Source organism: Phaseolus vulgaris, chromosome 4 (assembly GCF_051622355.1).
Source record: "Phaseolus vulgaris cultivar YP4 chromosome 4, ASM5162235v1, whole genome shotgun sequence".
Taxonomy (NCBI): domain Eukaryota; kingdom Viridiplantae; phylum Streptophyta; class Magnoliopsida; order Fabales; family Fabaceae; genus Phaseolus; species Phaseolus vulgaris.
The window spans coordinates 3589832-3734010 of record NC_143501.1 but is presented as its reverse complement, the minus strand read 5'-3'; the positions used below and the strand labels follow the sequence as shown (position 1 = coordinate 3734010).

General features: G+C 31.7%; 10 protein-coding genes, 1 long non-coding RNA gene and 1 pseudogene across 19 annotated transcripts; 4 read left to right on the top strand and 8 right to left on the bottom strand.

Moving 5' to 3' along the window:
* The first annotated feature begins 20594 nt into the window (after positions 1-20594).
* Positions 20595-32195, top strand: LOC150027803 (replication factor C subunit 4-like). The gene is made up of 9 exons (XM_090301851.1): positions 20595-20652; positions 20726-20804; positions 20887-20966; positions 21657-21779; positions 21879-21948; positions 22029-22102; positions 24740-24860; positions 25342-25404; positions 31748-32195. The coding sequence occupies exons 1-9, from the start codon at positions 20621-20623 to the stop codon at positions 31865-31867; spliced, it is 762 nt and encodes a 253-aa protein (XP_090157977.1). The 5' UTR covers positions 20595-20620; the 3' UTR covers positions 31868-32195.
* Positions 32196-32454: 259 nt separating this feature from the next.
* On the top strand, positions 32455-43675 carry LOC137821511 (replication factor C subunit 2). 3 transcript variants are annotated; one of them, XM_090301850.1, is made up of 15 exons: positions 32455-32730; positions 32838-32942; positions 33019-33081; positions 36512-36569; positions 36643-36721; positions 36804-36883; positions 37578-37700; positions 37800-37869; positions 37950-38023; positions 40684-40804; positions 41283-41345; positions 42227-42286; positions 42815-42940; positions 43037-43120; positions 43306-43675. In XM_090301850.1, exons 2-15 carry the CDS (start codon positions 32876-32878, stop codon positions 43408-43410), a joined length of 1173 nt encoding a protein of 390 aa, XP_090157976.1. In that variant the 5' UTR covers positions 32455-32730; positions 32838-32875; the 3' UTR covers positions 43411-43675. The 3 variants fall into 3 exon arrangements, with proteins under 3 accessions (XP_090157976.1, XP_090157975.1, XP_068482239.2); XM_090301849.1 differs by having other exon boundaries at positions 32489-32751; XM_068626138.2 differs by lacking the exons at positions 32455-32730; positions 32838-32942; positions 33019-33081 and adding an exon at positions 35137-35284.
* LOC150027802 (uncharacterized) lies at positions 33983-35119 on the bottom strand (annotated as a pseudogene). The gene is made up of 3 exons (XR_016520478.1): positions 34921-35119; positions 34420-34820; positions 33983-34347 (listed from the first exon to the last, which is right to left on the bottom strand). The product of XR_016520478.1 is annotated as an uncharacterized LOC150027802 (transcript).
* A 9540-nt stretch (positions 43676-53215) lies between the features above and the next one.
* On the top strand, positions 53216-55643 carry LOC137817755 (U-box domain-containing protein 40). The gene has a single exon (XM_068620993.2). It carries the CDS (start codon positions 53730-53732, stop codon positions 55416-55418), a length of 1689 nt encoding a protein of 562 aa, XP_068477094.2. The 5' UTR covers positions 53216-53729; the 3' UTR covers positions 55419-55643.
* Positions 55644-66943: 11300 nt separating this feature from the next.
* Positions 66944-68318, bottom strand: LOC137836813 (peroxidase 31). Its single transcript, XM_068645562.2, has one exon. It carries the CDS (start codon positions 68175-68177, stop codon positions 67218-67220), a length of 960 nt encoding a protein of 319 aa, XP_068501663.2. The 5' UTR covers positions 68178-68318; the 3' UTR covers positions 66944-67217.
* A 5340-nt stretch (positions 68319-73658) lies between these two features.
* Positions 73659-76821, bottom strand: SAG101 (senescence-associated gene 101). 2 transcript variants are annotated; one of them, XM_068645560.2, is made up of 4 exons: positions 76596-76821; positions 76119-76461; positions 74940-75473; positions 73659-74699 (listed from the first exon to the last, which is right to left on the bottom strand). In XM_068645560.2, exons 1-4 carry the CDS (start codon positions 76610-76612, stop codon positions 73884-73886), a joined length of 1710 nt encoding a protein of 569 aa, XP_068501661.2. In that variant the 5' UTR covers positions 76613-76821; the 3' UTR covers positions 73659-73883. The 2 variants fall into 2 exon arrangements, with proteins under 2 accessions (XP_068501661.2, XP_068501662.2); XM_068645561.2 differs by having other exon boundaries at positions 73659-74696; positions 76596-76766.
* Positions 76822-80071: 3250 nt separating this feature from the next.
* On the bottom strand, positions 80072-82405 carry LOC137836811 (Gibberellin-regulated family protein). The gene is made up of 4 exons (XM_068645559.2): positions 82253-82405; positions 82102-82134; positions 80993-81260; positions 80072-80500 (listed from the first exon to the last, which is right to left on the bottom strand). Exons 1-4 carry the CDS (start codon positions 82304-82306, stop codon positions 80316-80318), a joined length of 540 nt encoding a protein of 179 aa, XP_068501660.1. The 5' UTR covers positions 82307-82405; the 3' UTR covers positions 80072-80315.
* Positions 82406-98892: 16487 nt separating this feature from the next.
* LOC137836814 (Heavy metal transport/detoxification superfamily protein) lies at positions 98893-102044 on the bottom strand. The gene is made up of 4 exons (XM_068645563.2): positions 101662-102044; positions 100407-100460; positions 99481-99540; positions 98893-99238 (listed from the first exon to the last, which is right to left on the bottom strand). Exons 1-4 carry the CDS (start codon positions 101950-101952, stop codon positions 99110-99112), a joined length of 534 nt encoding a protein of 177 aa, XP_068501664.2. The 5' UTR covers positions 101953-102044; the 3' UTR covers positions 98893-99109.
* A 1875-nt stretch (positions 102045-103919) lies between these two features.
* On the bottom strand, positions 103920-108070 carry LOC137836810 (uncharacterized). Of its 5 annotated transcripts, none has more exons than XM_068645556.2 (10): positions 107907-108070; positions 107694-107802; positions 106942-107100; positions 106587-106664; positions 106183-106266; positions 105742-105828; positions 105518-105661; positions 105116-105223; positions 104419-104470; positions 103920-104231 (listed from the first exon to the last, which is right to left on the bottom strand). In XM_068645556.2, the coding sequence occupies exons 2-10, from the start codon at positions 107790-107792 to the stop codon at positions 104197-104199; spliced, it is 846 nt and encodes a 281-aa protein (XP_068501657.2). In that variant the 5' UTR covers positions 107793-107802; positions 107907-108070; the 3' UTR covers positions 103920-104196. The 5 variants fall into 5 exon arrangements, 3 of the variants coding, with proteins under 3 accessions (XP_068501657.2, XP_068501658.2, XP_068501659.2); XM_068645557.2 differs by having other exon boundaries at positions 107892-108031; XM_068645558.2 differs by lacking the exon at positions 106183-106266 and having other exon boundaries at positions 107907-108048.
* A 4030-nt stretch (positions 108071-112100) lies between these two features.
* Positions 112101-115868, bottom strand: CSLC04 (Cellulose-synthase-like C4). Its single transcript, XM_068645555.2, has 4 exons — positions 114609-115868; positions 114064-114372; positions 113552-113956; positions 112101-113079 (listed from the first exon to the last, which is right to left on the bottom strand). Exons 1-4 carry the CDS (start codon positions 115251-115253, stop codon positions 112444-112446), a joined length of 1995 nt encoding a protein of 664 aa, XP_068501656.2. The 5' UTR covers positions 115254-115868; the 3' UTR covers positions 112101-112443.
* A 13892-nt stretch (positions 115869-129760) lies between these two features.
* On the top strand, positions 129761-135038 carry LOC137836807 (uncharacterized). Its single transcript, XM_068645553.2, has 6 exons — positions 129761-130079; positions 133725-133811; positions 133895-133983; positions 134095-134240; positions 134398-134479; positions 134646-135038. The coding sequence occupies exons 2-6, from the start codon at positions 133775-133777 to the stop codon at positions 134757-134759; spliced, it is 468 nt and encodes a 155-aa protein (XP_068501654.2). The 5' UTR covers positions 129761-130079; positions 133725-133774; the 3' UTR covers positions 134760-135038.
* A 1867-nt stretch (positions 135039-136905) lies between these two features.
* LOC137836808 (uncharacterized) lies at positions 136906-139425 on the bottom strand. Its single transcript, XR_011085347.2, has 3 exons — positions 139277-139425; positions 139058-139188; positions 136906-137952 (listed from the first exon to the last, which is right to left on the bottom strand). It is a non-coding gene; the product is annotated as an uncharacterized LOC137836808 (long non-coding RNA).
* Positions 139426-144179: the final 4754 nt, after the last annotated feature.

Genomic DNA, 144179 nt, shown 5'->3' with positions numbered 1-144179 from the left:
TGTAATTTTTTGATTTTATTTATTTTGAATTTAAGAAAGTTGAATATAATGTTATAATTTTAGTTCATTTAATTAATTAATCAAATTATTTATGTTAATTGAATGCAACATGGAAAAAATTAAAAGGATATCACTAAAATATATATTTTATTATAATAAATTAAATTTAACAAAATTGGAGAAATTGAATAATTGTTTTGATTATGACCGTGGTTCCAACAATAAGAATAATTTTTATTTATACTTAATTAATCATTATTTTTTCAACTAACACATTGACCAATTTCAAAAACTCAAATTTTAAGTATATATTTATTCATACTGAATAGTTCTAATTATATACTATTAGATTATAATAATAAATAAATTCATTATTTTAATTATTATTCATATAATTGTGTTTATTTTGGTCTTAACTAATTTTTGTATTAATTTTGTGTTTTTTTAGATTAGTCTAAAGGAAGTGTTTATCTTTGCAAATAAGTCAAATATGCAAAAGTCAAAGTTGATTATTTGAATCAAAATAGAAAATAAATATGAGGAAAAGAATGAGAAAATAAAATCTACAATGTCTCAACAACAAAATTGGAAGCAAATATTTTGCAAAATACAAGGAAACAAAATTCAAGAATTATGAGAAGTTGGAAATTGAGAAATTGTTAATAAAGACAAAGTCAGGAGCTTCATATGGTTTTCTCTTAGTTTCTTTTCTTCTTTGTAACTTTTTTGCCTTCGCATGGAAGACTAAATATTTTTTATTGATTATTTTTTAATTTCTCATTGAGTTCTAAAATTTTGATTAATAATTTTTTTTCCAATTTTCTATAGTAGTTGTTTAAATATTCTAATCTCTTAGAAATCTGGTTTTTGTGAGAGGTTGTACTTGAACATGATTAAGAGTTTTCTTTATCTTAAAGTTTTATTTCATAGTTAGTTCGCAATGTTCTAATTAATTTATTGGCCACATGATGCTTTACTGGTGAACTTCAAGTTAAATTAGATTGACACATGTTTAATCTGGTTTAGCTATATGTGAGAATTGAAGGATGATAACCTTTAGATGACCTATGAAGAATTTATTGGTGAAAGAATTTGGGAACCAACGCTTTTTATTTTCTATTTTAATCATTCTTTTATATTTTTTTTTATTAAACAATCTCAACCCCTTTTTTATTTTTATTGTTACTACTAACTTATTTTACTTGTAGATAGATTATGAACATTGATTTACTGATTTTATTATTGGATTCGTTGGGAAATGACTTAGAATCATCTAACTACAATTATATTATCATTTTTTTATCATTAAAAATATCTACGTTGGAATCATCTTAATTTGACAAGAAAACGAACAAATATCAAATTTGACGCCTCCAACCAATATATTAACATATTAAATAATCTTTTAATATTGACGACTTTATGCCATAATATATTGATCAATTTAATTTTCAATTATATGTTTGAATGTATAGGTAAAACACATGTCTAAAAATGTTTTGATAATGTATGGAAATTGATTTTCATAAAAAACAACATGTTTAGAAATCTCAATTTTATGATTTTTCAAATTCAGGAAAAGAAAACCTTTTGTATGTGGTTTAAACAAGAGTAGCATAAACATCCAAACACACGCAAAACATAACGATCACAAATTTTGTCATATTGTTTTTCATGCGGAGTGGTATTACTAAGAATAGGTATATGAATATAAATTATTAAGCAAGTAGCATGCTAGATAGAAAAAGTCCAAAAATTAACATAAGTTTAGAATGAAAAAAAGAGCTCTAGTGACATTTAAAAGATATTGATGCTTTGTCTCAACAATACCATTCTTCTTTGGTGTTTCCACAGAAGTAGTTTAGTGAACAATACCTTTGGATGCAAAAAATATTTCATCATAAATTCAACATCGTTATCAGTACATATAGTCTTAATCTTTGTTTGAAAATGATTTTCAATATAAGAACTGAAATTCATAACATTATCTTTGATTTCAAACTTATCATGCATAGGAAAAAATCCAAGTATAATGAAAATTATCGATAACAGTGAGGAAGTATCTAAAACCATTCATAAAAATAACAGGACATGGCCCCATATATCCATGTATCAAATAAAAAATATGAACAACATGCGAATTTTTAAAGAAAAAATGAAGTTTCTTTTTGTTTTGCTTGATGATAAGCATCATAAGTCTATAAATGCTAGGATAATATGTTTTTAAAAGTTTAAACTTTCACTAGAGGGGTGTCCCATCCTATCATGTCAAAGACTAATGTTTTGAGCAACACAATTGAAGATAGGTTTACCGCCCTGGTAGTCGGGAGTGATGACGTGGCAACAAACTACAGTATAGGCGTGTTGACAAGGCGCCAGGTTGGCAGAAGGGAAGGAAGTCGGGGGGGCTCGTGAAGTCGCCAGTTATTAAGTTGGCGTGTTCTGATCTCCAGCATCCCAGAATAGGCGATCACCGAGTTAAAGATGAAGTCGCCAGATGTAAACTCAGGCGACCAAGCGGTTGGAGACCGCCAGAGAAAGCACATCGCCGAAGATGAAGGAGAAGCAGATTATGAAGGCGGTCGGCGAGACCACAGGGAAGGTGTAGGAAGACCCCCTAACTCGCCAGTTCCAGTAGAGATCGCACTCCCAAGTTAGCTATGCACTGGGCAGCACCATGCATAAGTAACTTAGCCAAAATGAGAGTAGAAGCAGCGCCAAGTCAAGGAGGCTCCAGATGGTGGCACGTGTACGGTTGGATGCGAGCCACGTGTCCAAGTCTGTAACTGCCAGGAGAGAGAAAGCAACGAGGTATATAAGAGTTCTCAACGAACTTTCTGAGGTACGCACGTTCAGAATACACTATTTACGCTTGCGAGTTATAGAGCTGACTGTGAGAGAGGATTTGCACGGTTCTTGTTCTCTTAGTATTTGGTGATTCGGTCACTGACTTGGGCGTTGGAGTGCGATCGGCCGCAGCGGCACCGCTCTGTTTCTTTGCAGGTTCTTGAGGTGGATCTCGAAGAGGAACGGAGGTGTGAAGCGGTGCACACGTTGATCCTTTGACGAGGCAGTTTCCAGCGTTTCGGTCAACAGGCAGGATCATCAGGCGCCCACCGTGGGGCCGTGTAAAACTTGCTCCCATCCACAGCGTGAGTTCTTGGAGGTTTTCGAAGTTTTCTGCGTGGTTGTGTGCTGGTGCAACCATCGTCCGCTGTTTGCTTGAGTTTCGTTCGGTAAATTCGCGTTTTACAACGATCGTCCGGGTTTTCGATCGGTGAAGTGAGGTTTTACTGCTGGTTACGCGTAATTTGTTCGGTGGAGTTTGAGCCTTTTCGCTCGTTTGGTTGTCCGTGGGGAAGCGGTGGTTCCTGGCGAAGTTGTGGTTTTTTTTGAAGGTTTACGGTGTTCTTGAGTTTTCTTGCGCAGTTTCGCATAGTTTTCTCCGATTGATCGATCGTGGTTGAAGTGTCGTTCGCTGCATTCTGTGATTCGCTGAGTTTCATGAGAAAAATGAGAAGCAATCGCTCAAGTCCAGTTGCACCCGTCGCTGCTGAAGGTGCCGCTGCCATGACCATGGCGCAGATGGCAGAGATGATGCGTTCGTTGCAGGCAACTGTGGAAGCCTCACGCATAGAACAGGCGAGAATGCATGAGGACCTGGTCGCCTCTCGTGCCAGGAATGAGGAGCTCAGCAAGGTGACTGAGGAGCTGCGTCAAGCTCTTTAGGAGCAGCAAGGGCGTTCTTCTGCTGAAGAGGTGGCGCCGGCGTCGCCACCTCGTGTTTTCCCTATGCCTTTTGTTCAGGCGATCACTGACACGCCTATTCCCACGAGCGTGGTTCCGGTTAAGGCTGTCTTTACCGGCGTGGAGGATCCGGAGGCTCATCTGACCATGTTCCATACGCAGATGATGCTGTCAGGAGGGTCAGACACCGTCTACTGCAAAATGTTCGTGAGTACGCTCCAGGGAACGGCGATGGAGTGGTTTGTGAGCCTACCTAACGGTCATATAACCAATTTTCAGCAGTTCTCGAAGGTTTTCGTCGAGCAATACATCGTGAACAAGGCACCGCCCAGGGTGTCTTATGATCTGTTTGATATAAGGCAGTACCAGGGAGAGTCCCTCAGAGACTACCTGAATCGCTTTGGAGCGCAGATGGTCAGATCGCCGGCCAAGGATGAAGAAATGCTGGTCTATGCATTCAAGAAGGGCGTGCTGCCAGGACCATTCTGCGAGGCCTTGATCAGGGCTCACCCTGCGACGTTTGCTGAAGTCAGGCGACTTGCGGTGGCTCACATCGCCGACGAGAGTGAAGTCGCCGAGAAGAGAGGAAGCGTGGCTCCCGCTAGGCCACGCGCCCAGACCAGGATCCAGCCGCAAAGGGTGCTGGAGACAGCGGCGGCGGCCAGGAAGGACCAGAGGACTCGCCATCCTTATGATAGGAGGAACAAGGGAAGGAGCCAGGGGCGCCAGCAACCAGCACGCCGGGAATACAATCGCCCGCCTAAGCACAAGTTTGTTATGGGATTAGCGGACCTGATCGCCATTCCCAACATATCTGCCAGGTTGAAAGCGCCTGAGAAGGTGGGCGACAAGGTGCTGGGACCAAAGCCAGACGCCTGGTGTGAGTTTCACAAGGGCTTTGGCCACACTTTGGACTCGTGTTTGTCCTTGGGATATCAGCTCGACGATCTGGTTAAGAGCGGGTTCCTAAATGACTATCTGCTGGACAGGAGGACGGGGGGAGCATCGAGTTCCCAGCCAGCGGGTGGGGAAGCCCAGCAACACGAGATGCCTATCCACGGGGAGATCCACACCATTGCGGGAGGCTTCTCGGGCGGTGGATGCACCGCATCGCAGAGGAAGAAGTACGCGCGATCGGTGATGACAGTGGATATGTTTGAAGATCACTCGCCGGAAGTGGACATTACGTTCACCAAGCAGGATCTTCGGGACGTTGTGCCTCATGACAACGATCCCATAGTCATTTCGTTGGTTACGGCGGGAAGGAAGGTCCACAGAGTTCTGGTGGACCAAGGAAGCTCGGCAGACGTGATGTTCTGGCCGACTTTCACGCAGCTGGAGTTGCCCCTTGACCAGCTAAGGCCCTATGGAGGGTGCTGTATGGGTTCGCTGGTGACCAGGTGGAGGTCAGGGGGTATATTGAGCTGAGAACCACGTTTACAGATGAGGCTGGTTCGAGGACGGAGAAAATCAAGTACCTCATCGTGAACGCTCCTTCAGCCTACAACATCCTGTTGGGAAGGCCCACGCTTAACAGGATAGGCGTCATTCCGTCGACTCGGCACATGAAGGTGAAGTTGCCGTCTATGGAGGGGGTGGTGATCACGATCAAATCTGATCAGAAAGAAGCAAAAAAGTGCTATGAGAATAGCCTGAAAAACAAGAGATCAGTAAGTTATGTAACAACCACCCCACCTCCCGGTGTGAAGCCCAGATCGACGGTAGCGGACGAGACCGCCGGAAGGGACGTGGAGATGGTGGACGCTGAGCTAGTGGAGGGAAATGCTGGTCTGGAGGAGGAAGAGGCGCGGAATCGCCCTGAGGAAGCGAGGGAGCAGGGAATCGCCAGGGCTGTGATCGCCCGAGAATCCTGGCCAAAACCTGTCGAGCAGTGGCTCGAAAAGGAGATCGGAGGAAAGATCTTCAAGCTGGGAAGATCTTTGGAGGTCGAGCTCCAGGACCAAATCGCCAAGGTGATTGAGCGGCATCTGGACGCGTTTGCATGGTCCGCTTCGGACATGCCTGGGATTGATCCCGACTTCTTGTGCCATCATCTGGCGATGGACAATTTGGTGAGACCAGTGCGACAAAGAAGAAGAAAGTTCAACGAGGAGAGGAGGCAGGCGATCAGGGACGAAACACAGAAACTCCTCGCTGCAGGCCACATCAGGGAAGTCCAGTACCCTGAATGGCTGGCAAATGTCGTGCTGGTGAAGAAGAGTAACGGGAAATGGCGCATGTGTGTCGATTTCACCGACCTGAATAAGGCTTGCCCAAAGGATTCGTATCCTTTGCCAAGCATAGACGCCCTGGTCGATAGTGCTGCAGGGTGCAAGTTGCTGAGTTTCCTGGATGCCTTCTCGGGGTATAATCAGATCAAGATGCATCCCATGGATGAAGAGAAGACAGCTTTCATGACGGAGAGATCGTGCTATTGCTATAAGGTGATGTCGTTTGGGCTGAAGAACGCGGGGGCCACATACCAGAGGCTGATGGATCGAGTACTTGCACCAATGCTGGGAAGGAACGTGCAAGCGTACGTCGATGACATGGTCGTGACCTCGCCGGAAAAGAGCAAGCACGTTGCAGACTTGGAAGAATTGTTCGCAACGATCGCCAAGTACAAGTTGAAGCTGAATCCAGAGAAGTGCATTTTCGGCGTGGAGGCTGGAAAGTTTTTGGGTTTCCTCTTAACTGAAAGAGGAATAGAAGCCAACCCAGACAAGTGTGCCGCCATCTTGGCGATGAGGAGCCCAGCTACGGTGAAGGAGGTTCAACAGCTAACAGGTCGGATGGCAGCCCTGTCTCGCTTCGTGTCAGCTAGCGGAGAGAAGGGACATCCCTATTTTCAGTGCTTGAGGCGCAACAACAAGTTTGCTTGGACGAAGGAGTGCGAGGAAGCCTTCGTCAAGCTGAAGGAGTATCTGGCGAGCCCGCCGGTTTTGTGCAAACCGCTGGTGGGGATCCCTCTCAGGTTGTATTTTGCTGTAACTGAGAGGGCGGTAAGTGCGGTGCTCGCCCAAGACCAAGATCAGGTCCAAAAGCCTATCTACTTTGTTAGTAAGGTGCTGCAGGGCCCAGAAACGAGGTATCAGGCCCTAGAGAAAGCTGCGTTGGCAGTGGTGTTTTCGGCGAGGAGATTGCGCCACTACTTCCATAGCTTCACCATACTGGTGATGACTGACCTGCCCATCCAGAAGGTTTTGAAGAAGCCCGACGTTGCGGGAAGAATGGTGAAATGGGCAGTGGAGCTGTCAGAGTTTGATATCAAGTATGAGCCCCGAGGCCCGATCAAGGGGCAAATCTTCGCAGATTTCGTGGTTGAGCTCTCATCAGAGGCGACGCGAGTTGAAGGGGATGATTTCCGTTGGGTACTCTCGGTGGATGGATCGTCGAACCAGCAGGGTACCGGTGCTGGAGTCATTTTGGAAGGACCCAACGGCGTGCTGATCGAACAATCTTTGAGATTTGCTTTCAAAGCCAGTAACAATCAAGCAGAGTATGAGGCGCTGATCGCCGGAATTTTGCTGGCCAAGGAGATGGGAGCTAGGGTGTTGATGGCTAAGAGTGACTCGCTGCTAGTCACGGGGCAAGTAACAGGCGAGTTCCAGGCTAAAGATCCACAAATGGCGGCTTACTTGGCGTATGTGCAGGAATTGAAGAGTTCCTTTGCCTCCTTTGAAGTAGTGCATGTGCCCAGAGAGCAGAATGCCCGAACTGACTTGCTTGCTAAGCTCGCCAGCTCAGGCAAGGGGGGTAGGCAGAGGACGGTGATTCAAGAAACTCTGAAGACGCCAAGGGCATTTGTAGCAGATCACCTGGTTCTTCAGATAAGCAAGTCGACGGAGAGGGCAGCAAGAAGTGATAAGTCCCTGACGCAAGAAACTCTCAGATCGCCGAGAATTAGAGCATGTCGAGGAGAGAAGGTGAATACGGCGCAGGTGTGTGCCATCCATGAGCCAGACACCTGGATAACCCAGTACAAGCGGTGCCTGGCAGATGGCCTCCTCCCACTGGATCCGACAGAAGCTAGGAAGGTAAAGAAAAATTCCAGCAAGTACACATTGATTGATGGCGATCTGTACAGGTTTGGGTTCACTCACCCACTCCTGGAATGCGTACATGGCGAGAAGTGCACGAGGATCATGGCAGAGCTCCACGAGGGTGTATGCGGAAGCCACGTTGGGGGTTGAGCTCTGGCCGCGAGGACTCTCCGTGCAGGCTACTACTGGCCATCGATGAGAGAAGATTGCAAGAAGTATGCCCAGTGTTGCAAACAATGCCAACAGCACGCCGATTGGCATAAGGCGCCTCCCGAGGAGTTGAAGTCGATCTATAGCCCATGGCCGTTTCATACCTGGGGAATCGACATCCTGGGACCTTTCCCACTGGCGATCAGGCAGATGAAGTACTTGGTGGTGGCGATTGAATATTTCACCAAGTGGATCGAAGCAGAACCAGTGGCCCAGATCACCGCACACAAGGTCGAAGGTTTCGTGTGGAAGAACATCGTGTGCCGGTTTGGAGTGCCTAAACGCCTGGTGTCGGATAATGGGACTCAGTTTGCAAGCCACCTGTTGAAGAAGCTTTGCGAAGGAGTGGGAATTCAACAAGTGTTTGCATCCGTCGAGCACCCTCAGACAAATGGCTAGGTGGAGTCAGCCAATCGGGTGTTGTTGAGAGGTTCGAAGAGAAGGCTTGAGAAAGCCAAGGGAAGTTGGGCTGAGGAGGTACCCCGTATAGTCTGGGCGTACCACACCACTGAGCAGTCAGGAACCCATGAGACCCCGTTCAGCTTGGTCTATGGGTGTGATGCCATGATTCCAGTGGAGATCCAGGAGAGCTCAGTTAAAGTTTTAAGTCCTCATCGTCTTTCGGCGATCGGAGGCGCCAGTTAAAATACCTCAACGCCCTCGCGCGTCCTGAGGCAGGTTAAAGACCTCCTCGCCGTCGAGCGAGTGCAGGCAAGAAAGAGTAAAAGTCCTCAGTGTTTCTGGGGGCGAGAAGATGTAACCCCTGGGGCAATGTAGAGGCAAGTGAAAGTCCTCAGTGTTTCTGGGGGCGAGAAGATGTAACTCCTGGGGCAATGTAGAGGCAAGTGAAAGTCCTCAGTGTTTCTGGGGGCGAGAAGATGTAACCCCTGGGGCAAGGTAGAGGCAAGTAAAAGTCCTCCGTGTTTCTGGGGGCGAGAAGATGTAACCCCTGGGGCAATGTAGAGCCACGATTTAAAGACCTTCTCGCCTATGCGCGAGTTCAGGCAAGATAAAATCCTTCTCGTCTCGAACGAGTTCAGGTATGGTGTTAAGGGTGGACGAAGTTTGGAAGGTGGCTAAGGCAGGCTCGAAGAGAGCGCCTAGCCACCCGGCCCGTGGTCCTGAAGTTCAGGAAGGTAGAGGAGGATCCGAAAGGCGCCTCTACCCCCAGATCAGAGAACAATGGCCAAGGCGTGAAGCCAGAAAGAACCCGATCGCCAAGAGTCTCTGGCGACCAGGAAAAGTTCAAACATCGGCGAGAAAGTTAAAGGACCCGTTTTGAGGGAGCAGATCGGGTGAAGCCGTGTTCAAGCCAATAGCTGGTTTAAAGTTTGTTGCTTGAAGAATATTTTTACGATAAGGTTAATTGCCTTAAGATTACGAATTGTTAAGTGTTTGTTGCTTAAGGCTGAAGTGATTCGAAGCAGTTAAGTCAAAGGTCGTGCCTACAGTTTTCCTAAGTCGTTTCTTTGGAGTTAAACAAACAAGGCAAGTTGAAGCGAGTGAAGAAGTTATAAGAGGAAAAACGTAGACTTTGTCATTAACAGCGAATAACAGTTCAGAACATATACACGAAGGGACATAAAGTCTATTGCAAGTTATTTACAAAGGAAAGTGTAAAGGGCGATGGGTGGATTGAATTGATTAGTCTTCGGCGGGCACCACCTTTCCATCGACCACTTCGTTGTTCAGCGACACCATGCTGAGATCCAGGTCGGGGAATAGGCAAGCAAATTGTTCCCGCGCAGCTTCGAATCCAGCAGCCAGAATCTGAGCAGAGTTTAGCTTGAGTTCTTCAATTTGCTTCTGAAGTTCCTCAATCCGCTTCTTGAGGTCTTCAGTTTGCTCTTTCAGCTCTTTATTCTGTTGCTCCAGCTCTTCAACCTGTTTCTTGAGTTGTTCGTTGGTCTCTTGAGCCTGGAGAAGGTCTTCAGTAACCTTCTTGGATTCCGCTTGTGCTTGGGCCAATTCAGCAGCCACCTTTCCCTTCTCTGCGTTGGCCTCGGCGAGATCGGCTATGGCGTCGTCCCTTGCCTTTTCTACTTGCCCAAGGAATTTCTCTCGGTCGACTGACCTCTGCTCCAATTTCTGCACCTTAGCGGCGTCAGCTTTGATGAGAGCCTCCAGGTCAACCACCCTGACGCGAAGAGGCACAATCTTGCTCTCCAGTTCGACCTTCTCTTGAGCAAGTTGATGCACCTTGTGGCGAAGGTCAGTGGCCTCCTTGCGCGCCAGCCTGAGCTCGGTGTTCATTGCATCCTCCACTCGGGAGTGTTCAATCTCCGCGAGTGTCAGATTGGCGGACAACTTCTCCACCTCGACCTTGATGGTGCTGTTTTCGGTTTTGAGGTTGAAGAGGTCGTCTTGGAGCCTCCTGGTGGAGCTCTCCACAGCTCTGGTGATGATGGCAGGGATATCTTATGCTATCGTCTTTAGCTTAGCAGATAGAGGCTCCCACATCCTCGTGACCTCAAGGGGGAGGTTTGCTGCTTGTAGAGGCACTAGAGGCGCTGTGGGGGCCTGTTGTGGGTTTTCGTCGCCACCTTCCTTAGCTGGTTCTTCAGTGGGCGCTTCTCGGCGTGGTGACGACATCAGAGATTCAGTGATTAAAATCGGAGAGGTGTGGGCAACCTCATTCCCGATTGGAGCGGCATCTGCAGCGGAGGCGTTAGAGGGAGGACCCCCTCCAGCTGATACATATGGCGTGGAGGCGCTTGGGGGGTCCTCCAAGAAATTGTCTTCGGCGGCCTCCACTGCAGGTGGCGCAGTGGCCAGCGGGACCGCTTGGACTGGTGAAACAGGAGCTTGTGGGGGTGGCGATGATGGAGGAGGAGCAGGTGTAGATGGTGGCGTCGACGTGGGAAGAGGGGGTGGTGCAGGTGGTGAAGAAGGTGCCACCCTCTTCCTCTTTGTAACGAGGCCATCCTCGGTGACCTCGTCATCCTCTTCTTCCTCCTCGTGGATGACTTGAGGGGCTTTCCTTTTAGGTCTCTTGAGGACCAATTTCTTGCGTTGGGCGGCGGGTTGGACCTCGGAGGGAGCTGTTTCCTTAGGTGGCGATCGTCCGTGAACGATGGCTTTCTCCACCACCGAGTTGGGCACTGTTTGCGAGCCCGTCGCCAACCCGTGGTTTCGGGCGAGCGCCTTCAGTTCAGCGAGCATGCCTCTGCCCAACATGTTATCTGCATGGAACGAAAATGCATGGGTTAACTCAAGGAGAAAATAAGTACATAAGGTAGTATGCAGCGAAGCAGATGGTATGTGCAGGAAAAATAAAACCAAAGTCTTGCGCATAACGCACAAGACGCCCAGAAACAGCTAAACAGAAGCAGTACTAAAACAACAGTTTAAATGTTCTAACCTATTCGAATTTCGAGTTGATCCTCGTAGAATTCGAAGGAGATCAGGGTGGTGGTAAGGAAAGTAATGTTGGCATCCGCGACCCTTTTCCAGAAGAGACAGAGATCTCTGTCCAACGCTCCCATGCTGTCAGGACTTCTGGGTCTCCTGAAGCAGCTCTTGGACTCTTTCTTCCCCTTGTCCACCCAGTACAAGGGGAAGCCGTCGAGAAGGGAGGCGTCCTTGTCATTAGCGCGCACTTGAACGAATCTCCCTTTCCAGTCTTTGTAGGACTGTTGAAAGATGGCAAAGATCGACCTCCCAGCAATCGCATTCAAGCTAACCCACAGGCGATCTCCTGGGTGCTTGGCTTCGAAGAGGAATAAGAAAACGTCCACGGATGCGGGCAACCCCAGGTGGTCGCACATCACTTGGAATGCTCGAACAAACGCCCAGCTGTTGGGGTGAAGCTGGGCGGCGGCAATGTTGAGCTCGGTAAGGAGTTCCCTCTCGAATCGGGTGAAAGGGAACTTGAGCTTCACCTTCTTGAATAAGGTCGTGTAGACGAAGCAGAAGGGCCCGTCGGCACTAACCTTGTCATCGGCACAAACGGGCAGATCGGGGGGGCAAGGTAGCACTATCATTTTCTCATCGTGCTCCTTATGAAACGTCTGGTTAGGCTCATCCCCCTTCGTCAGCCGCAAAACTGCTCCAGCAGTGTTCACCGACGATGTCTCCCTCAGAAGGGTCGAGTTGGCCCAGGGATATAGGGTTTTAAAGTCTGGCAAGGGAACGGGGGCTCCTCCGGCGATAGGTGGAGTCGCCTGGGCCAGGTTAGGACGGGAAGACGCAGGCCTCTCAGCCTGGGAGGATGAAGCGCCACGAACTCGTGGCGGGTCGTGTGCTTGTGAATGGGGGTTTCGTGATGAAGGAGGAGGATTCGGGGTGATCTTTGTGCGAGTCATGGTTGCAGCTGCAAAGGAAGAAGAAAAGGAAAAATGATCAGGGGTTACAGAGGCTGACTCGATCATAGAAGGAAGGTGAAAAACGAACGAATGTAGGTTCGTTGCGACGATTGACAAAGCCCTGAGTTATGCAGAAGGAGAAATGAAAAAAGCAACCCACAGCGTATGCACCAAGCAGTTACAGGATGATGCGAATCGGTTAAAATGCAGGGAAAACCTGCAGAAGAAGGAAAGTAGGTACCTTTCGATGATCAAGAAGACGATGAAGGATGATGGTGATTCAGAATGTTGGAGAGCGCTGAGAGATTTTTGCAGAAGCAGGTTAGAGCGTTCGTGAATGCGAGGGAAAGTGATGGAACAGTGTTGAGTGGAAATGGGTTTAAGAGTTTTTTCGAAAATGGATTTGGGAAGCGCAAACGGCAACTGAAGAGAGCCGTTGATGAAGCCACGTGTTGAGCGATGGGTGAGGGGCTTGGTGGAGCGTCAGAGAAGCAGAAGGTACAACCGTTTGGAATTCTGCGTCAGTGCCACGTAGATCGGTGTTGATGTGACTCTTTTAGTCTTTTCGCTAGACAAGTCTTCGCTTAAGACTGGGGGCTTGTGTACCGCCCTGGTAGTCGGGAGTGATGACGTGGCAACAAACTACAGTATAGGCATGTTGACAAGGCGCCAGGTTGGCAGAAGGGAAGGAAGTCGGGGGGCTCGTGAAGTCGCCAGTTATTAAGTTGGCGTGTTCCGATCTCCAGCATCCCAGAATAGGCGATCACCGGGTTAAAGATGAAGTCGCCAGATGTAAACTCAGGCGACCAAGCGGTTGGAGACCGCCAGAGAAAGCACATCGCCGAAGATGAAGGAGAAGCAGATTATGAAGGCGGCCGGCGAGACCACAGGGAAGGTGTAGGAAGGCCCCCTAACTCGCCAGTTCCAGTAGAGATCGCACTCCCAAGTTAGCTATGCACTGGGCAGCACCATGCATAAGTAACTTAGCCAAAATGAGAGTAGAAGCAGCGCCAAGTCAAGGAGGCTCCAGATGGTGGCACGTGTACGGTTGGATGCGAGCCACGTGTCCAAGTCTGTAACTGCCAGGAGAGAGAAAGCAACCAGGTATATAAGAGTTCTCAACGAACTTTCTGAGGTACGCACGTTCAGAATACACTCTTTACGCTTGCGAGTTATAGAGCTGACTGTGAGAGAGGATTTGCACGGTTCTTGTTCTCTTAGTATTTGGTGATTCGGTCACTGACTTGGGCGTTGGAGTGCGATCGGCCGCAGCGGCGCCGCTCTGTTTCTTTGCAGGTTCTTGAGGTGGATCTCGAAGAAGAACGGAGGTGTGAAGCGGTGCACACGTCGATCCTTTGACGAGGCAGTTTCCAGCGTTTCGGTCAACAGGCAGGATCAATAGGAAAGACATTTTATTCATGAGAATTATTGAAAATGTACAAACCAACAACTAGCTCAAATGAACCAATTTTGTTTATGATTTTGTTGTCCTGTATCATATACACTCATGAGAAGAAAATATGAGTTTACATTTAAGAGAGGAGGTAAGTTTTGAAATTGAAGCAAGGTTAAAAGAAAAATCTATAACATATAGCACAGCACAATAGTAAGATAAATTATGTGATTGAGATGAACAATTCCAAAATGGTTACCAAACACATAATGGTCATTAGGTAACTTTATGAGAATAGAACTAATGCGGTGATAAGTAGTAAAAATAGATAATGTACAAAATACTTGATTTGTGGTTCCATAGTCAAGAATCCTATTTATTGGAAATTAAATTATTTAATATGAACTTCTTACCTACAAATGAAGATTCTAGATCTTGATGATTTATATTTGGTTATGAGATTGTTCCAAATGCTAGAATCGATTTTCGCAGGTTGAGGAGTTGTGTTGTCCATGAACTTGATCTTGTTCTTCGCACTTAATATCGTAAGCATTAACCTACTCCACGAGTGAAAATTGTTGGAGTAAAGTACCAGCGAGACGAGCAGAGTTGTGGGGTTCTCATCTGGGTGAAGGTATAGGTAAGTTTGTACAAAGAGCGCAATAAAGCTTTAATACAATATTAAGAAGTTGACTTTAAGTCTGACTGAACCTTATGAAATTGGTTTATAAAGTGAGGTTTGCACTCACTTATATACTATGAAATGTCCTTATCTCTAGTCAATGTGGGATCTCCAGCACACCTTCCTCAGACCGAGACATGTCAACTCGTGTGTAAGACTATATATTTATAGGTGATTTGATAGCGATCATAGTGTATAAGTGAGAGCAAACATTACCTTATTGAATACCTTAAACTCACCCCGCACTCATGAAATCGAAGTGTAAGTTGCTTGTATGAAAAAAAAATGTTAATATCAAATATGACTTGTTTAATAAAATTTTATAAGATGTTGATTGATATTCTCCAGAGAATATCCTTGATATACGTGAAAACAATATGTACGAGTATAAATTCATGGATCAAATGAACTAAATTGGAAATTCATGGATCAAACATACACTCACATATCGCTACAAACAATGATAGAAAATCACAATTTAGAGAAGTTCAAATGATGAGATAACATAAACTCCAAAATACATTAGTGTTTCAGTCATAATCAACTCCAAATGAAGAAATTGAAAAGGGTAAAAAGAATAAGAACAAAAGTATAATTTCACAACGCATTCCAGAGGAACTCCAAATCATCGTATATAAAACACAAGATATGAAAGGTGCAAGTAGATGTACAAAGAAAATAATGTGAACTACACTTTAGTGTAATTTGCAGTCTTAGAATGAGAGATTAACCATTTTTCTTTAAAGGAAAAACAATTCATTATCACATGATGTCTCACTAATACATTTGTAATGTGTGTGAAGCATTTTGGTTTACCTTAATCAAAAGTTTCCCATTCTGTGATCACCACAACAGAGTTAGAATTTTGCATTGGTTGCTGCTTCTTAGGATTTCCCTGCCTCCTCTGCTATAATCCCACCTGTGGAAGCATCAGTCTCCAAAACTGCAACCTGTCCAATTTCAATTAATTAAAAGCATTAATTAGTAAGAAAAATAAGTACTCATAAATTAATATTGAAATTGTCCATATAAATTATGAAACTGAAACTAAGTACCTTCTTGCATAATTTGTCAACCTCAACTTTATTTAAAGAATTTTGAAGTCTTTTCCTTCTTTATAATTTTTAACTTATCAAGTATTCTTCTTTCTCTATTCTCAATGTCCACAAAAAGCACCAATTTCGACCCATCATTGACTCTCTCAACATCAAAATATGACTTTGAATCTCTCTCCTTGTTCTTGTAAAAGCTAAACAGCCCAAGAAGAAGAAAAAACTAAATGCCAATGGAACAATGAAAAGGAAAGCCTACAATAAGTTATGAAAGAAAAAGATAAAAGAGGAGTTTCATCCTAACAAACAAGAGAAAGTGAAAAATGATCCCCCATGTTAGCTTAAGAGCATCTTTATATTGATGCTGTAAATATGGTGGCATGAAATCCATAGTCCGTGCAATGCATAAGGCAACTAAATAGCACAGTTGGTTACCATACACTAGACATATTTGTCTACTGTTAAAATTTGAAAAATATAGCCTCTAGTAGTAATTGTTATAAGATTTGAAAGTAGTGAGCAATCACAGAAATACAAATGTTTTTAAAATTTAATCAATAACTGTTTTTATCAAATATGCATCTATTCTAATATAGTAACATCAATGTCATACATGTTTGAGTTCTCCTGGTCTTGTTCTTGTTTTTTATCCATTTCACCAAACAGATGAGAAACTGTTCTCTTCTACTTCCTAGAAAAGCTTAAGTAGTTGAATCATGACAATAAATTTTATACGACCCCAAAAGAATGTTTTTCTTTATGGAGTTAAGTAATACCAACCATGAATGTGAAATCTTGCTGAAAAATTACATTTAGTTTCTATTGGTGTGATGCGATCACACCTTAATTCCCTTATTACCACATAGAACACTCACTGTCTAATGTAGTCCAAAATAATAGAAAAGGTGTCAAAATATAATCCAACACACGACCCATAAACAGCAATTAAAATTTCACTAATTGAAATTATAATTTAATAGACAATTATTATCTTTTAAGAAAAAAACCACCAATTTTCTCATGGCTGGAATCTAATTATAGTTGCCTTACACCTTAATACAAGGAATCCCTTTTTATTTTATTTTGGTTCTCTCTCATTGCTTGGGTCTTAATATATGAAAGTCTCATATTTCAAACTTAAATCAACACATTTTCTAACATTTAAGAAAAATACTCTCGGCGAAGAAGAAATTGTATGTGAGTGAGATTAAAAGATGAAGATAGCAAGAGTATGCCTGAAACACTTAAAAGTTATAATGGGACTAAGAGTCTCTCAAGAAGAGGTGGTAATTATTCATACCAATCAAAATAATATATTTAGGATAATATTTAATTTAATATAATTATTTTTAAAAATTTAATTTATTTTTTTAATAATGTTTAATGGTTATTACATCTTCATAAAACATGATAATTATTGATGATGTCACATACATAATAACATTAATTTGTACAGTGTGGAACGAACGTAAATGAATATTTTAAAAAAAAATATTAACATTGTTTTTTTTAAATTATTATATTAAATTGAATATTAATTCTATATATAATATTATTTTTTTAAAAATCTCAATTAACCATAAATATGTGATAACTAAAGTTGATGTGATAAAAAATGATTTAATAAGTATAATATAAACTTTGAAAAATTAATTAATATTAAATAGAAGATAGAATTAATATACCACTGTTAAATAGTATATTCCACATCCAATAGATACTATTGAAAAAATACTTTATATACTAAATTCTCGTCATATCTTATTATAGATATTTTGTCTTTATTACATGACTTCATCATTATTAACGGAGATCAAATAAAAAAAACTCTAAAATTAAATTGCAAAGTCGGCCTTGTATTCATGATTTTTTACAATACACAAAAAAAATCACATCTTTATCTTCATCTTTTGATGCTACACATAAATCATTTACACTTGAAGAATACTAACTTATATACTCACGTGTGTATGAGTAAATTTAGGAAAATTCAAAAAATATCATTCAAAATGGTGTTGTTGTACTCTCTTTTATTTGGTTCGTTTCAATCTAGTAAATATTGACCATTTTGACATTTGAGTTGTCTACCAATTTGAATTGCATATTGTTGCTACAACTATCATGTACACGGATAAAAACTTATTATTATTATTTTCTTAATTTGGTTAGGTGAAAACTTGTCCCCAATTAACTATGAACAACTTTCATTAGCCTTAAATCACTTAAATCATGTTTGAAAGTTTAATTAGTAGTACACTCACCAGGTTATTCAAGTATCTACTTTTACTTATCTAAACAAGATATATAGTTTTACATAATTTTTAAAAGAAGTTTACTATATCAAGTATTAGATTATGGTTTTATTCTTCTTTGATTTTTTTTTTATAATATTTTTTCGGTTCAATTAGATTTCACTTAGTAATTCATTGTATTTAATTCCTAAAATTTAAGATAATGTGATATTCGTTCCTAATATTTAAAGAAATATTTTAATTCTTCTAATATAAAATATATGATTTTTATTTTTAAAATAATTTATTATTGATTAATGTCAAGAATTATTAAAAATATATTTTTTTTACTGTACTCACCATCCCATCAGAAATGTGAATTGACAAAATTAACCCTAAGAGGTTTTAAGAACCTAAACAAACATTTATTTCTTCTCTGTCATTTTCGTTGTCACTGCTCAGAGCAGGCCGCAATGAGTATTCTGGGCGATTTTTGTGATTTTAGTGCGTGGGTTCTCAGTAAATATAAACAAACATGTGTGCTTCTTTTCTGTGCTATGGTTAGTGGATGGTTTTGGAAACGTTGTTCGTCAAAGAAGAAAGGTAAGGTTCATTTATGTGTTGCTTTCGAAATTTATAATCCATAATATTTGTGTAAATGATAAATGTAGAATGAAATGGGAAAGTGCATAAATAAAATAATTTATTATTAATTAATGTCAAGAACTATTAAAAATATTTTTTTACTGTACTCACCATCCCATCAGAAATGTGAATTGACAAAATTAACCCTAAGAGGTTTTAAGAACCTAAACAAACATTTCTTTGTTGTCACTGCTCAGAGCAAGCCGCAATGAGTATTATGGGCGATTTTGGTGATTTTAGTGCGTGAGTTCTCCGTAAATATAAACAAACATGTGTGCTTCTTTTCTGTGCGATGGTTAGTGGATGGTTTTGGAAACGTTGTTCGTCGAAGAAGAAAGGTAAAATTCATTTTTGTGTTGCTTTCGGAATTTATAATCCATAATATTTGTGTAAATGATAAATCTGGAATGAAATGAGAAGGTGCATATATTCCAAAAAAGGTAGTCTAGGTAGTCCTTAACCTGTTTTTGAAAAGGGCTAACCATTTTAAATATTTTTTCCATTTTGGAAATCAATAAATGTATCCTAGAAAGAGTATTTCAGAATGATGTTTTTGTTTTTCAGATTTCCTTTTCTGAAGACTCTTTTCTTTGACCGAACATCCTATTTTATAACCATTTAAAATTATTAAGAATAATTTGGATATTTTAGAAGATGTAGGGTTGGAGAAAAAATATAGGAGTGTAAAAGAAACCCTCTTTCTGAAATCAAGAAATTTTAAATATTTAATTTTTTAAAATAATTTCAAAAGTTTATATTAAATTTGAAGAACTAAAAATAAAATGAAACTTATTAATTTATAATTTAAAAGGGTCTTAATCCATTTTTTTCTATTAGATGAAATTTTACATGCGGGAAAAATACTCTCGCAACATGTTCCCTCCTTACACAAATAATTGGGACCTAAACCCTAAAGAAGAACAGAAAACCCTCACTCTCTAAACTCTTTCCTCCATTTACTATCATAATCCCAAATTATTTCACCCTTCCTCTCCAGACTCGCAATTGTGATACTTACTATCGACCTTCCTCTGAAGTGTTCCATTTCAGTCATATAATCTGTATTTTATTCTTCTCTCATTCTCGTAATCTTCCTATTTGAATGTTTTAATCAGTGTATGTTTTTTCTTTTTCATCCATTGTCGCAGTGCTTGCCTTTACAACTGTTTGGTGCATTGGCACATGTTTAGTAGCACACAACAGTTACGAAAGGGCTCTAATTTGATTTTGTAGGAAATATGCTAATGCTTGCCTTTTATAAGCTTACATAGTTGCAACTTGTTTATATATTTGTTAGTACATGATATATTTATGATAATTGGTAAGTTTTCTCTCTCTCACCGATATGGAATTCGAGTTGAAGCTAGCTAGCTACAAGCCCAAAGGAAAAAGAAACATGAATATCGGCTTAAAAAATAACAAAGATGTTTTCTGTTAGAACTATTTATTTGCGCTCAACTTGGGTATCAGAATTTTCATATTTAGGCTGTATGAAAAAGGAAGGATTTTGAACAACAACATATAAATATCAAGTGTTTGGTGTCTGGGGTTGTTTTCAATCTGAAGGGTTTTGGACTGATTTGTTTTGCTTCCCTCTGCAATTTCATTTGTTCTGTGGCAAGAATACTTGAATCAAGGGTCTTCCCTTTTTGTTTTTTGACCCCATAGTTTTTTTTGTGTGGTTGATGTGTGGTGTTCACTGTCACTGATATGTTTCTGTTTAGTTCTTATGTTCAGTGATGTGTTTGTTTGTTTGGACATCTATTTCAGAATATGCAATGCAAGGTTATGAAATTTTGTTGTGGCTATATTTTCCTTCAGTCCATCTTTCACACTGCTCTTTTAACCATGTTTTTCTTTAAATAGTTTAAACGTCAGACTCCATCTGTTTATACTTGCTGCATGTGTGATTTTCCTCTAAGTACATAAGATACACTCAAAATATTATAAGATATTTTAAGAAGTGATAGAAGTCACATTCTATTATGCACTATCTTATGTATCCATATTCTATTGCTTTCATTTATGTTACAAACAACTTAAGTTTCCTATTGGTAGGCTTCGCATCAGGTTTCTCATAACTGGGTCTGGTTTTAAGTTCTAATACACCAAATGAAGATAGTAACTGTTATCAATCTATCATTAACATACCTCATTTTTCTATATTATGATATGCAACTTCCTAGTATCTATCTGTATGTTTCAATCCCTGATATGATACTGTGTTGGTATGTTATTGCCTTGATATATGCTGTTTTAAAACTTTTTCTTTTTTTCTTTTTAATAGTGTGTGAAAATAAGACGGCCTCAATCATGCAGAGCTCTCAGCAATGGGTCGAGAAATAGTAACATAAGTTCTCTTTCAATTATTTCTATATTTTATTTTGTACAAATCTAATTTTGAATGTTGTAACCCAGCCGACCAAGGAAAGTGCAAGATGTTGCCCACCAAGAAGAAGTTGTTCGAGTGCTAACAAATACCCTTGAAACTGGAAGTGTAATTATCCTTCTCAAATACCTACTTTTCCTTTTCCTCCTCCTCCTCTTCCTCAATGAATCAAGCTAATCTTGTATTGCAGTGCCCCCACATGCTCTTCTATGGTCCTCCCGGCACTGGAAAAACAACTACTGCTCTTGCAATTGCCCACCAGCTTTTTGGGTATCCCTCTTTAGTTTTATTTTCACAATTAGAAGAGCGTTTGTTTATTTCTAACTGTTATGCCAATTTCTTGTGATCAAGACACCTTAAGAAGCTCTAACAACTACCAGCTTTGGTTGCTCTGTAGATCAAAATAAACAGAGCTGCTAAATAATATCTAATCAAGAATCCAAGATTGACTACATGTAATGGAAACCAAGGTGATATGAACTATCTGTTAAAACTTTCTCTTAATATATGCTTTACACTCTTAAGAGTATTTCAATAAACCTTTGTTAGTCAGTTTCACCATGAAATCATTTACTGAGTAAAAAGGAAATCAAATCTAATTTAAGGAATACCTTAAGTTCAAATATTTTCACAAAATTTATATAACTACCTTTGAATTCTTGACATGTTGAGTCATTGAGATCCAAAGACTATGCAAATTGTGCATCACTTTAATAGCAACTTATGGTAATAATTTTACTAGGAATATTTTTGTTCAACTGTTAGAAATGAAAGACCTAATGTTATGCAATAGAGGATCATTTTGAGGGTTGAATTTATCAAAATGTCAATTTTGTTTGTTTTATGAGTTGGGATTCATTGGTAGTAAAAAATGCTTCCGTTTTCTTCCTTAAGCTAATATGTTATGCTGATGGACACAATGGCACATGTAATTTAATTTCTAACAACTATATATTACAGGCCTAAGCTCTATAAGTCCAGGGTGTTGGAGCTGAATGCAAGTGATGATAGAGGGATTAATGTTGTTCGTACAAAGATAAAAGATTTTGCTGTTGTGGCTGTTGGTACTAACAAGCGTAAGAAGTATGGGAAATCTAATTCTCTTAAAATTCTTTCCCCCTCCTTTCTCTGCTTGTAAGATTTGAATAACTTCCTCTCTGTTATGGTGTTTTGATATTGCAGGGGTCATCCTTGTCCACCATTTAAGATTATTGTTCTAGATGAGGCTGATTCAATGACAGAAGATGCTCAGGCATTTTTGTTATGTTTTTCATTTCTAACGTTGCTGTCTCAAAGTGTTCTGGTTTCACACCACCTTCAATTGCTGTACAGAATGCCCTGAGGCGTACGATGGAAACTTACTCTAAAGTTACAAGGTTCTTTTTTATATGCAACTATGTGAGCAGGTATCTTGTCTTCCATGCTAATATGTTCTGTTTAATTTGGTATTCTCATATCTTTAAGGAGCTAATGAGTATTATAGTCACCATGATGAAAGTAATTAATCCAAATAGTGCCATGGAGTGGTTGGCTCCAAAAAAGCTATAACGAGTTATAGGACAATTTCTATTTTGAAGCTTTATACCACACGTATATATGCTGAAAAATAAGATAAGAACTCCTAAATTGAATAAATTCATAATTAATGACAAAAAAAAAGAGTTTGAGAGATGAACACATTAATAACAACCAACATCAAGGAATCAAACAAGTCTAAGCCTAAGGTTTAAAGCACCTAAATAAATAATTTTAACTACAAAATTATAATAGAAATGTCCATAAGATACCATGACCATGATTTCCATCAATTTTGACATGTAATGCTAATGAAGTTTTAATTATTCTTTTGGTCCCTATTGTTGCAACATTTCCCCTTTTAGCCCTTATAACCTAAAACATCTAATTTTGGTCCCTGTATTTGCATCTGTTTACCCTTTCGTTCTCCTTGCCAAGTGTTGGCTAACATTGTTTGAAATGAATGAGACGTGGTTCATTTAATCAACATTAATCTGAAATGTCGTTGTATGACTTTAGAGAACAATGACCCAAAGGGTAAAAACATGGCAATTATAGGAACCAGAAGAGAATGGTTTAAACTATAGCAACTAAAATGGAAAGTTGTTGCAATTGTAGGTACCAAATGGTAATTAAACCTTATGGGGTGCATTGTAAAAGGACTTTTATTTTGTATCCAAAGGGATGGCAATGGGGTGGGACAAGTGCGGGTTTTACTATCTCATCCCATCCTTGAAGTAAACATTCATCCCCATTCCCATCCTTATATCCAACAATTATGAATTTTTTGTCTCATCCCCATGCCCATCAAGGAACATGTGTATACTTGTACCCAACCCATACTTGTCCCTTTGCTATTTCACATCAGTGTTATCAATATTTGATTTGATAATGGAAAATATCAATCCTTTATGAAGTTATAACAAAAACCATAACGGGTTATGGCAGAAGCATTGCGTCAAAAGAAATTCAATATATAAATACACCACAAATTTCAAACTTAAAATAGCAACAAAACATTTCCAACTTAGCCGCTCCACACCTCGTCTCATGTAATTTCTTGATTTTCCACTGTCATCACAGCCTCATCAAACCTCGTGCAACAACCACACAACCTCATTAGATCTTGTGTTGCCGTTGCAAGCCTCCTTCTCTCTGTCTTTTATGCCATCTTTGTTCACTGCTAGTATCTCATGATGCAAAAAGTGGCTGCCATGACAAACTCGCATTGCCATTGCCATGTTGTGGCATTGATTAGAAATTCCTCTGTCAGTTTCCACCATAACTGGTTTTCAATAACATTGTTTCACATTATTAAGAAAACCTCTAATGTCTAGTCGACATGAGATATCCAACACACCCTCCTCACGTTGAAACTATCAACTCGTGTGGGAGACTATATATTTATATTTATGGATGGTCTGATAGCAGCTCGATAGCAGGTGACACGATAGGCATAGGAAACTCTCGCTAGGATAGATTCGAAATGATTTTGATACCATGTTAAGAAATGCTCTAATCTCTAGTTGATGTGAGATCTCTAACACACATTTTAATTAAATATCTTTTTTATAAAAAATAAAAATCACATTAAAGGAAACATGATATTATCAAGTATTAAATATTCATAGGATATGCATTTTATTTTCTCTAATGTCAAATATCAAGAAAAAAAATTATAATTGTATAAATATCAAATTAGAGTATTAAATAACAATTGAATAAAGGTCAAATAATTATAGAAAAGAGTAAAAATAACCAAATGTAAGACCTAGAAATAAGTTACAAAACTAAGGACCAAAGAAAACTTAATATAAGTTTTTTAAATTACCTAATAAATTAAAAGTGTTTTAGTAATTTAAAATGGGGATGAGTATGGGGACATGGATGACTACTAGGAAATGTATAAAAAAAAACGGGGTAGATATGTACATATCCATTCTCATCCCCAATTTAATAAATTGGGTATTATCCATACCCGTACTATAGTTAATGCGAGGATTTCTTGTCAAAATCGGGATAGATTTGAATAATGCCCGCACATATGGGTTCATTTGCCATCCCTATGTCCAAGGATTGGAAGTTTATATAACCTTTTAAAAATTAATTTTTCAGGCAGCACCATTTCCTTTGAATGGAGATTTACGGAGAAGAAAATCTAACTTTCTTTAGTTAAAAGGAAAGTCTTAATGGAAAAAAGAATATCATGTTATTGTTATTAAATCACTTAATGTGGTAAGAATTTTGTAAAAATGACATTATTCTTTGAATTATAGAAAACTTGTATAAGTATTTCTGGTAATATATTTGATCAACCAAATAAAACTTATCGTTTGTGTGAATCATAATTCTCAAGATTCATATTGATCAGGAATCATGATTCCCATGTATGAAAAGTTGCTTTGGTATCAAACGCCATGTTAATGTGATATATTGTTACAGTCCTTTTCCTTTTGTTCTTGTTAATGGTTTCCAAGGATAGAACACATTGACTTCATACATTATATGTTGTCATTTTTTTTCCATAGGATTATAGAACCACTTGCTTCAAGATGTGCAAAATTCAGGTTCAAGCCATTGTCAGAAGAAATCATGAGCAGCCGGATTTTGTACATATGCAAAGAAGAGGAACTCTGTCTTAATGCTGAGGTGAGAACCTTATGGGCTGTTTAGTTCAGTGGAGGGGAAGGGAAGGAATAGGAGGGATTTTGATTAGATACTCTGTTTAGTTAAGAGGAAGGGAGGGGAGGGATATCAATGGAGAGGATAAGCAACTTGTTTCTTGTTTGGTTCACAAGGGGAGGGGAGACTTTTTAAAAATTAATTTACCTTCATTTCCTTGTTATTTTGGGTTCCCAAGTGTAAATAGGATTACTTTTGCCAATACATTTAAAATGTTTTAAATGACTTATCTTCCCCTCCAAATCTCCCCAATATTGGAGGGGAGCAAAAATTGAATGAGGGATTTGGCTCCCCTCCATTCCCAATCCAACTCCCCTCTCCTCTATTTCTCTCCAACCAAGCATGTTAGTTCTCACACAATGTAGTATCATTCTTAATGTTCAGTCTTTTATCTTTAGAGGTTTTGTTACATCATAATGGATTATTTTTCATGCCTTTGCTTCCATAGGCTCTTTCAACCCTTAGTTCTATTTCTCATGGAGATCTTCGCCGGGCAATCACATACTTGCAGGTGAGCGGCATTTCCTGATCAACACATTCAATTTTCAAACAATTACGTTATATGATTTCTATTTTCTTATAGTTTTCATGTGTAATTTAACTCAACCTCTTCACATTAAATAATGAAATCTTTGAATGTGATGCTTTTAACATATTCTGCTTGACTCCACCAGACTAATGAGTAACATTCCAAGTATGTTAATTCTGTGTTGTTTCTTAGGGAATAATTGTTACAAGAAAAAACTGTTATTTTTCTTAAAAATATTGTTTTACAGTTGCATGTTGTCTGATTTTTAGGACATGTTGTCCATTTTTATTTATATCTAGTACTGAATCAACGATTAACATCAATGGAAAGTTGATGCGGTGATGAGGTCAAAAGTTCCCTGCTGATAAGATAGGAGAGCCTGCGCTATAAATAATATTTGTTTGATTGTAGGAACTGTTGGGTTTGGGCTCACTTCCTATGTGGAGGCCCATTCCAACATTAACCTTTAGGGTTTTTCAAACAGGGGCAGAGCCGGCAGCACATACAGAAGAGAGAGAAAAAGAGAGCGAAAAGATTAAAGAGAGAGAAAGCTTCGCTCAACAACTTCCGGCCACCATCGACTCTTCGTTCACCGTTGGATCGCGCTGAAATTTTGTCAGCAGGTTCATACCTCGTGGGTCTTCAGTTTGACCGTTCGGATTGTTCAAAAGTCACTGGAACAGTGACATATATGCCGTGTATGGTAACTGCATTTTGTGAATTTTTCAGGTTCCTTGTTCTCTGTTTTCATCTTTGTTGTATTGGTATTTGGCTGGTCATTGAGCACAAATTGTGCTGTGATTTGAGTCTCTTGTAACCATAATTTTTTATCATAGTGGAACCTTGATTGACTGGCTTGTGCCCGTGGTTTTTACTTCTCACATTGAGAAGGTTTTCCACGTTAAAATTCTTGTGTCTTCTTTAAGTGTGTTTTGTGTTGTTGCCATTATTTGCTATTTCTCCTCACAGATTCTTGCAAGTTGGAGAAATTGTTATCCGCTGCGTATTGCTCTTGTTGAGATATTATTGTTATTGTATTGAATTTCCCATCAGAGTGGTATCAGAGCTCTTTGGTTGGAGCTATTAGACTGCTTGAATGATGGAGGCAAAAACAAATAAGATGGTTTGTTTGAACGACACTAATTATCACTTGTGGAAGGGAAAAATGAAGGATCTGAAAGGCCAAAAGACAAGATTGATGAGGATTGGAAGTTTGAGCATCACCAGGTTTGTGGTTTTATTCGTCAGTATGTTGAAGACAATGTTTATAATCACATTGCTAATGAGGAAGATGCAAAATCCTTGTGGAAGAAGATTGAGACTTTGTATGCCTCTAGTATAGGGAACAATAAATTATACTTGTTGAATTCCTTGATGAATTTGAGGTACAAGGAGAGCACTTCTATTTCAGATCACTTAAATGATTTTTAGGGGCTCCGAGATCAATTGTCAGAAATGGGCATCAAGTTTGATGACGAAGTTTTGGGATTATGGGTGCTGAATACTCTACCAAATTCTTGGGAAACATTTCGGGTTTCAATTACAAACTCATCCTCGGATGGTGTTGTCTCCTTGGAAAGTGTCAAGGGTAGTGTTCTTAATGAGGAGATGAGAAGGAAGGCACATGGTACTTCATCTCATTCCGAAGTACTTGTCACTGAAAATAGGGGGAGAAGCCAGAGAAAGGAACTAAAAGGGAGTAGACAGAACAGCAGAAGTAAATCCAAGTCCAGATACAAGAATGTGGAGTGTCATTATTGTCACAAAACAGGGCACATTCAGAGAAACTGTTTTATATGGAAAAGGGAGAACAAGGATAAGAAAGGGAAGCAGAAGGAGAAATATCATGACAATGATGATCATGTTTCTACTGCTACCTGTGATGATGATCTTGTTATTCTCCGTGATCATGATTCAGTTAATCTTGTATCAGATGAGAGCATGTGGATAATTGATAGTGGTGCTACACTGCATGTTACACCAAGGAAGGAGTTCTTCACATCTTACACTTCTGGTGATTTTGGAGTGTTGAAGATGGGTAATGATGGTGTGTCCAAGGTAATTGGTATGGGTGATGTTTGCTTGCGGACCAATATGGGAATGGAGTTGTTGCTCAGAGGAGTCAAACATGCTCCAGATATTCGCTTTAATTTGCTTTATGTGCAGATGCTTGATGATAGTGGTTTTGAAAATCACTTTGGTTCAGGAAAGTGGAAACTCTCCAAAGGTAATCTCATCGTGGCCAAAGGGGAGAGAATCAGTAAATTGTATTGGACAAAAGCATTGGTTGCTAAAGACAGTGTGAACGTCATGGATATGGACGCTTCTTTGTGGCACCGAAGGCTTAGTCATATTTGTGAGAAGGGGCTGAATTGTTTAGCCAAAAAGGATGTGCTTCCGGGATTGAAGAGTGCAGAGTTGGAGAAATGTTCTCATTGCATGGTTGGTAGGCAGACCAGAGTATCCTTCAAGAAGCATCCTCCCACAAAGAAGTCAGAGTTGCTTGAACTGGTGCATTCTGATGTTTGTGGCCCATTGAAGGTAAAGTCATATAGTGGTGCACTTTACTTTGTTACCTTTATTGATGATTGTTCTAGGAAGCTTTGGGTTTATGTTTTGAAGACAAAAGATCAAGTCCTAGAAAAATTCAAAGAATTCCATGTTTTGGTTGAGAGACAGTCAGGCAAGAAGCTGAAATGCATTCGTACTGACAATGGTGGTGAGTATTGTGGACCGTTCGATGCTTATTGCAAGCAACACGGTATCAGACATGAAAAGACTCCTCCTAAAACTCCTCAGTTGAATGGCTTAGCAGAAAGGATGAACAGGACACTAATAGAAAGAGTTAGGTGTATGCTTTCTGAAGCAAAGTTGCCTAAGCACTTTTAGGGTGAGGCATTGTACACTGCAGTGCATGTTATTAATTTGAGTCCTGCAGTTGCTTTGAATGTTGAGGTGCCAGACAAGGTTTGGTTTGGCAAGAATGTCAAGTATGATCATTTGCGTGTCTTCGGTTGTAAAGCATATGTGCATGTTCCTAAGGATGAGAGATCCAAGTTGGACGCGAAGACAAGGCAGTGCATCTTCATTGGTTATGGTCAGGATGAATTTGGCTACAAGTTCTTTGATCCGGTTGAGAAGAAGGCAGTGAGAAGCCGTGATGTGAAGTTCATGGAAGATCAAACCATTGAAGATATTGATAAGACAGAGAAGACGACATCTGAGACAGAGAATAGATTGTCTAATGTCGATCCAGTTCAGAGTGATGAACAACATGATGATGTTGATGATCAACAACTTGGAGATGCTTTTGATGTTCCTATTGATGACGTTGAAGAGGAACATGGGATGTCACAAGACGAGGATCTTGGTGATGCTCCTGAACCACCTCAAGTTCAAATTCGGAGGTCTAATAGGCATAGGGAACCATCTACTAGGTATCCTTCTGATGACTATGTTACCTTGACGGATGAAGGAGAATCGGAGTGCTATCTTGAAGCCATGGAGAGTGAAGAAAAGAAAAAGTGGTTGGATTCAATGCAAGATGAAATGAAGTCCCTGCATGATAATCACACTTTTGACTTGGTGAAATTGCCAAAAGACAAGAAGGCTCTGGAAAACAGGTGGATTTACAGGGTAAAGCAAGAAAGCAATTCTACATCTCCAAGGTATAAAGCCAGATTGGTGGTGAAAGGGTTTAGAGAGAGAAAAGGCATTGATTTCAATGAGATTTTTTCTCCTGTGGTGAAGATGTCATCCATTAGAATTGTGCTGAGTTTGGCTGCTACTCTTGGTTTAGAGGTAGAGCAAATGGATGTTAAAACTGCTTTCCTTCATGGTGATTTGGAGGAAGAGATTTACATGAAGCAACCTGATGGTTTTCTTGTTAAAGGCAAGGAAGATCATGTGTGTAGACTGAGAAAAAGTCTATATGGCTTGAAGCAAGCTCCTCGTCAATGGTACAAGATGTTTGAGTCTGTTATGTGTGAGCAAGGCTACAAGAAGACTACTTCTGATCATTGTGTCTTTGTTAAAAAATTTGCTAATGATGATTTCATTATCTTGTTGTTGTATGTTGATGACATGCTTATTGTTGGGAAAGATATTTCCATGATCAATAGGTTGAAGAAGCAATTGAGTGAGTCATTTGCTATGAAAGACATGGGAGCTGCTAAGCAAATTCTTGGTATAAGAATCATGCGTGATAGGCAAGAAAAGAAGCTTTGGTTGTCACAGGAGAACTATGTTAAAAGAGTGCTATAGAGGTTCCAGATGGAAAATGCTAAGGCGGTAAGCACTCCTCTTGCTACCCATTTTAAATTGAGTACAAAACAAAGTCTTTCTGATGAATCTGAAAAGTCAGATATGCAACGGGTTCCTTATGCATCCGCTGTGGGTAGCTTGATGTATGCAATGGTGTGTACAAGACCAGATATTGCACATGCTGTTGGTACAGTCAGTAGATTTATGTCTAATCCAGGTAGAGAGCATTGGAATGCTGTGAAATGGATTTTAAGGTATCTTCATGGTACGACTTGTTTGAGGCTTTGTTTTGGAGGTGATAAGCCTACCCTTGTGGGCTGCACTGATTTTGATATGGGTGGAGACATAGAAGGTCTACCTCAGGCTACGTGATTAAATTTGCAGGTGGAGCTGTGGCATGGCAATCCAGATTACAGAAGTGTGTTGCATTGTCCACTACTGAGGCAGAGTTCATTGCCATTACAGAAGCATGCAAGGAGTTGTTGTGGGTGAAGAAACTCCTGCAAGAGCTTAGTTTTGTTCAAGACAAGTACGTGCTATTTTGTGATAGTCAGAGTGCAATTTATCTTGGTAAAAATTCAACTTTCCATTCTAGGTCCAAGCATATTGATGTGAGGTATCATTGGATACGCGATGCTTTGGAAGCTGGGTTACTGGAGTTGGCAAAAGTTCATATAGATGATAATTGTGCTGATATGATGACTAAGTCACTACCGAGGAGCAAGTTTGAAACTTGTTGCGAGATTGCCAGTTTGGCAATCATCTCCACATAGTTGTGAGGGGGAGATTTGTTGGGTTTGGGCTCACTTCCTATGTGGAGGCCCATTCCAACATTAACCTTTAGGGTTTTTCAAACAGGGGCAGAGCCAGTAGCACATAGAGAAGAGAGAGAAAAAGTGAGAGAAAAAGAGAGAGAAAAGATTAAAGAGAGAGAAAGCTTCGCTCAGCAACTTCCGGCCACCATCGACTCTTTGTTCACCGTTGGATCGGGCTGAAATTTTGTCAGCAGGTTCATACAGTGTGTAACTGCAATCTGACCGTTGGGAGCTTGCAAAAGGTGTTTGAGCAGAGAGAAATTCACCTCACACTGCAGCAGCGTTTTTTAGAGTTTCTTTTGAGAACGGGAATTTTCAGATTGCTGCTACGGTTTCGTCCACCGTTGGATTGGGCTGAAATTTAGTCAGAAGGTTCATACCTCGTGGTTCTTCAGTTTGACCGTTGGGATTGTTGAAAAGTCACTGGAACAGTGACATATAGGCCGTGTACGGTAACTGCAGTTTGTGAATTTTTCAGGTTCCTTGTTCTCTGTTTTCATCTCTGTTGTATTGGTATTTGGCTGGTCATTGAGCACAAATTGTGCTGTGATTTGAGTCTCTTGTAACCATAATTTTTTATCATAGTGGAACCTTTGACTGGCTTGTGCCCGTGGTTTTTACTTCTCACATTGAGAAGGTTTTCCACGTTAAAATTCTTGTGTCTTCTTGAAGTGTGTTTTGTGTTGCTGCCATTATTTGCTATTGCTCCTCACAGATTCTTGCAAGTTGGGGAAATTGTTATCCGCTGCGTATTGCTCTTGTTGAGATATTATTGTTATTGTATTGAATTTCCCATCAGGAACGTATGCTTTCATCTTCATGGTTTTCTAGTAATGGCATAAGAATAAAATTCAATGGAAAGATGCAGTGGAGAGTATATTAACACCAGGTTGATAAGAGAGGAGAGCCTCTAGTTAAGATTTTCTATTGAAACTTGGTAGAGCATAGATCTGTTGTGGTTTGGGTATTTATTTGCAACCTGTCCTATCCTTTAAAAAATATTTTTCTGGCTTTCCTTCCTGTTGGTTTCCATGTAGACGTTGCTTTCACTTCATGCATAACTAATTTATTAGCATAAACTATAAAATGGAATTATCTTGTGTGTTATTATTTAATACACATAACATAATGCTATCACCAGGAAATGTAAATTGACTTTTTAAATTCAATCAAGGCAGTCCTACTGAAAATAGAGGAATTGTGTGCCTATTTATTTTTTTCAACTAACTTGGTATTTAAAATTGCAGTCTGCAGCTCGCTTATTTGGATCTTCAATTTCTTCAGAGAATCTGATTTCTGTGTCTGGGGTAGGTTGTTGCAGTACCTTCCTGCGACTTCTGTTTCTATTTTCAAAGACAACAATTTAATACAATAAAGTTGTTTATGACATTATTTTGTACGTTGTTTGTATGTATTCACATTGGGCTGAGGATTGATTGACATAATTATTGGCTGAAAGACAAGGATTTGGAATTACAATTTTGGCTTTACGTTAATCATGTGATTTTCACTCTTGCTTTTTAAGTATCTAGATAAGGGGTTTTTAACTTCTCCTAATAGTGTGGTTTCTTGTTATATAAGTTCACAATTTGCAGTCTATTCTATATGCTATTTTTGTGAAGCATTGGAGGTCAAAATTGCATATATTCTTTGAAGTGACCTCCTATTTGGGGTCTTCTCTTCAAGCTGTGTGCCGCTTTTTCATTTTCATGACACAAAAATCTATTTTGGATTTCCTTGTTTAGAATTTATTTTTTAATTTTAGATTTTTATTTCCCTAATAAGGGGCAAATTTGGAATTTCAAAAGTTAATTGATTGCAAATCTAAAATAAGTGGGTGCAAAAAGCAAATGTCTTAAGAGATGGGCAGAATCTTTGGGCCTAGTGATTTTTTTTTCTTTGGGCTGTGTTACCTGGCTATAAAATTTAGGGTTTTACGTAAAGAATATATTTTGGTGCGAATTAGCTATGATGGAAAGATTTGAGACAGGTGTCAGAAGAAGTGCGCATCAAGCAAGGGAGCAGGAGGGAGGTTGATAGAGATGCGCAGCAGCATATAAGAGCGTTTCAATCCCCACTTCCCAAAATGGCTTCCACACTCTGCTCCTCTTCCACTTTTCTCCTCCTTCACGCTACGACGTCGTTTGCCCCTCGTCGGAGCCTTTTGCATGCTCAGTTTGGGACTCTCTAATCTCTACACCCCCTCGTATTCCTCTGCCCTCAAAAAGGGGTGCGTTCTGTCTCTCTTGCGGTATTCGCTGTTCCGTCTTCGTAACATCGTCCACTTTCTCTTCCTTTCTCTCTCCATTGAGTTCAATTCAATTGCCTCTGTTTCAGATCGAAATTGGGTATCCAAAAGCCACTCCACCGTCAGAATGGAAGCAAATAGCACCACTGTCCCCAGCATTGTTGTCTATGTCACTGTTCCCAACAAAGAAGCAGGTACTAGGAACATGTTCGGTTATTTAAGTTTTTTAACTTGTCTCTTTTATTTTCACGTGCGTTGGTGGTTGTGCAGGTAAGAAGTTGGCTGAAAGCATTGTCACAGAGAAGCTTGCAGCTTGTGTGAACAGGGTACCGGGTGAGAATTTCCCACTTGAGATCTGTTATAATCACTCACAACACACTGCAACTTTGTGTATCTAATGGTTTAAAATTAGTAATATCTGGGAGGGGTTTGGTACTTCTAGATATTAATTGTTGTAACAGAGTACTTTTTCTAATTATGTTATTTTTTGTGATTTTGTCCCTGGATTTGAATTGATTTGATAAATACTTGATTCTGGACAACGAGAACGAACAACAAATGTGCTTGCCATTGCATAACAGTTAACTACTAATAATGTATTGGGCTGTGTACTGTCTTGAGTTAGATTTTTGTTTTAAATGAAATAGCAAGCTCCGGAATAAAAAAATTTTGCTTGTATTATGGGTTACTTTGTTTGCATATACCAATCAATGTAGACGTCCCTCTTTTTTTTATCTTCACTTGATCACTTAAATTGAACGTGATTCTATTAATCGAAAATAGTTTCTCTGATTGAAAATATTTTGAATATTTTTAGTTACCTTCACGCGTGGCCAGAACTTCTTTTTGCATTCTTTGTCATGCCACATGTAGGTAACCAAGACTTGAATGAATTCCACCACTTGACAATTTTTCTTCACTTTTAGTTTATATACTTGTTTCACTTATGGTGTGTGTGACCATGTCCACCAGTGGCATTGTTCTGGTATATGGTCTTGACTCCATGGTTGTCAAACTCGCTAGTCTACGTAGACTCCTGGGGAGCTCCGTAGACTCGACCCGTAGACTCGTTTCATATTAAAAAAAAAAGTGTAAATAACTACATTTAGTCCTAAATGAGAATTAATAATATACCAAATCATCTAACTTCAAAGTCTCAAATAAAGAAGGTCATACAAATACTACAAAAGTTAAATTGTTCAATTCAAGTCATAGAAATTAAATAATTAGAAATTCAAATTTCTATGTCCAATCCTCTAATGATATCCTCTCCTCCATCATCTCCATCATCATCTTCATCATCATCTCCATCTTCATCTTCATCCACATTAACTCAAAAGTCAAATTTTCAAGATCAAATGCATCTAGAGTTGGAATTGTTAGTGTCGGATTTAAGTGAACATTTGCATCTTGAACTTGATCAATCTCATCAATATTATCTCCCTCTTCAGTTATCCATTCATCATCTGATTGAATATCATCAAAGGGAAGATCAACTGTTTTTCTACTTTGCTTATTACTCAACTTCAAGTTGTACATGACATACACCAAATCATTCATCTTTTTCTGATGCAAACGGTTTCTTCTCTTTGTATGAACCTATATTAAATAGGAAATTTAGTAACTAACCATATAAAACTAAATAAAGAAATTATAAATAACTTCAATTACCATTTCAAATGAGCTCCAATTTCGCTCACATCCAGAAGAGCTACAAGTCAAGCTTAGAATTCGGATAGCAAACCTCTTCAACTCTGGAGTTCTATACCCAAACATCTCCCACCATTCTCCAGGAAGTATTGTTTTTCTACTTTCCTTTGCGTCATCCATTGCAAAGGCTCCTCTACCAAAATGATACTCAACAAGTTGCACATTAATTATCCTTCTTTCAGCAGCATCCTTAACCAATCTTCTCATGGATGTATACAAGCCTTCTTTCACCTCAGGATCATCAGATATAAACTCAGGTTCATAATGGAATTGGGGATTGAGATAGTATGCAGCTGCATGCAGAGGCCTATGAAGTTGATTATCCCATCTTGATTCATATTTTTTTCCAAACCTCTTCATAGCTACATACATTCATTCAATAGTAATCAATACCAACTAACATATAAGTAATAGAAGAAGGAGTAATTAAATTTTTAAAGAGAAAAGCTATAAAATTTTTACCTTTTCTTAATATGATTAAAATTGTTCTTAATCTTCTCCTTTGCACGATCCATCTCTTCATATATGAAACCCATTGCAGGTTTTGCATCTGAATCCACCAATCTTAGGACCACCATAAGAGGGGCAGCAACTTTGAGGCACGTGGAGATATTCTTCCAAAATCGGTTGTCTAATATCATATTTTCAACCTTTTTCCCCTCTTGTGAACAGAAAACCCTAAAGAACAGAAAACCCTCACTCCCTAAACTCTTTCCTCCATTTACTATCATAATCCCAAATTATTTCATCCTTCCTCTCCAGACTCGCAATTGTGATACTTACTATCGACGTTCTTCTGAAGTGTTCCATTTCAGTCATATAATCTGTATTTTATTATTCTCTCATTCTCGTAATCTTCCTATTTGAATGTTTTAATCAGTGTATGTTTTTTCTTTTTCATCCATTGTCGCAGTGTTTGCCTTTACAACTGTTTGGTGCATTGGCACATGTTTAGTAGCACACAGCAGTTACAAAAGGGCTCTAATTTGATTTTGTAGGAAATATGCTAATGCTTGCCTTTTATAAGCTTACATAGTTGCAGCTTGTTTATATATTTGTTAGTACATGATATATTTATGATAATTGGTAAGTTTTCTCTCTCTCACCGATATGGAATTCGAGTTGAAGGTAGCTAGCTACAAGCCCAAAGGAAAAAGAAACATGAATATCGGCTTAATAAATAACAAAGTTGTTTTCTGTTAGAACTATTTATTTGCGCTCAACATGGGGATCAGAATTTTCATATTTAGGCTGTATGAAAAAGGAAGGATTTTGAACAACAACATATAAATGTCAGGTGTTTGGTGTCTGGGGTTGTTTTCAATCTGAAGGGTTTTGGATTGATTTGTTTTGCTTCCCTCTGCAATTTCATTTGTTCTGTGGCAAGAATACTTGAATCAAGGGTCTTCCATTTTTGTTTTTTGACCCCATAGTTTTTTTTGTGTGGTTGATGTGTGGTGTTCACTGTCACTGATATGTTTCTGTTCAGTTCTTATGTTCAGTGATGTGTTTGTTTGTTTGGACATCTATTTCAGAATATGCAATGCAAGGTTATGAAATTTTGTTGTGGCTATATTTTTCTTCAGTCCATCTTTCATACTGCTCTTTTCACCATGTTTCTCTTTAAATAGTTTAAACGTCAGACTCCATCTGTTTATACTTGCTGCATGTGTGATTTTCCTCTAAGTACATCAGATACACTCAAAATATTATAAGATATTTTAAGAAGTGATAGAAGTCTCATTCTATTATGCACTATCTTATGTATCCATATTCTATTGCTTTCATTTATGTTACAAACAACTTAAGTTTCCTATTGGTAGGCTTAGCATCAGGTTTCTCATAACTGGGTCTCTGGTTTTAAGTTCTAATACACCAAATGAAGATAGTAACTGTTATCAATCTATCATTAACATACCTCATTTTTCTATATTATGATATGCAACTTCCTAGTAGTTATCTGTATGTTTAATTCCTTCATATGATACTGTGTTGGTATGTTATTGCCTTGATATATGCTGTTTTAAAACTTTTTCTTTTTTCTTTTTAATAGTGTGTGAAAATAAGACGGCCTCAATCATGCAGAGCTCTCAGCAATGGGTCGAGAAATAGTAACATAAGTTCTCTTTCAATTATTTCTATATTTTATTTTGTACAAATCTAATTTTGAATGTTGTAACCCAGCCGACCAAGGAAAGTGAAAGATGTTGCCCACCAAGAAGAAGTTGTTCGAGTGCTAACAAATACCCTTGAAACTGGAAGTGTAATTATCCTTTTCAAATACCTACTTTTCCCTTTCCTCCTCCTCCTCTTCCTCATTGAATCAAGCTAATCTTGTATTGCAGTGCCCCCACATGCTCTTCTATGGTCCTCCCGGCACTGGAAAAACAACTATTGCTCTTGCAATTGCCCACCAGCTTTTTGGGTATCCCTCTTTAGTTTTATTTTCACAATTAGAAGAGCGCTTGTTTATTTCTAACTGTTATGCCAATTTCTTGTGATCAAGAGACCTTAAGCAACTCTTCTAACAACTACCAGCTTTGGTTGCTCTGTAGATCAAAATAAACAGAGCTGCTAAATAATATCTAATCAAGAATCCAAGATTGACTACATGTAATGGAAACCAAAGTGATATGAACTATCTGTTAAAACTTTCTCTTAATATATGCTTTACACTCTTAAGAGTATTTCAATAAACCTTTGTTAGTCAGTTTCACCATGAAATCATTTACCGAGTAAAAAGGAAATCAAATCTAATTTAAGGAATACCTTAAGTTCAAATATTTTCACAAAATTTATATAACTACCTTTGAATTCTTGACATGTTGAGTCATAGAGATCCAAAGACTATGCAAATTGTGCATCACTTTAATAGCAACTTACGGTAATAATTTTACCAGGAATATTTTTTGTTCAACTGTTAGAAATGAAAGACCTAATGTTATGCAGTAGAGGATCATTTTGAGGGTTGAATTTATCAAAATGTCAATTTTGTTTGTTTTATGAGTTGGGATTCATTGGTAGTAAAAAATGCTTCCGTTTTCTTCCTTAAGCTAATCTGTTGTGCTGATGGACACAATGGCACATGTAATTTAATTTCTAACAACTATATATTACAGGCCTGAGCTCTATAAGTCCAGGGTGCTGGAGCTGAATGCAAGTGATGATAGAGGGATTAATGTTGTTCGTACAAAGATAAAAGATTTTGCTGCTGTGGCGGTTGGTACTAACAAGCGTAAGAAGTATGGGAAATCTAATTCTCTTAAAATTCTTTCCCCCTCCTTTCTCTGCTTGTAAGATTTGAATAACTTCCTCTTTGTTATGGTGTTTTGATATTGCAGGGGTCATCCTTGTCCACCATTTAAGATTATTGTTCTAGATGAGGCTGATTCAATGACAGAAGATGCTCAGGCATGTTTGTTATGTTTTTCATTTCTAACGTTGCTGTCTCAAAGTGTTCTGGTTTCACACCACCTTCAATTGTTGTACAGAATGCCCTGAGGCGTACGATGGAAACTTACTCTAAAGTTACAAGGTTCTTTTTTATATGCAACTATGTGAGCAGGTATCTTGTCTTCCATGCTAATATGTTTTGTTTAATTTGGTATTCTCATATCTTTAAGGAGCTAATGAGTATTATAGTCACCATGATGAAAGTAATTAATCCAAATAGTGCCATGGAGTGGTTGGCTCCAAAAACGCTATAGCGAGTTATAGGACAATTGCTATTTTGAAGCTTTATGATACGCATAACATAAGTTTTATACCACACATATATATGCTGAAAAATAAGATAAGAACTCCTAAATTGAATAAATTCATAATTAATGACAAAAAAATGAGTTTGAGAGATGAACACATTAATAACAACCAACATCAAGGAATCAAACAAGTCTAAGCCTAAGGTTTAAAGCACCTAAATAAATAATTTTAACTACAAAATTATAATAGATATGTCCATAAGATACCATGACCATGATTTCCATCAATTTTGACATGTAATGCTAATGAAGTTTTAATTATTCTTTTGGTCCTTATTGTTGCAACATTTCCCCTTTTAGCCCTTATAACCTAAAACATCTAATTTTGGTCCCTGTATTTGCATCTATTTACCCTTTCGTCCTCCTTGCCAAGTGTTGGCTAACATTGTTTGAAATGAATGAGATGTGGTTCATTTAATCAACATTAATCTGAAATGTCGTTGTATGACTTTAGAGAACAATGACCCAAAGGGTAAAAGCATGGCAATTATAGGAACCAGAAGAGAATGGTTTAAACTATAGCAACTAAAATGGAAAGTTGTTGCAATTGTAGGTACCAAATGGTAATTAAACCTTATGGGGTGCATTGTAAAAGGACTTTTTTTTTGTATCCAAAGGGATGGCAATGGGGTGGGACAAGTGCGGGTTTTACTATCTCATCCCATCCTTGAAGTAAACATTCATCCCCATTCCCATCCTTATATCCAACAATTATGAATTTTTTGTCTCATCCCCATGCCCATCAAGGAACATGTGTATACTTGTACCCAACCCATACTTGCCCCTTTGCTATTTCACATCAGTGTTATCAATATTTGATTTGATAATGGAAAATATCAATCCTTTATGAATTTATAACAAAAACCATAACGGGTTATGGCAGAAGGATTGCGTCAAAAGAAATTCAATATATAAATACACCACAAATTTCAAACTTAAAATAGCAACAAAACATTTCCAACTTAGCCACTCCACACCTCATCTCTTGTAATTTCTTGATTTTCCACTGTCACCACAGCCTCATCAAACCTCGTGCAACAACCACACAACCTCATTAGATCTGGTGTTGCCGTTGCAAGCCTCCTTCTCTTTGTCTTTTATGCCATCTTTGTTCACTGCTAGTATCTCATGATGCAAAAAGTGGCTGCCATGACAAACTCGCATTGCCATTGCCATGTTGTGGCATTGATTAGAAATTCCTCTGTCAGTTTCCACCATAATTGGTTTTGAATAACATTGTTTCACATTATTAAGAAAACCTCTAATGTCTAGTCGACATGAGATATCCAACACATCCTCCTCACGTTGAAACTATCAACTCGTGCGTGAGACTGTATATTTATATTTATGGATAGTCTGATAGCAGCTCGATAGCGGGTGACACGATAGGCATAGGAAACTCTCGCTAGGATAGATTCGAAATGATTTTGATACCATGTTAAGAAATGCTCTAATCTTTAGTTGATGTGAGATCTCTAACACACATTTTAATTAAATATTTTTTTTATAAAAAATAAAAATCACATTAAAGGAAACATGATATTATCAAGTATTAAATATTCATAGGATATGCATTTTATTTTCTCTAATGTCAAATATCAAGAAAAAAAATTATAATTGTATAAATATCAAATTAGAGTATTAAATAACAATTGAATAAAGGTCAAATAATTATAGAAAAGAGTAAAAATGACCAAATGTAAGACTTAGAAATAAGTTACAAAACTAAGGACCAAAGAAAACTTAATATAAGTTTTTTAAATTACCTAATAAATTAAAAGTGTTTTAGTAATTTAAAATGGGGATGAGTATGAGGACATGGATGACTACTGGGAAATGTATAAAAAAAAACGGGGTAGATATGTACATATCCATTCTCATCCCCAATTTAATAAATTGGGTATTATCCATACCCGTACTGTAGTTAATGCGAGGATTTCTTGTCAAAATCGGGATAGATTTGAATAATGCCCGCACATATGGGTTCATTTGCCATCCCTATGTCCAAGGATTGGAAGTTTATATAACCTTTTAAAAATTAATTTTTCAGGCAGCACCATTTCCTTTGAATGGACATTTACGGAGAAGAAAATCTAACTTTCTTTAGTTAAAAGGAAAGTCTTAATGGAAAAAAGAATATCATGTTATTGTTATTAAATCACTTAATGTGGTAAGAATTTTCTAAAAATGACATTATTCTTTGAATTATAGAAAACTTGTATAAGTATTTCTGGTAATATATTTGATCAACCAAATAAAACTTATCGTTTGTGTGAATCATAATTCTCAAGATTCATATTGATCAGGAATCATGATTCCCATGTATGAAAAGTTGCTTTGGTATCAAACGCCATGTTAATGTGATATATTGTTACAGTCCTTTTCCTTTTGTTCTTGTTAATGGTTTCCAAGGATAGAACACATTGACTTCATACATTATATGGTTGTCATTTTTTTTCCATAGGATTATAGAACCACTTGCTTCAAGATGTGCAAAATTCAGGTTCAAGCCATTGTCAGAAGAAATCATGAGCAGCCGGATTTTGTACATATGCAAAGAAGAGGAACTCTGTCTTGATGCTGAGGTGAGAACCTTATGGGCTGTTTAGTTCAGTGGAGGGGAAGGGAAAGAAGAGGAGGGATTTTTAGATACTCTCTTTAGTTAAGAGGAAGGGAGGGGAGGGATATCAATGGAGAGGTTAAGCAACTTGTTTCTTGTTTGGTTCACAAGGGGAGGGGAGACTTTTTAAAAATTAATTTACCTTCATTTCCTTGTTATTTTGGGTTCCCAAGTGTAAATAGGATTATTTTTGCCAATACATTTAAAATGTTTTAAATGACTTATCTTCCCCTCCAAATCTCCCCAATATTGGAGGGGAGCAAAAATTGAATGAGGGATTTGGCTCCCCTCCATTCCCAATCCAACTCCCCTCTCCTCTATTTCTCTCCAACCAAGCATGTTAGTTCTCACACAATGTAGTATCATTCTTAATATTCAGTCTTTTATCTATAGAGGTTTTGTTACATCATAATGGATTATTTTTCATGCCTTTGCTTCCATAGGCTCTTTCAACCCTTAGTTCTGTTTCTCAAGGAGATCTTCGCCGGGCAATCACATACTTGCAGGTGAGCGGCATTTCCTGATCAACACACTCAATTTTCAAACAATTAAGTTATATGATTTCTATTTTCTTATAGTTTTCATGTGTAATTTAACTTAACCTCTTCACATCAAATAATGTAATCTTTGAATGTGATGCTTTTAACATATTCTGCTTGACTCCACCAGACTAATGAGTAACATTCCAAGTATGTTAATTCTGTGCTGTTTCTTAGGGAATAATTGTTACAAGAAAAATTGTTATTTTTCTTAAAAATATTGTTTTACAGTTGCATGTTGTCTGATTTTTAGGACATGTTTTCCATTTTTATTTATATCTAGTCTAGTACTGAATCAACGATTAACATCAATGGAAAGTTGATGCGGTGATGAGGTCAAAAGTTCCCTACTGATAAGATAGGAGAGCCTGCGCTATAAATAATATTTGTTTGATTGTAGGAACGTATGCTTTCATCTTCATGGTTTTCTAGTAATGGCATAAGAATAAAATTCAATGGAAAGATGCAGTGGAGAGTATATTAACACCAGGTTGATAAGAGAGGAGAGCCTCTAGTTAAGATTTTCTATTGAAACTTGGTAGAGCATAGATCTGTTGTGGTTTGGGTATTTATTTGCAACCTGTCCTATCCTTTAAAAAATATTTTTCTGGCTTTCCTTCCTGTTGGTTTCCATGTAGACGTTGCTTTCACTTCATGCATAACTAATTTATTAGCATAAACTATAAAATGGAATTATCTTGTGTGTTATTATTTAATACACATAACATAATGCTATCACCAGGAAATGTAAATTGACTTTTTAAATTCAATCAAGGCAGTCCTACTGAAAATAGAGGAATTGTGTGCCTATTTATTTTTTTCAACTAACTTGGTATTTAAAATTGCAGTCTGCAGCTCGCTTATTTGGATCTTCAATTTCTTCAGAGAATCTGATTTCTGTGTCTGGGGTAGGTTGTTGCAGTACCTTCCTGCGACTTCTGTTTCTATTTTCAAAGACAACAATTTAATACAATAAAGTTGTTTATGACATTATTTTGTACGTTGTTTGTATGTATTCACATTGGGCTGAGGATTGATTGACATAATTATTGGCTGAAAGACAAGGATTTGGAATTACAATTTTGGCTTTACGTTAATCATGTGATTTTCACTCTTGCTTTTTAAGTATCTAGATAAGGGGTTTTTAACTTCTCCTAATAGTGTGGTTTCTTGTTATATAAGTTCACAATTTGCAGTCTATTCTATATGCTATTTTTGTGAAGCATTGGAGGTCAAAATTGCATATATTCTTTGAAGTGACCTCCTATTTGGGGTCTTCTCTTCAAGCTGTGTGCCGCTTTTTTGCATCATTAACTAGTTTTCAATTCAATTTGTTGTTTTTTGCATCATTTCTGGTAACTATGTACTAGATGGCCTCTTCTTTTTCTCCCATTCCTGTTTATCTGGGCTTTCTAAAATCCCAATCAATATATCAGGTTGTTCCAGAAAAAGTTGTGCAGGCAGTTCTTCAAGCTTGCAGAAGTGGTAATTTTGATCTCGCAAACAAGGAAGTCAACAATTTCATTGCAGAGGGATATCCAGCTTCTCAAATGCTTACTCAGGTCTTTATTTGGTTGTTTCTGTTTCATTGGGCCAGTTTCAATTAAGACTTCTACTATTTTACTTATTTGAGTTTTGCTTTTCTTTTATTTTTCCAGTTATTTGAAGCCATTGTTGAAGACAATGATATATCAGATGAACAGAAAGCAAGAATATCCAAGAAGTTGGGTGAAGCTGATAAGGTTACTTACGACTCTTAGGGAATTAATTATACACAATACTCCCCCTTTCCCATTTACTGTTCCTGGACATGATTTTACCACATTTTCTTTTTGGCATTTTTAACTTTTAAGAACTTCTAAATTTCACTGAAACGCAATTTGCCTATTTTGGGTTCAATTCTCACTAGTTGCTTATGGAATTGCAGTGTCTAGTTGATGGTGCTGATGAATACTTGCAACTTCTCGATGTGGTCAGCAATACAATGCAGGCTTTTAGCAACATGCCAGAAGGATTTGCTTACGAGTGTTAGATATTAGATAGTCAGCATATCGGAAGGATAAATTATTCTGCTGTAAACACGTTGACTTCTGTATCAGAAAATGAGATTTGGTAGTGTCAGTTGTTAACTTGCTTTATGTGGAATTGGATTGTGAAGATCCATGAGTGGATAATTAGACACTAGTTCTTGAGTACAAAATTGACGCCGCTGCAGATAAAGCGAATACATAACTGATCAATTTTCTGTTTTTGCACTTAAATATTTAAAACATTTATATGGTTACTTGTTTGAGCTATTTCTTTGCCTCTTGCATTTAGTTTGACTATAGTTCAAAATATGTGATGACCATTTTCAATGAACCTTTGTCCTTTCCAAAACACTTTTCATTCATTACACTTCAAGTTGGCGCAAGTTAAACTGTGTTGAGAACTCTAAAAACTCAATCAAATCTATCTAACATGTGCTGCAGTAATTCTGATACAAGATGCGGAAATAAGTAAATAATAGCCTAGCAACAATTTAGTTTCATAAATTAATAGAGCCTGTATTTACAGTCATATCTAGCAAAAACTTGACACTCATCTGTATCTCCAGCTGCATGAGTATTGCTGGATGCTATCATTCACACAATCAGCACACGATTGTACAAGTTTAGAATAACAAGTTCAATGCAAGCATAGATCCATGATTTGTTATATTAGTATTGTACTTGGATAGTTAGGAGCCGAACGGTCTCAGAACATCTCGGTATCCGGTACCGACTGTCATAAGAAAAATGCATTAAGATAAAAGTATATTTATTAACATAGATTGAACTGCACGAAAAATTAGATAATACTGGATCTCATGTTAAGACCTGAGTCCAACTGTACATATGTTAATCTCAGTCCAACGGTAAATTGATTCATCAAAGCCATATAAATAACCATAACAACCAAAACAAAGATACGTCGGTATTACCGTATTTATTGCATCAGCATACCGAATACTTACTTGAAAGTTGGATAATCTTTTTCAGGTACACTCTCAAGCGAGAATCGAAACCCGAACATTAGGAGAGGAGTTTGAAAGAAGATCACAACTATTACATTAACTTGTACAAGATACTCTCTTAGTCCTTATACAAGAACAATACCTTTTCCATTTTCTCACGTGGCCCTTGCACCGAACCCCAGTAGAAGAAACACAATAACTAAGCTTGATTCCTTAAGGAAACAAAACATATGGCTACAACAAGAACTCTGATGGATTTGTGTCTTATTCTTTGCGGTTTTGAAGGTGATTTGTGGAAGCTCCATGGATTGAAGGTGGAACAAGGATCTCACGTAGAGAGCTGGATTCCTTGAAGGTGTATGCTAGGTATGAAGAGTGAGTGGTGAGGCCATCTTACTTGGAAGGTGACGGGTTAGGAAGATTAAGAGCTTAATTGTTAGGATCCAATAATTATAAAGAGAAGAAAAGAAAGGTTTTTATTGAATAGAAAGAAAAGAACAAGAAATAGGAGAACACTCTCTCCTCCAAGGGTTTCCCCTTCACAAAGATATATCCAACACACCCTCCTCACGTTGAAACTATCAACTCGTGCGTGAGACTATATATTTATATTTATGGATGGTCTGATAGCAGCTCGATAGCGGGTGACACGATAGGCATAGGAAACTCTCGCTAGGATAGATTCGAAATGATTTTGATACCATGTTAAGAAATGCTAGCCTTGGTTTGCACAAAATTTCTGAAAAATTCTCCCGAAATAGTTTTTCCTGAAATTCCACGTAAGAATCTCCACTGAATTTGGGACAAAACGCGACAAATTTCAGGTCAAACGGATGAGTATTCGCCCACGAAAAAAATCAAACAATTTCACACACAAACGAACCTTCCTTTCAGTCCTGGCAGTGATGAATAAAAAATTTGTTGCCAATCTTGTGGGACGAATCTGGGGCTCAAATCTCAGCCAAAACTCAGTAGACACAGTAAAGAACGTCTGGTAAAAATTTCAGACCAAAATACCCAAGGAGTAAGGTGTAGTCAGTCCCAAACCGAGGGTGAACAAAACTGGTTTTCCGAAAACAAAACGTCATGTCTTTTCTCCCCGTATCTTCTTTTTGTGATTTTTTTATGGACGTGCCTCCTTACCTGGGTGCAAACAACATATGAAAGTACTTGTGTGAATTTTTTCAGCGCAGTATGGACCCAGAATAAAATTTCAGAAAGTAGGGCGAAATTTCAAATGTTTCGGTAAAGGATAGCCTTGGTTTGCACAAAATTTCTGAAAAATTCTCCCAAAATAGTTTTTTCCTGAAATTCCACGTAAGAATCTCCACTGAATTTGGGACAAAACGCGATAAATTTCAGGTCAAACGGATGAGTATTCGCCCACGAAAAAAATCAAACAGTTTTGCACACAAACGAACCTTCCTTTCAGTTCTGGCAGTGATGAATAAAAAATTTATTACCAATCTTGTGGAACGAATCTGGGGCTCAAATCTAAGCCAAAACTCAGTAGACACAGTGAAGAACGTCTGGTAAAAATTTTAGACCAAAATACCCAAGGAGTAAGCCGTAGTAAGTCCCAGATCGAGGGTGAACAAAACTGGTTTTCCGAAAACAAAACGTCCTGGCTTTTCTTCCCCGTATTTTCTTTTTGTGATTTTTTTATGGACGTGCCTCCTTACCTGGGGGCAAACAACATATGAAAGTACTTGTGTGAATTTTTTCAGTGCAGTACAGACCCAGAATAAAATTTCAGAAAATAGGGCAAAATTTCACAAGTTTCAGTAGAGGATAGCCTTGGTTTGCACAAAATTTCTGAAAAATTCTCCCAAAATAGTTTTTCCCCGAAATTCCACGTAAGAATCTCCACTGAATTTGGGAAAAAACGGGACAAATTTCAGGTGAAACAGATGAGTATTCGCCCACGAAAATAAATGAAACAGTTTCACACACAAACGAACCTTCCCTTCAGTCCTGGCAGTGATAAATAAAAAATTTCTTGCAAATCTTGTGAACGAATCTGAGGCTCAAATCTCAGCCAAAACTCATTAGACACAGTGAAGAACGTCTGGTAAAAATTTTAGACCAAAATACCCAAGGAGTAAGGCGTAGTAAGTCCCAGACCGAGGGTGAACAAAACTGGTTTTCAGAAAACAAAACGTCCTGGCTTTTCTCCCCCGTATCTTCTTTTTGTGATTTTTTTATGGACGTGCCTCCTTACCTGGGTGCAAAAGAAATATGAAAGTACTTGTGTGAATTTTTTCAGCGCAGTACGGACCCAGAATAAAATTTCACAAAGTAGGGCGAAATTTCACAAGTTTCGGTAGAGGATAGCTTTGGTTTGCACAAAATTTCTGAAAAATTCTCCCAAAATAGTTTTTTCCCGAAATTCCACGTAAGAATCTCCACTTAATTTGGGACAAAACGCGACAAATTTCAGGTCAAACGGATGAGTATTCACCCACGAAAAAAATCAAACAGTTTCACACCCAAACGAACCTTCCTTTCAGTCCTGGCAGTGATGAATAAAAAATTTGTTGCCAATCTTGTGGGACGAATCTGGGGCTCAAATCTCAGCCAAAACTCAGTAGACACAGTGAAGAACGTCTGGTAAAAATTTCAGACCAAAATACCCAAGGAGTAAGGTGTAGTCAGTCCCAAACCGAGGGTGAACAAAACCGGTTTTCCGAAAACAAAACTGGTTTTCCGAAAACAAAACGTCCTAGCTTTTCTCCCCTGTATCTTCTTTTTGTGATTTTTTTATCGACGTGCCTCCTTACCTGGGTGCAAACAACATATGAAAGTACTTCTGTGAATTTTTTCAGCGTAGTACGGACCCATAACAAAATTTCTTAAAGTAGGGCGAAATTTCACAAGTTTCGGTAGAGGATAACCTTGGTTTGCACAAAATTTCTGAAAAATTCTCCCGAAATAGTTTTTTCCTTAAATTCCATGTAAGAATCTCCACTGAATTTGGGACAAAACGCGACAAATTTCAGGTCAAACGGATGAGTATTCGACCACGAAAAAAATCAAACTGTTTCACAGACAAACGAACCTTACTTTCAGTCCTGGCAGTGATGAATAAATTTTTTTTGTCAATCTTGTGGGACGAATCTGGGGCTTACCTGGGTGCAAACAATATATGAAAGAACTTGTGTGAATTTATTCAATGCAATACGAACCAAGAATAAAATTGCAGAAAATTAGACGAAATTTTACAAGTTTTGATAGAGGAGTTAAAATGGTTGAACAGATTGTCAAAACTCTAGAAAAACCATTATATGTTCTATTTTGAATAAATATACAAAATGTTTATAATTTTGAATAAATATACAAAATGTTTATCATATTTATAAATTTATAAAAGGCTTTACTTATTATAAAAAAAATAAAGTTTAAAGGTTTTGTTAGATTCTTGAGGTGGTGTGTTTAGAGCTTTTAATGTGTTTGTATCTATTTCTTTGTATAAGGGTCAACCACTCTGAAATAATTTTATGTATATAATTTCAGATAAAAAAAATTAATATATATATATATATATATATATATATATTGCCAAGAAAAAGAGTTGCATGTCTAATTGTTACTGGACCCCATGCAATTATGACATAGCAAGCATTAATTTGCGAGAAATTGATCTATAAACTCATTAAAAAGGTACTTTTTCTATGGATGATCAAGTTGCAATAATTCCAACAATCTTTTTGAAATCCAAAATGCAAGCAATTTTCAAGAGTATAATCCATGACAACATCTAATCTATATGAAAATGAACTCCATTACAACAACAAAGACAGTTCATCACAATTATTGAAATTTCAGTGACAAATTCAAAGGCATTTTAAGTGATTTGCATTGAAACTTCGCACTTTTTGCCAAATAAATAAATTTTAGAACATTAGAAAAGGTTATCTATCTTATTTTCTAAATTTTAATTAAAGCTTAATTAGAAAATAATTTATTTATATTTTTGAAGGTAATAGAAAGGAAAATTAAAACTCCAATGCAATAAGACATAGAAAAATAAAACTTGGAGTGTCTTGGACATTTTTCTTTATATTTTAACTAGTTTGGCACACATATAAAAAGGACAATTAGGGTAGAAACATATCTCTGTTATCATCTATGGAGTTCTATATTCATTCTTATTTTCTTTTTATTGTTTTATGTTATCATGTGTATGGCTAAATTTTTGTTAGGGTTAGGTTGAATTTATGTGAAGTCTATAAATTTATGATCTGTAATCTTGATGAAATTTTATTGTCTTCTCTTCATTTTAAAATTTGTATTATCTGTACTTAATGTTTTTAAACTTGATCACCCTTTAGGATATTTGTTCTTTATTTGGTGAGTAAGAATTTACTTTAAAGATATGAATTCAAACCTAGTAATATTATTTAAGCTAATTAATATTGAATTAAAACAACTTATATATGTATATATATATTATAGAAATTCTCTAACAAATAGAATGAAACAGAATGCTATTATTTTCTAATTTGATTCACTGATAAAACATAATCCTAATATCTTCTAAAAGTTTGATTAGCATATTATGTTATATTGCATTGTTGTATGCTAAAAAGAATTACTTTATTGTTTTCTTTCAATTACTGTTTAATTTCTTGAAACAATTTAAAGTTACTTCCATTACATTACTTATTATATTCAGAGGTATAAGTTCTAAGACTTTTTCTTTTAAGATTTTTCACTAAGATATTATCATGACAAAAAATGACTTTGGATCGTAAATAAGATAAATTTTTAATAATGAGAATAAAAAAAATTGTCTTAAAATCAAATGAAACATTAAGAAATGTGAGTTTTTGCAAGACCATTAGAATTAAATTTGCAAAAAATATTTTAACACAAAAGTGAGAAGAATACACGGATATCATTGTATGATTTTTTCAATAAAAATGAACTAAAGTCAACTTTTTTTTGTTCATATTATAACCAATGTTTTTGTAAATTGTCAAAAAAAATTCAATCCTTAAAAATATATTAGGATATTTATAATTTTGGAAATGATTTCTTATTATATTTGTCACCATTATAATTATAGTAAACACGTTGTAGTCTCTTAAATTATCATTTCTCATCATTCTCAGAAAAGAAAAAACTTTGTTTTCAAACTTGACAACTTGCATTGCATCTATTGTTTTGTTTGGAGAACAATAATTGATGTGATGGTTACATATTCTTAAACTATTTTTATTTTATTTTATATTTTTAATTCTTATTTTTAATTTTAATTTTAAAATAATTTTGAAGTAAATGAGTAAAATACAGCTTTGAACACAGATAATTTATTTTATCTTAACCCCCTTTAAATTAAAAAAAAAATCCAAATATAGTTTTGATTGTTTTTTCTCATAACAATGAAATGGCTTGAAACTATTGATAACATATAAAAACAAATGTTGACAAAATGAGTGTGATATATAACACTAGTGTGTGTTTATTTTTAAACTTAAAAGTTCATTTTCTTTATAATGCACGTATATTTTAAAATTTATGTAAAAAATATCAATAGAAATCAAAACATAGAAGAAAAATATTATCATCATCATTGAACAATAATATAAAAAGATAACACACTCTTGAAATTAATAATAGAATTCTCAAAACAACTGTAAAAAATATTGTTCAGAACAATTTGAAGAATACAATACATTAATATATATATATATATATGCTCAGATTTGATTTTCAAAAGCAAGAAAAATATTCTTGAATGTATAATAAAACAGAAATTTTTAATGAATGAAATATATTTTGTGCATTTATTTAAAAATTATAGAAAAAGGTAAAAGTCCCACACATGAATGTCAGAAACCCACCACCACTTAAAAGTTCACACATCAAAATAAAAAAAAGAAGAGTATTAGTTTCTCCTTTCTAACACTTATTTTAATTGAAACATGAATTATTAGGTTTATCACGTGGTGTGTGGATCCACCCAATAATTAAAATATATTTTGATAATGTCTTTATAGGTTGTAAATGTTAAGTAAGACAGAAGCTAGCTTAAGAAATAATGAATTCACTTAAAGAAAGAATACAAAATTCCATCCATAATTCTTGTACCTTAGAACACAATGAAATGAAAAAAAAAAAAAAAGAGAAAAACACATGGGTAGTTCATGTTATGTGATCTACTAGGGTATAGAATGATTTTATCACCACATTAAATGTATCTATATTTTATTTTAGTGTCCCTTTACATCAAACTCTTTTTTAAAAATTATATTATGTAAAAATCAATGTAAATAGATGAAAAGGTAATAACAAACATACATTTTACATCAAATTGTGTGATGTAAAATTTACATCCATTATAAACATCTTGATGTAGAATTATTTTTAATAAATTAGATTGATGCACGTGAAATTTAGATAACAAGATTTTTAAAAAAAATAAATAAATAAATATGGTTCATTTTGGATGATTTAATCCTAATAGGGATAATAATGATAAACAATTACCCATATTTTGTTTATCTGTCAAATATAACTTAAAAATTACATTCATTATTATAATTAATGTATTTAATGATTATTTATGTAGATTAAGATGACAAGAGGTGTAAAAATTGATTTTTTTTTTAAGATGATGTGTATTTTGGCATAAATCAAAATATGTGAAAAAAAAATACAATAAACACCATTTAAAAAATGTAGGTATATTATAAAATAAAACATTTCTAACTTAAGTTTCAATAAAATTATCTAATATTTTCACTTAAATTTTTTAATATTAAACTACTGATAAATAAAATTAAACTAAACTTAACTACTATTTACACTACAAGAAAATCATGAAATAAAAACCAATTTTTAGGGACCAAAATAATTAATTGCAATAATAGCTAAATTAAACACCATCTTATAAACTAAAAAAAAATATTTCTAAATTAGTTTCTATTATTTCTAAATTAGTTTCTATTATTTCTAAATAGTTTCTAAAAAAAATGTTTCAAAAAAATTAATAAATATGAATATTTTGAAAATGTTTCAACCTTTTTACAATACAAATTTTAGAGATTAATCTAAGTGACCAAAAGTCATAATCAACCTATGACCATCTTTTAATTATTCCAATCAACATCCAAAAATCTGCTAAAAATCCAAAACAAAACAACATATATATTTAGTTCTTCCTTTCACAAAAGCTTGGACATTAGAACAGCCCTTCAAAGTGTAGTTGGATAGAAAGGAACACTCTTTATATTACCTCAAAAATGTTTCACTTGAAATGAGCTTAAAGCAATTTATTATTATTATAATTATAGAATGATTTTAATAAATATTTTTGGCACACCTAAAAGTGAGCACACAAAATTAAGATTGAAAAAATATGATTTGAGGAGGGTAAATGAAGTGGGGTAGGAAAATGCAAAGGGAATCAAACACTTTTAGGAAATAAAGAAAGAGATACATACAAAAATGTTTGTCCAGCCATTAACACTCATAAAGGGTTCTTAGTGCGACCTAGACTTAGCTATTAAGATTGCAATAATTATAAGAAATGTTGTGCCTTTGGTTGGAAAAAACATTAAGACAACCTTCTCCATGCAGACAAAGCATTGCATGCTAAGATACCATGTGAGAATTATGCATAAAATATTAGTTAAAAATTTACATGTGGGGTTTGCTCAAGACAAAACAACATCCTTTTATTTTACCTTTTTGTGTTGATTGCCTCAAAGGAATAGGTTACACTTTCCTCACTCATAGCTTCCTCCTCAACTAATGTAATGCCTATTTTGGTTTTGCCCATAATTTATTATTCAATATTCCTTTTTTGGCTCCCAACAAATGGAAAAATCATGAGAAATTATTATGGTTGGATCAATTTTTACAACATGCATACCTTTTTTCTCATATTTTGAAATTTTTTATAATGAAAAAAACAAATTGAATAGTATAGTTATACCAATACACCTAATGTTTTCATTAGGACAATTTATATAGATATTCTTCTTTAATCCATCAAAGGTATTTTTTTGAAAATTAAATTTTAAAACGGATAATATCACAAATATTATGATTAATTTTAATGATATTATTTTAACAAATTTGAGATAGGAGGAATAGTTATAACCTCTAATTTTATTAAAGCTTTTTTACAGTTAGGGTTTAAGTTTGATATTGTTTTTAGTGACTTTCTTGTATATGTGAAATTCATAATATAATAGGAATTGAGAAGACACATGACTTTTTAACTTAGATAAAGAGGATATACAATTTATAGCTGGTAAATTGATATATAATGAAAAGAATAAATAGATGATTAATGTTTTTTAATTTATCTTTATATTGGTACAACAAACTAAGAATTGAAACATGCATCATCATTAATAATGAAACCAGTAATAGAATTTAGTAGAGGGGTTTGCTGTGTGCCACTTCATCAACATTTGTAACTCAAAACACGAAATTCTGATTATATATATATATATATATATATATATATATATATATATATATTGGCATGATAAACGATGGAGTCTTTTTGACAGTTCAAATCTGTGTAAAAGGCCAAAGTTGTTTAACCAAATAGTAAGTGATCACTTTGAAACTCGAAAAGAGTTTTTGTTCTATTGGCTTGGATGCATCTGTTCCAATCTCTGAACATTGACATCAAATGTTTGGACCAGTTTCGAAGCCACTTTAGATTATTTTTTTTCTCTCTTCTTATTCCCCTTATAAATACATACATACACACAGATTCTCTACACTGTACATAGGAAGGTACAAATGCTACAAAAATACAATATTCACACACACTAAACTGCACTTATTTAATCCAATATGGATATTTATCTCATACACAAGTCCTTTTTTATTGTTATAAAAAACAGAAAACTTAAGCTTGTTTTTAGACATACTTATGTAAAAAAAAAAACATTATTCATAACCATGATTAGTCATATTGACAGAGTAATGCAGTGCTGAATACATTTATGTTTTAGATGTTTCTTCATATCATCATCACTAGTCATACTCTCTCACTCACTCACTCCCTCACCCCAAATCCTCAACTTTCCCTTTAATCCCTTTCCAATTGGGCAGATTTTCAAAAAGCAAAGGAATCCAACCTCTCTCTCTCTCTCTCTCTCCCTGCCATTCCAACACCAAATCATCATTTCACCCACACACCCATTTCTCTGCTCAAGGCCAAAAAACACTAACCTCAAACCAAACCAAACCAAAACTGATTTCAATAACATCATCACCTCAAACTCACAAAACCCCGATGTTCTTATATTATTGGAACTCCAATGACACCCCCCGATTAACTCTCTCACATTCAACAGTGTGAGAGAGGGCACAACCTCAACCATCCCATGGAGATTCAACAAACGCTGAAGCTCACTATCCACAAGAAATGGCCATCATCGCCCAAGAAAACACCAAAAGATTCAGAACCAATAACCACCCCTGCAACTCCAAAGCTGAAATGGAAGAAAATCTTCTTTCACACCAAAACCAAACCCAAAATCCAAACCCCCCCAGAAGAGTTCCTCTGCCCCGTTTCCCGTTCCCTCATGTCCGACCCCGTCATCGTCTCCTCCGGCCACTCCTTCGAACGCTCCTCCGTCGAAGCCTGTAAAAATCTTAACTTTGCACCCCAACTCCCCGACGGCACCACCCCCGATTTCTCCACCCTCATCCCCAATCTCGCCCTTAAATCCGCCATCCTCAAGTGGTGCCACACCACCCACACACCCCCTCCTCTCCCCCATAACAACCTCGTACAGCAAACCTCAATCTCCCCAGACACCCCCAACACGAACCTCGTACAAACCTCGATCTCCCCGGACGTTGTTCCCACAGAAGATAAACTCTCCGACAGAGATCCGATCCTGGATTCCCTGGACGAAAACCCACCCTCGAGCAACCTCCGCCGCCACGCGGAAACCGAGGTGCCCATAAGACCGACACATCTCTACACGAGCTCCGAGGAATCCCTAGCCACAACCTCAGCTTCGACGCCGCCGTTTCAGCTCGCCACGCGCCCCAGTTGCTGCTACTACTCTTCCCCTTCCTCCTCAGAAATTGAACCCGCCGCAACCCCAGAAGAAGAAGAAATCATGGAGAAGCTCAAAAGCCCACAGCAGAACATAATCGAGGAAGCGCTTCTCTCTCTGAGAAAACTCACCCGAATGAGAGAAGAAACCCGGGTCCAACTCTGCATTCCGCGGATACTCTCTGCGTTACGCTCCCTCGTTTTGTCGAAACATGTGAACGTTCAGGTGAACGCTTTGGCTTCAGTGGTGAACCTTTCTCTGGAGAAGAGTAACAAGGTGAAGATCGTGCGGTCGGGGATGGTGCCACCGTTGATCGAGGTTCTGAAATTTGGATCCCCTGAGGCGCAGGAACACTGTGCAGGCGCGTTGTTCAGTTTATCTCTCGAAGACGATAACAAAACCGCCATTGGTGTTTTGGGTGGTTTGGGTCCGTTGCTTCAGATGCTCCGAGTCGAGAGCGAGCGGACTCGCCATGACTCGGCCTTGGCGCTTTACCATTTGTCTTTGGTTCAGAGTAACCGGTCCAAGATGGTTAAACTCGGTTCGGTTCCGGTTCTTTTAAGTATGGTTAAGTTGGGTCACATGACGGGTCGGGTTTTGTTGATTTTGGGAAACTTGGGTTCCGGGTCGGACGGTCGGGCCGCGATGTTGGATGCTGGTGTTGTGGAGTATTTGATCGGGTTACTGAGTGGTCCCGACTCGGCCACCGGGTCGGTTCGAGAGAGTTGTGTGGCGGTGATGTACGCGTTGAGTCACGGCGGCTTGAGGTTTAAGGCGGTTGCGAAGGCGGCGGGGCTGGTGGAGGTGTTGCAGAAGGTGGAGAAACTGGGGAGTGAGAGGTGTAGGTATAAGGTGAGGAAAATTTTGGAGATGATGAGGGCCAAAGAGGTGGAGGAGGAGGATGTGGATTGGGAGGAGTTGCTTGACTCAGGGCTGGGTTGCCGGACTCGGGGTCGACCCGGTGGCGGGTTGGACGAGTCGAGTGCTAACTCGGCCGAGTTTTGAGTACAGTTGAATCTTTTATTTTTTATTTCCTGTAATTATTGGTCTTTTTTTAAGACTAGGTTGTTTTGGATTATTGTTTTTTAAAAAATCCATGGTTTTATGATTTTTGAAGATGGATGGGAGAATTGGTAAATGGGAGATTTTTTTAGCTTAATTTATATGCATTATCAATGTAATATTTCAGCTTAATTGTATTTTTATATGAAACTTGCTAAATTTTACAAATATTGTTCTCTTCTTTAAAGAATTTGATTCCCGACTAATTATATTCATTCTTTTAATTTAATATTTAATAAAAATTGTGTCTTGGTATTTTACTAGTCTCTATCAATTATAACCTTATCAATATATTTTATTTTATCATTTTATTCTTTGCATTTTTATTAGATTTTTAAATTCATTTAATTATTTGTAATAAAAATGTATCTATAATAAAATGATTACATTTTTTTATTTGTAATTATTTTTATAAACTATTTGTTTATAAATTTTTCATTTTAATTTTAGTTATCGCAATAAAAAGATGGACAGACGTGTATATATTTATGTGTTTTTCATCTTTTATATATATAAAAAATACATATGAGCATATAACAGCATGTATAAAGAATTATATATATATATATGTGTGTTAAAAATTTAACTACATTTATAATTTTATTATATATTAATTGATAAATTATTATAGATTTATAATATGTATAATAATATTATATAAAAATATTTAAAAAATATGGATACAAATAAATAATAATACATGACTTGCTTGGTTTTTTCGTTACCAAGCTCACTAGGGCATGGATAGAATAACTCAATAACTCGCTCATCCTCTCCCTTCTCATCACATGATGACCGAGCTCGATGACCTATGTACCTAATAACAAAGTTGGAAATGTCAAAAAGTTTAGATGACTCTATACAACCGAATCTTCATTGTTATCAATGACAATCATAAGTAAAACGGTTTAATCAATGAGCCTTAAATTATTAACGACGTATTTATAGAATAATGAATTGTATTTATATGGCTAATCCAAGATACCCATAACAATCCACTCAGAAGATACTACCGGATCAATCTATTAATACTCACTCTTCAGGATATCACCTAATCAATCTATAAATACTCACTCTTCAGAAAGTACAATTTATCTGATCTCATATTAAAAACTTATCTCCTACTGACTTAACATGGACGAAGAGTCTGGTGGACATTCTCCTTTCATTGTTATTGTTCCTTGAGGAACATCCTATCCTTGCCGAGTTGTACTCTCCAAACTCATTTCCGGTAGGACCATGCTAGTATAAAATAATCAAAGTTAAGTTAAGATATAAATTAATATGATTAAAATAAAATAAAAACACTAAGGAGCAAAATTAAAACTTTTTACACATTTATTCATCGAAAAATATCATTTCATTGTGTTCTCGAACGGGGTTGGGGCCTAGAGAACTATTGAGACTGCTCGTGGTATTTAATATGTGCTATTTATATTATTTTAGTGGGTATTTCTTACTGGGTCATAGTAGAGGGTTTGGGTCATGTTTAGAAATACATTACCTAGCTCATAACCATTGATTAACTTGATTAACTCTGCTTGAGCGTAATTGGGTTCATGGTGTCGATCGGTCCATTGATGGGGACCGAGACATGGTATCGATTGTACGGTTCTCACGGGTATACATAATACATTTTTTATTCATTAATATGATATGATGATAAGATGAATTCTTTATGAAAAAAAATGTAATGATAAATAAAATATAAATTAAAGCATATTTTGTTTTTGAGGTTTTTGATATGTTTGGAGTGATGAAATATTGAAGGGTTGTTGTAAGAGTTGATTATTAGGTTTATTGGAGGAGGGTGTTGTTGATTGAATAAAGGAAGGGAAAAAGAGTAATAAAGTTTATGATTTTTGAACCAGAAAGGGTATATGCTTAAGGTGTCACTTTATTCCTTCTTCTTCACACTTTCTGTTCCCTTTTTCTTTTCTTTTGCACTCAAAAGTTTTGGTATCTCAATATATTTCAATTTCAACATCACTTTTGGAGGCTACGCGTAGGACTTTTCCTTTGCTTCCTTCATCTTCATTTCTCGACTCAACATTTTATCTTATTCATCTAAACATATAATATTCCAAATCATACGATTAAACTAAATTAATCAGATTATATAGTTTAATCAGATTAATGTTTGTGTTACTATTGATAACATATATAATGTAGTAAGATTGTAACTTAATCTATTTTATCACCTAATTCAATGAAAACCAACTTTAAAGATTACTTTTCAGATTTCTTTTTAGACGTTCAAATGAAGAATTATGATTTAATTACCTAAATAGAAGAGCAAGTTAAATAATCAATATAAGATAAAAGATAAACAGTTTATACCCATTTATAGATAAGAAAATAGAATACATTTAATTTCAAAATAATGGTAAATAGTAATATATATAAGAAGAGATAAAAGAAGTTGAAAAATATTTCAATGTTTTAAACCCTAAATCTTAAACCCTTAATTAGATTCAGTTAATTGAAAAGTTAATGGATAACAAGTTTTGAAAAACATACTTTTTAAAAAAATTCAGACATGTTTTAGAGTTTTTAAAATATTCTTTTAAAAAAGTTATACAACTATTATAATAAAAAATAAATAAAAATTGTAGCTACAAATTAAATATATTAAAACTAAAATAAATTAAAAATAGTAAATAATTAAATTGTCAAACAATAAATATTTTTTGTAATATACTAGTTTAGGTTAAGTTTTAAATTCAATGTCGATAATGTGCCACTTTGTAAGAGTTTGAGTCACTTTAGGTTAAGACTACAAAGAAAATTCACACTACAATAAAATCATGAAATAGAAACCAATTTTTAAAGACCAAAATAATTAGTTGCAATAGTAACTAAATTAGAAACGATTTTAAAAACTAAAAAAAAATTGGTTTCTAAATTAGTTTCTATTATTGTTAAATAGTTTCTAAATTGGTATCTAATTAGCAACCAAGGTTTTAACTACCAATTGTTTAGTTTCTAAATTTGGTAGCAAAAATCTTGGTTACTAATTAGATACCAATTTAAAAACTATTTAACAATAATAGAAACTAATTTAGAAACCAAAATTGGTTTTAGTTTCTAAAATAGTCTCTAATTTAATTACTATTGCAACTAATTATTTTGATCTCTAAAAATTGGTTTCTATTTCATGATTTTCTTGTAGTGTCAATTCAATATGTATTTGGATTGGATTAGCTCACGAGATTATCGGATTCAATAAATATTCTTGAATACATATTTAATAATAATTTTTTTAAAAATTGATAGTGAAAATAAAATATAAAATAACTAAATAAAAATAATAATAATTAAGTGATATGCATTTTTTTTTCTTTCATTGACAAAAGTTAACCACTTACTCATGCTGCCACTAGTAAGATTTTTGGGGTGATTCCTGTCCCACAAATCATGTTCATTCCTTGTATTGCCTTTGCTTGCTACTTTTTTTTTGGGTCAAGACCATGCTACTCTTGTCCCACAAATCCATTTTTGTTTTCTTTCAGTTCCCATAGGTTTTGCACAAGCATAATTGGTATGAAAAAGTAGTTGTGTGTTGCTTTAACACTATTCTTTATAGATAACTGCTTACAAAACAATGATGAATATTTCCCACAAATTCTTATAACTGAATCAAATGAAAGGCAACTACTAACTATGAAAATTAAGGTTTGGACAACCAAACTTAAAAGGTAGCTTTTTCTTTCAATAGTTAGTGTTAACTTAGGATAATGAGTTGGACCTAATTTTTTTTTTTCTAAAGGTCTCATCATACAAATCTTGTTTACCTGCATCTTTTTATTTTTGTCAAGGATAAGTCTCGATGATAAATACATGATGAGAATATTTGTAAAAGGTCGTTCGACATTCAAGTCAGTGTTTGATATTCGGTGGTTGTGGATGACAAATACTATTAAAGATGTATCTTAACTTGAATACGTTGGACATACGGGGTGTTTGACCTGATTAACACGAATACACTATTAAATTTTCATATTAGTTTAACATATATTAATTAAATGTGTTAAATTTGTTGATTAGATAAAAAAAACACTTTTAAAAGACCAAGATGTGTTCAACCATATGGAGAAGACTTCCTAAACCTATGATGTTCAAGTACAACTCAACCATGTGGACGAGACATTCTAAATCTGAGATGCTCAGTCACTTAGTACAATATTATTTCCACTCCTATGCACAAAATTCAATTTTTGTCAAAAACAAAAAGGAGGTAAGATTGAAAAAGATATGGGATAAACCTAATTTATTTCATAATGGACTTCAAATTTTAGATTTTTTTCATTTTTTTTTAAGGAAAAAGATGGATTTACCCAAGGTTTCTCATGTCATGTAATTTTTCTAGATCTATAATTTATTTTGAAAAGGTGGGGACATGTTATAAAAAATTCTTAATTTAAATTGATACTTTACTCAAAGTATGGTAGTTTTCTTTTGTCAATGAATATGATAATATTTTATATCAAAGTAATTTATTTCAAAAAATGGATTAACATGTCTCCTTTTTGCATAAAAATGAGTAAATGATAAGGGGTTTGATATGTTGGTATTATTAGGTTATATACTTCCAAAGTTTGAAAAGAATTTGGTTATTGTCTCAAAAGCTTACCAAACTAAATGGAAAACTTTTGTATCACTTTATTTTAAAGTTGAACTACCTTTAACAAAAAATCATAGCTACACACTAAAAACCAAATTCTGTCACAAAACTCTTCCAACCATTTCTCCTAAAAGAGATTATCAACGCATTTATTTTGCCTAATTTATGTTAATTGTTCATGTTTTGCTTTTTAGGGCAAGCAGACCAGATCCATAGAATAATTAAAGATTTTTTTTTCTTTTTATTCTTTTCATAATTTATTCTCTCAATTCTATAATATTAAAAAATATTAATGTGTTTTTTTCATAACACCTTATAATCAATTTGAAACTATATTTTAAAATATTTTTTAATTATGCTATCAAAATAATTATATTCTAAATTACGATCATTTATAATTATATTTTAAATTACATAGTACTATTTAAGATAATATAATAATAGATTACATTATTTAGTTCTATATTATAAAAATTTTAAATTATATAATTCAAAATATATTTTTAATATATTATGATAAGTATACATTGTTTTTTTCTATATTATAGGAATAAAAGAAGATAATTTTTTATTAATATAATTTAAAATATATTTTTAATATATTATGATAAATATACATTGGTTTTTTTCTATATTATAGGAATAAAATAAGAAGTTATGGAAGTGGAAGAAAATTGTGATTTTGTGCAAAATGAGGTTGAAGAGCTTGGTTAAGACATGGGTGATGCATGCGAAAGAAATTAGAAATGGAAGATTGTTGGGCCAACTAGTGGGCTTTTGTAATTCCAAATCAAGTTTTACTAAGTTCAAACCCCTTTGTTTTTGACAAAAATACTATATATTTTCGTATTACATCTCGCTTGATACTGTCTTAATATACAATAAAAACGTATTTTTGCAATAAATATGGATAAAATCTTATCGAGATACAATATATAAATGTATTTTCGTTATGTATCAGTTTATTTATCATTCAATTCTTTATGATTTTAAAAGTGCTACAACTAATTACTTATTTTATTAAACTTACACAATGTATTTTTGTTATTTCACTTTATTTTTTAAAATAAATTTTATAATTTATTTAAAACTTTTATAGAATAGTTTAACTCTTAAAAGTAAATAATTAATACAATTTATATATTTAGATGGATTTATCACGTCCACACATATATAAAAAAAAAAGATGGTAAATTAACATAAAAGATAAAATTACACTTTTTTACATATGTGATAAAAATCAATTTATTAAATAAAATAATTTACTTTGTAAATATCTAAACTAAAATTAAATAATTAAAACTATAGCAACCAAATTATTGGCACACTAAATTAAAAAATAAAATAAACTTTTCTGATTTTGGGTAGAAAAAACTAATTTACATTTTATTTTATTTTATTTTACATTGTTTATTGGAGAAGAGTGAAGCCAACACAAAACGCGTGTACCAAAATCAACCATTTTAGGATTTCGGAATAAAGCAGTCTTTTCGGCCGTAATCAATGGACAAAGATGTTTAACTTCCTACAATATTCTATAATATTTAAAAAATATTTTATATTAAATAGTTAATTATTGTATTTTAAAATTTAGTTTTCTGTGATGATTTTATTTTTAAAAAATATTTTTATGATTAAAAAAATGTGTATTTAAAATGTCTTCATAACCTAAAATTATATTTTGACTCTACCGAAACAGAATTTTAATTATTAATCTATTTTACAGAAAGAAATATAACACAGCTTTTAAGTAGAAATATATGGGTAAAAAAAATTAAAAAAAAATGGGAGAATAAAATAAAATAAGAAAATAGTAAGATATACCGTGGAGAATGGAAAAGGAAACATAATAGTAAAAGTTGAGGTCCCACATTAACGGCATTATGGGATGAGACAGGCTGGTTCCAAATTCATAATTTGACTTCACACAACACAAAACCTGTGTCGGTTCAAGTTTTCTTCCTCAATCACAGTTTATGTTTCTTCTTAGTACAAATCTGCAACAAAACCTTCACTCAAAACAACGAACTTACTTCAACATTAAAACACTTTTCATTTTAAATTATAGACCTTTTTATCATATTCGAAAGTTTGTTTCAATTAGGAGAAATAAAATGGGATGGGATGGGATAAATTGATACATCAAAGTGATACAAATTGAAATTAATATCCCACTCCTTTTTAGATAAGGGTGAGTTCACGGTTAACGAGGTTTAGAGGTTAAAGAGGTGACATGTTATTTTTCTAAGGTTTAGATTTTAGGGTTTAAAATTTTTTTTAACTTTTTTATTTTATTTTTTTATTTATTTATTTTATTGTAGTAATTAATATTATTTTTTGGATAATAAAAGTGTAAGGAAAAATAATAAAATTGAATAAAAATTTAATATTTTAATAAAAAAATTAGTACCAAACAAAATAAAGTAAACCCTAAATATCAACAATACTTTAAAGAATCAAATAATTTATAAAGAAATTAATGTAAATAAAGTTCTATGTAAAGCATTGACCACCACCAATCTTAATTTCAAAAGCATGAGATTTATCTTTAAAAGTGTCAAATATAAAGAAAGGCGGATTGGCGAGCTAGTTCGCCCCACCTTTGGCTTGCCGAATTGGCAATTTAAGCGAGACGGGCCAATGCGAGTTGATGGGTTCAAAAACTTAATTCGTCTCGCCTAAATGTTGGTGGGCTAACCATCAACCCCGACTCGCTTTGTCATCCCTAATTGGATTGAGTAGGTTGAGGAGTGGATTTGAGGGAGAGGAAAAAGATGAATTGAGAAAAAAAAGAATGAAAAGTGAGGTTGTTTGAATTAAGAGAAAGATGGGAGAAATTGAAGGAAAATGAAGAAAAAACTTATGAAAATTTGTGAGTGATATGATGAATTTGAATAATATTTTTAAATTGATAAAGAAGTAAGATTTTAAATATACCCTTGTCATTGAAATTAATTGAAAAAACAAAATATGATTTTCTTATTTGTTCATCGCCCAGATTAAAATATTATTTCTTCTATGGTTGAAGAACTCGTTTGAAAAATACAAATTATCTAACATTGTCAATACATGAAAAATGTTTGAAAATGGATTTTGGTAAATTCAAATAATAAATAAATATACAAAATTGAAGTGGACAAAAATTAAAATTGAACATCTAGAGGTGCAACATGTTTATGTTGCAATGAGTTTATAATGCCCAATTCAAACGGTGGACATCAAGTCAAAAGATCAAATATGTGATTAAGACGCACAAATTACATCAAAGTGAAAGTTGTCTTATTGAGCATCTACTACAAAAAGAAAGAACAATTGTGCATATTTGAACATATATTCAAGTCAATTGAAGTTAGCCCTTCAACATATATATTTGAATAAAGATAAAAATATTTCAAAGTGCCTCAAACGTTCAAGACGTGCATAGAATGATTCAGATTGAGTTTCTAAATAGAGCGTTTAAAGAATATATGGTGAAGTGCAAGTTGCAAGCCTCAAACAATTATATTCTAAAATTTATATAAAAAACTAAAGGCAAAGAAGAAATATACAAACACAACGATACAAAAACGATATACAAGTTTGTATGAGAGTTTTGCTCTGTACATATTATATATGCTTCGGAGGGCATCTAGTGAGTTTAGTTGTGTGATAAACCTTGTAAATTTTTCACTCTATGAAGTATACCCTTTGAGATTTTATTGTTTTCTCTTCAGATAGTGTTTTTCTCACTTTTTGAGAGTGATCTTAATCTTAAGGGAGATTGTGACTGGTTTACCTAGAGAGGTTTATACTCGTTTTCTTGAGAGGTATAAATTATTTGTTCCTAAAGAGATGTTAAGACTTGTATGTCTAGAAACGAGTCAAATACTAATTTTTAGATAGGTGTTAAAACTCGTATACTTGGAGAATATTAAAATTCGGTGTACCTAAGAAATGTATACTACTCAACATTATTGATGAAAACATCAACTTACTTTTTGGTATGGGAATGAAAGAACAAATAAGTAAATGTAAATCTACTGCTATTAAGAAAAACTGAATCTTTCATGCAAGTGTTAGTGCTTTCTTTTGGAATTTCTTTTGTTTTAAGAATTTATTTTAATCTATTTGACAAAATGCATCAACTAGGTAATGTACCTTGTCATAGCTTATAACCAAGTTAAGTGTACACTTATGTTCTTCTTAAATAGTGAATTGGGGTTAAGTGTTTTTTTTTTCTTTTGTTTTTATTCATATTTTGAATGAACTCATAATTAATCTCTTTTGTATTTCTAGTTTGCTTATCTATGTAAGTAATTATACCATTTAAAAAATTGTATTAGTGATGAATGAAGAAGAGTTTAAAGTAATGAGGCATAAGAGAGCAGAAAAATGCAGAAACTATAATATGAGATAGCGTATGCGGCGCTTCTGATGCATTAAAAACTCTGCAACAACTACACCAGCTGTATCATAAACGCGCGTTTGTGTCTATGCAAAATGCACATGCACACATGCACATGCATGGTGCAAAAACAGCTTCTTCAGTATAAGGGGACAAAAAAGATGCCACAGTGCAGACAAAACGTGTTTTTCGAAATCCAAAGCCAAACACCATACCTTAATTACGAATCTTTCATATCATTATAATATTATTACTCTCTTACTTACCATTAACTATCATATCCAACAAAAAAATTGCTACCATTCACTGCATTTGTTATCAATGAATAAACTAGCTAATAATCCTCTCACCCAAATGAACACAGATTCTTGAAACTTGAATTTGGACCTACTCACTCATGTGTTATATATATATATATATAAACAAACTTAATTATGAAAATTAATTAGAAAAAGAAAACGAGTAAATACTCAAAGTGGTTTTATATATTCACCCACATAGATCTTTTTGATTAAATTTTCATACAAATTATAAGTCATAAATTTATTCATAAGAGGTTCTTTATAGATATTTAATATTTAACACACAACTACGAGTTTTCTTTATACTTATGTAAAAAAGACTTATATTCAAGTAGATTATTTTTTTTTTCCAATTGAAAGAACTAAAAATATTAATTATAACATATTTTCTTATCTGGATATTTTGAATATATAAATAGAGGATAACATGATAGTTGCAATCAACTTCATTAGTTGATATTTAATTACATTAGTGTCACTTAAAACAATATTGTAAATAAAGAGTACTTTAGAGGTAGTTTCATTAAATGAAAAAATTTAATTATTTTATATACTTATATTTAGGATGAATATTCAATATTTTTTTTCTGAGACACAAAATATTTAATAATAACTAGTTCATAAATAAACTTGACAATAAAAAAACAAACAAAACCATCTCTCCCTTGTAGAATTCATTTTAACCTATTATTATAGTTATTATTATGTAACGTGTAATATAAATTTAAATTTAGACTCGTATAAAATGAGTTCAAAAGCCATTTTTTTAGCATGTTTACCTAAGTTTTTTTCATAAAGATTTATAGAAGAAAAATATAAAAGAAGATTTTATTTATAAATTCAAATTGATTTATACATAAAATAATTTATATATTTTAAATTTTTTAAATTTATATTCTAAATAAAAAAAATTAGAAAATGTATATAAACTAATTTTTAATTATAAAAATAATAATTTCATTTTTCATATTATTTTAGTCAGTTTTCTTATGATTTTTTTTTTTTTGATAATCATCGCCATTTCACAATCTATATTTTATTCTCCTATTGCAAGTTAACCATATTTGATTTATTATTAGTAAAAATTGGTGCACGCAAAAGATTTAAATTACTCACCAATATTTGGGATGGATCTCAACTTAGACATAAATCAGAAGCAGAGGTAACATTGTTTATCTAACAATTTGGCTGAACAATGTTGGGTTGATTTTGATTATGATCCAATTTTAACAACAATCTTGAGCTCAAACGTATTAATTATTTAAAGTGTATTTTATGACACTTATCTTAATGACCGTTTGAATGTATTAATTAATGCATGTATTAACCTTGATTTGCACTCTATAAGAGACTATAAATAGGTGCAATAACTCATTTTTTACAACACTCTAATAGTGAATACTCACTCAAATTCACTTTAATACTCAAGTCGAAAACTTACTCTCAAATACTGAATACTCACTCGAATACTTACAAACTCAAATACTCACTCTAATAGTGAATACTCACTCAAATTCACTTTAATAATACTCACTCGAAAACTCGAATATTGAATACTTACTGAATACAAAATACTTACTCGAGTGTCGAATACTCAAATACCGAATACTTACTGAATACAAAATACTTACTCGAGTGTCGAATACCGAATACTTACTCTAAAAAACTCAAATACCGAATACTTACTGAATACATAATACTTACTCAGTGTCGGAAACTCAAACACCAAATACTAAATACTAAAACTTGAAGACCAAATACTTACTTAACACCAAATACTAAATACTCACCAAATACTAAATACTCACCAAATACTTACTTAACACCAAATACTAAATACTGACCAAATCCTTACTTAAGTGTTGGAAACTCAAACACCGAATACTTACTCGAGCTTCGAAAAACTTTTTACACCGAAAACCAAAAGAGGAGAAAAAGAAGGAAAGCACTAAATTGTTCAGGAATGCCGAAATATCTCAATTCCTTGTACAAGAACAATGTTCATCTAAACTTAATTTCAAGAATTATTCTAACGAGATGAACACTATTTCTCACTTCACTATATAAAGAAAAGAACAAGCAATAAGAAAACACTTATTTAGCCTAGAATCCCACACCAATTTGCATTCAATCTCATAACTATATGAAAGAAAACGGATCAGAGTTGAAATGAGAAACTTTATTAATTGAATCTTATAATATTACATTCAAAAACCATAAATCAGATTCATGTGGCCAAGAACAACACCAATTACTCAATCCCCCATTTCCCCACCTCACACAACCTAAAACTATGTATGTATAATCAACCTCAAAAACATCAAATCCATGCACAACAGAGGTTCCATTCTCATCCTCATTCAAATTCTCATTGTAAATCATAAGATCTTATCTGATCAAATCATCAACCGATTCCAAAAAAGAAGAAAGAATCAATTAATCTGATCACACCTGCGTCTGATCTCCCCCTTCCTCCCGGTCTGCACATTGAGCAGACCCAGCTTCTGCATCGCGGAGGCAAAAACCCTAAAGAATCTAGCTTGGTCCTTGGCGAAGATCTCCACGAATGGTCTCGTAACGGGGTCACCGTACAAGCCGTGGTCGGATTTGAGCACACCCAAACCCTTGGGAAGGTTCTGGAAGTACACATTGTCGAACTTGTTCGGAGTCATGATGTCGTTGAAGACGGAAAGGGTGGGGTTGGTTCTGTAATCGGCGCAAGCTTTGGATAAAGCTTCAGAAAAACGAGGGTTGTAGGAAGAAGAGGAGTTCGAGAGGTTGCTCACGAATTCGGTGCAGTGGGAGAATCCCACGGTGTGGGCCCCACTCAGAGCGACGAACTCCTCCACGGAGAACCCGCGCTGGGTGAAGATTTCGGTGATTTGGGACATGGGCATGGACGGGGTGGGGAGGTGGTTGGGGACGGAGGCGGCGGAGGAGGAGCGTCCGTCGCGACGGCCGAGGAAAACGGGGAAGTAGGGGCCGCCGAGCATGGTCAGGAGGTCGCGGGTGGCGGCGGAGAGGATGTCGGCGCAGGAGACGGTGTTGGGGCAGGCGAGTTCGAGGGCGGTCTTGGCGCGGACGACGAGGTCGAAGGCGTCGCCGGGGAGGGAGAGGTTGATGTCGGCGTCGCGCTCCGCCTTGTTGAACGCCGTGGAGGAGAGGAGAATGGAGGCGTCGCAGCCGTTGGGGAGGAGGCAGTCGTGGAGGAAGAGGCGGATTGTGGCGGGCGCCGTCGTGGGGCTCGCGATCTGCTTCGCCGTCACCGTATCCCGGATTATCTGCGCGAACTGCGGACACGTGTCTTTGTAGTAGTCCAACGTTAGACGCGCGTTAACGCAGAAACAAAAGAACGATAACAATGTGAGAAACGTAAGAGAAAACGAAGACATTGTGCGAACTGTGAACTGTGAACTGTGAAACGAACACAAACACAGAGAGAGTGAAGTAAAGTGAAGAGAGTGGAAGGGGTTTTGTTGGAAGCGGTGGAGAGTGGGAAACACGCGCAGAGTGTGAGAGTGGGAGTATGGTCACGGGATGTGTGCGGGGGCACACTGTGAGCTGGCATGTTGCTACAAATAGATTGGCGACATCAACGGCTACTGTTTTTTAGTTGGCGAAATTCATGTAATAATAATAATAATAATTATACTTGTTTTTAAAGAAAATTAAATTAAAGAAATGATAAATTTTTAAAAAATTCCATTTACATTAACGCGTTATTGGTGGATATTGCTGTTTTTAACGCGTAGTTGTGTGGGGATATATTGAAATGGATTAAAAATTGTTAATTAGCTTCTTTCAATTAAAAAAGTATTTAGTAATTTAACAAAAAAAGAGTTAGTTTTTTACTATTTATTCTTTTTATTTTATTTTCAAGTGGTACTGTATTGGTGACTTTTTATTTATATGCAAGGACAATACAGAAGAAAAAGATAAAAATGGTTACTGTTTAGGAATAAAATTAAAAAAACTAAAAAGGTTATTAGTTCTTTAATTCTATTTATAAGATCTAATTGCATAATTTATTAGTATTACAGAAATAGTAAATTTTGAGTCTAATAATAGATAGGTATGGAGAAAATATTTTAGAACATAGAGAATAATACTATTTAAAGTTAATATTTTAAATAGAAGTAAAATATTAAAATTATAATTAAACTAAATTATTTTATTTAATATATGGTTTTTGGTGTCTGCACTGTTAATGGTGGAATACTGATATATATATTAACATTCGAAATTCCAAAACATGTATTGTTTTGAGATAAAAGAAACTAAAATTTCTAAAAAACACATGAAAATTGAAGTAATGTTGAAAACCATTTGGATTAAGAGAGTAGTGGTGGATATTGCTTAATAAAACATCAAAATCATTCATTGATTTCACTTTCGATCCTATCAATGTCCTTGAGAGTGTTATAAAGTCAAACCGATTTAGTTTAAAATTTGAAACAATTTTTGAAGGTCATTTGTTAGTAGTTGACATTTGAGACAAGTTGAACCAAATATAGAATAGATTCATGATAGGTTTAATTGTTCTGTATTATAACGATTAAAAATAGAAAAAAAATATTGAAACGTGAATTCATGTAAAAATTTTGAAAATTTATAAACTGTGTCAAATTTGACCATACAATTGTCAAATTAACATTCTTTAGTAGAAAGGTGAATGTTCAAACTATCTTGATATTCTCATTGCATTTTTTGTAGTTTTGTAGCAAAATTGATGATGATAATCCAAAGCGAGATTAGGCTAATCAATTGAGAAATTCAAAAGAAAACTTCAAAATTATGAAGAAATTTCAAGAACATGTTTTATAGGTATTAGTTAACACTATTGAAGCACAGGGATTTTCCCTTGTCACTATATGGTTCAGGGAAGAAATTATAAGTCCCCTCAGCATAGTGCAGAATATAATGATTAGGATTGCTCATGAATTCTTTGAGTGCTCATTGATTCCACCAAGTCATTGTAGCTGCTTTCCCTTAGGAAAATCTCTGATGGCACTTCATATTTCATGAGCAACCTTTTCCCAGTGTTGGTAAGTTTTATGGTACAAAACAACATCATGGTCCTGTAGCAAGTTCATGTTCTTGTAGGTGTCATAGTACCCAATATCACGGTTGTTAGAATCCTTTTTGTACCATTCAAGTTGGGCCATGTTTATCTTCACATCATTCAATTTCTTGGTTGGATCAAATCTTTTTCTGCTCTGCAAAATGATTGTTCTTTCTAGTGTTTCCATCTTTTTTGCCAAAGTTTTGAAATCAACATTCTGTTGTTGCTGCTACCAAATCAGTTTTAGATTCGAGATTAGGAAAACTTGGATGTACCAAATATTAGTCTAAATTACGCATAATGAGTCTATAATATGTTAGATATTCAACTACCTGCATGATAGTGTCAATCCTAGTGCCTCCAACTTCAAGGAGATACTTGCATAAAGAGAAGTTCTTGCAAATTGCTTTACAATAGAGATTTTCCACAAGTTTTCCATAATTTTTGGCCTCATCAAATCCTTGATTTTCGGGGTTCTCAAAACAAGTAGAACTTGTATCAGAACAGAAGAGAAATGTCTCAAAAGGCATGTAAGAACTTGGGTGAGGATTCAACTTTTTTCAAAGTGAGTCTTTGTAAGAGACATGTAGAACTTCGTGATATGGTTTCTTGCAACCTTTTGTCACCAATAAGGGGAGAATCAAAGGTGATGCAGAGAAGACGTTTCTTCCCTAAACCAATGCTATCTAACAACAATAAAGCAAAGAGAGAAGTTGTTTTTAAAGCTAATCTGCATTAACCATAAAATAAGCTTATGAGCAAGTTGTTTCTATAATGAGAGAATTTAATGAGATAAGTTGAAACCAACTCATAAACATATCATAAGCTCTCATAAACACCCCAATTTTTTATGCAGGAACGTCACTTAAGTTTAACTGGTTTCATCAATCACACCTTACTTTCTAGATTCACAGGGAATACCAAGGTTTTCCTTCTAGTTTCAGATACAAAAAACAATTTAATTAGTAGAAAAAATTCCAAACCAAGTAAACGATTTTGAACTGATCATGCTTCTCATAATTTGCATGCAAGAGTGAAAATGCAGTGCCTTTAACAAGGAAAAGTGGAGCATTTTCGGTATACAGAAAATCAAAGTGATGAAAATTCTTCCCCCTGAGAGCATGAGATAAGACCAAATCCACTTGAAGACTAGAAGAATCTTCTATGACCTCCAAGGCTATAATCACCAAACCAAACTTTTCTTGAGATCCCCTCTCCCATGTTTGAAACGATGCCTTCATAACAAGACATGATAACGCCCAAAGATATTTGAGCAACATAAGATCTTGTCACAAAAGTTGCAATCTTTATTCCAGTAAGGAAATGAGTCACTTATATAATGTATATTGGTCTTATCTTTAATGTGATATTTTCAACACACTCCCTCACGTTAATGTATAGACCTCGTTAATATAAACCGACTCATGAGGTAAGGTTTGCACTCAATCTCCAACACACCCCTCACGCTGAGAGTGACAGCTCATGCGTGGGATAACATATTATGGGTGGTCCGATAATAGCGGGTGGCCTGATAAGCCCAACAAATAAACATTCGCTAAGATAGACTCGAAATGGCTCTAATACCGTATTACGAAGTGGACTTTAAGCCTAACTCAATCCCATAAAACCGGCTCATGAGGTGAGATTTGCACCCACTTATATACAATGAAATTGTCCTAGTCTCTAGTCGATGTGGGATCTCCAACATAAGAAAATGCTCTAATATACGAGAAAATGAGTTTAAACGTAAGTCATCCTCATAAAATCAGCTTGTAAGGTGAGAATTGTCCTCTTTATATACGATAAATTGACTTTATTTCTAGTTTTGAGTTAGACTTAAACTCACTTTCTAATATGGGTATCAAAGTTTATCCTAGTGAGATGTGTTGGGCTTATTGTTCCACCCGCTACCGAATCACCTACAAATATCTAGTCTCACATACAAGAAATCTATGTCTAAGTGTGAGGAGTGAGTATTAAAGATCCTACATCAACTAAAAATAAGACTAATTTACAACGAAGTTAATCTTCACCTTAAAAACTAATTCTATGAAACTAATTCTATGATAATGAGTTAGACTTAAATTTATTTTTTAATATAATATCAACTTAAACTCAATTCATAGGAATTCAACAGCTAAATCTTCGATTACAAGCTCACTAAATCCACTGTGAGAATCACCCGTTCATGTTACTTTCCTTTATGAATCCTTTCATGTAAAAAAGTAAAAAGGAAAGAAGAAAAAATCACTCACATACAATGAAGAGTGAGTCATGGTGCTTCAAAAAGTGGGACATGTAACTTGAAACTTGTGATGCAATTCTTGAGAATTTTTTGGGTTTAATATAGATCAATGATATGAAGATGAAGTCATTGTATGAGGCAAGTCAAGTCAACACTATCGTGTAGATTGGGGAAACTTGGTGCATAAGTAGACACAGAATTGGTAGGTCCAAAGAAACACATATACGAGGCATCATCTTTTCCTTTGTGCAATTCTTCTCACCTTTTATTTACCTTTCTTTCTCCTTTTCGTTGAAGGTTGTTTAATGATTTGAATCCTGTTGTTTTATCAATGTTTTTATAATTGGGTCGATCATGATAAACTTTATTTATTTAAACTTTAATCAAACTGATATTTATAAAGTGATATAATACATGTTAACTAAATATAATATAATTTTATAATAAGAAGCATTAAAATTCAAAAAAATTGAAGGTAAAATATAAAAAAAATTATAATTAAATTAACTATTTTGTGGTTTAATTCAGGTTAAAACCAAACCTTCTTCAATTTTCAGTTTATTCCTTTTTTTGGGTAATTATAATTTTTCAATTCAGAATATTCGAATATTTTTCAATTAACAGTAGCTTATTCATTTTATTGTTTTTTCAATTTTTTTTGCTTGATTTAGCAATTTAGAAAGCTCTGAGCAAGTTCTTGGATGTTTCTAAGAAGGCAAGTCAATAGGACATAAACGCGTTACAAACAAACAATTCACACGGTGAATCTGAAGTGGCCCTAATTTGAAATCAGCTTTTTATTTATTTGAATAATTTTTTCTGAGAAAAAGAAAAAAAAATATTTATGATTCTATTGACTGCTTATACAAAAAGTAAAGTAATTAACTATATATGACTAGTGTATTATGCAAATGAATAAAATTAGCATTATTATTAGGCATATAGTTATTAAATGACATATTAACACCGAAATATAAAATCTGTAATAAAATTTTATGAAGACTAAATTACAATTTGTGAAATTACATACAACAAAATTTAATCTAGAAAAAAAAGATAAATATTCATACTTATTACAATTTTTTGTTACGGTTAGATTTTTTAACTTTCACTCAACTAATGAAAAAATAATTTATCTATGATTATTTTTAAGTAGTTATTATAACAGTGTGTTATATCTGCACCTCTGAAAGGAAATGTAACTAATTTCAATTAATATATTTCTTATACTGATTTTAAAATGCTATTTAAAGTATTAGAAAGGTAACTGTTAAATTAGAATTTCATCAAAATGCAGTCTAAGAACAAATCTTTTATATTGTTATCCAATCATAAACAATCCTTGTTCAAACACAAATTATATAATCACAAACTATGTTTTTATGTCACTATTCAATCACAAATTATCTTTCATGTGTAATAAATTTATTGATGTTATAAACAATTTTACACATCCATAACCCTAAATTTGATTAAACTCTTGCTGTAAAGTTTATATCTAGGATAATGATCACAATGACAGGCCTCAAAATTAACCTAATGATCTCATATGCAGAAAAGTTCATCTTTCACACCAACCCTTTCAGATTACATTATTACTAACCCTGATGATGCTTTCATTACACTCAAGTTTTCAAGAACAATGAGAGTGGAAGTTAACTGCAAGAGTTTCTAACATCACAACACAAGGGATGGTAAAACTAAGATCCCCTTCAAAATCAACAAAGGAAATGTAGAAAGATTAAATCATAAATAAATTGTGCAGCCACACTTGCATTCACTGTGCTTCATTCAGGGGAAAGAAAAGTTTCCCTTAGTATACTGATCAAAATGAAGAGGATTTCTCATGAAATTTGCCAGTCCTCCTGAGTTATCTGCCATTCCTTTATACTTGTTCCACCAACTCATGTAACTGCTTTCCTTCAAGAAAATCTCTGGTGAGACTTCATACTTTTTCAGTGATTCATAAACATAGTTCTCAAATTCAAGCAACTTCCCTTTTGCCTCTTCCTTCTCTTTGAAACTCTCCAACTCTCCACACAGAATGAGAGCCTCTTCAACCCTTGCCCAAAAGCAAGAATCAATGGTTAAAATCAATTCCACATTCTTTCTGTTGTTGCTGTTTGAATCACCTTTTTCTTTCTTATCTGCTTCCAGCCACTTCTCCAACACTTCATAATGTCTAGACCTTCCTTTAGCCACATAGTCCTTCCGACGACCATTTGCATAGTATTCGGCTATGTCTAGGGGTTCAACCATTCTCCTGTAGGTAGTTCCAGCATAAAGCCAGCGAGTGCGAAAAGCTGCAGCTTCTGTCTGAGGTTTCATCTCTGCCTCTTCAACCATGTCACTCCAGTAGTTTCTGAGGTTTTTCTGCCACTGAACAGCATCTTGGTCAGCTGTTGAGATAGCCTTTTTGAAGCAGTCATAGTATCCATTACCCTGACCTTTACAATGCTTCTTGTACCATTCAAGTTTTGCCATGTCTATCTTCATCACATTCAATTTCTTGGATGGATCAAATTTCTCCTTCTTCTGGTACATGAATTTATTCTCCAGTTTTTCCAACTTTGCTGCCAAAGCATTTATATTCTGGTGTTGTAGCTGCTGTAAAATCAAATTCAGATAAGATATTATGAAAAAACTTACTCATCAAATTCTACTCTAGTTACACTCAAGACTAATAAGATTTAGCAAAGCATACATATGCAGAATCTTAGATATTGTTCTCTAATCAAATTTGGAATTTCAAGTCGGTGACACGTGCAATGAAATATTTCATTGAATGTCATCGTATATTATCAACTTTAAATGCAAGAGGTTTAGAACTAAAGGATATTCAGCTACCTGCATATCTGATGTCAATCCTAGTGCTGCACACAACTGCAAATAGATACATGCATTCAATGAAGTAGAACGTGTCAAGTTCAGCCCCCGTGAGGTAAAGTCCTCGCAAATTGCTTTACGATAGAGATTTTTCACTAGTTTTCCGTAATCTGTGGCCTCAAATCCTTGACTTTGATCATTGGTTGAGGTCACAAGAAGTTCCAAAACAGACTCGGGGTTCTCAAAACAAGCAGAACTTATATCAGAACAAAAGAGAAATGTCCCAAAAGGCATGTAATCCCTTGGTGGGGGATTCAACTCTTTTGGAAGTGAGTTTTTGTAAGAGACAACATGTATAAAGCAAGAACTCCATGTAGAACTTCGTGATATGGCTTCTTGAAACTTTTTGTCACCAACAAGGGGAGAACCAAAGGTGATGCAGAGAGGACGTTTCTTTCCTGAACCAACGCTTTCTAACAGCAAAACAGTGAAGAGAGAAGCTATAGCTCCTCCAACACCATGTCCAGTAACAATCAATGGATTGGAGCTATTAATCTGCATTAATATTGCCATTGTTACAAGGGCTCACAAGGAAGAACAACAAATTCGCAGGAAATTAAAGAAACAAAGAGTGTTTGATTTCAACTTTCAAAATTTGATTGTATTAGTAAACAGCACCACCACTCCTAATGACTCACTCTTGAGATTGGACTACAAATCAGAAAAGCAGGCTACATTTCCCCTTCAGATTTTTGGATTTTAAAAACCCAGAAACAAATTTCAAAACTTCATACATTTAGGATGGAAACTTGATCATTAGGAAACCAGTTTTAAAACCAAGAAGTAAAAACAAAATCAATCTAACCCTCAAACTCCAGACATCACTTGAATTATCTTATAATCATGAACTGTCATATGATTGAAAATTGTCAAATTTTGTAAGAATTACTTCAAAAGTTCACTGTATCAGTAAATGATTAAGCAAAATTAAACTCATCTCTACTGATAGTGATCCTATCTGACTCATCCAGAGATGTCTCCGGTGAAGAAGGTTATCTATGATCTCTACCAAAATACCTCTCTAGATTTTAGCACAAATTTTTTCATGCTGGCCACACAAGAAATTTAATATCTTAATCAATCTATTGTGTTTCAGATTGCAATTTTTCAAATAGAAACCATAAAATAATGAAAGGGTACCTTGGACTTCAACTCATCAAGCTTCTGGAGATTGTCAATGAATAGCGAAACTGTAGACCTGTCAACAGAGAAATCTGGAATTTTCTTGGCACGCAGAAACTCAAAGCGGTGGAAGTTATTATTCTCCTTGAGATAAGAAGAAGAAACCAAATTGTGTTGAAGATCAAAATTCTTGACCTCAAACACCACAACAGTCAAACCCTGTTCCTCAAAAACTTTCCAGAACAATCTATTCCCCACGTGGGAAACGACATCTTCATCACGTGAGGAGATAGCATCCCATGTTTTTAGAAGAAGACCAGAGCTTGTGACAAAGGGTGCTAGCCCAATTCCACTGCTAAATCTGCAATCACAGCAAGTTCACAACACAAAGTTAATCCGACACAAACAAACAAACATGTTAAGTGTTTAAAGATTATGAATTTTGAAACAGAGACGAAAACCCAAGATTGTTGGAAGAGTTAAGTTGTGACATACGATTGAGCAAGGTTCATGGTGGTTGTGCGAGTGAAAAAGTTGAAAGGAGGTGTGAGAGGTGAAAACAAGAGGAGAATTGAGTTGAAGATGAATGAAGATTGTGAGAATTAAAAGGAAGTGAAAGTGAATTGTGGGAAACTGCGTGGAAATGGAATCCATTGCCATAAGTTTGCAAGTCAACTAACCGCGTCCACCTTAAATAAATCTTAAAGAGTTGTTCCGGGACAAGTCATGTGTTCACATTCAATTGTTTTAACCTTTTTTAACTTCATTCACAAAACATCTAAAAAAATTTATTCCTTTCTTGGCTCTTTTTCAAATCATTGGATTTTTTTTTAACTTATAATTTTTTAGTTATACGTTGCCTTCAAAGTGTTATCCAAAAGAGTTTGCACCAAGAGAATCATTGTTTTTCTTCTCGGTCGGTTTAATTGTTCTCTTTTTTCTTAAAATGGTCTTCATGCTCTCTTTTTACTTCATTACTCTTCGTCTTCGTGAACTTCAAGTTTGGATGATACCTGCAAAAGACACTCTGACATTCAAATGAGATTTTGATGTTCGGCACACAGTGTTATTAGTACCGAAGGAGGACAAGGTTATTGAAATCTATGCCTATTTATATGATTATCGTGGACCCTTTGTTATTAGGTCGATTAAGATTTTGAATCGTGATTAAGAATGTCCTAATGTTTGACCATTAATTAGTCTTGTTGATCTTTTATTTAGGTATAATGATTTTAGTCATGTTGATCGGTATTGACCGGTGTTAGATCTTCAAGTGTCGTACGAACCCGACCGGTACACAAAGTTATAGCATTATTTGATTTCATCAATTATATCTTAAATTGTTAATTATTTTTTAGTTAAAAAAAACATACAAATTTATAACTATTTTCTTATGATAGTGTTTCATGAATTTGGGGAAAACCTTCAAAAACATATAAAGAGAACGGAAAAATGAAATTAAATGTTAGTGATTGAGAGTATAATAAAGACATGGTAACATTGTGGTACGCTGGAGATTCAAAACAAAAAGAAAAAGACGACAGTGGGTGTCATTGGAGTGAAGGTAACGGTGGATTAATAAAATTGTAGGTATCGGATTCAACTTAACTTGAAAGTGATATGTTAATATTATACTTTTATAAGTATAAGAGAGAGAAAAAGTTCATGTTATTTATAAAATTATTCTAATTTAGTCAACAAAATTAATTCTAATTTTGTTGGGCGAGATAAATTCATGGTGCAAAATAAGATTAAAGTGTATTTATATACTCCTAAAAAATTATTAAATATTTTAAAAATTAAAATTATTTTTATATCTAAATTAGTTTTTATTTCTAATAAATAATTTTTAAATCGATACCTAATTAGATATTAAAGTTGTAGTTATCAACTTTATAATTTAAATAATTGATAGTTTAAATTTTGGTAACTAATTAGATATTAATTTATAAATTATTTATTAATAATAGAAATTAATTTATATATTAATAATATTTTTTTAGTCTTAAAATAATATTTAATTTATTAAATATACTAGTTATATTTTATTTAATATTTTTTTTATTAATGTTCTACAAAGATTATAATTTTTAATATGCGTGTTTCGGTTTAGAGTTTTCTTTGGACTTCTATTTTAGATGTTTTTCTTTCCTTTAAAGATTATAAGAAGTTTTTGTGAATTTATTTATTTATATGTGTGAAATTAATTAATTGGATATAATTATATTGTGATTTTATCAAATGGTGACTTTAAAAAGGAAGTGTAAATAGTAGAAGTTTTATATTGATTGAGGCTGGGTTTTGGTTGGGCTATAATTTGGATAAAGGAAAGAGGGGTCTAAATAGAAGAGTGACAATTTTGTTGTTTTCAAAATTAGAAACCCCAAAGTCAGTCCCACTCTATTTTGTTTATTTTTCTTTCTCATTTTTTTTCTTTAAGCATCCTAGGAAAACATCCACATCTTCTTATATATAACCATAAGGGTTTGGGGAAAATTTTGATGTGGGGTTTTTTAGTTTCATTTTGAGTTTATGGTAAAATTTGAATTATTTTGATGGTTAAGAGTAAATGGAAGGTGATTAAGAAATTCTTATTTTGTGGTGCTTCAATCTTTTCCTTCTAGAAAAGATTCCTTATGTTACAAGCATAAACCTAGGTAAGCAAGTTAGAATTTATTCAAAAGTTTAAATTTCATATTTAGAATGATGTTTTATCTTGGTTTTTGAAAGGATGATAATTTCATAAAGCTTGGTAATAGTTAAAACCATATAGCTAATTAAATAACAAATTAGATTTTAAAGTTAATAGTTAATTAGATACCAATTTAGAAATTATCTATCAATAATATAAATTAATTTTGATATTAATAATTTTTTTAGTCTTTAAAATAGTATTTATTTAATTATATAATAATTAACTTTTTTACTTTTAAATTTTTTTTTTATTTAATAATTTTCTAATAGTGATACATTTACTGCATGATATTTGACTCAAACTTAGTATTCGATAATCTTAATAAAACACTTTATGTCACATTTTCATATTTATAATATAAGAAATCGTACTATTTGATCTTCTATTTTTCTTTGCATTGAATCAAGAGGTTCATTGCAATAACATTTATCATCACAAATGCTATGGGGTTAGGCTTGTAACCTTCTAATTTATCTCATATATGATAATTGATTATAGTGTCACTTTGTTTTATTGATGTTCATTCTTGTTGAAGATTAGAAATTTGCAATAATTTCTATTGAAAATATCGTAATTTTAAATATTTCTAAGTAAGAACTGGACAATATATTTTGTCAAATTAAAAATGAACAAAATAGAATAATGATGATACACCATGCTGTTAAATTCTATTTTGTTTTTTACACGTAAGGATATAAATATTAATATCCAAAAATTATAATTTGTGTGATCCAACAATCGTGAAACTAAAGTTGTGATTAAGTTTTCTATATGAATTATGAATATTTAAAAATTAATTCGCTTTAAACTTTATATTGTAAGCAAAAAATAATTGACAATTAAGGAGCCATGAGTCACTTTGGGGAAGAAAATCACTTTTTTCTTCAAATAAAAACCGTTACTTCCAATGTAACTTGCTTATGCTCTGTTTGTTGAAATGCCAAAACCAAGAAAGTTACCATTCATAGCTGAAGTTACTGCCACTGAAATCTAGTGCTTTATCTTAAGGCATTATTATGATATGCTTTTTTCAATGCAATTCAATCAAAGCATTCTGAGAATGGTAGATAGGTATGATTTAATACTGGTGACCCCATTGCTGATTCCATGCCAACAAAAGGACAACTAAAGGATGTCTCACCCACCTCATAACATCTCAAAAAGATGTGCCCAAAAAGGAATCAAAATCTTGGAAAGGGTCATCTTCATATATTAATTATATAGTTCTCAAATTTGTACTGAGATATCAATCATAGCAAGAAGTTGTAATTCTCAATTTGGTACACCAAAATACTTCCTTATATTAATCAGATGATATTTCATGGACCACATTGATCCTTTAGACAACACAAAAACAGTGTTGAAACAATGGATCAACACGATTACTTCTGTAATTTATGATGATCATCACTCGGTTATTAAGTGCACCAGCAACTTGATCAAACCAGATACTCATGCATTCAGACTTATAACTTAAAAGAAAAAGAAAAAAACTTAGGTGCTACTGAATAGGTAGTGGTTTAAGGGCACTTGTATTTGTTGCCATGAGTCAACATATCAGTGTAGCATTTGCCACACATTTCTCTGTTGCCATAAGTTCCAGGAGGAACACACTTGCAACGGTAACAACAGGTCGTGCATGCCCTCAAGCACAGTTTCTTCCTTGAGTGCAATTGGCACCTGCCATCACACAGTGGAATGCAATCTGAAAAAAAAAATGCACAAAAAAGCCTTCAGTAATTAATTCAGTGTAGCACTTAAAGAAGAATGTCACATTAATAATTGGTACTGTTTAACAGTAGAACAAAGGTTCTCTCACATGCATCATGAGATGTGAGATTGGCTCACATTCTTTAAAATGACTTGCTTCAGATCAGGTTTTTCATTGTCACATTAATAATTGCTACTGTTTAACAGTAGAACAAAGGTTCTCTCACATGCATCATGAGATTGGAGATTGGCTCACATTCTTTAAAGTGACTTGCTTCAGATCAGGTTTTTCATTGACCACAAACACATTTGATAAATATATATCTAACTAATATATAGTTACAAACAAAGGTTACTTGTTTTTGTTCTTACACATATTTAACCAATTTTAATCCTTGTCATTTGAAAGTACAATGACCAAAATAAATTAACAAAAAGTGACAGAATCATATCATTTATGAGAGACATGGATTTGGTAACCACTTACCCTTAGTTGATTTCACCACTGGAGATAGAGGAGGAGGGTACACCACTGGGGGGGTTGGTGTTGGTGGCTTCACTTGTGGGGGTGATGGAGCTGGTGGCTTCACTGTTGGAGACTGAGGAGGGGGTACCTTAACAGGGGGTGTAGTTGGACTTGGTGTGGTCACTGGCCCTGGAGGGTAAGATGGTGATTTCACAGGAGGGGTAGGAGTTGGTGCCTTCACTGGTGGTGCAGATACAGGTGCAGGAACTTGAGGATTTACATTGTTGGCCTATACCAAATGCCATATTCAAGTTTCTCAACAACCAAATTCATGTATAAATGAATAAAAGTTTGCAACTTTCATTTTGAATCAAAAACATGTTTGCAAACTATGTTTCCAAAAACAACTCAAGACTTGCCTTTTACAGAACCAATTCTCAGTCAAAATTTTAATGTAGACACACATACTATTGAAAGTTATGGTGTCTCAAAACTATACTAACTCTTAAACTGAGTTTAGAGTGTCTCAAACTGAAAACCAAACACTGTTCAAGTGTATTTGCTTTCTGTTGAGACCAACTGAACCTGGATCTAACTCCTCATTTCTTTCACAGTTTAGCCATTACAAACTGAAAAATCTTCTTTCAAAGAGTTTCAAGGAGTCTCCAACCACAAGTAAATGAATATATGTTTTCTTGGTTAGTTGAAAACATCTTCTGTTTCTGTGTCAATGCAGAGATTGTTCTTGTTCACAAAGAAGTGAAAGTCATGAGAAATTGAAAGAATAGTTTGCTACATTTAAACAAAACTATTTCCTCATCTTTCTAATTGATGTTTACAAATTGTTTTCTTGCATAAAGCATTTTTGTTTGTACATGTATGGACAGGACTACAAATCACATTGTGTTGTCAACTAAATCTTTTAGAAAGAAGAAAAAAAACCAATAAATTTTGTCAAAATCTGAACTTTACTACAAGTTAGCTAAGCTAGACACTCTTAATGTGAGATAATAAACAAATCTACTAATAACGACAAAAACAAGTGTAAAATGAAAACTTAATAAGGATATTTATATATCAAAGAGGAACCAAACAAAACCAAAAGGAAAACTTTGTTGGAGTGGACATACCATTATCTCGAGATCTTCTTCATGAGAAAAAACCTGCACAAGAACATGAAGGTGAGTGGTTCATGTTGAAGGAAGAAAAACACTTCAAACAGTGCACCTTCATGGTGTAGATATGAAAATGATGAGTGAATGGAAAAGGGTAAGAGTGTACCTTTGAGGTAACCAGAAGAAAGATGGCTAGAAGAAGAATGGAATTGGAAGCCATTTCTGGAGCAGGGACCAGAAATGTGGGAAGAAGAGTGTAGAGAGCTTGTTGGACAGTGTAATGAAAGAAGCAGTTCTTGTTGTATTATATAGAGGTCAAGAGAAAAAGTTAGGCACGGTAGCAGAAAAACACGTTTTAGGTTTGAGGAGTGTTGTAAGTACAATTTTTTAATATATACTTTTTCAGGTTTAACATTATGTAAAAGTGAAAGTTGAAAAATGTATTAGTGAACAAATTCATATGTTTATTATTTTAAGATTTAAGATTGAATGATATTGTTAGGTATGAAGTAAATATCAATTGGATTATACTGACTATACATCATGTTTATAGTGAGTGAGTTTAGCCATTATACAAAGTTGAAACGCAGGTGAATTGGGATGCAACAGAATAGAATGAAAACTTAATAGTTGTCAATGTGTATCTAGATTGCACTTGGCGACCGAACCACGTTAAAATCTTGTGTCATTTATTTTTCTGCAGTTGATTCGTGATTCTGCGTGTTGCTTTCGCGTGCGTTTTTCCATCATGTATATGTTATGTTATTTTGTATTATTAGTGATGAAAATGTGTGAATTTTTTTCTCAACAAAGTCTAAAGAAACCTTTTCCAAAGAAAATATGAATGAAAGAACGAGAGATGTAAAGCAAGTATATGTTATGAGCAGAAAGCAAAGAAATATTGGTAAAAATTTGTTTAGGATATATGATAGGGTGGGAGAATTAATACCTAGCTGTCAGCAAATTATGGTGACTGGGAACAGCTTGGACCCACGTGGCTCTAACATTGTGTCTGTGCAAGTAGCATTATGTTAATGCAGAGTGGTTATGAGAGTGTGTGAATGCAGCTGTAATTGAGAATTTGACTCAAATCCAGAATCTGTAGACCACACGAGTCCATGCTTATCACATAACTTCTCACGAAATCTTGCTTTGACAAACCAACTAGTCAAACTAATGCAATTCTTTTCATAAGACCTTAGGAGCTGTTCATCACCCACTTCAACTTGGTTTAATTCTTTACACAATTAATTTTGGAAACAAATGTATGTCGAAAATATAAGTTTGATAAATAATTATTATGAAAAATTAATTTATTTTCGAGTTCTCCAATATATCTAAATCTCAGCTTCTTAGTATAATTTATGTAGCACAGACACTGATACGGACACTGATACGATATGGACACGGACACGAAGATACGTATAATATCTAAAATATAGGACACGAGGACACATATCTATATATTATACAATTATGAATTATATAAATTGACAATAAAAATTTATATGCACAAGTATGTTTCAGATTATTTTTTGTAATAGAAAAATATTTTTCATGACTGGTTCAAAAAATTTGTTTCTTATTTTTATAATCATAAAAAATTTATACAATAAGTTTGAGTTTTAAAAAAATTAATGTATTTTTCCCTTTTAAAATTGTGTTAGAATCGTACTAGAATTGTCAGAAATCCAACAAATACTTTTTGAATTAGATACTTCACGGATACGTGTCCTACGAGTGTCGGTGTCCGATATAAGTATCCGACACCGACACACCATTTAAGAGAAATGTCTGAGCTTCATAGTTAACACATACATAATATTAAACCACATATAAGATTTAAGGATATCATTAACTAATGTCGAGTAATAAACACTTACAAATTATGATTAAAGGATAATTAAATTTTATTAAACTCAATTTAATCATTCGAACAGTTAAAAAATTCTACATAATCACTATAAACACTATATAAATAAGAGAACACCCTAAATAATTTTGATCATAAACTAATATCATCTACTTAAATCTAAAAATGACTTGAATATCGTATTTGCATATATTTTAACCGTGAAGGTCCATTATTTGAGAGGGCTGAAAATCCAATACAATCAAATATTTTAGACATAAAATAAGTATGAGAAGGAAAAATATGATATAGAAGAACATTAGTGTAGACTTATTTATAAAATTATACTTATTAATGATTGGAGTTGTAAAATCACATGTTTAATATGTATGAAGATTTGTTAAATAAATAATCGTATTAAAGGTGAGATTGTATTTTTTTTCATAAAAATTAAATTTATGTTAAAAAAATTATAATTAGTCACTTATTTTAATAAACTAATTAAGTTAGACTTTCTTAACCAAATTTCGGTATGATTCAATGTAATGTAATGAAACACATAACAATAAAAGTATTTATAAATTTTAATTGCTAAAATATGTTAATGAAACGAAGTATTTGATATGTAAAGAAAAAATAGTAATATTAAGAGAGTATATTGATATTTTTAAAAATCTGTATAATTCATAGGAAAAAATTGTAATTCTAGATAAAGGAAATGTATAATATAAAAAATATCTGCAAAATCAAAACAAAGTGGTATAAAAAAATGAAAAAGTAAAAAAAAATAAGAAAATATATTTCTTGGAGTCGTGAACATTTTTTTTTTAAATTTCTAATAAAAAGTTTTTTTGTTTTTGTTTTTGTTTTTGTTTTTAGAGAGGTTTATAATGGTTGGAGTGATTATTTTCGAAAGTACAAAGATCATATTATTCTTAATTTACTATGTGAATAGAACAAGAATAATTTAATCTATTATAGTTGTAATAGTTTATCAGTGAATGCTTGTATTTGAGTTCAACTTTAGATAATTGATTAAGTAATTAAATATAATCTATCAAATTACTTAATATTATTCATAATGGTATGAAGTATTTGATTATTTGTTAATGCATCACTCTTGTAATTTACAATATAACATATTATCTTTTAACATAATTAATTAATATGTTCTTAAAATTTTATTTTTTTAAAAAAATATATTTAGAGAGACAACGATATGTATAAAATGATGTCACTTAATTTTATGTGGAATACATATATTTACACAAGAAAATTGATAATCATTATAAGATACAAGATCTATCATTAAAACAAAAAGCTAAAGAGTTCCAAATCTTCAAAGTTCTTTAATCAATTTGAACAACATAAAATTATTAAATAAAATTAATATTAATAATAACAATATTAATTAAAAAAAATTGAATTATTCAATTTCTTAATTACTAAATAATATAATTTATTTTAGAAAATTAACTTTTAAATGTAACAACAAATACATTGAAATCACAAATTTAACAAAATATAAATAAAAACTCGTAACCTAATTGGGTCAACCCAATTAAAGAGGAATTGACTTTAACAAAAGAAATTGTAGAAAATCAGCTCTATTCTATAGAAATATGTTTATTGCATAACTCACATAAATACATAGAAAAATAAGTGGTTTTAGTTATTATAATTAATTATATGATATGTACAGTGGATTGTGGTTGCATTTTCATTATAACAATAACAATAATAATTAAAAAATAACATTAATATTCATAATAAACATTTTCTTTTACTCATTTATTTTGAACTAAACAATTAATAATTTTTTATGATTTATTTCTTTGGTTTCTCTCTGTATTCTTTTGTTGTTGTATAGGAAACGAAAGTCCATAAGCTACCTGGTCTGGTGACAGCTCATACATAAGATGGAGGGATGTGACTTAAGGAAGGACACTGTGACCCCTAACCCATTCCCTTATCCTTCCTTTCTCACCCTTTTTAAAAGTCAACTTTATAAAGAGGATAACAGCTATTTATACATAGTTTTTTTTTATTGCTCCCTTCATATTTCACAATTTTCTATTAAATAAAAAAACTTAAATATGTTTTCAATATTTATAACTTAAAACAATTATTTTATTTTATTTTTTATATCCCTGACAAATTTTACATTATTATTTTTTAATTCTTATGTAGATTTAATTTTAGTTTTTATGAAATGTTGTCTCATAATCTTCGTTCCTTCATAGTTTTTAATTACTATTTTTAGTTCACAATATTTGTTTTAAATTAAATTAATAACATTTGTATCACATATCTTAAGAATTTTTTTGAAGCGTGAGTGAAGGTTATATTATAAGCAATTAATTAGTATCATAAAAAAAAAAATTACAAATTACGATATTTTTTAATTCTTCACTCCTTGGATATGGTTTAAGAAGCATATTGTATCAAACATGACATACAAACAACATATTTGGTAGCTTAACTTTTGTGTCTTAATGTTTGAGCGAGAGATGAATTAATGTACAAGTCTCAAATATGTGTGATGGTGTGTGATGTTCGTGCAACGCTCAAACGTCCTATGACAATGGAGGAGTTTTTTGAACATGTTAGATTTCTTCCAATAAGCAGATGTCACTTAAATGTTGATTGTAATGCTCAAGCGATTAACACTCAAATAACGAGGTGATTTCTAGAGTGAAACGAATGTTGTCTTGTGTATATCAATAATGATGCTTAAGCAAAAGAAGTTCACTCAAGCAAGAGAAGCTTGCTTAAACGACAATATGCTGAAATGTTAATGGTGAAATATTGTGTATGATGATTATACATGTTATATGCTTTTATACGTGTTGTGTTGCTAATAGGATGTACAAATGGTAAAATTAATTTTATATGCTTTAGAAAGATATATTATTAATGATGAGAGTATATATATATATATATATATATATATATATATATATATATATATATATATAGTTTGATCCTGAATGAGTGAAGTGATTGCATGAACTTGATACATGATTCAGTGATACCAGGATGATATAGTGTCTTAAGTGTGACAATAATAAATATAAAACTCTTGTTAAATGAGGTATTACAACATTAGTGTTGTGTAATTATATAGACAAATCTTCACGTGGTGAGAAATTAAAAACATTTACATTAGATGTACATATAACTTGATAATTGATGTTTTGTGCACCCTAACATCAAGAACACATGTCAATCAAAGGTTTAGTGAATTTAAAATATAACGCAATAAATTTTTATAAAACTTGTATATCATAATTTTAAAATTTATTGGAAAACACCTTATATCTAATAATCACATTTGTAACTACTATAGATTCATATAAAATATGATGTTACAAGTGTAATGGGAAACAATGATGTTAGGAGAGTGTGATTATAATTAATGAGAATATTAACATATATTAATTTAGATTTAATATAATTAATATATGTATATAGTTAATATCATATAATGGTTAAATCGGGTGCCTTAGATAAATCATATTTTCTAAAGACTAATTTGTCGCAAGTTAAGTTAATTATTTTAAAAAGAACATTGATCTTACTTTTATAGAAATTTAGTTTTAAGCGAAATATAAATAAATAAATGTATTTTTAAGGAGAACTAAATATACAAAAAAAAAAGTTGTAAACTAAATTTGAAAACATCCAAAACAAAAATCAAATCATGCCCTTAATTAGTTAGTAATGTTCTTAGTAATGAGAAAATTTTGTTAACTAATAATTTATAAATACTCTTATAAGTTTTTTTCAATAAAATACTATGAGTTCTGAAAGTATATAGTATTATTATGACATCTGAAAATAAGAAAATTAAATTTTAATTTATCAAATATTTTAATTAAAAAATGTCACTTCTTTTATTTTTTCTTCTTATTCATAAAAATTAAATAGGAAAATTTTTATTTATTTAAAAAATAGGTACAATGCAGAGATTGCAATCATCATAAAGGTGAAGAAAGAACACAGTACGGTAATCGTGCTCTATTTTTTAGATTGCGTTATATCCGTTGATGTGTCACCGTCAGAATAAAATTTAAAAGTTTAATTCCTTTTTCTTGAAAAAATAATAATTTCGTATAATGTTGCATAATGTAAAACAGCTGGAATTTATATTTGGTCATTTATTTACAAAGTAGTTATTAATAAAAAAAAAAGTAAACTGGTCAATACTGTGTATAAAATAAAGAATGGTTGGAAAATACAATTTAGCTGAATTGATTTTAAATGACTTTTAAAAAAATTAAAATTAAAGTTTTCTAAAATTATTGTTAATAAAAAAATCAATTATAACCGCCAATGAATATAAGAATAATAAAATTTAAGTTAATGAAACACAACCATACATAAATTTTTTCATATTAACTTAATTTTTTTTAAAAATTATATACAGTTGGTTAAGGTGATATAAGCTTAATTATTCATTAGAAACTTGATTTATTCAAAATATAAGAAAGAGAAAATTATTACTTGTTATTTGACAAATTTACAATAGAACAATCTTATAGTATTAATACCCTTTCTTAACAAACTTATAAATATTACTTTAAGATAATTGTATTATGTAAAAGAAATTATTATTTTTTAGATAAGAAGCACTCTTTATCTTAGAAAAAATATGAAAAATTGTAATTTGAGATAGAGAGATATTCCTTAAAAAAAAATAGATAACTCACTAGAATAATATTACTATCAAAGATAATTGATTTTTTCAGAAAAAAGGATAATTGATTATTATGTTACTTTATCAATCCAAAAAATATTTTAAAAATAATTTAATTAATTATTATTAAACTTTAAGCGAATTTTTCTGAAAGGTTGGATTTTTTTCCTATTACTTTTTTCCTATAATAATTCATTATTTGCAAAACATGTAAAGGTATTTTTTACCAATATAATCAATTGTTTTTTAAGATAGTTGATTATATAATCAATTATTTTCTAACTTAATAATTTATTATGGTAAAAAAATATAAACTATTTTTTTAATGATTTTTTTAAAATTAATTAATATTTTATATTTTGATTATACTATATAATAAGCAATTGGCACATCATATTTTGTCACACTTTGCTAAAAAAAAGTATTTTAATTTAAAAGTATTAAAAAATTAAATATGTAATTAAAATTTTGTAGAAATAAAAGTTGCTCATTAGCGAAATTATATAGAAAAAAATGTATTTAAGCCTAGATAAAATGATTTTTTAAGTTACATTGTTTTGTTTATACTATTTAAAAAAAACTAGTTCTAGAATAAACTTTAAAAAATATGAAGTTATATATTATAATTATTATGCATTTAAATTCACAATTATCAGTAACAAATTGAAGGAAAATGGTAATAAAACACACGTTAATTCTAGTTAAGAAAAGTTTCACCAGTGGAAAAAATTATCATAGATCTTTAGTTTCACAATTTTATCAATTATATTTAATTAAAAATTTACAAAATATTATGTTGAGAATGTTTTGGTTAATGAGTTTCATATAGTTATATGAACAAGTTCATAATATGAATCTTATTAGTTTATGGTTTGAATGTGATATTTTTTGTACTGCATTTATTGTATGGTTTATGTTTTGTAATAGGTGAAACACTTGTCTTAACTACTGTGGAAAAATTAGATATATGTGAGAAAATCAGGTATAAGATTTCTCAAATTTTTTTTAAAGAAAATGAATGTGCTGATAAACTTGTTAATTTAGACTTTATTTATAAAGAATATTTTTATTGGTATAATAGATTTACATCTATTATTTTCTTAGAGTTCTTTTTTTAATAGATATATATTACTTATGTACTCTTTTTGTTAATATACAAATTTTAGTATAATTTTTATTTTTTTTTAATAATATTTTTTTCATATAATGTCAAATAGTTATTGTTAGTTAAAAGGTCAATTAAACTAAGATATAAGTTTCATAGTTCAAAAATTTATAAAAAAGATATATCGATTTTAATTAGGTTATTATATTTTAATGCTGTTCATGCTATTATTACAGACAGGTTGGAAACTTGAAGTAAAAGACACGTAAATTCACACATTTCGCTTTTATTATCAACAATGCCTACTTTTTCAGTAAAAAAAAAAATAATACTTTTCATCCCTAATTCAACTAAATTTATAATATATAATATTTAATTTGCAGATATATCTCTTATTACAATGTTAGTTAAAGTATAATATCCATAAGTTTTCATTGGAGCATGTATATATATTTAATTTAATATGGCAAGATCTTTAAATTTAAGATTTGAATGTTGGATAAGAATATGGGTATTGAAAAATAAGAAAATACTTTATTATAATTAAATTATTTGTTAAGTTATAAAAGATTGTAGTGAAAATAACAAATTAAAGTACGAATTCTATAAAGTGAAATTTTATGATCTTAAAATGTATTATGCAACTCACTTAAAATTAAATAAGAAATAACGAGAGAGTTTAAATGCTTTAAGGATTTGTTTAAGTTGGTTTTAAAAAAAATATTATTTTAATAAATAATCATTATAAACAAAAATAAATTACTATGAATCACTATAAAAAAATTATTAAATAAAAATTAATTTTAAAAATAAAAGATAATTAGTTACTACATTAATTAAATTAAATATTATTTTAAATACTAAAAAATTATTAGTATCTAAAAGAATTTATATTATTAATAAATAGTTTCTAAACTTATTAATAAGTGATGATATTTTTGTAATTTTTACCATAGATATTACATTGGTTGTACTCATAACCCATGTAATATATTAAAAATCACAAAAAAAAAAACAAACACATGTAACATCGGTTGTACGGGGAACCGATATTATATGTGTTGTTTTAAAATTTTAAGTTTCTTAGTTTGACGTTCACTTTCCTCTCGTGCGTTTGTTTGTTTTCTCTTATCTTTCATTCTATCGCATACACACGGTTATTTGCATTTCCATTTTTGGTTTGGTTCTTTTGATCTTTGGTGACATTGACCGTGGTAGTAGGTGGTGCGAAACATTCACCGCTTCTTCTCCCTCGTTGTGTCGCGTACAGTTCACAATTGTTACGTTTTTCATTTTCGTTTTTTGGGGTTAGGTTCTTTGGAGCACCGAGCACACGTTGGCAGTGGTGGTGGGTGGTGCAAGAGTTTTGTCGCGCCGCTGGTTGGGGTTTGGTCTTCTTCTTTCAATGTTCTCTCTCACAATGTTATGTTAATGTCTCTAGTGATTTGCATTTGAGTTGTTTCAACCTTCGTTAAGTGTTCTACATTTTTGTTACTCTTATGTATATGCCTAGATATCTGTGATTTAATTTTAAATATGTTAGTTTTTAAAATGATTTTTTTTATCTTTCAATTTTTAAAATACTGCTTAGATTAAGATAAATATACATGTCTTGTCTTTATGAAGTTTAGATCGAGAGAATTTGTATTTGATTTTTTTATAACATTTTTGCTTTATTAAACATATATACTTGGGATGAATATTGGAATTAAAATTCATTTTTATTGATATGAGTATATTTTTAAATATAATTTTTCTTGTGATTTGTTACTGTTATTCTTTTCTGGTATGATTTTTAAAATTATAGGTTTGGAAATAATATTTTTTTAAGAATATTTTTAAAAAAATGTTACATATAATCCATGTAGAAATGAAAATATTACATCTGTGCTAGACAAAGACTGATGTAATATGTCTCGTAGAAGTCAATAAATAAAATAAACATGGATTATTATATTGATTTTTGTTTGAAATTGATGTAACATGTTCCTTATTACATCGGTTTCTTGGACAGAACTGATGAACTAGGTACATCCCTTTTAAAATTGAGTTTTTTTTTTCTCTTTAATCAAGTTTTTTTAATTCATTAATATTTAAAGATGTAACTTTTTGATATTTTACATTGGTTATAGAATCGTAAAATATGATAGATTTTTTACATCGTTAACATTTACATCAGTTCACTGATGTAATAAGTCTTGTAAAATTTACATAAAATATATTATTTGTCCTCAAATGATATTACGAAACAAATTCGAATTATAAAAGAAAAAAAAAAGTTCATTGAAATTGCAAAAAAAAATTAATTTCCAAGTAATGAATAATAAGAAAGTACCCTAGCTTTTATCATATATGAAGCCAACCCTTCTCCATACGAAGAAACCAACCCTTCTTCATTGTCTCTTTTTTTACCATATATGAAACAACAAACCCTTTACTTATTTTTTTACGACAAACACCAAAGTTGCAGAGGAAAAGGTACAAAGTCTTCATTTTCTTCTTTCTTTTTGCATAAAAAGGCATAAAATCAAGATGTAGCAAATATACAAGGTTTTTTTATTGATTAAAATTAATTAAAAACTACAAAAATAGAAGAGAGACTCGTTAAAGGTTTATAAATAGTAATTCTAAATTTTAGAATCAAAATTTATGTTTAACTTAAGTATTTAAATGGATATTTTTCTTTTAATTTTGAAGGAGAGAATAGTTTAATTAGAAAAAGAAATGTATTTATTTTTATTAATTTTGAAGAAAGTGATAAATGAAATAGGAGTGAAACACATGTATCTATGAGTAGATACGGTGGTTGTGAAACATGTTACTAAGAGTGTAACATTACCAAACGTTGGAAGTAGGGCATGTGACATCATGTGCACTGTCCAACATCTTCTCAATGGGAATGGTAGACATGTTTTTGCATTCAAATTTAGGGTTCATATTTCCATCTTTCTTATCTCATACATTTTCAACTACATCTCATTTCTACACTTATTTACTACAACTACTTTAAATAAAATAAGAATATATATAATATATATTTTTAAAAATTATTAAATAAAAATTAATTTTAGAGATAAAAAATAATTAATTTTTATATATTGACTATATTAACTAATTGGTCGTTAAATTTTGATAACTAATTAAATACTAATTTAAAAACTATTTTTTAATAATAGAAATTAATTTAAATATTAATAATTTTTTAATTTTTAAAATAATATATATTTTAGTTAATATAATAATTATTTTTTTTAAATCGATTTTTATTAATAATTTTCTAATAGTGATAAAATCAATCAATATATAATTAGTTTTTATTTATTTATTTATTCAACAGATTAATTTAGCATGGAACAAAACTTTGTTGAAATACCACTTAAATTCAATCTTATTAAACTTTATTTTTCTTTCTATCGAGTTAGGTTAGTATTCAACAAGTTTGATGAACCATACTCTGGGAAAAAAAAAACTAATACACCTCTTTATTAAAGTACTAGGAAGATTTAGTATTTTACACCTACATTACGAGACATGATTTTATTTCAATTGAGTAAGGTTTCTATAAATGTCAAAACCTTCCTTATAAGTATTTCATATATATATAATATATATATATATATGGAACTTGTGATATTTAATTAAATTAAAACAATTTCGTAACAGTTAATTTATGAGTTTAACAGTGAAAGATTTCATTATTAAGTATTTCCTTTTTTTTAATAATTGTTTTAAATGTAAAGATGACTTTTAATTGGTTTAATCCATAAATTTTAAATTGAAAGTGTTTATGTATTATGTTACAGTAGGAAATAAATATTAAGTTTGTCATTATTAATATGGTCTTGTCTAATGAAAAAAGAGAGTATCAATTATAACTAGGTATTTTAAAGTAATTGAGTAATGCTATATAAGTAATTTTAAATGATTAATATTTTGACGCATTTCTATTTAATATACTATAAGTACACATACTTATTTATTTTGACTATGAATTTAATATAAATGATGGCATAAAACAAATTTCAAACATCCAAATAAATAATCAAGATAACAGTAATTCGAAATAAATACGTCTTATCATCAACCATTAATCCTTTCAAAACAAGAAACTAAAAATATAATTCTTATAAAAATATAATTCATGAGTTTGGCACATGAAATAAAATTTATATACATATTTATTATTATGAAGTGGATTTTAAGTCTAACATAACCTTATAAAATTGACTTATAAGATAAAATTTACATTTACTTATACACTATGAAATATCATTCTTTCATTCAGATAGATTTGTGATCTCCAACCTTCTTTCACAGCGAGACCCAATTCGTGTATGAGACTATATATTTATAAGTGGTCTGATAGTAATCCGATAACGGATAACACATAGACTCAACACAAACATTCGTTAGAATAATTTCTAAATGATTTTGATTTTATAGTAAGAATTGAACTTGAAGTATAACACAACCTTATTTATATATATAAAGAAAATAGATGTGGTCATTTTCTAAACTCATAACTAATGTTAATAAAAATTAAATATAGATAAATTTTCTTTCGGATACTTAAAAAAATTTATAACTTATTAGAATACTTAAAGTAAAAGCTAACCATATATTAAAAATATCAAATTTATTTTAAGCCAAAACATTTATCTTTATGATGAGGTGATAGAGTTGTTAGAATATATATGAGTAAAAGAAATGCAAGTTGATGATAATGAAATTGGTTTCCAAAGGCAATGGGCAATTTTTTTTTGTTTTGTGCAAGAGTTGTTGGCATGTGGAGAAGGTTACCATAGGATTCCAAAGGTTATGATGAAAAAAATAATATTATTAAGAGTGTAGTGTGTCTATATTGAATGACATAACACATGTCCACAAAATGAAGCTATTTATTTATGTTCTTTTTTGAGTAAGTCCTTATTCAAAGACCCATTGCCAACCTAGCACTTGGCAAGATCATTCCATGATGGGACATCCCAACCACATTACCAAACCTTCACTTTCCAATCTTTGGGCCATACTCATCTACTCATCATCATAATACTTTTTAAATAATAATAAAATAATAATAATAAATTATTCTTTTATAAAAAATAAATATAAATCATTTTGTGAGTAGTTTAACCTAGTATATATATATATGAACACCAAATAATCAGTTAAACAAAATAAAAATATATCCCAATAAAATAGTAATAGTTTGTATTTTTAAATGTAGAATATTTATGACCACATTTCATTGAGTAAGGTGTCTGAAGTTATTACAAACTTGTTAATATGTGCTAGAATTTGTTGTGTAATGGTGAAGGTCTCATATGGTCCTTGTTGATGTAGAATTGGTCCATGGACCATGATCTTTACATAGACACAATTTTATTTCATAAAAAGTTTGGTGACTATGTCTAAAAGGAACCTGACCCAATTGTTAGACAAGTCAACCTTAGGGTCATGTTTTGAGCACAATTTGGTATTTATTAAGCTAATTCAATTGCAAAATGTTTTGGTATGTAAATTGTACATCTTTTAAGAATATAATTAAAATTAAAGATAATTTACATGTATTTTTTTTGAAAATTTGGTGAAATTTCGAGTTTTGTTTTCAAACGAGGTTGGAAAGAAGAGAATGATTCGGTTGGTTGATTTTCCACTACTTCCTCCTTCTTAAAATATCTCTACAACTTTTTCTTTTTACTTTTCCTCCTTGTTCTCGTATGCTTTAAGCTCAGATGATACCTGCAAAAAATACTCTGACGCTTTAGTGAAATCTCGATATTCGGTATTCGATGCTATAAGTGCAGAATGATGACATACCTTATTCTCAAAATTTGTGACTATTTATATGAACTTATCATGGATCCTTTGATATTGAGACATATTAGAATTTTGGACCATGATTAAGAGTGTATTATCTAATACATAATCGTTGTTTAGTTTTGTTAATCTTCTTTTAGGTATAATGAATTTGGCCATGTTAGTCGACCCGACCGGATACTGAGATCTTTACCTATCGTACGAACCCGACCAATACAATTTTCAAAACAAATAATACACTATATGAAATATTAAATGATTGATCTAATGATATCATCTCGACATACTCAATATCAAAACATAATTAATATTTTTTTAAACTTAATATTTAATATAAACACACTTTTTATATAATGATTTATTACTTCTCATTATTCTGTGTGACAAGTGATTGCTAGAGGTGAATTTTATATTTATCTGACACATTATTTTGAATTCAAATCTAACTTGAATCAAAAAAAGAAAAAATGAAATATTCTGAACTCAATGTTTTGAAACTGGGAGATATATATGTAGTCAATGAAAGTTTATTATGAATACAGAACTATTCAAAAGAAATTTATCATTTAAAAAAATATAAAACATCACATCAAGTTGAGACATCCAAAGCATAGTGGAATCTGTCTTGAAAAAGTAACTGAACATAATTATAAAACTTGTACGAATCAACTTTAGTTCAAATTAAGTTAATAGAGTAATCAAATATTTCTTAGTAGTACATTATATTATATTATATTATATAGTTATATAAAACATGTGAGCTCACAAAAATAAATCAAATATATACATACATATATATATATATATATATATATATATATATTTTAAGATATGGAAGTATAACTTCCTACGTAAAACACATAAAATTATTTTTTCTTCTAAATTTGTTTATGAAATTGTCCTAATACTATAGTGCGTCTTCTTTGGAAAAAATAGTATTGTCTTATGATTATCATAATTATAAAAATAAAAATACAAAAATAAACTAAGAGAAAATTCAATTAAAATATAAAATTGGTATTTCCATATATGTTGAATATGATTTCACATTATTTAGAAATTGAGACCAATACCGTTTTATATTTTTTTTTTCTTGTGATAAGTTTTAAAAATATTTTTTTTAAATTATAATAAAATATTGATTTTCAAAATAAATAATACATTGAATATAGTGATTAATCTTAACAATATTAACCTTAAAAAAATTTACTCTTAACTGTTAATATTTTTAAAAAAAATTAAACTCTTGAATGAGAATCACATAATTTTATAATTTAATTAATATAAAAAGTTAAATTACTGACATTTATTTATAGAATATTGTGTCCCACTTCTTACATATTTATCACCTGACGAAGAGTAGTCTTTACAACACTGTAGTTAATGCATTAAATGAAATTAGTTGTGGATGCAATTAAATCACAGCAGAATTATTAAAGAAATGAGTATTGTACGACTCAATTTATAAGAATATTCATGATTCTTTGCAGTGTAATTGCAAATAATGGGAAAATAAAATCTAGTAGAAGTAATTTATTTGTTAGTACATTTATATATTAAGAAATATTGAAGATACTCCTTAAACAATTACATGCATGTCTAAAAAATTAAAACGTAAAAATGTTATTTAGCTTAAATATTTTTTTTATATTTGTAATAAATTTTGTTCTCAAACGGGTTGATGTTGAGAGAACTATTACCTCTTTATTGGTCGGTCGGTCGATCTTCTATTACTTTCTCATTTTAATGAATGTCTTTCTTCTTTTCTTTCGCTATCCTCCTCTTCCTCGTAAACTCCCGATTCGGATGGTACCTGTAAAAGATACTCTGATATTTAAGTGAGATCTCGGTATTTGGTGCTCAGTGTAATCAATGCGTGATAATAACATATCTTTCTCTCAAAATTTGTGATAATTTATATGATTATCATAGACCTTTTGTTATTGGGTCGGATTAAAAATTTGAATCATAATTAAGAACGTATTATCTAATGTTTAATCACTGTTTGGTGCAACTAATCTTTTATTGGGTTTAATGAATCTATTCATGGTCGATACTAGCCGGATGCTAAGACCTCTATTTGTTGTTCGATACTGACCAATAAAATTTTAATTGTCTACTAGTGTCAATGTATTTTTTTTAAAAAGAAATTATCCATGGTGTTATACTTTACTGATTAAGAGTTAATAGTTTAATTTATACATTTGAATGAGAATCAGGTAATAAACAACTAATAATGCGATTTGCACTTTGACTAATGTTTCATGAGAAGACAACATCCACTTGTAATTAACTTCATTAATCTGATTTGCTATCTAATCTTCTTCTTGTTATTAATTATTAATTACTTTGTTGTGCAAGTATTGATTATAATATGTTAATCCAGATCCAATAAGGATCATGTGCTTGCCATTGAAGTTTGTATATAGAAAAAATACACAGTATCAAAATGATATATAAGCATTTCACATTTAAAATTCTCTCTCATATCTCAATTTTCATTAGTGCATTAGAACATGTTTATGATAATTCTGGTTTTCAAAGTGGATAGTTATGAATGTTATAGAGAGAAAAATTAGGTAATTTATGTTGTTTGAAGTTTCTAACTTTGAATTTCAGCTATTTGTTCAAGTAATAATTTTCTTATATGTCAAATCACTCTCCTATAATAGTTTAGCTTTTATATATATTTATTCATTCAATTCAAACATACATGATTATCCAATTTTTTTTCCTTAAAACTAACAATTTTAGAAAATTATGTATCAAATTAATTTTTAACATTAGATAACTTACTACCCAATACATAAACAATAAAATTAAAAAAAAAATAAAAAATTATGACGTGGCAGAAGTCGTGCCAAGTTGTGTCTAATTGACACGACTTTAGTATGACATGACAGAATCATGTCTAATTGAGACCATTTATGCATATGAAGTCATGTCGAATTGGCACGACTTGACTAAATTTGTATTTTTTTTTAAACGAATCCCATTTTGGTAAAAAGTAAAAAAATAACCCAATCATGGGCAAAAACCCGAATTTGAAATGAATTGATGTTCTTAATTTTCAATAAAATATTAATTTTTTATTTCTAATTTATCTCCAAATAAATTATATCAATCACTACAAAAAAAAGTCATTGAATAGAAACCAATTTTAGAGACAAAAAATAATTAGTTGCTATAGTGATTAAATTAAAAACCATTTTAGAAACTAAAATAACTCAGAAACCATTTTTTTTATAAAAGTTTTTATGATAGATATCATTATGAAACTTAATATCTTAGTTAGGCTAAGACCTCAAATAACAACAATCAATGAAATAATTTCACCATGAAATACTCTTTCACTTTTCAAGAACTAATAATTAAGAATGATAACATCCATGGCTGCAATGCAAGAACAATAACCAACAACCATAGTCAGATCTATACAAACCAAAAGGTCTGTTGGAAGCTCTAGTCAGGTAACTGTGAAGAGGTTGTGACTTCCTTAAAAAAAATTCCCTCAAACTATTGCTATTACACCAACACATTTAGTCTATTATGCAACTGCAACTTCTTCATCTTCAAAACTAAGATTTAATGTCTGTAATTTAAAGCCTGAACCTTGTATGGTTTCTACCAGACCAGAAGCCACTCCTGTAGCTTGGACAGTTGTCTGTTTCTTCAACTGAACAATAACACAGAAAGTCATCAATGATATTGCAGAAAAACTAGACTCATTGGACAATTAGATAGCCATATTCTGCATATAAAAAGCTCAATGGCAAGGGGATTCAGGAATATAATGTGTTTCAACAATTCAATTATGCCATAGGGATTTCAATTCCATTATCAAGAGTTTGGAGTTCAACATTTGAACAATTAAGCTTTGTGGCAATTGGCAATTGTATTGAAGTGTTTAAAGCATACCTCTAAAATTGCAAGTCCCTCAGAAAGCTGAACCTTCAAATCAGTAACACCTTCTGTCTCCTAGAAAAATATGAAACCATGATAACCAAGTGTTAAGGACAACATTGCAAAAGCATGAAGAAAGAAAAACTATCAATGTGACCACCAGATTCTTACATAAAAATATAATTAAAAGCTGTCTATATTGATAAAACCTTGATGGAAGGCATATAAATAAGAGTCATACATACCCATTGTTAGATTAAGCTATTGGTGTGGCTGGAAACAAAGAACATACTCCCCCTCACATCACCTCCATTGAGAAAGCAGTATTTGGCTGTATGATAAGTTTACTTTCTCCAAGGCCAAAATACTGTGACATGTTGCTATAATGACCATGTAATTTGTACACTTTAAACCCCATCATGTGGATGAGTTTACTACAATAGAAAGGAGAGGGTACAAATGCTCCAGCATAAAAAGGAGTTCCAAGTCTCACAGCTAAACAATACTGATGTGATTTAACCTCTTTCATTTCACCATCCTTTGATCCTCTCCCCACATTAAAATACTAGATTGACCATGGTTTTGCAAACATTTTTTTTTTCAATCAAAATTTGAATCTAATATATATATATATATATGATATTGGGTCTGAATAAACATCACTAACATTTGGTATCGGACTTTTAACCTCATACATCATCCTCTAGTAAAAGGAAACCAGCCAACAACAACGACTCAAGTCTGTTTCAGAGGAATGATTTTAAAACAAGGACCTAAATCATAGGAATTGTTGCTGCTATGTTCATAAAGGAACCAAAAACTAAATAACAACATGAGTAAACATATGAACATACACATAACCAAAGTTATATTTACATCAAGTTTACATTCACATTGAAGAGATTGAGCAAAATAGAAGATTCAAAAGATCAAAGAGATACCTCTAAAGCTTTGGTTAAAGCTGGAATAGACGATTCACTCGCTGTTCCCTCTGCCTTAAAATATGCAAAAGTAGACGTCAGTCTCAAGAAAAGTGATACAATTACAAACAGAAAAGGTATCTACCTGAAGATCCAATTGCACATTTTTTTAGGGGAAAAAATAATTCTACAACTCTAGAAACAATGACTTAAAGCCAGGATATCTAATCTGTTACAGATTTAGACAGCTAAAATGCTGATTAGTGTGAGCAAAAGTTTAGACCTTAGTTGATTGGCCCGTGTTGGGAGGGCACTAAGGTTAGTTATTGAATAACCCTCCATTTACCCTTTGAATGATATTATGTCAAACATATTGGAGCAACTCAGATACTTATGTTAGTTCTAAGTTAAGCTAAAATTGAAAATATCATTGCTGCAAATGAGTTATTATAGAAACTGCTTCTATAACCAAGTACAACCAAGGTTAATTAACCATTATAAAAACATTTTTTTCAAGTCAAAACAAGGGTTCTTGTGTGAATGAAGAGATAAAATGAAACCCACTAAAAATAAGTTACAAACTTGGGTTGAATTCTAACATTGGAGTGAAAATTAGTGAGGCGTTTAAATCAGTTCTTGCCTTTCAGACGCTCTTAGACCTTAAGACATGGAAATTGCCCTCCCTATAGGTCGCAAACATATATATATATATATATATATATATATATATATATATATATATATATTTCACTTCATTGGTCAAATTTGCCCGCAGCACTGTTAACTCCGGGACTAATTTGAACAACAAAATGCATATATCAACGTCTTAAGTAGTAATATTCATTTGTTGGGACTAACATAATGATGCTACATCTTTCATAGATTAGTTTGGTTATTTTCATGCTAATTATGGGATTAGTCTGGTTATTTATTCTAACTTACACGACTTGGTCCCGTCTGGATTGGCAAAGATCACAGCTTGTCCTATCCGTGTACAAATTTGATGCAATCCCCTTATAATGTAACACCCCAATTGCACGAAAAAGACACAGATTGATTCATTGGGTGAAAAAAAGATCAAAATTTGTGACTTGGGTTGGTCAGCAAAATTCATGAAAACTTCAATCCAAAGCCACATTGACAAAAACACACACTACATATGAGTTAGTCATAGTTCCCACTCCGATTTTTCAAAAGGGTATTGCAAATTCCAAAACAGCACCAACTGAACTAGAAATTGGCGTAGAAAAGGGAGAAAGAAAATGCAGTGGTGTACCTGAAAGAACATGGTGAGAGTGTCTGATGGGGAAACTGGAACCACAACGGGTTGCTGTTCCGAGATTGATGGCTCTGCACTCTCATCAGCGTTGAGTTCTTCTTGCCGGGTTTCTTCTTCCACTGCCTTCACCACGCGCTTCTTAACTGTTTGTGCCTTCAAAGAAGAACTGCGAGTGCGCAAGGGGAAGCTGCAAAAGAGAAAGGAGGGAGAAGAAGAGGAAGAAGAAGGAAGTGGGGAAGAAGAGGGGCGAATCGAATGCAGAGAGAAAGATGAGAACAGTGTGGCCATTTTCAAACACAGTCTGAGAAAGGAGAAGTTCCTGTTCTTATTTCCCACCCTATCTATCTATCTATCCAAACCAGAAAACATCCTTCTATTATAACACATAAATAAAACTAATAATTGTTTAATATTTTTTTATACATTTAAACTATTTTACCATCTATAATGTTTTCTTACCTCGTTTTTTTTCTTTACATTTTTTTATTAGTTTGCATATTTTATTTATTTAAATTTGATTTTCAGAAATCAAAATATTTTAGCAAACAAAAAATATGAGGCCTAGAGAACTATTGAGAGGATTCGTCTTCTTTCTTTTTGTCGGTCAATCGTACTACTCTTCAACCTCCTTCCTTGCTCTTCCTTTTAAGCCTTGACTCTCGGTCTTCTTGTAAACACTGAATAGAAATATCAAATATCTGTAGAAGACACCCCGATGCTCAAGTCAGCAAATCAGATTGGTACTCGGTTACTAGAGTCGGATTAGGAAGTTGGACCGTGATTAGGGTGGCATTACCTACTCCTAATCATGGTTTAGCTTTGCTAAGCTGTTTGAGCATAACTGAACTTATGATATCGGTCAACCTTATAGATGTGGGACGTGGCCCAATAGTGGGTCCGAGACGTGCCATTAGTCATACGGACCATACCAGTACAATGATGTTTTGCAAAAAATTAAAAACTAATACTTTAGTAAAGAGAAATCTTAAAAGCCAAATCTAAAGTAAATGAATAATAAGTTGCCCAATTTAAAACTAATCATGTTTTTACTTTCTAATATCTAAAATGAGTCTATTTTGGTTCTTTAATTTTTTAAAATATTTTTGTTTCTTAAATTTGAAAAAAAAAACTTTTAAATGGATTGTTTGACGAATACAAATGATCTTTAAAATCATTGACAAATTCTCTTTGCACCTCCATATTTTTTTTTAATTCCAACAATATCTTTCCGATTATGGTAGAAAATATAGTATTTTTATTTTCAAGTAGTTGTTTATACTGACTAGTGATAAACATTGGTGATTGAGATAAATTTTGTATTATTTTTACTTATGGTGTTATGTTTTTGTTCAATTTTTTTTTAAATCACAAAACCTAGAAAAAAAATACAAACTATGCGTAAAAAAAAGTACAAAACTAAAATGTGGAGAATAAAGAAAGTGTAGTGGCTAAAAGAAGTACAAAAATCCAACTTAAGTTATTTAAAAATATAAGATTAAGATTATGCTTCATTTACAATTATTTAAAATTTTAAAAAAGATTAAAGCTAATTTTTTAAAATTAATATGAAGATACAGAGGTAAGGAAATGTAGGGATAATTTACCTAAATAATTTTAATCTCTCTAATATTTAAAATTAAAAACATATTTTTTTCAAATATAAGAAATTAAAAACCTTTTGAATTTGAAAGATGGATTCGTCCCAAATTTCAGAAATTAAAATCTAATTGAAAGTTAAATAAAATTATAAATCACTTATCTTTTAATCCTCTAATGAAATTTAAGTTCTACTAAACAATTAAATAAATATTAATATTTCCTGCAAAATCAATTATTTAATATATAAATTCTTTTTTTCATATTTTTTTATATTTAACTTTTCTTTCTTCGTTCACTAACTTTCCATCAGCAATCAATTATAGGGCATAAAACTTGTAACTGCTTACAAAGCCTCTCTTCAACTGAAAAACCTGTCAAGTCTCTTCAATCAAATATTCTAAATTTAATGGATAAAGAGTTTACTATTCAACACTGATGAATTAGAAAATAGCCACATCACTTTTTCATTTTATCCTATATTCATTTCTACTTATTAATCATGCAGAATTTATTTTTTATCAGCAAATATAATGAATAAATGCAGAACATTTTAAGAACACTCCAACCCTATACATTTCTTATAAACCGAGATTATGATGTCAACATACCCTTAAAAAACATTAGTATGGACATGTTATTAGTTAAAAAAAAGTGAATTAAGATAGAAAATAATCAGATTCAGAACCACAAAACTGCAAAAATTTATGACATTATCTGAGGTAACACCATCCTAAGCAGCACTGAGTCTTATAAAGCTAATCCTAAATATTGTCACAGGACATTGACTAACAAAATTTCCAACAGCACTTTATCAGTGGCATGCAGTTTCCCAAGTTCTGACAGTACCTTAGGACACTGCCTATACAGAAAAAGGTCACCTACAGCTACAATGGACCAAAGTTTTAACCAGCTGAGAGCAACTGAAGTCAAGCATTAAAGCAATTGGCAATCTTCTTGCACTTGACCAGCTGCAAAAGTTTAGGAACCAGACACAAAAGTAACATTTATACAAGGCTAAGAGATTAGTGGTTTATTTTATTTTACTACAAAAATTTAGAGAACAGAAACATAATGAAATCAATGTAGCATTTTTGCAATTATAATGGAAGTATAACAATCAAAACTTAAGAGAACTCAGAAGACCCTGAGGCTAACCTTTGAGATTTACGGCCAGGTTTGCTTGAGCATCAGCTTCAGAGTTATATTCCTAAAACATCAACACAAAGCATATCATTTGTAAACAGATTACAAAAACAGTGAGGTAAAAAGTATAGGGTGGTGTTCTAGAAATAAAAAAGATAAATACAGTGAGAACTGCATGCAAATCTTTGTATAAGTAGAACACCTGATGCTAGTTATATGCACATACAGAGTACAAACTATTACAAACCATATACATTGATACCAGCAAGTATAACTATATAAAATTTAGCAATTAAGTAACAAAGTAACTATAAAATTTGGATAAACATCTCAATAAACACTTGTTAGAGGAAAAAATAACAAGAAACAAAGTAAAATGAAGCAGAACTTTTGCCATTAGTTAATTCAATTTATCTCAATTTCTTAAAAGTTTTCATAACTTCTCCATAACTTAAGGATTTGAATTAAATAAATTGACTACAACATGCATGAACAAGTTTATTTATTTTAGATCCCTGATTCCTTCTATTTTCTTCTCCTGTCAAATTTTGTTGAAAAATTTATCCAACCAGGCCCTCAAATATTTACAGTATGAGGAGGAAGAGTTGCTCATGATGTCTTCATCTTTTGCTTATCATGGGGACGCCAAGTTTGCCATTATTTTCTTTATAAGTAAATATTAAATATAGAGCAAATGATAAAGTGGTACCCTAAGAACATGACTGATCTTGAATGACAGAAACCTATTCTTCAACTCCTTGGCCTCAGTACACAAGGAAGCCATATTCGGGTTTTTGATTTTCCATAAACCTTGAATCTGTTGCAAAGGCAATCATATAAGATGGGGTCACAAAGTGCATATAAACTGAAGAGCAATTGTTGGTAAAACCCAACTCAACTCAATTATCTGACCATTAGGAAGAAATGACTTAATGAATCCAAAGAACCTTTCAGTAGGAACTATATTGTTACTTCAAGTTTCAAATACGTGTGTAAGATACTTATTTAATAATTAGAGTAATCTTCTTTTATCACCATCCAGATGCTATTTCAGTACTGAAACACGGATAACGTGGTAGAGAAGAAAAGGGGAATTGAAAATATAACAAACCTGATTGCACACAAGCAGAGAGTCTCCTTGGACAACAATGTGCTTATATCCTTTCTTAAGGGCATGTTTCAATCCTAGTATTAAACTTCTATATTCAGCAACATTATTTGTTTGAATTCCCACTCCTTCACGCAATCTATAGACCTAAGTAGAGACCTAATAGTTAGCTACATTCTGTAAAAGTATAATAACAAAAAGAATTGTCACACACAGATAGTAAAAACCTTGCTCTCATCACGCAGTATAGCTCCAGCACCAGCTGGTCCAGGATTACCTTTGGAAGCACCATCAAAATGAAGGGTACACGAAAACTACAAAAGACACGCATGCAAGAATTAATGATAGAATAGAATGCTTGAAATTTTAGAGTAGCATGAACAATAAATTAACAAGCAATTGAAATTGAACATACCAACCCCTAATATGTATGTATGAATGCCTGAAAGGAGGAGTTAAATAAAACAGCAAAAACTTTAAAGTATATTTCAGTCTTATAACTGCCAGAACATACATATTTATTATCACTTGCAGATAACTTCCAAAAAAATAAAATCAAAGAATTGCTATGAAGCTGAAATAGTCACCAACTACAAAACACATTATCAAGTGATGTAGAGTTCCAATATTAGCAATTAGCAATGCAAAACATAATCAAACAAGCTTACACAAGTAGACAACTCTGCTTGGGATCCACCTAGTGCATGATGTGTCTGTGAATTTGTTGGGAATGAAGAAGATCCAGCTAGCTTCTGTACAAGAAAGGAAAAGAAGCAAAAAACGTAGCTAATGACAAACACACAATCGGCAGAAAAGGCTAAGTAGTAGGAGTGTAAGACCAGAGCACTAAGTGCTAACTTTACTAACTATATTGGATCACTGTTGGCTTAACAATATACAACAGAAAGGCCTGCCCTGCCTCAGAATAGAGGGCTGATGACACAGGTGGAACTCAGCAACATGTAATTTAAATTTCACATCTGTGCTCCAAATATGTGCTTCAGTTAAATCAATAGCATTTCTTAAGGAATATAAGTGCAATTTCTTGTTCAAGGATGGGTAGATAACTTACGCTAGTGTCAAGCTGAATGGCTCCTTGTTTCCTTGATAAGGAACTCACGCCCAAAGTTCTTCCAGCAGAATATGGATCCTGCAGAAAAATCAGTCTTCTCTTGAAGTTAGACATTTTTCAATTGCAAGAGACACAGATGACATAACCTTAAAAAGCCTTTAAAAAGCCTTAAATTCTACAGTTACAAAAATGAAATTCATTACAAATTTACGATCCAACATAAAATGCAACGAGGCAAAAGTTTCAACATAAAGTTCAAGCTAACAATATCACAAAAAATGGATTTTACCCCATACATAAGGAAAATTTTCAAGTATTAGAGAACAACAGAAACAAGAAGAAAGGTGCCTCAAACCTGATAAGGACAAGCATGAAGTCTTCCAAATAGGTCCTCATTCACACTAGCAGCACTGATAGAATAGGGGGCTCCCTTAAGCCCTTGTGAAACAAGGTATTCCTCAGTTTCCTGAGGTAAAGAATACCCCTTGTAAATACTTAGAGAGTCACTAGATACCTGCATGGAAAACGCAAATACTCAAATGAGAATACCCCCAACTTCTATAGTAATCAAAAATTTAAAAAAAAAGGATGCTGGTTTCAACTCAAGAAAACAGAAACCAACCCCAGAAATATAATGCATATTAAGTGTAAAGAATTAGGCCTTGTTTGATTCTCTTCTAACAATTCTGATTTAAAAACTGCTTTATAAAACAATTCCAGACAAGTCAACAATCAATTTTTCATCCAAAACCTATGACGTTATGAAAATTGTTTCCAGAACCACTGTTTTCTTACACAAAAAACGGCAACAGAAAAGAGAAGTTTTCTTTTCTCATCCTCTTGAACTACTTTCTTCAAGTGCTCTATTCAACAACAACAAGATAAAACTTTTACAAAAGAAAAATGTGCCCAGGAAACAAACAAATTTTAGGAAATAGATAACTGTTCTTAGAAACAGTGACCATTCAAAATCCTAAATTTTCAAACTACAAAACACATAGGCTTAGAAATGCAACATTAAAGAGCACCCACTGGCCAAATGCAGAAATCAGCAAAGGCAAAAACTTTGCAACATGAAAGAACACAACAAGGTGGGAGATGTCATACAGAAGACGCAAATAACGATTGGATGTCACTGAAAGACTTGTAGATGCCAACAACATCCCCTTTCCTTACAACATAGAAAGCATCTTTCTCCTCAGCCATTGCAACAACACTGCAACATTCACAAAATTATGATCTTTAGATGAGAAAAAAAAACATCATGTGAACAAATAACCCAGAATTTGAAGCAAAACGTTGTACAGTGAAGAAACAAACCCAGTTGCAGAATGAATCAGTTTCTCTCAGTTAGAACAAAGAGAACCTGTTTTCCAGTTTTGAAAAGCCACAATTGCGAACTTCCTGTATTTGATTTTGATGTGACAGCGACAGAACGAGAAAACATGTCAACCAAAAAGTTTAGCTCATTTACCATGTTCATCATTTTATTGTCATGCGTAGCATAGCGTAGAGACGCAAAAACGAAAGGGCTTTTTATTCCTGCACCCTCACGACTACTAACTGCACTCCTCTACTACAAGCAGAAAAATCTAAAATACCCTTCCTCGCTACACCAAATGGCCTTTAATATCATCGATGTTGTATTTCAGTTTTGTGTTCTCAATTGGATATACATAAACTTGTTTTTGGTGTTTATATTTTTTTCATTATATTTTTTTATTGTTAGCAAAATATTTATAAGTTTTATTCAATTATTGTTATATCAATAAATATGAACTTCTCATTACATATTAACCTATTAGTATATATTGATGATTCACTAATGTATTTATTAAGTCATGATTATGAGAGACAAAAAGTAATTTCATAATCCATTCTTCAACGTCTTTTAGCGGTTTTTCTCACAATTTAAAGTAAAATTTACATTTTTCCCTTTCACTAATAGTTACTTGTAAGTCATTTTTGTATCATTTATATTTATCTCCTCTCTTAAAACCTAATAATATGCATGCGCTTGTTGTCCATTTATTATATTTGACCTTACCAATAACAAAGTCACAGTTATAAACAATCTTTTATTTCACAATGCAACAAATCCTCTTGAGTAGTAAATATTCACAAAAAACATAATATAACTTTATATTTCATTCACCAAATATGTTTGACAACTACATAATATATAAATATCGATGTACTGGTAATGTTTACATTTGTTGTAAACATAACACTACATGCAATCTACATTCATTTAATTTAATGCATTATAAGATACAACATACAACATATGAACATCTGAACATCATCTACGACAACCTTCTTCACCAACTCGACTTCAACACACCACCACCAACACTACCACCCCTAGTTGGAATTCATATCTTCCAAGCTTGAATCAGCAGTAAAAACATATTGACGAAGGAGGAGACCGTCTCAAATAAAAGGCCAAGGGACAAAATGGGTATTTCAAAACTTATAATAAGGGTGCAATAAGCAAAGGCCACTTCTAGTGGGTTCTAATTGGATCTATAATCCTTATATCAAGACTTTTCCTTTCTCCACTCCCATTTTCAGATATGCATCCCCCTTAATTGGTTGAAAAGACTAAATTGCCCTTGTGAATTTTACACTTTTCTCTCCCTCCTTTGTCCCTTTGTTTTTCCTCGTTCTATTTCAGGCATATATTTCGTTTAGATTTAAGATTTAGGATTTAAAGTTTGAGAGTTACACCATGTTACTACTATTTTCACCCCGTGTTGCTTCACTCTTGACACTTAAAACAACAAAATTTGTTAGGAAAAGTTTCTCATTCTGATAATATATTATATATGTTTCAGAAAGCTGATTCCAATTTTTTTTTCTTTCTAAAAAGCTTATTTAGGAATGTATTTTATGAGTTTTGAAATTTTCATTCTAAAAATCTTGTTATGAAAATTTCGTTATGAAAATTTTGAAAATCCTATTCCAGGATTTTTGGAAAGTGTATTCCAGAAGACAAAATAATTATTTTCAAAATTGTGGAGGTGCATGAAGAAAAAACTTCATATATATCGATTTTAAGCCCAATGTTGTATTTTTAAGAAATGGGAAAACCCTAAAGTCAAACACGGTCAATCCAAATCCATCTGTTTCATCTACCTGAGACTGGGTTTAATTCTGAAGACAAGTTGAACTAACCATTTTCTTTTCTCCCTCCACTCTTTACTTTCTTCACCCATCCCAAACTATAAAAAAATAACAAAATCAAAATTAGATTACAAATGATGTAATTTAGAATATAGTTATAAATTATAAAAATTAAAATATGATTTCATATTTCATAATCAAAATTATATTTAAGATAAGATTGTGTAATACCAAATACGGTTTTAGATTATATAACTCAAAATATATTTAATCTGAAATATATTTCTTTTAAATTATAATCAAATTTGAATAACCATTCTCAATATAGTTCTGAATTACCTAATTTATAAACCATTATCAGAACAATTATTATAAACTTTTTTACTTTGCCAGTGAAAAAAAATGATGAACTTTTCTAGAATATATTCATCACACATAATCTAGAAAGAAGTGTATTATTGGATAAACTTTTTTAGAATCTATTCATCATACATAATCCAAAAAAATTCCATTGAAGAGGAATGATTTTTTTTAAAAAAAATAATAGATAGAAGTGTTTTAGTAAATATATTATAGTTATGGAGATAGAAAAAAAAAGTATGAGAGTGAAATTCTTGAAGTATTTTTTTAGATTGATTAAATCATGGTCCAATATGAAATTAACATGCAAAATTTTCTCTCAAAAGCCTAAAAACCTAGCTTTTTACTTTTTAGGTGTCATTTTGAAAGTCTGAAATATATCTCAGATTTTTTTCTCCGATTTATCATTGTTGACAACTCACATAACTAAACCCAAATCAGATAATTTATTTTGTTACCTCTAATCAAATAATTCTATTTTATTTTAGTAATGATAAATATGTAGATTTATTCTCTTTTTTTGCAGAACAAAATATTATGTTTCTTTTTTCAAATTAGAAGAAACTAAATTTACAGTTTTTTTAAGTTTAAGAATGAAATTAGTCAATAAAAAAATACAGATATTTTTATTACGTTTTACCAAAATGTTAAAAATAAAAAATTACATTTTTAAATCTTTATTTTCTCTATGTTTTTGCAACCTCAAAATTGAATTAAATGACTATTTAGATTCGAACTGAATCAAAATAAGACTCACATAAGATATTATATAGAATCGGGTAAATATGACTGTTTTAACATAATATAAAGTTTCTATCATTTTGTACAATTAAATATTAATTATATTTTTTTAGTTTCAATAATTATTTCTCTCTCTTATATATTCTACCTTTAATCTTATATTATATTGTATTATATATATATATATATATATATATATTTGAATTATTTTTCAATCAAGTTTAAAATTAAGTAATGATAATATATAAGATGTTATATTTTTGTTATTTTAATAAGTGTATTGGTTAAATAAACAGTTTAACGTAGAACTATTAAAAATATATTATTATCAATTTTTTAAGTATAATATTGAATTAATAAAATAAATATTATAAACAATTTAATAGTTAAAGTAAATAGTATAATCTAAAATGGAGAATGATAAAATAAAATAAATCAAATATATAATTAACTTATCTTTTAAGTTACAAGGAAATTTCATAAATATTCGAAGGATAAAAAAGAAATAAATAGAAAAAAGCTCCAAGTTTACATTTTAAGAAATGCTAAAAGCTACTCCAAAACGTTTGTGTACCAAACCCTGCAAATTAGATTAAACAACTTTTTCAACAAATGAGAAAAAAACTATAAATTAATTGAAAAGCTTTGTGAAAAAATCAATTATGGCATTGAAAATATTGTCTGTTATGATTGTTCCTTTTGTTCTTAAAAGTCGTGGGTTGAGAAAAAAAAAACAACACTACTAAAAAAATCATTAATTAAAAATCAATTTTTGATACAATTTTTTTTTTATATTGACTAAATTAGATACTATTTTAGAAACTAAAAGTTTATTGATTTTTAAATTAGTTTCTATTATTGATAAATAGTTTTTAAATTGGTATCTAATTAACTACTAAGTTTTAGCTACCAATTATTTAGATTATAAAGTTGGTATCTAAAACTAACTAGACACCAATTTAAAAAACATTTATCAATAATAGAAACTAATTTAGATACCAATAATTTTTTTAAGTATCTGAAATTGTATATAATTTTGTTAATATAACAACTAATTATTTCTATATAGATTTCTATTTAACCATTTTTTTTGTAATGTAATTTATAAACTGTTATTAAACTCTTTGAAGATGTTAGACTATATTATTATACTGGAACAGTTTTCATAGTGTATTATCAATAAGAAATTATATTTATACTTTTTGTGTTTTATGCTAATTGTGTCTGAAACTTCTCCAATATGTGTCATCAAAAGAGAGGTATCAGAACACAATTTGCAAAAAGCACTGGAGAGAAAATGTTACTCATTCCATAATCTATTCTGAAAGACAATAAATACAGTTATTTTCCAACAAGATTCTCTCAATGATCCTAAAGCTTTACACAAGTGAAAATCCACAATAAGCCAATAAATCACCACTCCCTGACAAAGTCTTGGGAAAAGAAATAAAAAAATTAATGTTGTTTGTCTATGATCCTCAATGCTTATTATTGTTCTTCATATGGAACAATCAACTTTACTCTATATCTCATTTCTTCTCTCTGTAATCTTACGATTGTATCATGATGAACTTCAACTCAAGTATTGATGCAAAACACAAGTGAAACAAGTTTCAGTCCTTGTTCCATTTCAGCTGACTTGTTCACCAATCAAGTCCAAACCCATCACCAGAAATGACAATCCTTGGAAGAGCAAAAAGTAGAAGTGAACACCATGTGCTGACAAAAGACTTCTTGCAGATGCTGTGAGCAGAAGAAGTGCAAGTGCAAGCTCCTTCCTGTAGAGTCTGTTTCTTTTCTTCTTTGAAGGGACTTCTGATTGCTTCAGTTTTCCCAACAGTTCCAAGCCAGACTCTGAGTGTCTTCTCAGAATCTTTTCTTCATTTGAAGACTTTGATTCTCTCTCAGCCAAGGCTAACAAATCTGACTCAGATGATCTCCCTGTCTTCTTTGTCACCACCCACTCATAGGCACTTCCTAGCTGGAACAGTCCAGAAATCATGGCATTGAACTTTGTGACTGACATGGTGTTCTCAAACAGAAGATAAGGAACTAGGAAAGGGACAGATTTTGGGGATGGAAGGATGTTCAAGAAAGACATGAAAATGGGGACATAACATATCACCCAAAGGGGTAGCTCAGACTCAGGGATGAACATTGTCAAAGGTAGTATGATGCAAAACAAGGTGAATGAGTAGAAGGGGAGTATGAGCTTCCTCAATAGGAAGAACAAAAATATCAAATTAGCCTTCTTCCAAACTGATATCTGCATTCAATAAAATCAAATAAGAAGTCAGAGAATTGTATACATTGCATATCATAAAGATTCTGTAAATAGTGTAGGCACTTATTTTTCACTGCATCCAATTACAATCAATCATATATAATGTGTTTGTTTATCTTTACTACAACTACTTCAGAAGTCATGCTAATAATGATTTATAATTGTGTTTGACAGTATATTTTTTTATACTGATGCTGCATAGAAATTCAACTCTTAAAAAAGAAGTGAAAAATATTAAGAATTAGACTTTAAACATAAGTGAGATAAGTCCAACAAACAATCTTTAGGATAGACTCAAGATAACTCTGGTACCATATTAAGAAATTAACTTTAAGCGTAACTGAATCTCATAAAACCGACTATAAAATCGACTTGTAAAGTGAGATTTGCACTAATTATAATCTGTCTTAATCTTTAGTCAAAATGTGAAATCTCTAAGAAAAAGTAATAGTACCTTGGAAGTTAGTATTGCAGGAAGACATAGCCTGAAGAGCTGCATTGGACCAGAGTGCCAACGATGTTGTTGTTTCTTATAAGCTTCATAAGACTCTGGTAATTCACATAGAACTTTGACATCATTAAGGAAGGTAAACTTCCATCCATTCAGGTGAGCTCGAACAGCTATGTCCATGTCCTCAACTGTGGTTCTCTCCAGCCACCCTCCTGATTCCTCCAAAGCCTTTATCCTCCAAACACCAGCTGTTCCATTGAACCCAAAGAAATTCAAGAAATAGCCATTAACTTGTTGTTCCACCTCAAAGTGAAAGCACAAGTTAATGTTCTGGAGCCTTGTCAGTAGATTCTCATCTTTATTCACAAAGGACCATCTAGCCTGGACCAGCCCCAAGTCAGGTTTTCCCTGGAAAAAAGAGTCATAAACACTAATTTATTACTTACTTGGACTTTAGAGCATACCCAGAAAACTTTTCTTTTACCCTTATGTGGGGTTAAAGTATTAATGCTTACCTTGAAATGGGGAATTGTTAGTTTCAGAAAATCGGGATTGGGCTGAAAATCTGCATCAAAAATTGCCACAAATTCGTAGTCTTTAATATAGTCACATGACATTGCTGACTTAAGATTCCCAGCTTTATACCCAGTTCTAATCAATCTGTGCCTGTACACAATGTTGATCCCTTTCTCTTTCCAAGAAGCAACCTCCTCTTTGATGAGCAGCTGTAAATTTCCATCATCCGAATCATCTAGCACTTGAATCAATATTCTGTCTTTTGGCCAATCAAGCTGTGCAGCAGCACCAATGGATTGGGAATAAACCTTAATCACATAAAGAATAACAACAATCAAGTTGAGCAGCAGAACCAATGGATTGGGAATAATCCTCAATCACATAAAAAAACAACACAAATAATGTTTCAGATTCTGAAGTAAATCTGGAAAATAATGAGCCTAGACTAGTTTGCCAAGCACCAATCATAAGATTATTCTAATTTCAAATTTAAGCAAGACATAATCATAATATTAATCTTAACGAAAATGTTTATCTAGTGTACCTCTCTCTCGTTGCACATGGGAATCTGAACAAGAACCATTGGAAAGTTTGAAGGGTCCTCAACATCAGAAGCATCTGCATCAATGGTTGGCTTCAACTTCTTGTACTTGATCCAGAAGCATCCAAGGCAGAGAACAAGGCGATCCAGAGACTGAATCAAGAAGAGCACAATGCAGAACTTGGAAACAAACAAAACAAGAGGAGCAACATAGTCTTCCCTGAAAGAGAGCCAAGCCACATAGAACCAGTGCAGCAGACCCTGAACCTCCCAAGGGTGAATCATGTGCAAGTTCCATTGGTTGAAATGAGCAATGATCTCAACGACCAAGGCTCCAATTGAGAGAGCAAGAAAGACCTTGATGAACCTGTACAACCTCCCTCTACCATTAGGACCCTCGTCGTTCATGTCAGCCAGTGAAACGCGCTTCTTGACCAAAGCAAAAGTGGCTTTGAGACCATTGGTCAACCATGACAAACATGTCATAACTCTGTGGAGTTTAAGGAGAAGAAACCACGTGAACTGCTTGCGGCTCGTGGCTTTCTGCTTCTCTTGGAACATGGGAGAATCCGAATCATGAACTTGCAACAAGGTGTAGTTGTTGGTACTAGACTTCTCAGTTGTCGTGACAGCACAATTCGGTGCCATCACTCTCTTTTTCTCTGAACTCTGTGTAAGTCCTCGGGAAAGAAAGAATGAGAGAAGAAAAGAGAAGATTTTGGGAAAAGGGTCAATGCTCTCACCAATGACAATTGAAACTAATCAGATAGTTTTCCTCAACATCATAAATGTATCCGAAACAAAAAACAAAAGGGTCACTCCCAAATGAGACTTTTTCCTCTGTTGTTGGCTTTTAAAGCTGAACTTAAGCAAATCTCAGAAGTTCTGATAAATTCTGAGTTCAGAGTTTAGCAGAGAAGGACACTTTGAAGGGCTTAAACTAGGTATTAATAGCATTCATAGTAACAACAACAACAGCTAAAAACATGTTTTTTTTTATCATGTGTCCCATTTGAATGGTTAAATTTGAAGACTTTGAGGTAAGGTGAAAGAACAGGCTGGCATCATGTTGAGCAATGTTTGGTGGACACGTAAAGAACCACACCATAAAGAGTTACACCTGAATCACACCATAACCTTTTCTCTTCTCAGTGTGACAATAAGATACAGCTAAAGTGCAGATCACAGCAGAGAGGGAAATGCTTGTTGTCTGCTGTAAGCGAATCACCACAGAACTTTCCTTCTCTCTTCCTCATCATCATCATCATCATCATAATAATATTATTATTATATTAATTATGATTTATGAACAAATAATTCAGATTAATGATATCTTTTAACAAAATCTAGATTTTGGGGATATTATACTTCAATCAGGTTAAAATCTGATGGATCATGTTCAAAAGAAAACACTTGATTCAAGAATGTGAATTGGATTTTTGCTATTGTCATGATTCCAATTTATTTGTCATTCAAGATTTCCATTAATAGAACAATGAATGCATGTCCTTTTTTGTATTATTTTATTAAAAAGTTTACATCCTCAGTGAATACATTAACTGGAGAATGAGGTAATTTAATCTGGGTTAATATTAATTTATGTGAAGAGAAATTATAAAAGAAATAATCAAAGTACAATCACAATATTTTTTTAAAAAAATAATGCTTTTAATATGGAAATTTTTTCATTATTGATAAATCCTAAATAAATTAATATTAGTTATGAAGTTATTATTACAAATTTAACAAATATGGAAAAGTGTGAGTAATTGACAGCATAAAATTATTTTGTTTCGTATAGTCACTTTTTATATTTAGAAAAAAAAGATTAAAATTGTTTGTTCAATTAACTATGATTGGTTTGCTTATAATTTAAAAAGTTGTACAAATTATTTTATATACATAAACTAATTTTAGAAAAAAATAGTATATACACTCGTTATATAAAGAAATATAATCATAGTCTGTTATATAAAGTAAGTTTATTAATATTTAAATACCATTTTTAGAAGTTATATTTACTAGATTTTGTACTAATCGATAAGCATAAATTAGTGCATAAAAATTTAAATTGCATGAAAATTTTATTAATTTTATAATAATGATTTTAACAATCATAGCAAAAGTTATGTGATTTGTTCACATTTTACTCAGATGCCTCTTGAAAATTCATAATTAATATGTGCACAGAATATTTTTGTTTCTGATTTTCCTTTGTGTAGAAATAGTAGTTTATTAACTTTTTAAAAATGATTTGGCCTAGAAAATTAATTATTATGGACTTGGTGCATTGCATTATAAATTATTTATTAAATTACCAGCTATTACACTTGTTAAAATTGTTATTATTAAGTGAATTTTACATCATGAGATTTTTTTTGTGTTATTTGAATTTAAATTATCACATATTATATGTTTTACATAGTTGTATGCAATGTATCTATGCTTATGTTATTTTTGTTGATAAGACATAAAGTGAAGCCAGATGATATCATATCAAGCATATATGACAAATTGAAGAAAAAAAAATTAAAATTAAATTAAAATTGTGCCTTTATCTATGCCGTGTTTGGGGGTTTAATTTGAGATCAAGTCAAAAACAGCAAGAACATGTTGACAAATGCTGTGTTCAACTCTTATTTTAAAGAGATCAATTCACACACAATAAAAATTTTAGAGATAAATCACTAATAGAAATTTTATTAATTTTAGGTGTGTTAGTGTTTAGTTTGATGAAAAATAATGTGTAGCCATGTTATTTTTATCAAAATATATAAAAAAAATATTTAAAATTTTATCCATAATTAATCTTTATAAATATTAGTAATGGTCTATTTTCATAAAAAAAAAAAATTCTTTTAAGGAATAGAAGAATAAAACAACAAAAAAAGTTTTTGAGCATTTTCCCTCAAACCTAAATGCTAGCACAATTCAGCAGCCAGATGCTTCAGTTTTGGATCTTAGTATAATCCAAAGGTATATACCTCTAAAGTTAAATATAAAAAATAATAACAATAACTTTTTCATTAATTAAAAAACTAATTAATATACTGCCAAACATAAAATTAATTAATATTTTATTTTATTTTATTCATTTTAACTTGAGAATACTTTTTTTTTTCTTTCCAAATACTCATCGAAATTTAGTATATATTAACAAAAAATAAGAATTCACTTTTAAAATTTTATTTTTATTTTCTTCTAATGAAATTAATGTTTTGATTTCAAGATCTTTGAAATGGTATTATTAAAATCAATCATCGTTCTGAAATATTGTTTCCTTTAAAATTTGAAAGTTCGTTATATTTTTGTTCTAAAAAAAGGTCTCAGAAGATTAAAGAAAAAAAAATAAAAATGTATTTAAATTCTTCTTAAATCGATTTCTTAACTTATATAACAGTTGTACATACCAGATAAATTACGATATGAACTTACTTTTTTGGATTTTTTTGATTTTATATATATTAACATAAGATTATATATTGTACATACAATAATTTTAGTTAGTTATTATTATTGTAAATAAATTATTCTGAATAATGTAGGATATTAGTTCCATTACTAATTATCATTAAAAAAGTTGGCAAATGATGAAAGAAAATGGATTACGCGTAAAGTAGAAAGAACTATTTGAGTGTAGAATTTTGAATATTTAAAAGTTTTAGTTTTTTTATAAAACCTTGATAGAAACGTGTATTTTGTGACCCACAAGGTTTGGTAAAAAGTGTGTCGGTGCGATTAGTTATCACGCGGTCTTCAAAAAGAAAAAAGAGTTTAGGTAAGATATTGAACCAATAGTAAAACGTTCTTATCATTTTTATTTTTTAAAGTAAAAGTAGAATAAAAGAAGAGAAAAAAAATTGCTTAAAGGTTAAATATAAAAAAAGTAATAGTTTAAAGAAAGAAAAGAATAAAAGTAGTGGGCAGTTAGAATAGTTTGAAAGAAAAATAGTGAAAGTCTAAAAAGTTGTTCAAGAAAAAAAAATTGTCAATCAACAAATAATAATAATTTTAATTTGACTCGAGAATGAGAATGATTGTGTACATGTCCTGAAAGTTTATATTTATTATTATTTTAATTCTTAGTTTCGTAATTTTTTTTCTTTTTTATATAATTTTTTTCCAATTATTCAAATTATTTAATATTCACAAAATTCTCTTATATCTATAATGTAATCTTCCTCTTATCACTTTGAAACATTTTTCTAAGTGTGAAGTTTAATTCAAATTATGTACTCATTTCAAGAAATAGAAATAGTTGTCATGGAACACTTCTGATTATTTTTTGTTTTTTTAATATTAATTTTTTTATTTTATTCGCATAAAAATGTTTGATTCTTAATTTCAAATGTTTAACTGTGTAAATTCTTTGTTAAACAGATAACATAATTTTTTATTTTTTTTACTTTTAAATTAATTTCATTTAAAGATAATTTGTTTTGTTAAAAAAATTATATGATCTTTCAACAGTTTCACTCGTTCAATATCTCTAAATTTACTCATACTTATTTATTTATATATATATATATAATTTTTTTTCTTTTGTGTAATTTTATTCAGACAGTATATCGCATTTCACCAAATGAAATCTTCAATTTCATCGAATAAGCATATTTTTTTTTATCATACTGTGACATTTAAAAAAAAAAAGTGATTTTAACACTGAATCTTTATTATGATTTTTTTTAAAAAAAAATAATTAATAAGGTATATTTGTTATTCCATAGTAATATAAATGAAATATCAATTTAGACAAGAATAAATTTTTACTTTAAAATAAAGATTCGCCCCACTCATTTTCTTACCTAATTAGACCAAATATTTATGAAAAATATTCTTAATAATATTTTATTATCTCTCTCCACCACATTAGTTAAAGGTGTTATTTTATACATTTTTTTCTATTATATCTTATCTGGTTTTTGTTTATCTGTAATAGATAACTTATTTTCTAAAATATCGAATCAACACATTTAATAATTTTTATTATTTTTATAATTATTTTATTGTTATCCAATTGTTATTGAATATTCTGATTTGATATTTAAGTAATTATAATTTATTTCTAATATTTGATATTAATATATATATATATTTAACACTAAATCTTCTATATTTACTTTGTTGTAATTTAAAATATATATATATATATATATTTAAAATAAAATAAAAAAAAGACAAGTATAAGTTCATGAATACCTGTTATTCCATAGGAATAAAATGAAAGATCAATTTAGACAAGAATAAAATTTTATTCAAAATAAGTTTAGAGATATTGAAACACACATTCGACCCACTCATTTTCTTATCTAATTTGAATTTTTTTTTAAAAAATATTCTTAATAATATTTTATTTTCTCTCTAGGTTCTCTTTTAACTTTTTTCTATTATTCTTAATCCAAACATGTTTTTTTTCAAAATTCAATCACACTATTTGGGAAGTTAAATATCATTTTTAGTAAATTAGTTTTTCAATCTTGTGTGTTTGTTCTAAAAAAAAATTCTTTTTTTAGTTTGTCATCAATATTAGTGAAGTTAATTGAGATAAATGATATTCTCAATTTGCTTAATTGAATTTTGGTTAAACAAATTTGGTCATGATGCATGAAGTTGTTTTTATGATATTTTCACTAAAATAGAGTAAAAACTCAAACTTTGCTCTAGACTCTATTTTCGCTCCAGGAATATTTTTTTTCTCGAGCGAAAAATGGAGTTAAAACTCAAGTTTTGTTCTAAGTCATATTTTCACTTAAGGGAAACAATTTTCACTCAAACTATTTTTTTTTCTTTAATTAATTGAATATGAATGTTAAATATAAATATAATTAAAATATTAATTTGTATATACAATTCGTGATTTTTTAAGTGAATTATATGGTATATCAAAAAGATTGTTGACAATTATAAAAATTGTATAAATCAAGATCACGAATATGAGATAATTTGTGAATCATGGTTTGATTTGTTGTATCAAGTAAAAAATTATAACAAGAGATTCTGATAAATGTGTCTCTTTGTGATAAAAACAGTAATACAAGTGTATAGTTGTATTTTATGTATACCAATGTTACTTTAGAGAAAGTACCAATGTGACAAATATATATAATTGTATTTTATGTACACAAATAGATGTAGGTACAATTACATCTAAAAAAATTAAAAATCTATTTTAAACTCTCTGGCTATTTTATGTATTTATATACTTTGTTATATTTAAAATACTATATATTTTTTTTTATAAACTATCTCTTGGAGGGATTTATAGTAGATATGATAATTTCAAGTGGGTGGTGATACAAACATCCCTTGAAAAACAATTAAGTACATTAATCTTATTAAGTAGTTAAAATTTATATTAATTAAAAATTTAAATATTAATTAAAATTTTGTTATTTAAAAAATGTAATTAAAATAATTTTAAGTAGTTAAAATTTAAAAAACATAAACGAGAACAAAGGTGGTATATTTTTATAATTTGAAATTAAATCAACTAATAACGGGTAACATTCTACTATCTTTATATAAATTGAGTATATTTTAATTTTAGTTTCTGTGATTTTTTTTATTCCTTAATGTTTTACTATTTTTCTTCTAAGATTTATTTTAAGGTAAATAGATAATATATTCTTTAAGATTAAACTTTTTTTATACCTCTTGTTGACTTTATATCATGATGCTAAACAGCGTTATTACCAGAGATAAGTGTTGACTTTCTAAATATGTTATTTTTAATCCTCATAAATATATATTTTTCATTATTTTTTATTTAATCATCATAAAAATGTATTTTTTTAATCTTTACAACTATATTATTTTTATTTTATTCTCTATAAACATCATAATGTTGTGACATTTTAATGTTATCATAAAAACAATTTTTTTTTCTTATCCGAAATAAGATTTTGATGGTGTAACTTGGTCAGAAGTTCATCATTTAATAAGGAGACAGAGAACAACAAAACATCATAAACAAGTACTCCAGGGAGGGATGTTTATACCCAACACTTTCTAACAAAATTTTAACCAATTTAAGAAATCAGACCCAAATATTTTAATATTTTAAGGATAAATTTGATGTTTTTTGCATAGTTGGAATATAAACTATTATAAAAAATTATCAAATAAAAATTAATTTTACGAATCAAAAATAATTAATTATTATTTTATTAAGTTAAATACTTTTTAAAAAAAATTGTAAATATATAAAATAGTTTTTATTATTAATAATAAATTATAAATAAAATTTTAATTTATAATTTAAAATATTAGTAACTAAAAATTTCCTAGTAATTTACATATAATTTAGAAACTATCTTATAAAGTTTTATTGATAATAGATATCAGATACCAATAATTTTTTAATCTCTAAAATAATATAATTTAATATAATTAATTAATTTTATCTATAAATTTATTTATTATTTAATGGTTTTTCTTATAATATAGTTTTATGTTAAATATCTAAAAAAATATAATTTAAAATAATTTTATAGGAGTCACAACATTTTTATGTAACATGATAATATGTTTATATTGACATTACTTATATTTAAAAAAATGTATATATTCTAACATGTCTAAATTGTAGTTATATAATTACGTAATTCAATGATTAATATATATTATATTAACAAAACAAATTGAATCTATCTATCCCATATTTATGGTATCTTAATTAATACAAGATTCTGTTTGGATAAATTCACAAGAATTTTAAAAAAACATATACAAAAATTGTTTATTTTTTCATAAATTAAAAAAAAAGGTTATATAAGAAAAATCTACAAATTAAATTATATATATGCTTTTAAAAAAGGTCAGTTTTTTTTTCTAGAGTTCTTAAAGAGAAATTTCATGCAAAAGTATGTTGATTTATATAAAGTGACAATCTTCTATTATAGACAGAAATAGAGAGACAAAGTTGTCCCAACTCTATGAGGAACCTTAACACTAGGCAGCATATACTCAATGTGTTTTGATTTATTTTGTTATGTGTTGTGAGTGAAAGATGGTAAGAAAGAACACAGCTGGGGCTGGAAGTGTTTATTTGATTGGGTGAGTTTGTGTTGTGAGTGAAAGATGGTAAGAAGGAACACAGAACACAGAATAATATGGGCACATATTGTTGTCTTGGTGGTTGAGTTGAGCAGAGTCATGTGATGTTACAATCCTTACAAAAAACTCCCATGTGATCACCTACCCTGCTTATGGCTGTCCCCATCAATCCTCTGCATAATTTAATTCTTCTCTTTCATTCATTCACACCCTTTTATATATATATATATATATATATATATATATATATATATATATATATATATATATATATATATATATATATATGCATATATGTGTATACATGGCAAGTTTTCAAAAAATGCATATAGAATTCAATACTAGTAATTTATATTTGAATGGATTGAAGATCTTACATTAATTAAATATTAGGATATTTCACAATATATAAATAGATGTAAATTTTATTTTATAGATTGGTTTTACAAGATTAAATTATGTTTTAACCTTAAGTCGGAAAGAGAACATTGTTTGAACAACATTTGAGATATTGTTCATTTTGGAGGAGGTCGGTACTCTATCACTATTAGAGGATACGAATATTAGAGGTATAGAAGGATCCTAATGTTAATTGGGTGTGTTTTCTAATTACCAGTTGTTTCTATTTACAAAAGAGAATAATTGAGTGTGTTTTCTGATTATCATTTGTTTCTCTTCATAGAGGTGGTGAATAACCTTTATTTTGTCTTTGTGTGTTATGATTATAGTATTTAATTATTGATTCTTTTTCTTTTTAGTTAAACCTAGAATGGGTGTACTACTTGTATATATTCAGACCATTTGTTTTGATTTCAATAACAAGAAAAAAGAAATATTCACTCGCATATCTTTTATTTTCTTTTTACTATTTTGTTCATCTTTTGTTCTCTTTTATTCATCATGTTCTATTTCATAATAATCACAATTTTGTTTTTAAAAAACGTCTTAGTAAGGTAAGGGAGGAAGATGTATTTAAACTGTCTTTGTTTTCGACTCTGAATAATGTGAGATTATATTGACGCTGAAATAAATTAAATTTAAAATTCACTTATTATTAGAATATTTTAATAACTAACCGTGATTGTTATTTTCATGTTAAACATGGATTGGTAAAAAAAAGAGAGTAGAAATTTATGATTGATTGCAGAAACACTAGATACTTTATAATTAGATAAAAAAAAGATGCATGATATAATATGGATTTTATTCCCACAACAAAAAATAAAGTAACATGAATATTTAAACCTTTTTTCCTTAATTATTTGAAGTGATTCATGTTGCGAATCAAATCACAGTTTCCAATCATGCATGTGATCTAATAATCTAATTAACTCCAATTATTTGATGAGAATAATACACTTCCAAGATCCAAGTAGTGTTGACTCTTATTTTCTGTAAACTGAACTTAGGTTTCAGTTAATTATATATATATATATATATGATTAGGGTGTGATTTTACAATATAGTTATGCAAAATTTATGTTATAAAATAACATAATTAAAAAATAAGTGTTGGGATTGTTTTCATCCATATTAATTAGTTGTAGACATTTGGTAGGTATTGATACTGAGATGATACATTATACAAATAGCTTTGATAAAAAAATTATATGAAGAGTGATAAACGTAAGTTTAACTCAAATTCTATATTAATATTATTTCAGATATATAATAAATCTGGTTGAGATAGAAATTAATTATATTATTTTTAACAATATGTATAAAAAAGCATATATTATTGATATTTTTTTAAATGATTATAAATTATTTATGGATATGACATGAATGATATCATTTAATAACGAGATTTGGTCGATACTGAAAATATAATTTCTTTTATAGTAAGATAATGACCTATGAAGGAAAAAGAAAGAAATTAAGAGTGAAAGTTCATCTTTTAGGAATTAGGTTTTGAGTTTTTGTTTGTACTTTATTGGTATATTTAATAATTAAAGGCACTATTTTTTCCCAATTATTTAACATAGTTATTTGGGATTCAAATTTATGAGTATGAGTTAAATTTGAACAATTTCATACTCAAAAAAAGTAATTATATTATTATAAAAGTAATTATATAAAAATTATTAAATAGAAATTAGTTTTTGAGGAAAAAAAATAGTTAGTATATTAAATAAATTAGATTTTATTTTATAGACTAAAATTTAGTAGCATTTAAAATAGTTTTTTTTTTGTCATAATTAAATAAATTAATTTGAGCATTTATGTTCCAACCTATGAAGCTCAAACACTCCTTTTAAATGGCGTGTTCGTGTTGGACACGACACTCGTATGACACTCGTAGGACACTTATCAGTTAAGTGTCAAATTCAAAAAATATTTGTTAGATTTCTGACAATTTTAACACGGGTCTAACACAATTTTTAAAAGGAGAAATACATCAATTTTTTAAAAACTCAAACTTATTATATAAATTTTTATTAATAATTAAAACTACTTTAAATAACAATAATAATTTAGTCTCTAAAATAATACATATAAATTTTTATTAATAATTAAAACTACTTTAAATAACAATAATAATTTAGTCTCTAAAATAATACATAATTTATTCAATATAATGATTAATTATTTTTTTATCTAAAATTGATTTTTATTTAATAATTTCTAATGCACGGTTTAAAGAGCAGACTAATCTTTATTTAAATGTTGGAATACAATTATAATGTGAAAGAATAATAGTTATTGATCTTAAATTTAAGATTTTCAATTTAATTACAAAATTATTAGTATAAATTTTTTAGGACAATTTAATAACCTTTGTAGAAAAAAGTACTTAAATTATGACTTAGTGTTGTATCAATACAACCCATACTTGTTTGTTATACAATTATGGTTAGAAATAGGAAAAACCAAACATTTATATAAAGACCATTATGAAAGATAATATGTAATATTTTAATTAATTTAAAAAATATTATAACATCGTTTCCATAACAACATGAAAAAATAATCATTGAAAAGCGTCATAAAAGCTAAAATTTGAATTATTGTGAATGTGTAAATATTTTTTTTTTAATTTAATGACTAAAAATTGCTTATTAAAACTATAAGATCAAGACATGGCGGGTAACCTTTTTATAATTTGTTTTTTCAAGGGAGAGAGACATTATACTCTTTAAATAACATTAACATTATTATTTTTTATTCTCTTATATATATAAATATATATATTAATCTAACAACTAAACAAGTAAGTTACTTTTAAAAATTATTAAATTAAAAAAAAATAGAATATGAAGTATCTATTTCAAAATTGCTCCTCATATTGTATATATTAAATGTAGATTTCTGTTATGATTTTTTTTTTTATTGAATTCATTTAGAAAAAAATATTGCTCTAATTTTGATAAAAATATGTTTACTTACTAAAATTAACTGGAAAAATATTTATTAACACCCCTTTCAGTTAACATTTAAAGAGGAAAAAATAATTAAAAAATAAAAATAATAATATATATATAAATCATTAAATAAAAATCAATTTTAAAGACAACAAATAATTAGTTGCTACATTGATAAAATTAAAAATTATTTTAGAGACTAAAAAAAATATTAACATCTAAATTAGTTTCTATTATTGATAAATAGTTTCTAAATAGGTATCTAATTATCTATCTAGGTTTTAGCTACTAATTATTTAAATTTTAAAGTTAGTATCTAAAATTTTGGTATCTATTTAAATATTAATTTAAAAAATATATATCAATAATAGAAACTAATTTAGATATCAATAATATTTTTAATTTTTAAAAAGTATCTAATTTTTTTAATATAGTAACTAATTATTTTTTTTTTCTAAAATTGTTTTTTATTTAATATTTTCTTTTGTAGTATATATATATATATATATATATATGGTGACATGTCTTTATCTATTTTAATGACTTGAGGTTTCGATCATGATACTGTGTATGTTTAAGACTTGCTGCCCAACACTGTAGGACCAGAAATAAAAATGAAGTTCTTGTCATTTGCATTAACTTTCCACATATGAAAATTCATATATATGATTTATAATAATATTTTTCTAAAAATTGTTAAATATCAACTTAATTTCAAAATCTTTGTATTTTTTATTGTGAACATATAATTATATAAATAACTAAATCCAGATTTCTTAAAGTAAGATTTGGTATATTTGAGTTTTGCAGATAAAATTGTGATCATGCACACATTAATCATTGATAAAAGTATGTGAATATTTTATAAATAAAAAAAATGTTATTTGAGGAGATTGATTCAACTTTAATTAATTTAAGTTGATACAGAAATTTTATATATCTTTCCCGTAATAGGCTTTTGTTTACATTGATATTATGGTTGGTTTAACAATACTTTATAAATGGTAAGAATGAAGCACACAGTTTTTTATTATACAAATTATTTTCGCAATGTGTAAAAACATTATATAATTTTTTCACTATACTACACTTGTGTCCATAAAACAAAATAAATCTAATTTATTTTAATATAATAATGGTTCTTTTACAATTAATATTCCATTTTTAGGTTTAATAATTATTTTTTGAATGTTATCTTTTACAAATTTATCAAGTGAAGTAAAAGTTAATCATCTCAGAACATCTCAGAACTCCAAAAGTAAAAAGTTTTTTTTAGGTAAAAAGTTTTTTTTTTATCATAAAAAAGAATTAATAAATAAGAATCACTACATGGTGATCCAACACTTATACAATTACACTTTAACCTTCTTCACCTTCCCAAGAAACACCTACCGAACAGACAAAACCACAGTTCTTAAGAAAAACAAATCCTTTGAAAGAACATCAACAAACCAACCTCATGCAAGTCAAAGGGTTCAAACACCAATTAGGATAAGAGACAGACCTACAACGAGACTTATAGTAAATCCAAGACTAAACCTTAACTTGCACCATTGGAAACACTTTTGACACGTCAGCTTTTTCCTTATTAAAAATGATATTGTTCATGTGTTTTCATATTTCACTCACAACTTCAACCCATATTGTTCCCCAAAAATCGTTAAAATACTTGTAATTTATACATTTAATTGTTGACTTGAGCTTTAGAATGTATTCATAAGTATCATTCTCGAGAGATTGAAGAGACTGAAGGTAAATATTTTGATAAAAAGAATCTGACCTAGTTTGACCATGTAAAATAGAACTATATATAATATTTTTTACAAAATTGAAATCATTAAAATAAAAGAAAGAGAGTCTTTCAAAACTCAAATTAGGAAAGTGATTGATATTGAATTCCTTATTAATTATTATCCATGTTAAGAAAGAAGATGTTGAATGAGGGAAGAAAAGGAAGCACATGTGTGATTAAGGTGTATCCATGGTGGCATAAGATATGTTGGACAAAGGTAACATGGTACCTGCCAAATGTAGGAAAGGTTGAAAATAGTATTAAAGAGTTTGAAGATGAATGCAGCCTCATCAGCAGACAGTACCTTCTCCCATGTTCTCTAAGAGGTGATGCTTCACCTTCCTCACTCAACACTCCACCACCCACATTCTCTCATGCTCATAATTTTAATTCTTCAATCACACTTCAATTCAACCTTTACCATTCTAAATTCCTTCAATGCCTCTTATGAATTATATGCATTCTGCTGCTGTCTTTTAATAACTATGTTATCACTCTTCATGGGTGATTCAACCCTTATACAAACATAAAATACCTAAGACACTCCATCTCAACACTCACACCGTTAGACGTCTATAATTACTAAACAATCCTAACTCAACCCATACAATCTGAGCTAAAAAATAATTCGAGAAACTATCGTCATACAGACCAAAGGTTCGAGACACCACTCGGAAAAAGAGAACAAACCGGAGAGAGACTTTGACGTAATCCAAGACCAAGTCTTCACTTGAACCAAGACAACCACTTCTATCAGAGTTGTATATTCACAATTATGTACAATTTAAAACAAAAATAATATTTTGTTCAAATAGAATCATTTTAAAATTATATTAACTAAATATAAATTAATATTTTTTTAATGTGTAAGTTGTTTTTTTTTAAATAATTTTTTTTATATTAGGTATCACTGTGCAACAGTAGATGACAAAATGTGATTAAATCTTGGTTGAGATTCTGCTACTAATCCATTCTTGAGAAGTCTTTTTCTTCATCAAGCTTTGAAATATTGCAATTCAATGAAAGTCTTTTAATGACAAAGCTAGAACTGTTTCCCAGTCATCATAATCAGTAATTTTTTGTACAACTTCATATATAATCAGTAATTATAGTATATATATATACACGTGTGTGTTAGATGTAAAAGAGATGAAAATCACAGAAAAATTATTATGTTATACCTGTCATCATGTCTACTAATTAATAGTTAGATTCTTTTCCTATGATTTGTAATATTATATTTAGGGGACTCATGATTGTGATTTATCCTGTGAGTGAAGCCAATGATAATATATTGTAACCCCAGAGATAAACATGGCTCATCTTTCGTTTTTGCTTTTTTTTATTTTATCATTATTATAGCACATATCGATCTCAAAGTAATAAAATTAAGATCTTAAGATGTGTAGCAAATTATCATATATAATTGATGTCAATGTTAAGAAATTAGGCTATGATAATTTTCCTATGCACTGCCACCAGATGGCATCCAAGGATACCTAATAGAATATGTGAATGTAGATTTATTAATTTTCTTTTTACATGTTTATTACAAAATCGATTTTAAGCCTAACTCAACCTTATAAATTAGTTTATGGAGTGAAGTTTGCACCTACTTATATACAATGACATGTTTTAATCTCTAGTCAATATGACTTTGATACTATAATAAGAAATAAACTTTAAGTCTAACTCAATCTCATAAAACCGGTTTATGAGGTTGAGGTTTGCATCCACTTATATACACGACTATACTCTCTGGTCTATGTAGATCTTTAATAGTTCTAACTCAATCCCATAAATATCTAGACACACTTTATCTAAACGGGCTAGGTATATTATGAAATAAAAATTAATTTTAAAAATAAAAAAAATTAATTATTATATAAGAAAATCATAAAATAAAAATTAATTTTAAAAATAAAAATTAATTAGTTATTATAATCGAAGCTCAAACTGCATCAAAATATTACTCCCACTGTTCTCACTCATCCACACCTCCCTCCCCCTCCGGTGGCTCCCAAGCCTCCAACGGCTCCGCGCCTCCCGCTCCTCCTGCAGTTCGCTTCTTCGTCGTTCGCTCTCGCCGCTCGTTTCCTCGGCGCTCACGTCGTCGCCGTTCGTGTCGCTGCCGTTTTCTCCTCTCGTCGTTCGGTTTTCCGTGCGTCGCAGCTCCGTTCGGTTCTCACTGCTTTTGGGCCATCGGAGGAGAAGAGGGGAATCGTTGTTGGAGGAGAAGTTAGGATTCCGAGATTTTAATTAGAGGTAAAACCCAAAACAAAATGCAACACTATATAAGCCCGATACAGAATAGGTTCGCGATTCTGCGATATTTTGAACGATTCGTACTTGTATCGTATCGTAACTGCTTTTTCTCCTTATCTGTGTCATGTAGAAATTGAGTCATGAAAGTGCTCCTTATTTGTTTCTACGCTGCTTAGCACTTCCCCTTCTTCAGAAGTTGTTATTTGTTAATTCTAGAAGTTTTGTAATGAATAAATAGAGATGCTGGAAGGCTTTCACGTTATTCTCAATTTGGTTCTGTTTGGTGGATGTGGTTAGTAGCAATGCTAATTTTTTTGGTCAAGTATTGCTTCTTGAGCTCATTTGGACTTTTCCCAAGTACATTAACAGTGCCAAAACATTTATCAAAGTAAGAATAGATGTCTAATAACAGTGAAAGATAATGTCATACTTGTTAAATAAGAATCTAAAAGTGATAACATCTTTTGTTTTTTTAATCACATAAGGAAAAATTAACTTGTCCAGAGAATTTTTTTTTTAATCTCATTCTGTCTATAGAAGTATCTAGAACTTCCTCAAGACCATAGAAACCTTTTGTCTTGTGTATTGCACCCTTGACCAGTTTCACAATATACTTCCCTCACTGTATTGGCCTTCTTGCAGTTATCAGCTCCAACATTAGCACTCCAAAGCTTTAAACATCACTTCTCTTAGTGAACTGTTGAGTCATATAATACTCTGGGTCCAAGTAGCCCTACATCAAAACAAAATTTCATTGTCAACTCTTAAACTCTTGAATATAAGAGGTCACTGCAGACATATATAGGATAATTTTTCTGTCTCATGAATTACATTGAGTACTGGTGTGACATGTTAAATGTTAGATGAGAATGTATGAACCATTGTTCCTTTGACTTTGTGTGGTGATATAACCTTTTGCACCATGACTTAAAGGTTTAGAGAGACCTAAAGGTTTTGCATCATACTGGTTTACCATTCAAGCGTTCATCCAGTAAGATGTTAGTAGATTTGATGTCCCTGTGAATGATTGGAGGATTTCAATTTCCCAAAAATGAAAGCTGAAACTTTAGTGTAGTGAAAATCATGCTTCAATAATCCAGTAGCCTTAAAATTAGAGACAGATTTCTAGGCTACAATATTGGTATTGCAAACAATTACGATGCCTCAATTTTTTTGCTGTGTTTTATATTAGACCATCATTCTCCCATTCCCCACCCACCTCTAAAAGGAGAAGGAACTACAGTGGTTTTACATTCAGGATTGAGGATACAAGAATATAATTTGTTATAGTCTTACCATTTTTTTTTCTCAAAAAAGGCATTCATTGATCTGTATTTTTCTAGGAATCTGGATCAAATCAATATATAGAGTACCTTGTACAATGAGTAATTAAATTTGGGAGCAGCTTTGCTTGTTAGGTTACTTTTATGTATAAGTTGCTTTTTGGGAGATATTGCATAAGTATTGCAATATTTAAATTTATCACTAGTTACTTCCTGTTGTTTGGATTTGTAGTTATAAGGTGCATAACTGCTCATAATGCATTTGGTCTCGCAACTAACATTTTTAATTAATCTTTTTTAATCTTTCATGTAATACTATTTTCAATTATTAATTTTTTATTGAGACTATTTCTTATATTTTACATTAAAGGTGATGGAAAAAGAGTGGACAAAAATTCCCAAGGTTTAGTAGAGAGTATATAGATGGTGTTGAGTCATTTTTAGATTTTGCTTACACTAGAGGAAGACCTCACAGATTTTATGTCCATGCACCAAATGTAGAAACTGTACTTGGGCAAGAAGAAATGTGGTCTTTGATCATTTAATAGCCACGGGCTTTCTAAAAGGCTATCTATCATGTTTGGGTTCACCATTGAGAAGAAATACCTTCACCTGCCAAAAGTGATGATAACATGATAGAAATGAAGATTCACAGGATGATATTTATGGCTTATTGTATCACATATAGAAATGTGGTAGAAGCAAAAGGAGGCATAGAGGGTTCTAACGATGAAGCTAGAAAGTTCTACCTATTGATTAATGATGCAAATCAAGAACTCTACCTTGGATGTGAAAGCTTCTCTACTTTATCTTTCATCATTCGGCTGTATTTATTGAAATGTCTTCATGGTTGGAGCAATTCTTCTTCTCTGATCTAAGGTCACATGATGCAGTGCAAGAAAAAATAGAAACTAACTTGTAGGACCTTTTCAATGTTCAAGCAAGATATTAATTATTTTATATTAAATATAGTTGTGTTTAGCTGAACCTTAACTGAAATTAGTCACATTGTCTCGTTCTGATGCTCATTGTTATCTATGGAAATAAGTAGATGAGCTTCATCATTTCATTCCTTTACAAAAGAAAGTGAGTGTAGTTCAATCTACAAAATTTGGAGCAAGAGAAATGTAAATAATGCATTCTTTGACACTCTCTTTAATATTTTATTTATTATATGGTGAAATCTTATTCTGTTTTACTAATAAAAAAGTGAGTCCCAGTAATTTACCGAGGCTGACTTGAAACTTCACTTGATAACACAAAATATAGAAAATAGATTGCAAATGACTCTTTTTGATAGTGTACTGAAAGATTCCATTTTAGTGGATAAGTGAAATAGTGATAGAAGGAAATTCTGGATGATTTTATCCATTACTATTTGAAACTGTTAAATGATATAGAATGCTGTATTGGATCATTCAGTGTAACTGACTGGGCTTGGATGATGATGTTTGAAATGATTATTGTACATTAACAGATCTTGGTTTCTTATTGCATAAAGAGTTTTGTGTAGACTTTTAGAGTCTCCTGACATCATTCATGTAATGCTTACAACCACAAACTTATTTGAATTTCAAATCTTCGTTGAATAGAAACACTCCTAGACAGGTGCAGCTATAAATGCAGATAATTAGTTAAAGATGTTTCCTAAATCTTTTAGTGGAGAAAGCAGTATGATGGTTTCGAGAACTCTTTCAATATGGTTATTTTTTCCTATTGTCTATTATTCATTTAGAATTTAATGGTTTGTCTGTTTCAGTGTACTTCAGTTGTCCCCATCTATCCAATCCTTTCAAATTTGTTATTTTACACGGAATAATTTTCGTGTTGAAATAACAATCAAAGGATGAATGATAACTTGGTTTGGTATTATTTGCGCAGTCTGTACATTGACTCGTGATGATTTTTGGCTGTGTTTTCATGGAAATATGTTTTCTACAAAAATATCAGTAGAAAAAACGATACAGTGATACATTTGACATTTGTGATCTTTCTTCATGCTTGACAGCTTTTCCGAAGCCTTCTATGGTCATATTTTTTTGCATCCTAAGCAAGAATTAACAGTTATAATTCTAGGGTTCTGTATAATAGATTTTTAAGAAATTTAAGGTGTAAGACAGTTTGGGTGATGAATCAATTTCACTAGATATCAATATATTCAACAGATCAGAGCCTTCTTTCTGTGTTTTCTTTTCTTTTCTGATCTGCTTGATACATGTCTACTGTACATTCATTTTATTTTTTGTATGGAGTGGGTACTTTTCTGTTAACTGTCAAGGTTCTTGCTATGAAGACAAAAATATATTGACTCTGAGATGAATTGCGATGTATAAACCTTTAGTAACCAAGTTGGTTTCCTCAGGTTTCTGCTCTTCGGATTGGTCACGATTGTTTAGGAAATAGAGTCTCAAAATGGTGATTCTTTCCACGTTGCCACTAAAATATTCAGGTTTTTTCTGACTACATCGGTATCTTCTAAGTCATACTTATATTACTCCATGTTTAGCTTTATATTTTGTTGATATATTTCAGCTTTCCTTCACCGAGGTGCTCCTTTTTTGCCATCAAAGTTTCCAGCGATAGTTGCTAGTCACGGAGATGTTTCTCTGACACCCCAAACGGTTATTATTACTTATCTCTCTCATCTAGTTTAAATCTCCTTCAATTTATGGGTTTGTGCATGTGTTTGTAGTGGAAATGATCGTTTTAGATTGAATGCTTTGTGTTTGCAGACTTGTAGCATAAAAATGAGAGAAAAACATGCAAACCATAGTTGCAACAAATTTTTGACCCGTGCTGCAAGGAATGATCATCATCTAAGCTATGATGGCTTGCCTGAAGAGCCCTTGTTGCTATCATTGATCAAAGAAGTCATATGGTATTTGTTTAACTTTAACCTGTCATTAAATTGCATTAGCCTAATGAAATACTATCTGCACTACCTGTATGAACTGAAACTATTTTTACTTTAATTAAAGACCAGTAGAATTCACCTTTGAATGTTACTGAAAAAATACAAACCTCTTTGTTTCCAGGGGGCTAAAATATCTATTTGTATTTTTGGTCGAGCAACCTAGCCAGCTGAAATACGTTGAGTGGCCAAGTTTTAGCAGTACGGTACGCCACTAGTTCTTTTTTTTAAAACTTCATGTTAGGCATCACTATAGTTCATTATCTGTAGTTTTGTCATAGTTCTTCCACACCAGATCCATATGTTTCTATTTCATTTTATAATTTTGTGAAATGTGTTGAATGATTACATACTTCTGTTAATCCTTTGCAGCTGAGGACTGCGGTTCTGACTCTTATCCTGGTTGCGTTGCTTATTGTTGCATTATCATCTGTTGATTCGGCTCTCTGCTATCTTTTGGCATTAGCTCTTAGGAAAAAACCATAACCTTGTGGTGTTGCCAGTGTTACCATAATACATAAGCATTTGATCTGATGCTTGTTGACATGTAAATCTTAAATCCTATTTTGAACTGGAAAGGATTATATTAGTCAGGAACCTTTTATTAAAGCCATTGCTTTGCATCTCAGTGAAAGAAATGGTTGCACAGTATAGAATCTTGTTAATTCCATGGATGGAAACTGGATATGGAATTGGATATTTCAGTTAACAATAGGAACCAGAGGAGTAAAAGGTTATGGCAGCTCACACTTCTCAAATTTACAAGTGTTTGGTTTTCTTTTCTAAAACTTTTAGGTCCTCTGAAATTATAGATATGTGTTGTTGATATTGATAGAGTTGAAATCCATTGTTTTAAATTTAAAAATGTTTGTTCTTAGTCCTTTAAAAGTTTTAGTATTTTAGATTTTTTTTCATATTTTTAAATGTGTCATCTTATTGATAGAACCAAAATGTATTAATGACGTTTAACATTTAATTATTTATTCACTTTAACATAATTAATTAGTTACTTAACATGATGGATTATATATTTATAAACTTAATGTAGTTAATTATCCATTTAATACAAATCGATTATCTTTTAACATACTTGATTATTTATGTAACATAATTTTTTATTTAATATAATAAATTATTTTATGCAGATAATAGGTTAAATACTAAAAATTAGTAATAGACTTCATCTCTATTAATAAGTACAATACATTTATAATTTTGAAGACCTAAATAAAAAATTTAGAGCACGAAAAGCAAACATTTGTAATATTTTATAAGGATGAAAAACATAAAGCAAATTCTTCCTCTACAATCTCTATATTAATTATGAAAGTTTATTAATTATGAAAAGTTGGTTATAACCTTTGCAAAAAAATTAAATAATCTTAAATGAAAGATATTGTTTAAATTAAAAAACAAATATGAAAGTGTAAGAGAAGGTGTGGAGGTTTTGCACCTCTATATCAACTATAAAAGGTCAATTTTAATTTTTTAAAATTTTTTAAATAATCCTAAATAAAAGATATTAATAAAATTAAAAAAAAAATATGAAAGTGGAAAAGAAGGTGTAGAGATGGAGGAAAAATTTGCTAAAACATATTTTACTCCTTAACTCAATTTTTGTTATGGATGCACACAAAATAAAATTTAGTCAACATCTCTAGTATTTGAATTATTTTTTTAAAAATACTTCATAAAATGTAATAAAATAAAGTTTTCATAAAATAAACCTAATTTATATATGAATTGAAAATCATTCATAAAAAATATACAAAATTGTTTCTCCAACTCAATTTATACACTTTATTTTTTTTATCTTTTTCTTTCTAAAATTACTTTTTTTTGAGTATATCAAAATAGGAGGATGACATTGAAACTTGATGAGACGCTGTTTGAGCCAGATTTGGCTAGTTATCCATCCTTGAGAAGTCTTTTTCTGCATATCAACCTTGGGATTTAACACTAATTGAAAGTGACCTTTGCTGCCAACACCACTGTTTCCTGGTCTTGTTGGTCGGTAACATGATTTCAAATACTCAGCCTTCAAAACCATGGTAATAATCTTACCTACCACCACCACTAGGTACTAGCTAGGTTCTGTTCCCTTCACTGTTTCTGAATTCCAAAGTAGCATTACATTTTCTAGTATGTATTATTTATCAAACCCAGACTTATGGGTGTGATACGAGTGTCAGTGTTTGATACGGAAAAACCATTTAAGAGATGTGTCCAAGTCTCACAATTTATGATCATGGAAATGCAAACTTAACTCAAATGAGCCACCTATATTAACACTATTAATGATTAAGAAAACATTAATGAACTTTTCTCAGTAATGTCCTCATTTATAAGTATTTCAGTGAAACACTTGTTCTTAGAATATCTTATAGCACTACATGTTATCACTACCTAATAAAAATACCCTTTGTTACCTTCATAACTATAAGACATTCAGATGAATCATATTCTCAGTATAAATATAATCAAATTTTGAGAATTTTTAGCTATTTGGCAATATTTCTGCAGAGCATCTCTTTTTTTCCACTAAAGGGTTCTATTCATGTTCCAAAGGTTTACTTCATTTATCAATGGCACATGGAGAAGCAATGAAGGTTAAATCAGATACAGAAGCACATTTTAGGAAGATATTTCCCATAAGCTGTTAGGTACCACAGTTCCATACTGTTAGGGTACATGTGTTCAAAGATACATCCAAAAGTTCTGAACTTGCCAGCTCTGAAAATACAGTACAAGTGTACAACTGCAGTTGCATCATCCGATGACAAAACCTGTTCTTGCATAGACTTTTGGATTAACTAAAATTTTTACCACATCAACATGTAGAAGTTGCAAAATTATCACCATCAGTAACAACCAAATGATCCAAATTTCTTCTACAGATATGTAATAGAAAGAGACAAAAGAGAAGAAAAAGATAAGATTGATGATGTGATTGAGAACAAGGAAAAAGAAAGTGTTGAAAAACAAGCATGAGTTCCATTGTCACTGACTCGCTGGTCTTCTCATCTCACTTGAGTACAAATAATGCACTCAAACCTTGACACAAACCATATGAAAATGATGTTGTGAAAATCTTTTCCATATTGAATCAATTAACAACCCTCTTATATAATGAAGTTTAAAAGCTTTTTTCTTACACATCCATACACTACTACAAGAAATTTTGCTACTGATATTTAGCTACTGTTATAATAACATTGTGAAGTAGGTGTACATAAAATGAAAAGTGTCAAAATATCATTTCTTAAAACCATAAGACATTAAGTTTTTATCTGTTTCCTATAAAAAAAATTGAAAACCAGAAAACAAGATTAGAAACAATTTCACAATTTAGTGGTTAAAGCATTAAAATGTGTGCCTATTTGTATGTGTAAGAGCAGCTAAATTACATTTAGCTGCATAACCAAACACATTTGAAGTATGAGTCTTAGTTAATTATATACTGCTCACTGTGTCTGTCTTTTTTCAATCTCATATTTTTAGTCACATTTTCACTCCAATTATGCACCAACCATTAACTGGTACTTCCCTTTATTTTCACTTGGAATCAGTGCTTCACCCTTTTCATATGAGTATCAGTACATTGTGTTGTGAGGTAAATTTCTTTCACCTCAACAATGAAAAAGATCCTTGCAGCTCTTTTGCGTGATTCTGAGGGTGCCTGCAAAAAAAAACATGTCGGTTACTGTCCTTCTATATGATACCTGCAATTCAACCTTTTACAGACACCACACTGTCCTTTGTTTTTCAATTCTACAATGATATTTGAGAATTAACACCACATGAAAATATTCATGCTTGTCTTCCTCCATGTGTTTGGATTGTATTCAAACTTTCCAGAACCGATTCCAATTTAAAGTTTAAAGCCAAAGCAACAAATAGTTGTCACCAAATTCAAAAGTAAAAAAAAAAGGCTATGTAGTCAGACCAATAGTGCTTCATAGGAAGCTGATGGTTTCTGACTTGACTCTGGTCAATGTTCATTGCAGTGTTCTTTCAGATGCACCAGAAAGTATCATGGACAGTCAAACAAACCATGTACCAGGTTGATCGTGTTTGGTTGGAGAGATTTTGAAATGTTCATAGAATAAAGTAATGTGAACATGGAGAATAAAACTTTGCTGAATGCTGACTTTATTTACAAATTGAAATTGGACTTTAGGGTAAGCTGTTAATGATTACTTTGTTCCTCAAATTCGATAAAGTGGACATGGGAATTTGAAAGGATGCATGTAGAAATTTAAGTCTTGGAGGGCTAATTTGCCAAATAAAATGAAAAAGAAACAAATATGAAGTCATGTTGACGTACCTATTACAACCTTGAGTAGGTATTCAATATTCAACAAAACAAAAACCTAACCTCAACAACAATACCAAGACTGAAGAGACACAACACAACAGAATCTAGCAGACTTTGGAGTGTTGGAAAACTTCTGACACTGTCTATTCAGCAGATTCAAGTTTTCAAACCACAAAATCTATACACCTAATTACCAGTCAACCAATATAATCAAAACCGTTTGATTTAAGCATTTGGTGAAGAATTAAACCCTCAGATCTATGTTTGTGAAATAACATATGTCAAAAGAAGCCAATCTCTTGATTAGATCAAGAAAGTGGTCTTTAACTTTGGACCAGAGATAAGCCAGCACCAAAACCAGTGCATGAATATCATTCTCCAATTCACTGTCTTGATGGATTGTGCTGAAACAGCCAATGACAAACAAAGCCAAAAACCTGCCAAATGAAAAACCACAACATCTTACCTTACATGATCCCAGAATACAAGTGGAAAACCACTCCTTTATCCATATGATTGATAGAAGTGTGCATCAAAGTGAGAAAACTCTTTATTGTTGCTTTACCATCACAACCATGATGGTTAAAACACCTAAACCTACCATTTGATGAGGAAATTAACAAGCCTAAAGCAAGATTTGGAATGAACAACTTTTGACAATAAAAAAACAGATGATGACACTGACCTTTGTTGAGAGTTCCTTGAAAGGTGTTCACCCAAAGGAAAGTTTTTCACTGCTTCCTCCTTTGTTGATTATAATGATTGAGCCGTAGTGGCAGTGGCACACATTCGTGTATCTTATCTTATCAATTCCATCAAGATCCCTACCAAAGTGGGCATTATGATTACCATTATTACTACTATTATTATGTTATGGTTTTGATTTTGGTTGGTTTTGAGTCACTTTTGAGACCCCACAGGAGCCTCCAATACAGAAGATGCTGAATGGAAACACTATAGCGTATGGGACACATTCCAAAAAGTGACAAAACCACATTATCATGATTGTGCAATATCATGCAACATAGGTGCTCATAAGTCTCAGGAATGGTGAGAAAAAGGCAAAAGAAAAAGGAAAAAAGAGAGAAGTGGAAGAAGACCATCTGGGCCAGTGGGCCATCACACAGAGAGACAAGTGGCAAATGAACTCCTGGGCTGGCCCACCAACAGGGTCCAAAGGCATCAGCCACCGCTGCTGAAGGGGGCAACAACTGACTTTAGGAACATCCATAAAACAAAAAACAAGTTGTTGAAAGAGACATGCATCAGTGTATGTAAATGGTAAAGGAAGATGGCATCAAAAGCAGATCCCTGTCTTCAATATTTTTCTATCTCATACCAACTATTCATCACTTTTCTCCATGATTATGGAACAATTTGCCTCATCACTTTCAATATAGTCTCTTCTTTCTAACTACATTTTTTTTATCAATACCAACCAAATTCAAGATCTTGCTTTAGAATGAAATTTTAATTTTAATCTAGAAACATCATTTTTTTTATCAATAACATTCAAATTCAAGATCTTGCTTTAGAATGAAAATTTTCATGTTAATTTTAATCTATAGATAAAAAATAATTAATTGTTATATTAATTAAATTAAAAATTATTTTAGAAACTAAAAGAATTATTAGTATCTAATTAGTTTATATTATTGATAAATAATTTTTAAATTAATATCTAATTAATTAAATGTTTTAATTAGTTAATTAGGATTTCTAATTATATATAGTAATCTTGGTAATCAGATACAAATTTATTAATAATAATAATTATTTTAAATTAATAGTTTATTAATAATAAAAATTTTATTAATATTTTATCATTAGCGCGATTTTGATTGGAATGTCAATAACTTGATTAAAATTAACATATTTTTGGGTGATTATTTTTAGATTAATATAACTAGTTTTTTTTTTTGTTGTTCTTATAAACAATTATTATTTCTTCCTTACTATTAGCTAAGGTTAATTTTTCAATCAAAGAAACTATTCTTAAACTAATGTAGACTAAAATTTTCTAATGTATATAATTTTTTTTATGTTTGTAATGATTTTTTTTTTATTGATATTAATGTTAATCTTCGTTAATAGTTTCTTAGGATTTTGTTTATAATGGTGACGAGAAAACTTTTAAACAATATTAATTAGAACTATTTTAGAATGTTAAGTAAAATAATTGTTCATACCATGTTGATAAAAAAAGTAAAAAGAACAAATCAAACCAAATGTCATAAAAAAATTCTTATCAATCCTAAATCATTTTAGTTTATGTAAACTGAAAACAATCTCCATTTGGGAAAAAAAGGAACATCAATATTGTTCATTTTTAAGTAAAAATTAACATCAATCAATATCAACTAAAAACAATTATCAATATTCATATTTATTGATAACTATTTGAGATTTAAATAGTGATGGGAATATTTTATTCAAACAAAAGTTAAAATTTAATAAACTTAAATTTTCTTATAAAAAGTATTTAAGAAATAAAACGATGTATAACCATTGATATTTCTTTATTAACATTTTTGTTGTGATTTTTTGCAGGCCAAAATCTTTCGTTTTCAATCTCTCACCATCTTTCTTCTTTTCTTTGTAAACTCAAACACGCACCCATCCACCTTCAAATTCTGTTCTCTGATGTCATCTCACACACACTCATACAAAATTTAGGAATTAATTCAATAAAATATGATTGATGTTCACATTGCCAATTGATAGAAGTCATACAACAATTCCTTAATTCACTTTAATTTTTAAAAAATGTCCCCACATTCCATTTTTTTATTCAGATCACAGTTATGTGTGATAACGCTTTTATTAACTTAACAGAAAATAGGTTTCTCATAATTTTTCTTGAAAGAACGTAATGAGAAAAATGTACGTGGAAATAACACGATCACAAATCAATTGCAGAAACACAGATATAACGTGATTCGGTCGTCAATCTGTAACTTAATCTACAGGTAATTAATTAGGTTTTCATTCTGTTTGTTACAAATTTATTACAAGTACAAAGATATCTTAAATAGAGATTATAGGGAGACACAATAATTAAGCTCACTCACTAACATGGTGTCTAATCAGCCCAACTCAATTGGTCATGGCTTCACATTCAACCATGCATGTGCTGATAAGCTTGTTAACTTATGTTTTATTTATAAAGAATATTTTCATTAGTATAATAGGTTTCTATCTAGTCTTCTTAGAGTTATTTATTAATAGATATAGATTACCTATGTGTCGGTTTTTTAATATATGGATTTTGATATAGTCTTTATATTTTTTGTATTTTTTTTTTTTTTTTTTAATAATATTTTTTTTATATGACGACAGATGACTATTGTTATTTGAGGTGTCCGTTTACCTGATATACATGTTAAGTTTCATAATAATGCGAGATTTTATAAAAGAAAAGAATTTGAGATGTCACTGCATGATCTTGTAGCCCTTGTGTTTGATGTTTTGACTCTTAATCCCTAAGGAAGCGTTTTATTAATTATGAACAAAGAATTCTGCACATTACTTGACTTAGTCAGCTACATGTTATAAATTTTGATGTGAATTATTTGACTAATTAAGGTGAGTTATGGAGATTTTGGCTGAGTCACCAAATGAAGGATATAAAATTTGTGATGTTCACGTTTTTGTTTAGAATATAAGATAGATTGAAGGAAAATTGTGAGGCTATGGGTATTGGGAATGAACATTTTTTTTGTGAGAAGAAAATAGAAAATAGTGAGAACAAAGAGAAAGAGACGTGTTATTTGAGATGATGCATGCAGGATTTTTTTCTCTCTCTCCCTTTTGTCTTATTGGATTGTTAATTCATTAATCTGATGAGATCTTGAAGTTGTGAAAATGGTGGCATGGTGCATCACATGAAACTATAGCAGATTGTGACCCAAAGGTTGCATTATACCAGAAGTTTATTGCAGGGAAAAAGACCACCGATAATGACCAATCACATAATTAAACCTCTTGTACTTCAAACTTTATGTCACATTTTTCCACACAATTCATCTCAATTTTGAAATTTGTAGAATTCTTTTTTTTAGTTATCCAATTCATTATTGTAGATTTTTTTAAAGTTGAATTAGGTTTAACTATTGAATTAGGTTTAACTAATAACAATTGAAAATTTTACGTCGGTGGTAAATTTTACTTTATCAGTTGATTTGGTAAGATTGAATTAGATTTAAAATTTATTTTTTAATAACTTTAAAATAGATAAAGTAGGTTTCCAATATTTTAAGAAAAATGATTAGTTTAATCTTATGAAGAAAATTAAGTCCTCCAAATGTCAATTTAGTTTATCCTTCTGATATAGGTTCTCTATGAAGCATATAGTGATAGTGTTTGATGAGATGATTCAATTGAGATAATAGTATTAAAGTGAATTAGTATATTTATTGTATAATTTTTAAAAAATTGTTGTTTTAAATTTTACAACCCAATAAAAAAAATTGATCATAAAAAATAAAGCATAATTTTAAATTGGTCAGTTAATAATAAAATGGTTTTATAATATTTAATAAACTATCATATAATTTATTCCTTAAAATACTAGCCATTCATACAACATTACTTACTCATATATACTTACCATTTTACAGGCCAAAACAATTTTTAAAAATTTTTATAAGTTAGCTTTAGTTTTTAAAAATAAAATAAAATAAAGTTTAAAATAAGGTATTTTAGTGAATTATAAACACACATAAAAATATGATTTTTTATTTCAAAAATATAATCACTAGATTGTGTTATATATAGCTATATTGTTTTTTTAATCTGACATTCTGGTCAGAAAATAATTAGCCCCAAAAACAATATTAATTTCCCTTTTGAAAAATGAAACTGATTAATAATCTCAAATACATATAAACCAATTTTAGAAAAAAATAATAATTAATCATTATATTAGATATTATTTTATAAATTAAAAAAATTATTGATATATAAATTAATTTTTATTATTGATAAATAGTTTTTAAATTAATTATAATTATTAGTTAAAAAAATTTAGATACCAACTTTAATTAGTTATAATTATAAACTATTTATCAATAATAAAAACTAATTTATGTATATTAATAATTTTTTTAATCTATAAAATAATATATAATTTAATTAATATAATAATTAATTATTTTTTATTTGATAAATTTATAGTATTGATAATAATGATAAATTAAAAAAAATCATATGTTACCTAGCATATATGTAATATCAATTTTAGAAAATAATTAGCCCCAAAAACAATATTAATTTCCCTTTTGAAAAATGAAACTGATTAATAATCTTAAATATATATAAATCAATTTTAGAAAAAAAAATAGTCATTATATTAGATACTACTTTATAAACTAAAAAATTTATTGATATGTAAATTAATTTTTATTATTGATAAATAGTTTTTAATTAGTATTTAATTAATTACAAAGATTTTAGATATTAACCTTAAAATCTAAATAATTGATAGTTAAAACCTAAACAGTTAATTAGTGACTAATTTAGAAACTATTTAATTTATAAATCCTAAACCCTAAATCCTAATAATTTTTTTAATCTATAAAATAATATAT

Bases quoted from the DNA above. Each gene is read 5' to 3' on its own strand.
- LOC137836810 (XM_068645556.2), bottom strand. From the start codon at position 107,792: ATGGCTGAGGAGAAAGATGCTTTCTATGTTGTAAGGAAAGGGGATGTT. The intron at 105,829-106,182 runs GTAAGCTTGTTT...TGTCTTTTGTAG, and splicing joins AAGCAGAGTTGTCTACTTGT to TTTTCGTGTACCCTTCATTT. The intron at 105,662-105,741 runs GTTTTTACTATC...GTCTCTACTTAG, and splicing joins TACTGCGTGATGAGAGCAAG to GTCTATAGATTGCGTGAAGG.
- SAG101 (XM_068645560.2), bottom strand. The intron at 75,474-76,118 runs GTACCCTTTCAT...ATATTAATGCAG, and splicing joins TTGATGAGTTGAAGTCCAAG to ATTAATAGCTCCAATCCATT. The intron at 74,700-74,939 runs GTAGCTGAATAT...TTGATTTTACAG, and splicing joins GATTGACATCAGATATGCAG to CAGCTACAACACCAGAATAT.
- LOC137821511 (XM_090301850.1), top strand. From the start codon at position 32,876: ATGGAAGCAAATAGCACCACTGTCCCCAGCATTGTTGTCTATGTCACT. The intron at 41,346-42,226 runs GTGAGCGGCATT...TTAAAATTGCAG, and splicing joins GGGCAATCACATACTTGCAG to TCTGCAGCTCGCTTATTTGG. The intron at 42,287-42,814 runs GTAGGTTGTTGC...TCAATATATCAG, and splicing joins ATCTGATTTCTGTGTCTGGG to GTTGTTCCAGAAAAAGTTGT.
- CSLC04 (XM_068645555.2), bottom strand. From the start codon at position 115,253: ATGGCACCGAATTGTGCTGTCACGACAACTGAGAAGTCTAGTACCAAC. The intron at 113,957-114,063 runs GTAAGCATTAAT...TCTTTTTTCCAG, and splicing joins TAACAATTCCCCATTTCAAG to GGAAAACCTGACTTGGGGCT. The intron at 113,080-113,551 runs GTACTATTACTT...TATTGAATGCAG, and splicing joins CTGCAATACTAACTTCCAAG to ATATCAGTTTGGAAGAAGGC.
- LOC137817755 (XM_068620993.2), top strand. From the start codon at position 53,730: ATGGAGATTCAACAAACGCTGAAGCTCACTATCCACAAGAAATGGCCA.
- LOC137836811 (XM_068645559.2), bottom strand. From the start codon at position 82,306: ATGGCTTCCAATTCCATTCTTCTTCTAGCCATCTTTCTTCTGGTTACC. The intron at 82,135-82,252 runs GTACACTCTTAC...GTTCTTGTGCAG, and splicing joins TTCTTCTGGTTACCTCAAAG to GTTTTTTCTCATGAAGAAGA. The intron at 80,501-80,992 runs GTAAGTGGTTAC...TTTTTTTTTCAG, and splicing joins AGTGGTGAAATCAACTAAGG to ATTGCATTCCACTGTGTGAT.
- LOC137836807 (XM_068645553.2), top strand. From the start codon at position 133,775: ATGGTGATTCTTTCCACGTTGCCACTAAAATATTCAG. The intron at 133,812-133,894 runs GTTTTTTCTGAC...GATATATTTCAG, and splicing joins GTTGCCACTAAAATATTCAG to CTTTCCTTCACCGAGGTGCT. The intron at 133,984-134,094 runs GTTATTATTACT...TTGTGTTTGCAG, and splicing joins TTTCTCTGACACCCCAAACG to ACTTGTAGCATAAAAATGAG.
- LOC137836813 (XM_068645562.2), bottom strand. From the start codon at position 68,177: ATGTCTTCGTTTTCTCTTACGTTTCTCACATTGTTATCGTTCTTTTGT.
- LOC137836814 (XM_068645563.2), bottom strand. From the start codon at position 101,952: ATGGCCACACTGTTCTCATCTTTCTCTCTGCATTCGATTCGCCCCTCT. The intron at 100,461-101,661 runs GTACACCACTGC...GCATATTTTAAG, and splicing joins CTCTCACCATGTTCTTTCAG to GCAGAGGGAACAGCGAGTGA. The intron at 99,239-99,480 runs GTATGCTTTAAA...GTTATTGTTCAG, and splicing joins AGGGACTTGCAATTTTAGAG to TTGAAGAAACAGACAACTGT.
- LOC150027803 (XM_090301851.1), top strand. From the start codon at position 20,621: ATGCAGAGCTCTCAGCAATGGGTCGAGAAATA. The intron at 20,653-20,725 runs GTAACATAAGTT...GTTGTAACCCAG, and splicing joins CAGCAATGGGTCGAGAAATA to CCGACCAAGGAAAGTGCAAG. The intron at 25,405-31,747 runs GTGAGCGGCATT...TTAAAATTGCAG, and splicing joins GGGCAATCACATACTTGCAG to TCTGCAGCTCGCTTATTTGG.